At 51.2% G+C, this 139,290-nt stretch overlaps 4 protein-coding genes and 1 pseudogene across 7 annotated transcripts; 1 reads left to right on the forward strand and 4 right to left on the reverse strand.

Moving 5' to 3' along the window:
* Positions 1-5,131: 5,131 nt before the first annotated feature.
* DHRS7C (dehydrogenase/reductase 7C) lies at positions 5,132-22,633 on the reverse strand. 2 transcript variants are annotated; one of them, XM_002718963.5, is made up of 7 exons: positions 22,457-22,633; positions 22,076-22,235; positions 15,047-15,159; positions 12,153-12,363; positions 9,735-9,827; positions 5,724-5,879; positions 5,132-5,402 (listed from the first exon to the last, which is right to left on the reverse strand). In XM_002718963.5, exons 2-7 carry the CDS (start codon positions 22,227-22,229, stop codon positions 5,194-5,196), a joined length of 936 nt encoding a protein of 311 aa, XP_002719009.1. In that variant the 5' UTR covers positions 22,230-22,235; positions 22,457-22,633; the 3' UTR covers positions 5,132-5,193. The 2 variants fall into 2 exon arrangements, with proteins under 2 accessions (XP_002719009.1, XP_069917485.1); XM_070061384.1 differs by having other exon boundaries at positions 22,076-22,157; positions 22,457-22,614.
* Positions 22,634-27,433: 4,800 nt separating this feature from the next.
* GSG1L2 (GSG1 like 2) lies at positions 27,434-37,351 on the reverse strand. The gene is made up of 5 exons (XM_008270727.4): positions 36,476-37,351; positions 33,618-33,665; positions 32,601-32,753; positions 31,485-31,596; positions 27,434-30,817 (listed from the first exon to the last, which is right to left on the reverse strand). The coding sequence occupies exons 1-5, from the start codon at positions 36,900-36,902 to the stop codon at positions 30,574-30,576; spliced, it is 984 nt and encodes a 327-aa protein (XP_008268949.3). The 5' UTR covers positions 36,903-37,351; the 3' UTR covers positions 27,434-30,573.
* Positions 37,352-47,774: 10,423 nt separating this feature from the next.
* Positions 47,775-50,447, reverse strand: LOC100338771 (dnaJ homolog subfamily C member 14-like; annotated as a pseudogene).
* GLP2R (glucagon like peptide 2 receptor) lies at positions 48,776-119,881 on the forward strand. 3 transcript variants are annotated; one of them, XM_051825187.2, is made up of 14 exons: positions 48,776-50,170; positions 50,671-50,783; positions 52,539-52,626; positions 54,748-54,852; positions 60,417-60,538; positions 73,305-73,411; positions 75,870-76,023; positions 78,129-78,288; positions 79,243-79,303; positions 80,822-80,891; positions 90,977-91,065; positions 103,637-103,775; positions 114,479-114,520; positions 116,940-119,880. In XM_051825187.2, the coding sequence occupies exons 2-14, from the start codon at positions 50,709-50,711 to the stop codon at positions 117,267-117,269; spliced, it is 1,542 nt and encodes a 513-aa protein (XP_051681147.1). In that variant the 5' UTR covers positions 48,776-50,170; positions 50,671-50,708; the 3' UTR covers positions 117,270-119,880. The 3 variants fall into 3 exon arrangements, with proteins under 3 accessions (XP_051681147.1, XP_069917487.1, XP_069917486.1); XM_070061385.1 differs by lacking the exon at positions 48,776-50,170 and having other exon boundaries at positions 50,541-50,783; XM_070061386.1 differs by lacking the exons at positions 48,776-50,170; positions 114,479-114,520 and having other exon boundaries at positions 50,540-50,783; positions 116,940-119,881.
* Positions 119,882-125,881: 6,000 nt separating this feature from the next.
* Positions 125,882-135,050, reverse strand: RCVRN (recoverin). The gene is made up of 3 exons (XM_002718962.5): positions 134,578-135,050; positions 129,218-129,329; positions 125,882-126,370 (listed from the first exon to the last, which is right to left on the reverse strand). Exons 1-3 carry the CDS (start codon positions 134,956-134,958, stop codon positions 126,255-126,257), a joined length of 609 nt encoding a protein of 202 aa, XP_002719008.1. The 5' UTR covers positions 134,959-135,050; the 3' UTR covers positions 125,882-126,254.
* Positions 135,051-139,290: the final 4,240 nt, after the last annotated feature.

Raw genomic sequence — 139,290 nt, forward strand, 5'->3', positions numbered from 1 at the left:
GACCCAGAGGACAATCTACCCACCGGTAGATTGTGCACTTAGATTTCAGAAGGCTGTTTTCTTCAAGCCTTGAACCGATGTACATCCATCCGTCTGTCTACCCATCCATATCCATTTATCTACCCATCCACCTACTTATCCATCCATCCATCCATCCACCCATATATCCATCTATCTAGCCATCCACCTATTATTCATCCATCCATATACCCATTTATCCTCCCACCCACCAGCTTATCCATCCACCCAGCCTTTCATTCAATCACCCATCTACTCAATCAACATTTTCTGACTATACACTCTATGTCAGACATTATTCTAGGGATACTGAACTCACCAGGGTAGACAAAGTCCTTGCTCTCATGAACCCTGTGTTATAGTTAGGGAGACAGAGGGGGAAAAATTCTTTTTTTTACAGCTGTGAAGAAAATAAGGTGATGTTCCTAAAATAACTGGGAGATGAATGGTGATTACTGTGGTTCCAGTTCAAACCCCGTTGACTGTAGCCATTCTGCGCTCATAGTTAGAATTTTCTCTTGCAGGGAGCATTGGTGTCCTCTTGCTTGGCTGGGTGAAGTGTCCTGATGGAGACAGGATTTACTGTGCCGATGTCTGTGTGTGAACTCTGCCCCAGGAGCACTCAGGAAGGAGCCCATCGAGATGGAGAGCGGCAGGGGAGATTCCAGGAAAGGAGGCAGGAGCTGAGTTCACTTTACAGCTCTTTAAACCTCTGGGAACCATGCATAAATCCGTGATTCTTTACCAAGCATGCGTTTTATTATCTCCTAAGAAGGGAAGAGACTCCTGGTGGCTACTTTCAGCCTCGCTGGGGAGGAAGCAGTTCCTGCGGTTCAGGGGCAGCCACTGCTCCACCCAGACAGCTGGGTGCTGGAAGCACAGCTCAGTCAGGTTTGGACCCAGGGCTCCAGTGGGGGCCAGGGGCCAAGGTGGGTAGACAGTGAGCCATGATCTTGCTCTCGCCTTCAGTTGTCTTCCCCGAGGATTCCCCTTCGCTTTTTTTTTTTTTTTTTAAGAGAGAGAAAGGTCTTCCTTCCGTTGGTTCACTCACTCCCCAATGGCCGCTGCAGCCAGCGCGCTACACTGATCCAAAGCCAGGAGCCAGGTGCTTCTCCTGGTCTCCCATGGGGTGCAGGGCCCAAGCACTTGGGCCAACCTCCACTGCACTCCCTGGCCACAGCAGAGAGCTGGCCTGGAAGAGGGGCAACCGGGACAGAATCCGGCGCCCCGACCGGGACTAGAACCCGGTGTGCCAGCGCCGCAGGTGGAGGATTAGCCTAATGAGCCGCGGCACCGGCCAATAAACCCTTTTTTTAAAAAAGAAATAGGAATGTAGGTCACAGGATAACAACCAAATCAACGGACACAGTTATGGAGATGTTTCGGCCACTCTGAACGTGTTCATGGACCAACTCAGATCACAGCTCAAGCCTTGCTGTGATAGCCGTGCCATCCGGCACGTGGGAGATAACCACCCAGGGTTATTTAAAATGAATACACGATCAAACGTATTCTTAGGGAAGGTTCAAGCTAGTGTCCTCACTGTTTTGGCTGACTACCAAAGAATAGCTTTGATTACGGATTCATTCTGAGCTCATAAACTGTTGAACCTCTCCTACCTTGTCAGTTTCCCAATCTGTGAAATGGATCTGTGAGCCCTTCTCACAAATGAAGGCAGGTAAGAGGACCAGATGGGGTCTTGAAAGGGAACGCGCTGTGGACACTGAATATAATGACTGCAGGATCGTTAGAGCAAGCTCTGGTGGACTGAGCACAGGGAACGGAAAAAGGGCTGGGCCACAGTGACACCTGCTGGTCAGTCCTCATATTGCCGGGCTCTCCTCCACTTCTGCCCTCTTCCAAACTTCTTTATCAGCGGAAGGCTTTGTGGGTTTGCGTTTCTGGAGGAGAGACCCCCCACCTCTTGTGAGGATGGCAGGGCATGAGTGGAGCAATAGGGAGCAACCGGCAGGGGGCAACCAAAGTCCAGGGACAGGACACTTGGCTGGGGGGGGGGGGGTGCTGGTCAGTTAGCATTGCCAGGTCTGCTCACTGCTCTCTGACCTCCCTGGGCCAGCCCCACTCCCATGGGAGAGTCCTTCCTGGTCCAGTGCACCACGTGGCTTCCCTTGGGGGGCCCCGGTGTCTGTGGTCTCCCCCACCTCGGAGTCCTTCCTGTCCCAGGATGCAGCTCTGTCCAGTGTGGACACTTCCAGGAACAGTTCCCCCCTCCCTCCGTCGACCCAAGGGGCCAGCCCTTCATTCCCTCTCACTGGCAACCAGGCAGAGCCATAACCTGAGCAGGTGAGGATCCCATGGCACTGGGGCTGGGTCATGGCCAAGATCCCCCTGGAGTTGGGCCCTGCTGGGTGCCCAGGACTGGTGCCCATGGCCCCTGCTCCAGCCCCTCCTGTCCCATAGCGGCCATCGGGGCTCTCCGGCCACCAGTTGGGATTCAGCCGCTCTCCCACTGCTGTTGTGCCTGGAATCCCTCCCACCTGCCAGCCTTGGTTTCTCTTCCTGTGTGGCCCGAGCTGCCCACAAGTCCTGCAGCTGGCCACACCCCATCCACTCTTTTGAATGCAGGTCTTCTTGGGTGCTGGAATGCATCTGGCCTTTGCCTAATTTTAAAGCTGCTCTCACGGAGGAGTCTGGGAAAGCATGGCTTGGTCTCCCTGTGGCTTGACGTGGGAATCTCCAGAAGTGTCCCCGTTGGGTGTGGCCTGAGCACCCCTTGAGAGCCCCTCTCCCACCCACAACCATAGAAAGTGCCGTGCTGACCAGAGCCTGTCCTGCCTGCTGCCCAGCTGGCTGTCTTAAATCCAGACCCCACCTCCGGCTGGGGTGCGTCTTGGGATCCTGAGCGGGTGGCTGTGCGAGTGGAGACTTCTACGTGTGCACACGTGTACCTTAGAGACGCTACATTTACCAGTGACTTAGGTTCAGGGAAGAACCTTAACGTTTGAGTCAGCAGTTAAAGTCTTAGTGCCAAAGTGTAGGCTACACTTGGCAAACACCCAAGAGCTATTCGCTATTTCTGTCTAAGGGAAATGAAACAAAGTGAAGAAGTACAAGGAGGGCGGGTTTAACTGAGTGTTGCTTTGAGGAAGTAAGAAAAGTCTGGGCTGAGCTAGATGCCCTGGCTGGGCCAGGTGTTCCCAGCATCCGCTGCACCAGTGCGAGTCAACGGCGAATGTGAAAACTCCGCCCAGCTGTGCCCGTCCCAGCTGCGCTGCACAGCCAGGGAGGCCGCCACTGGGACTTACTGATGTATCACTGAAACTCAAATAAAAAATGGTTACATAATTACAACTACTGATTCTGTATAGACATAGGATATTTGCTATCACCGTTAGGGCAATAGTTATTAATGTAATACCTTATAATGTAATTATTAACGTTAATACCTTGATATATAATGCACTTACATATTGCATGTAACAAATATGACTAATATCAAATTATTATAATGGTTAATAGTTTATAATTTGATTATATATTCACAGCAATTGAATATTAATAATTATCATAATTATTACCATTTAAATGCAAGGGAAAAATTCCATTTCTCGGCTTCTTGGGGCCACATTCCAGGAGCCACGTGTGGCTGGTGGCTGCTACCCTGGACAATGCAGGAGAGAGCAAGCTGCCCCTGAAATGCCTGCGGTTTTCTAGAGAGGCACCTGCCGGGACCTGCCTGACGTGGCTGCACAGAGCTATTAACCTTATCCACCAGGCCAATTTTTGTCTTAGCCATTTGGAGCGATACCTTCCTTATCTGTCCCAGAAATGTCTTTTAAAATTAGCCAGGAGTCTCTTTCCAGAGCTAAAACCCTTCTGTCTTCGAAGGCACCTGCAGCCAATCACATTCTAGAGAAAGTCATCTCCAACATGGGTAAAACGCACTCCCCTTCTCTACAGCCTGCCTTCCCAGCCATCCCACTGCGGGCCCGGTGTGCAATACATAAATTCTGAGTGACAGCTGCCCAGTTTGGAACCCAAGACTCATAAAACATCCCTGAGCTTGTGGCTCCTGGACCTCAGCCCTGAATACGATTTATTTATTTATTTATTTATTTGAGAGGCAGAGTTACAAAGAGAGGGAGATACAGAGAAAACGGTCTTCCATCCACTGGTTCACTCCCCAAGTGGCCGCAACAGCCGGAGCTGGGCCAATCCGAAGCCAGGAGCCAGGGGCTTCTTGTGGGTCTCCCACATGGATGCAGGGGCCCAAGGACTTGGACCATCTTCTACTGCTTTCCCAGGCCATCAGCAGGGAGCCAGAATGGAAGAGGAGCAGCCGGGGCCTGCTGCATATGAGATGCTGGTGCCTACTAGGCCACTGCGCCAGCCCCAGATAAAGCTTACATTAAGCTTTTCATGGAGCCGGTTTAGTTCAAACAACACAGGTTATAAAAGGCTCCCATCTTCGGGGCCGGTATCAGGGCACAGCCGCCTGCGATGCCGGCATCTGGTGCAGGTGCTGTTCCGAGTCCCGGCAGCTCCACTTCCCACCCAGTTTCCTGCTGCTGCCTCTGGGAAGAGCAGTGGAAGCTGCTTGGGTCCCTGTCACCCACGTGGGAAACCACAATGGAGCTCCTGGCTCCTGGCATCAGCCTGGCCCAGCCCTGTCCTCGGCGGCCATCTTGGGAGTGAACCAGCGGATGGAGGTTCTTCTCTCTCACCCTCGCTCCTTCTCTCTGTGACTCTGCCTTTCAAATAAATAAATAAATAATTTTTTTAAGTCATCCTTGCAGCCCGTTCTCGTGCAGCAGTGTTGTCCGAGGGGACAGCCAGCCCCTGCTCCTGTGATTGACAGCTGGCCGGGCAGGTCAGCCTTGTAGGAGATGAGTGTAGTTTTCTGAATGAGCAGTGTGTGTGTGTGTGTGTATGTGGGTGTGCACGCGCGCGCCAGTGTGGGGATGTGACCATGACGACGCCTGCATCTCTGGTTGCCACCCTGCACAGCAGGGAAGCCTCTGGAAGGGTGCCCTGGGGAGGGGGAGGAGGAGAGGGAGACCCCTATATGCAAGAAGCCTCTCAGGAGACAGACAGGCTAGGGCCATGGCTGCGCAGGCGCCGGGGCCGGGTGGAAGGCAGGAGAGACAGCGGCTACCAGGAAAGCTTTTATTGCTGTCAGGGCCAGCGGGGCGGGGCAGGGCAGGGCCCCCGTGGTCAGCCCTCTTCCGGGACATTGAGCTGCTCCTTGACCCCACAGGCTACCACAGCGAAGAAGAACTCCGGGAAGAAGGTGCGCACGTAGATGGCGGCTCTGGGGATGGGGTTGGCCATGAGCACCTCCTGCTTCTTCCGCCTCACCGTGCGCATCACCTCCTCCGCCACGTCCACGGGGTGCACGCCGTAGGTCAGCTTCCTGGAAAAGACTGGGCGGCCGGCGGGACGCGGGTCAGGTCCCCTCCCCGGATACTCCTATCCCTTTGGGGCTTCTCCCTCATCTAGAACGTGGGGCCCAGTTCCCCATCCTGACAACTTGGCAAGGCGGCTAGGAACAGAGGAATGAATAAAAAAAAAAAAAAAAAAAAAAAAAAAAAAGCCCAAATCCTGGCTCCCAAATCCCACCCACCGGAAACAGGCTCAGAGACAGACAGGCACCTGCTGCTCCCAGCCACTCATGTTTCTCGGGAACACCGCCGCCCAGGGGCGCACCCCCACCCCACCCCTCCAGCATCTGTCTGGAACCTCACATTTCCAGATGGAGGCCTCCCAGTTTCCATGCCCTGGGTGGACGTGATAGGAGCGGATGAAAGTGGGGCTCACGGTGCTGACCGCCACGTCGAATTCCTCCACTTCGGCTCGGAGGCAGTCGAAGAAGCCCAGGGCGGCGTGCTTGGAGGCTGCATCTGGAAAGAGGAATGGCGGGAGGTGAGCCTGGGAGGGGCCTCGCCCCTGCTCCCTGGACGGGGAGGCCACTGAAGACCAGAGAGCCCACCGGGCGCGGTCCTGGGAGCCCGGAGCTGGCGGTGGCCTCCAGGGTCGCGCCTGTGGAAGAGGTGGCCAGAGGCAGGGCTGGGACTGACCCCGGCTCAGTCACTTGTCTGCTGTGTGAGCTTGGACAAGTCACTCTCCCTCTCTGAGGCTCCGTTCTCTTATCTGGAAAATGGGGGTGAGATCTCCCTCACCCGGTGATTTTGAGAAGCAAATGAGAAAACATAGCAAATGCCCAACTGTTTCCCAGGAAAGCCAGGAGCAAGGGGCTTGTCCCTGGTCCTGGGCCAGCTGGGGGCCTGGGCAGGCCTGCAACTCAAATCTCCCCTGTTGTCTGTCGCCTGCCCTGCCCAGCACCCCGCCCTCCCCCCCCCCCCCGCCCCCTTTGCTGTACAGAGCCTGTCTTTGGAATCTCCCCACATTCCATTCAAATCATGGATTCTGTGGGTTTTGTAAACAGACTCAGCCTGGGAGTTCCAGAAAAGGCAGTGTGGACATTCCTTGGAACTTTGGGCAGCAGGGGCCCAGTTCCACTTTTCAGGGTGCCTATTGGAGGTGGAGTGAGGAGGTGGGGGTTACGGCAGCCCGTATTACCATGCCCGGATACCTGCAACCAGTCAGCTGCCCCCGTCTCCCCGCCTGATGAGCCGGGCTGGCCCCCACTCCCCACGCACGCCCCTCCCTGAGGCTCCCTGATGAGGCTCGAGGAGCATGTCCCACAATGCCTGGCCCACCAGAGTCCTTTGGTTTTCAGCAAGCTCCAAAAGAGGCCAGGTGGGAAACAGACAGGGGGCCTCACCACTAGGCTCCTGCCAGCTACCACCAGGCACAGGCAGGCTCTGCAGTGCCGGGTTCTCCTGGAGAAAGTAGAAATCCTGATTTTTACTGAAAATGTCCCAATATTTAAATAATCAAATGCTAAATGACTAAATTAAAAAGAAATTGCCATTATGCTGGCCAAACCCAACTGAAGGACACCTGCTTCAGCCTGTGTACCCTCCTCCTACTCCCTGGTTTAGGCAATGGTTTCCCCTCCCCCATGGCAGATATGTTCCCAGGCCCCCAGGGATGCCTGAATCCTATTATGATTTTTTTCCTCTACACACATATCCATGATAAGTCTAATAAGTTAGGCACAGTAAAAGATTAACAGCAAGTAATAACATAGAGCAGTTACATCAATAAACTGCAAGAAAAGATGCACTTTCATGTTGTCACCTACAAGAAGCCTTTTCTAGCTTTTCTTTGGCATATCCACACTGCCAGCAGGACAGCTAAAGGGCCATCCTTAGGTAAGTCAAGGCTTCCTTGAAAACAGGCATAGTCAGTTTCATAGCCTTGACATTTATATGGGAAACCCCGCACCCCCAGTTCTCCAAACGCAGAGAGGCCGGAGCCCGGCTGTTGGCAGGGTGGAGACAGCATCATTAGGATTCTTAGTCCCGGGTGCCATGTTGAAGAGCTGCTCCCAGGAGACCAGTGCCTCTGTCCTCTGGGGGTTGGGGGCCAAAGGGCCCACGGCAGTGCTCAGACCCCGCTGTGTCTCCAACACCTGGCATCCCATTGCTGTTTGTTCAGTGAACAAAGGCAGAGGGCAAGGAAAGTTAAAAAGTCATCCAGCTCCCGAAAATAACTCGTGTGGAAAGTTTAAAATAGAAGGGATGGAGGTGAGATTCCCAAGTGAACCGGGGAAGAGAGGAGCATGGGTGATGTGGCCAGGACTGCTGGGTGCAGGCCAAGCTCCATTCTTCCTGGGCCATGGCCGGACTGCACTTCCCAGCATCCCTTGCAGCTACACAGAACCGAGCTCACTCCCCCACCATCCCCAGGATGTGAGCAGAGACCACATGGGCCCCCTCTTAGGCTGAGGCTTGAGTCATTGGTCAGCCTCGCCTGTCTCCCTCCCAGCCAGAACCCAGACAAGGCGGGGACCCCAGCTTTGACCAATGTGGAAGATGAAATCAGACAGAGCAATGTCGTGGCATGACCCTGGGTCTCCAGTGACCACAAGGCCCAGTGGTGCCTGTTGAGCTAAGCCATTCTCATTGCCATTAGAACTTGGGGGATTGACAGGTTTCCTCATGCTTACGTCACGGGTGTATAGCACCTTAGGTTTTAACTAACTCATGCAAATCCAAAAAGAAAGAGGAAGCTGTACTGGAGTCTCTTATGGGATGGATTATGCATGACCCTCATTCCTACACTGACCACCTAATTCTTGGTGCCTTAGAAGGTGACCCTGTCTGGAGATGGGGTCTTTAAAGCAGTAATTAAGTCGAAATGAGGCTATTAGGATGGGCTCTAATCCAATCTCATAAAGATCCTTATGAGAACAGGGAATATTTTTTTTCTTCCAAAGGCAGAGTTACGTAGAGAGAGGAAGAGACAGAGAGAAAGCTTTCATCTGCTGGTTCACTCCCCAAATGGCCACAATGGCCAGGACTGGGCCAGGCCAAAGCCAAGAGCCAGGAGCTTCTTCCGGGTCTCCCACGTGGGTGCAGGGGCCCAAACACCTAGGCCATCTTCTGCTGCTTTCCCAGGTGCATTATCAAGGAGCTGGATTGGAAGTGGAGCACCCGGGACCCGAACTGGCGCCCATATGGGACAAGGTTTAATCCACGGCACCACAGAACCTGAGAAGAGAGGATTTGCACACACACAGACCAAGTGGGGACACAGCAAAAAATGGGCCAAAGAGAGAGACCTCAGAAGAAACCAACCCTGCCAACACATTGACCGTGGACTTCTGCCTCCAGACCAGTGAGGAACACATCTCTATATGCGAGCCTCCCACCCGGGGAAGACTGACACAAGGGACATACCCATTTTTCTTCCCTTTCTTCTTCCCACCCTTCTCTCCATGAAAAATTTTCTGAGCTCCTGTTCTGCACCCTGGTCTACAAAGGAATGCAGACAGCACGTTCCCTGCCCACCCAGAATCTGATTCGAGAGAATTTTCCAGAATTTTTCCAGCTGGCTCCCATGGGTGCACAGCTGGAAGTCTTGCTTCTCTGGATTTCTCCCCTCTCCTTTCCCCTTCTTCTTTCCTCAGAACATCTCCCGTCTCCTTCCATGTTGCAGTGTGCACGCATCCTTCCCTCTCCCAATCTTTCCTGTCCTTTGTGAAGGAAGGGGCACTCGAACTGGGGTTGTGCATCTGGGTTAGAAACTTGACCTTCGGGGCTGGCGCCGTGGCTCACTTGGTTAATCCTCCGCCTGCGGTGCCGGCATCCCATATGGGCACCGGGTTCTAGTCCCGGCTGCTCCTCTTGCAGGCCAGCTCTCTGCTGTGGCCCAGGAAGGCAGTGGAGGATGGCCCAAGTGCTTGGGCCCCTGCACCCACATGGGAGACCAGGAAGAAGCTCCTGGCTCCTGGCTTCAGATCAGTGCAGCGCCGGCCGCAGCGGCCATTTGAGGGGTGAACCAACGGGAGGAAGACCTTTCTCTCTGTCTCTCTCACTGTCTAACTCTATTTGTAAAAAAAAAAAAAAAAAAAAAAAGGAAGAAACACGACCTTCATCTGACCTTGGCATATTCAGCCAGTGCACGTCCTGCCCACCTGCACTTTGGCGGGCAAGAGACCTTATCATTTTCGTCTCAGCCCCGCATGGTGACCCGCATGTCGCACCCGCATGTGCTCGAAAGAGAGGAGCTGAAGATCTGAAAGGAAGCCCAGCTGTCTCATCTCTAGACCCCAACCCCTTCCCTGGGACCACGTGCCCTGTCTCAGACACAGCCAAAGCCATAGCGTTATCGTCCAGGCAACTTACAGGCTGTCCGGAATGGGATTCCAAACTTGCCCTGGATGTTGTTCACTAAGACGATTTGGCCTGTTCTCCGGGAGATCATGTTGGGAAGCAGGACTGGAAAACACAGGACAGGAAACCACAGTTAGAAATCTGAGACCAAGTCAGGCAGCTGCGGACAGACCCCTTCCCCCAGCCCTTGCAACACACGTGGCGTGACCCTGGGTCCCTCAGTGACCACGAGGCCCAGTGGAGATGGGAGCGTGGCAGGGCAGAGATGCAGTGGAGCCCACAGTTGTTGGTCCAGAATGCTACGCTCAAGGGGTGGGCCAGGCTCAGCTGGTGGTTTGATTTATTTTAAAATGTGATGTATTGAGAGGGAGGGAAGGAGAGAGAGAGAGAGAGAGAGAGAGAGAGAGAGAAGAGAGGACATATTCCTGTCCTGTTGTTCATTTCTTTCTTTCTTTCTTTTTTTTTTTGGCAGGCAGAGTTAGACAGTGATAGAGAGTGACAGAGAGAAAGGTCTTCCTTTTTCCGTTGGTTCACCCCCAAAATGGCCGCTACGGCCGGCGCTGCGCTGATCCGAAGCCAGGAGCCAAGTGCTTCCTCCTGGTCTCCCATGCGGGTGCAGGGCCTAAGGACTTGGGCCATCCTCTACTGCCTTCCTGGGCCACAGCAGAGAGTTGGACTGGAAGAGGAGCAACCGGGACAGAACTGGCGCCCCAACCGGGACTAGAACCCGGGGTGCCGGCGCTGCAGGCGGAGGATTAGCCTAGTGAGCCGTGGCGCCGGCCCTGTTGTTCATTTCTAAAATGCCCACAATGGCCAGGCCAAAGCTGGGAGCCGGGAACTCAGTCCTGGTCTCCCACAGGGGCCCAAGTACTTGAGAGACCATTCGAGTCAGGGTCTGCATTAGCAGGAATCTGGATGCAGGCGCTGGAGCAGGGTATTGAATCGAGGTACACTGATGAAGGACATGGGCATCTTAACCACTAAAATGCCTGCTCCCCTGGGTGATTTTAAATGGCCACCAGTGTGCAGGAATTAAGTGACACTGATTTTAACAGTCAGAATGGTATTTCCTTTTCTTCAAGAAGGAAGTCACAAGGGGGTTTTAGCCTTTCTTTAATGCCTTTCTTGCTCGCATTAACAGAGGGAGGAGAGGTTGAGCATCCCCAGGCTATGTGGAGAGTGTTAACCTTGTATGGTTTTCAGGTTGCCTTGCATTAATTGAGAGTGAAAGGGGTTTGGAAGGTCTGTTGTTATTATACAGATTTCTTCCTAATGCAAAGGTATTAAGTAAATAACAGTGGAGATAGGGCAAAACAAGAAAGGGTAGTTGAGGACTTGACTCGCAGAATGGGGAGTTAGGTCCAGGTGCTTTCTGTTGGAGGTGGGCAGGCTGAGGCCCAGAGCTCGTGACAAAACTCAGGTCCCTCAGGCGGTGAGGGGTCTCACCGGGGGCGGGGGGAGAACCCAGGCCTAGAATTTTCTATCCCAGTAGTTGCGTTCCTCACGCTGCTGCTGCCAGTAGACTGTCCCTGACCAAGGCGGGTGAATGGCACACTTTTGCTGGCCTGCTGGTGTGGCCACGGGGACTGGGCTGGAGGAAACCATTATCTGTGGGCACCATTGGAGATTCTATTTCATGGTCATCAGCAGCCCCAGCCTCCCTGGCGGTCCACCTGCACTTGAACTTAGCGGTGGGGAATCTCCTCCACCTGGGTGTCTCCTGGGCCCCTCACATAGACCCATCCTGGAGCCACTGCTTCTCTTGTTTCTGCGAGGGGAGTGACAGAATGCTGGGTCTCTTGTAGTTTGGGGCTAAACACATTTTCTTATTTATTTCTGAGGACAGAATCTCTACCTCTGGCCAGCTGTCATGGCTAAGAGATCAACGACAAGGCTGATACAGCGAAGCACACGCCAAGGATGCAGACTGTGGCCCACAGGTATTGAACTGAAGGGAACCATGAACCATGAATATGAGTGAGAAGGAAGGGGTAGGGATAGGAGAGAGGGGTTTCACTGAGAGGGAGGTTGGGCTATACTAAGAAGGTATGAGGGCAGCCCAAAAAGTTCATGAAAAACAGAATTAAAAGGTAAGTATTTTCGTGCCCCAAAGTTTTGAAGTCCGCGCCTAGTTTTTGCATAGCACGCATATCCCATGAGCTTTGGTGCATGGATTTCAGAACCATTCTTGCACTAAAATAAACTTAGTTTTTACTTCCAGTTTTCCATGAACTTGTTTGAAATCCTTTTTCCTTGATCAGCATTCACAGGGAGAACATTGAAAGCTTTTACCAAATAAGCAGGGATTTTTTTTTCTCCTGAGGGGTTAGGGAGTCCCATTTGGACGTGGATGACTGCCTGGCTAGTTGTTACAACCCTCCCAAGCTTCCCGGATCCCAGAAATCCAAGGAAACATCAAACGCACAAGACCTTTGGTCAACGTGATGGGTCCAAAGTAATTGGCATCCATGATCCTTTTGTCGAGCTCCAGAGAAATCTTGTGGGCAGGCCCCTTCACCTTCATGCTGGCATTGTTGATAAGGATATCCACACAGCCATAGCAATCTAGGACTTCCTTGGCCACATCCTGGACACAGCTGATGTCTGAGAAGTCCAGTAGGACCAGCTTAGGCGTGAATGTCTGCAGACGCAACGAGAGAGCATCAGTGCATGTGTGGGACCCTCCCCGCCACCGCCAGCCCCCCACCCGGGAGACCTTGGACAGCCTCAGTCTAAGAGCCGCCTGTTTGGAAATTCAAGGCTCATGGAATGGCCGTGAAATACGTAGATAAATCAGATGGGAGGAAGAAGCAGGAGTGACTCTGAGACTAAGGAGATGGATAGAGAAGCCATCCTTGAGAACCAGTAACAACAGTGATCAACCTAAACACGAACAGGCAGTGAAAAGTCTGGACTTCCGGTAAAGACTTCATCATATGCGGTGTTCAGTATGCAGCCTTTGCAGGCGGTGCACTGAGTCCACTGGTGATGTCATTACTCTGGGAACTGCTTTCCAAACTGGCTTCCAACCACAGTCCTCAGTAGCCAAATCACACTCTCGGTGTTTTAGGTGTGTTCAGCCCTAAGACTCGATTGGTCTGGAAATGAGGGGTGGATGGGAAAATCACTGAGACCCTGGGGTAAGTGTAGTCCCAGCATCTCAGCTACATGCCCTTGCAGAGAAAGTCCCCCGGTCTCCCATGGGGTGCAGGGCCCAAGCACCTGGGCCATCTTCCACTGCACTCCCGGGCCACAGCAGAGAGCTGGACTGGAAGAGGAGCAACCGGGACAGAATCCGGCGCCCCAACCGGGACTAGAACCCGGGGTGCCAGCGCCGCAGGCGGAGGATTAGCCTATTGAGCCGCGGCGCCGGCCCTGTTTTCAAACACCAAATCCAAACTCAAGAGTCAAGATTTTATTTTTTTAAGATTTTATTTATTTATTCGATAGGTAGAGCTACAGACAAGAGAGAGGTAAAGGCAGAGAGAAAGGTCTTCTATCCACTGGTTCACTCTCCAAATGGCTGCAACAGCCAGGGCTGTGCCAGGCCAAAGCCAGGAGCCAGGAGCTTCTTCCGGGTCTCCCATGTGGGTACAGGTACCCAAGCACTTGAGCCATCCTCCACTGCTTCCCCAGGTCACAGCAGAGAGCTGGATTGGAAGTGAAGCAGCCAGGACGTGAACCAGTGCCCATATGGAATGTGGGTGCTGCAGGCAGAGGCTTAGCCTAGTACGCCACAGCGCTGGCCCCAAGGGTCAAGATTTTTTTTTAAAAAAGAAGCCCTAAAGTGAGCTCTGAAAATGCCTTGACAACGTGAGCTACACTGAAATAAGTGTTTATTTCTGGATTGTTCGGTAGCAAGGTAGACATTAGCCTGTGCATGTAAGAGGGGCCAAAGAACGTGGGAATACTTGTGCAGTCGAATGAGAGAGGAAATGTAGAAGCCTGCCCTGGGTGTAGAGGGCTGTCAGGTGCTATAATGCTGCACCCATAATGCCCTGGTAGGAATTTCAGACAAGCTCTCTACCCAGTAATATCCTGGAGAGGGGGAACGGGAGGGGTGAGAAACGGGAAGCCCATACCTATATCCATAAAAACTCCAGTCTGGGGGCCAGCACTGTGGCATAGTGGGTTAAACCACCACCTGCAGTGCCAGCATCCCATATGGGTACCGGTTTGAGTCCCGGCTGCTCCACTTCCCATCCGGCTCCATGCTAATGTGCCTGGGAAAGCAGGGGAAGATGGCCCTGCAACCACATGGGAGACCCAGAAGAAGCTCCTGGCTCCTGGCTTTGGCCTGGCCCAACACTGGCTGTTGTGGCCATTTCGGGAGTGAACCAGCAGATGGAACATCTCTCTCTCTCTCTATTTCTTTCCCCTCACCCCCACCATAACTCCACCTTTCAAATAAATAAAATAAATCTTAAAGAAAAATAAAAAACCTCCAGTCTGAATACAGGCTGAGTTGAATACAGGCTGGGTTTTCAGTTCTTTCCTGAGGTGCCTGCCTGGTCTGTCAGGTGCATTCTCTTCATTACACTTTGCTACCTCCCTTAATCACCACTCTCTCTTGAGCAAAGCCAAGCATCTCTGAGCAACTGTCTCCCATCATAGGGTGGCGGCTTGGTAGGGTGGGGGGCATTTCATTTGCCTGATTTTTTTAAAGATGTTATTTATTTGAGAGGTAGAGTGCAGATAGAGAGAGAGAGAGAGAGAGAGAGATTTTCCATCCACTGGTTCACTCCACAAGTGGCCACAACGGCCGGAGCTGTGCTGACCCGAAGCCAGGAGCCAGGAGCTTCTTCTGGGTCTCCCACGTGGGTGCAGGGACCCAAGGACTTCAGCCATCTTCTACTGCTTTCCCAAGTTAGATCAGAAGTGGAGCAGCCAGGACTCGAACCAGCGCCCACAGCGATGTTGGTGCCACAGACAGAGGCTTAGCCTACTATGCCAGAGTGCCGGCCCCTGCCTGATTTCTTTGAAGCAGATATCATTTGAAATTTCTTTTTTTTTTTTTAAAGAGCCATCAGTGTTTAAATTCAACCCATACCTCTGGTATTCCCTGTTTTCTGGGTCCTTGTTGATCCTGCATAGAATCAGGGCAAAGGTCAGTGGCCAGAGGACACATTTTTGGCACGGTGAATGCTCAAAGCAAGTCAACCCTTTATGACTGGCAGTCAAGGTCAGTGCGACCATCACTTCACATCGCCCCAGATCAATCGCCGCATTTCCTGCACTTGGCCTCCCAGGAGCTAGCTCCTTCACAATGCATGGAGGCTAAGGGCGCCCAGGAGCCACCAGCGCCACCTGCTGGAAGACCTTACCTTGCTGGGGTCCGCCACGCTGATCAAGGCATCGTACAGGTTCTCCAGCCTCTCCCAGTTCTTCCCACACAGCACCAGTCTCGCCCCACCCATGTGGAATACTCGGGCACATTCTGTGAGGAAGAAGGAGGAAGGGTAGGACGCACTGTGTGGATGGAGCAGGAAGAAGGAGGAAGGGCAGGGTGCACTCTGTGGACGCAGCCACTGATGTGAACCCCCCCCCCCCCCATGAACTCAGGAACTCAAAGCACCGGCACCAGGAGGTCTTTCACCCAACCCCCTTCTCAGACTAGGCATTTTTGTCACTTCCAGCCCGAGGTGGGTCGCTTCCTGTGCAGGGGAGCTCACAGCAGGTGGAGCAGCGCTTCTCTTGCTCTATGGTTCTCATACTAAACAGAACAATGACCCTGTCCCCCTAGCCTTTATGACCCAGCCTTAAAGATACCTCAATCTAAAGAGATTTTCCAGACCAAATGCCATCTATCGCCTCTGTATTTTCTCTGTGGATCAGGGCCTTTTTTTTTTTTTTTAATTTTTTAAAAGGCAGTCTGCTTTCTAATTAATTTTACTCTGGACCAATTCCTGATTCAAATCACCAATATGGGACTTTCTCAACTGGGTAAGAGTTTGTAGACACACAGCATTCCTGGTTAGCAGTCATTCTGACACTCAAAAACAACCAAAGCTCACGCCTTTAGAGAGTTTCTGTGTTCCAGGAGCTATTGGACGAGACCTTGTGTGTCTGAGTTCATTTATTTCTCACCCTAAGCATGGGAGGTAGGGTCAGGCTCTCTAGCAGCGACATCTGAGGTGGGGACTCAGGTGGTGAGGATTCATCCCGGAGCGGGGGTGGGGGCTGCTCAGAGATCATCGGTTATGGGGTGAGGATGTGGCACGGGTGCTGGGCAGGGAAGTGCCTGCAGGTAAAGTCTAGTCTAGGCCACTCTGCAGAGCGGCCCCACCTGGAGGCAGAGGACGGGCGTTTTGCACACCTGAGTGAACCAGGTGGGGCTGAGTGCAGGGGTCCTGGGTCCTCATCGGCAGAGGATAAGTCCCTGGGGAAAGGGACTCCTGCAATCCATCAGCAGCCGATACTCACCAGCCTGGGGAGTGGATGACGTGGCCCAGCTCAGGGATCTGGGGGAGGCGCCAATGGCTCAACCCAGCCAGATCTACTGGGGACACTGAGGGATAAGCTGGCAGCATGACTGCCCACGGAGGCTGGGTCTTCTGCTTGTAGTGGCTCTACGTCACCTTGTAGTTGTGTGATTTTTTTTTTTCCTCCAGGGCTCAGCAGCCTGATGCTGACGGAACAAAGGTGGCCAATGGGGCCGCTGGCTCGGGTTTCATAGGACAGCAGTGTGGGCAGGGGAATGGTGGTATTGGAGAGAGAGCCACTGAATGGGCTGGACCGTGAAGTCTAAGCAGGAGCAAAGGAAGAAAGGGCCAACACAGGAGACAGGTAGAGAGCTAGGGATGAGCCGTCTCGGGTTGTGCTGAGAACGGCTGTAGCAGGTGCATCTGAGAGAGCTGGGAGCTGGCAAGCTGTGGTCATGTGGCAGACACCACTACCAGGAAGCAACCGTGTTAGCAAAGCCACCTCAAGTAGTTAGGAACCATGGAGAGTGGAAGAGTTCCCTCAGCATAGGTGTCTTCAAGGGAAAGAGGCTGGCTGTGAAGTCTCTGGATGGCAAAATTCAATACAGATATCAATTCATCCCCCAGTCAATTGGGTGCAATAAATCACAATCCCAATGTGTCTTGGGAAATGATGGGGAGATTCTAAACTTTACATGGAGTAATTTATACCCTTGAATTGGAATAATAAATATGGAGAAAATCAAAGAACATTTCAAGAGACAGTTATTAAAATGTACTATGTTGGGGCAGGCGCTGTGGGTGCAGCCACCGCCTGCAGTGCCGGCATCTCATATGGGTGCCGGTCAGAGTCCTGACTGCTCCACTTCCAATTCAGCTCTCTGCTATGGCCTGGGAAAGCAGTGGAAGATGGACCCCCTGCACCTGCATGGGAGACCCAGAAGAACCTCCTGGCTCCTGGCTGCTGGCTTCGGATCAGCCCAGCTCTAGCTGTTGCAGTCATTTGGAGAATGAACCACTGGATGGAAGGCCTCTCTCTCTGTCTCTTCCTCTCTGTAACTCTGCCTTTCAAATAAATAAATAAATAAATAAATAAATATTTTTGAAAAATGTACTATAAAGCTATAGAAATTAAAGTGGAGTGTAGCAGTTCAAGTACAGATAGAAATATTGGTGAAAATAAAGCGAGGCATTGAAAAGAATTTAGTCTATGAATCAATGGGAAAAGATATTTTTAAAGATTGCCATTTGGATGCCTATTTGGAAGGGGAAGAAGCAAGATGCCTTACTCCAAATGCACCAAACAGTTAATTGTGGGAGTGGAACCATAAAAGAGCTAGAAGAAAGGAGAGGTGAAGGCTGCATATTCCTTGCAGTGGAGAAAGGGAGAAATCATGACAAAAATAATTCATAGAGTTTACCCTTAAAAACATTCTTTTATCAAAAAAAACCCTACACACATAAATGAAGGACAAGATAAATTGAAAAATAGTATATATATAACTCCTAGGTTAGAAAAGGATTAATTTGCTTCACAGGCAAAGAATTCTTAACACATCAATTAGGAAAAAAGACCCTAATGTAGACGTTGGCTAAGGTAGTTGGCATTGTGGTGTGACACCGGCATCCCACTTCTTTTGTTTTTTTTTAATATTTATTTATTTGAAAGACAGAGTTACAGAGAGGCAGAGACAGAGAGATCTTCCATCTGCTGGTTTACTCCCCAAATGGCTGCAACAGACAGAACTGCGCCGATCCGAAGCCAGGAGCCAGGTGCTTCTCCTGGTCTCCCATGCGGGTGCAGGGCCCAAGCACTTGGGCCATCCTCCACTGCCTTCCCGGGCCACAGCAGAGAGCTGGCCTGGAAGAGGGGCAACCGGGACAGAATCCGGCGCCCCAACTGGGACTAGAACCTGGGGTGCCGGCGCTGCAGGCGGAGGATTAGCCAAGTGAGCTGTGGTACCGGCTGACAGTGTCCTTAAAAGTGAGGACTTCAACTCAGCAGTTTCATTTATGGGCATGTATTGTTATATTTTAAAAATGTATTTATTTGGAAGGAAGAATTTCACACACACACACAGAAAGAGAGAGAGATTGAGATTGAGATCTTCTGACTCATTCCCCAGATGCCCCTGACAGCTGGATCTGGGCTAGATTGAAGCTGGAGGCCAGAGACTCAGCAGGGTCTCCCCTATGGGTGCCAGGGACCCAGCTCCTTGAGCCATCATCTGGGTGAATGTTAGCAGGAAGCTGGAATGGAAGTGGAGCCAGAACTCCGACTCCTGGCCCTGTAATGTGAGCTGCAGGCATCTGAAGCAGAGCTTAACCACTGTGCCACATCATCCGCCCTCTCCTTCCGTAGTTCATCAAACCTGAGATGCCGCTGGTCGCTGGTCATTGATCAGCTTGCCTTCAGCCACGTGTGTATCGTAGACGAGCTGGAGCACAGGCAGAGCTGGTATTCATTGCATTGCTGCAGCACAGTGGCTACAAGATGGCACAACCCCCACGTGCGGGCGATGCTTAGACATTCTGCTCTTTGTCTGTCTTGTTGGTTTCCCACCTCAACAACGTGGCCCTGGCTCCTTGCTGCTGTCCGGGTGTCTCACCCGCGCTCCACGGAGCTAGGGCTGTGCTGTGCACTGTGCATCGCCTGGATCACCCACTTGGTGCCCTGCCTTTTCCCTTTGCCTTGGACTTGGGAAATGGAGCAGTTCAGACCCAGAGTCACTGCCGTCAGCAGCAATGGCAAGGCGAGGCATTCATCTAAGGTCACACACGCCCGGCTTCTCAAGTTACTTCTAAATACTTGGACTTGGACTTTATTTTTTTCCTGCTTTGCATTTCTGTCCAGGGTGGGTCAATGAGATACAGTTAAAGAGAATACTACCACAGACCAGGCCACATTCCTCTGGGAATGCCATTTTGCTCCTGAGATGTAGGGCAGTATTTCTAAAGGTTCATGGGAAAATGGAATTCAAAGTTACTAGTGCAAAAAGTTCAAATCCAGGTGTAGATTTTCCCATAATATGCATTGACATGAACTTTTTCTACAAACTTTTCTACACATTTTATGAATGTTCTCCATATGCATGGATTTCTCATTTTTTCCACCAAAATAAACTTACCCTCTAATTCCCTTGAGAGTTTTGAAGTACGCTCATGTTCCTGATTTGTACGATGTGGGCAGAACAGAGTGAGATTTTAAAAAGTAAACGAGGCCAGTAAAACAAATATATATGTCTTGGCAATACATAGGACAGCAGTTCTACCCAATAAGACAAAAACCTGGCCAAGATATGGAAGAACTCAGAAACTCCCTCAATCAACAGGAACTAAGACCTTGGTGGGACCCTCTACCCAGCAAGAGCAGACACACCATCATGTCAAGCACTCACAGTTCTTGTACCAAGAGAAACCATATCCCAGGCCATGAAACCTCAACAGAGTTTACCTGGGTGCCAACATGTTGACGTTCATGTGCACAAGGGGCACACCAGCAGCGCATGGTGTGAAAAAAAACAAACTGTGCACGAATTTAAAATATTTGTTTTTGCACAAGAATAAACTTACATTTTTTTTTTGACAGGCAGAGTGGACAGTGAGAGAGAGAGACAGAGAGAAAGGTCTTCCTTTGCCGTTGGTTCACCCTCCAATGGCCGCCGCGGCCGGCACGCTGCGGCCGGCGCACCACGCTGATCTGATGGCAGGAGCCAGGAGCTTATCTTGGTCTCCCATGGGGTGCAGGGCCCAAGCACCTGGGGCATCCTCCACTGCCTTCCCGGGCCACAGCAGAGAGCTGGCCTGGAAGAGGGGCAACCGGGACAGAATCCGGCGCCCCAACCAGGACTAGAACCCGGTGTGCCGGCGCCGCTAGGCGGAGGATTAGCCTAGTGAGCCGCGGCGCCGGCCTAAACTTACATTTTAAATTTTCTTTTCTGCAAACTCTTGGAAGTGCTTGCATATATGAGAACATGCCTTCCACATGAATGCATTTCCGGAGCAAAGGGCCACTTTGACAGGTGATTTATTAAACAGCTGTGGTCCAAATTTGCTACATGCCAAGCTCCGAGCTAGGTGCTGGGGACTCCGGGGCCAACAGCACACATCCTGCGCTCTGGGAAGCCCATATGGAATGAACCAACTGAGAAGCGCACAGACACGGTGTAGGGTGAGAAATGTGCCAGTGACGGTGTGGGTATATGATGGCAGGCAAGAGGCCCCTCCCTCAGGGGCTGCCCCAGAGGGAAGAGCAAGGAGGGTGGCAAGCAGGGCTGCAGGGTGGTGGCCGTATCCAGGGAGGCGCTGTTGGCAGGTGCCGGGCAAGCAGGTTCTATTTGGAGAGCAGGATTTTCCCAAAGACTTCGACCCTGCGTGGCCTTAGGTGGGACATCCCTCCTCCAACTTCCCTGGGCAACCCTCTTGCCTTGCGTCTGTTCTGACTGACAGATGTGTGTGCTCTGGAGAAGCTGGAGCTGGAGTTCGGGCCCCCCGTTTCTTTGGAGCATCAGATGCAGTGATGTGGGGTATCCTCACACACACCTCCACCCCCCTCCCCCACAAAGAACCTAGCCCGCCTGCTTTAGGCCTTGTTTCTTCTCTTCTCTGGCACTGTTGGCCCAGGTTGGTCACTCACATTACCAAATCCGTCCCCAAAACCTGCAGATTGGGGTACCTTTGGGAAGCCCAGGAGAAGGGGCTGCAAGCAGGCTCCGTGGGAATTCTCAAGAGAGGCAGTTAGAAATGGACAGTGGTGGCGCTGTGGGAGGAAGTGCCAACCCCCCTCCCCCTGAGGGACCCTTTAGAAGGGACAATTTTCAGGTCATAGTGGATTCAGTGGACACTTGAGTAACTAATAAATGCTTGGCTGTGTGCCTTCTAAGCTTGATGAAAAATAACAAAAACAACAGCAAGAATTACCTCCAAACTATGGAACTTATAAGTCTGCAGAACCATCTTTGGGAATGGCAGAGTTGAAATCTTACAGACCTAAGAACATGTACTATCCCGTCCGTCACAGATGCCACCCGAGATACAATGTCTGAGACCATCTAACTCAGGAGTTGCAAGGCCAACAGAGGGTAATGGGTCAAAGAATCAGGCCACGTGTGCTCACCGAGGGACGAGTGGGGTGAGTGGGCACGCTCTCCCTAAATGTCCCCAGTGTTAGCATCACAGACGCTCCACTGGTGCTCCCAGCAGCTCCTGGGGCTGGCCTAAGTGCCGCCCATCTGTGAATTCACCCATTGCTCCTAGCAGCGTCCCGGTCGGGGCATCGGATTCTGTCCCGGTTGCCCCTCTTCCAGGCCAGCTCTCTGCTGTGGCCCGGGAGTGCAGTGGAGGATGGCCCAAGTGCTTGGGCCCTGGACCCCATGGGAGACCAGGAGAGGCACCTGGCTCCTGCCTTCGGATCAGCGCGGTGCGCCGGCCGCAGCGGCCATTGGAGGGTGAACCAACGGCAAAAAGGAAGACCTTTCTCTCTGTCTCTCTCTCTCACTGTCCACTCTGCCTGTCAAAAAAAAAAAAAAAAAAAAAAAAAAAAAAAAAAAAAAAGGAAGGAGAAATCCCAGACAGAGAAGCAAGGAAGCACCTAGCAAGTGAAGTGCTGGCGTGGCGAATGGAGACTAGCCTTTGAGTCTGGGCTCACAACCAGTACACTGCTCCAGCCGAGGGCTTTGCGTTCCAACGCTCCTAGAAACCCCACAGAGCACACTTGGCTCTCGGACTTTAAGTCTGCTCCCCCAGGTACTGCAGCCCCCTCATTCATCAGACAAGCAAGTGGAGCCTCCTGAGGGGAAGAGGCATGCTGGTTAGTGATAGACGCCAGGCGAGAACACAGGAGCAACCCCTCAAGGCTAGCCCACACGCCACCCTGTCACCGCTGGCCCCTTGGGACCGCAGTGGGCACATGTGAGAGCAAAGCCGGCTTACCCTTGCCCAGTCCCGAGAGGGCATCGGTGATCACCACCACTTTGTTCTGCACGACAGACTTTGACCACAGCCTGGACACCTCCTGGTAGATGAAGAGGAGGCCGCTGATTGCCAGGAGCAGCAGGGGCAGCATAAGGACAGCCATGACCCCCATCTTGTTCTGGGGAGGAGACAGGGCGAAGAGGATTTGGCTTTGCAGAGAGACCCCAGGGCAGGTGCGGGGGAAGCCCAGGGCTGCAGGAGCCACTCCAAGCCGGGAGCCTCTTCTACGGGGAGCTGGGCTCTGTGCAAACTCTGGGGGAGGGAAGAAAGTTGCTTCCCAGTGAATCTCCCGGTGAGCATGCTAATTCCCCAAAGTGCAACAAATAGGAAGTTACTCACGGTGTCTCTGAAAGCAAGCAAGCAAACCAAATCCAGGGGCCTGCCCTCCCCAAAGGCTAATTACAAATTTAATTCAAATGGGTCTGCATTTTTTGGAAGGAAACCCATGTGCTAAGGCCACTTGCTTGGGCCCTACTGGTTATTTATAGCTCTCAGTTGCACTAAGAAGCTTTTCAGAGTAAATATAGTGTCTATGCTGATACTCAGGGACACATGCTGACCGGGTCTGGTTTCACAGCTCTTGCCAGGGTTTCGAAAGCTCGCCCGGCTTGCTGGCTTATTAGTGGATTCCTCTGCAGCTGCGGGCTGAGCATTCGGGATCAGGACCTAGGATTTTTCAGCACAACCATGCCTGCTCTCACTTCCTGTAAAATTCTTGCCATGGAGCTTCCCGGTTGACCAGATGGACGAGGCACATAGGAAAACTGGGAGACGGAGTGGAACCTGTTGCAGAATGAGCCCTGTGAGGGTGTGGCCTGAAATACGGGGAAGAAATACAGGGAAGAGCACTGTTTGGGGAGTGTTTCTCACTTCTCTGAGCCTTGGCTGCTTTATCTGTCCAACAGGGGTACCTGGGAAGATAAAGCAAGGTACTGCAAACCCTGAACCCAACCTAGACCTTGGCCCCAAGACGATAACTGTTGGTATTTTTAATGGCTAAGAATACCAAGAGTTTGGGGCTGGCGCTGTGGGGTAGTATTCTAAACCTCCACCTGTGGAGCCGGCATCCCATGTGGGCACTGGTTCAAGTTCCAGCTGCTCCTCTTCCCAACCAGCTCTCTGCTGTGGCCTGAGAAAGCTGTAGAAGATGGCCCAAGTGCTTGGGGCTTGGGCCCTTGCAAGAAGAAACTGGAAGAAACTCCTGGCTCTAGACTTCAAATTGGCTCAGCTCTGGCCATTGCGGCCATCTGGGGAGTGACCCAGTGGATGGAACATCTCTCTTTCTATGTCTCCCCTCTCTGTAACTCCAGCTCTCAAATAAATAAATAAATAAATTTTTTAAAAAAAGAATACCAAAAATTTATCCCAAATACGAAATATTTTAAATAAGTAAGGGAACTTAGTGGATTTGAAATAGCAGCATAAATTCTGTTCAGGTCCTTGTGCCATCAAAAATCAGAAGACCAGGCATGTGACCTAATAACTGAGACACCAGTTAAGATGCCCGCCTCCCACTTTGGAGTGTCTGGGTTCAGTCTCCGGCTCCAGCTTTTTGCTAATACAGGCCCTGGGAAGCAGCAGTGATGGCCCAAGTACTGGGTCCCTGTGACCTCCATGGAAGACCTGGATAGAACTCCCAGCTTCAGTCCAGCCCAGCCCCCAGCTGTTGCAGGCATTTGGGGAGTGAACCAGCAGATGGGAGCTCTCTCCCTCTTTCTTTCTGTGTCTCTACTCCTCAAATTAATTAATTAAACACCAGCTGTAAGGATGTCTTAATTTGAGTGGTCATGACCACGGGGCTAACCAGGAAGTAGAAGTAACAGCATGTGGGCATGGGAACGAGGGACACTGTAGTAGGAATAGCCAGGCATGTTAAAAGCACGATTATCTCACTGACATTTGACATACATCATGGAAATGTGCACGTGTCACAAGCATGGTGGATCCTTGTACATGGAACACATCTGTGCAGCCAGCACCCAGGTCCCTTGTCCCTTTCCAGCCCTAAGGGTCACTGCTTTCTAACTTTTCAAAACATGAGTTAGGTTTGCCTCTGTATGTGTGCGCGTTTCGTTAACTTTAACAGATTTGCCAAGTTGTTATCCTTTTCTCAACACCATGTTCGTGAGATTCGTTCAAACTGTCATGTGTCAGACAGGAGGTCACTCCTCTCACAGTTTTAATTTATTCTTCTGGAAGTGGGCAGTGCAAAGGCCCTGAGGCAGAGTGTGCTTGGTGTTCTCAAGGAGCAGCAAAAACCCAGTGCGCTGGGCAGAGTGACGAGGTGGGGCGAGGGAGGAGTGAGGTTAGGGAGACGGCAGAGAGCCTAAAGGTATCTTGTAGGGCATGGGTAGACCTTCGGCTTTTAGTCTAAATGGGATGGCAATCCTTGTAGGATTCTGAGGAGAGAGGGACCTGACCGGATGTTCATCTATCGGGTATGGATGGTAAGCTGACAAAAATGGGAACGGGGAGACAAGCTGGAGGCTTTTGCGCAGTAATCAAAACCAGCAACCATTGGAGGTGGCAGCCGGCAAGCGACAAGCAGTGCCTGGATCCAGACGCATTTAGATGGTGCAACAGGCAGGATTTGTTGATGGACTGGCTGGAGAGGAGCACAGGAAAGAAAGAGAAGAATTAAGATTTACTCCAAGATTTTGATTTGAAAAACTAAGTAAGATTGGGTGTGGGTGTGGGTGTGGGCAGGTGAATTAGTAGTTGAGTTTTGTCTGTGATCTTGAAATTCCTGTTTAGTCCAAGCGGAGGTGTTGAGGGAACAGTGGGATCTCTCAGTCTGGGGTATATCCCAAGGAGAGGCCTAGTCTAGTAATATACATTAGAAAAAGTACTGCAAGGGAGAGGTGGAAGAAATATTTTTTGTTAAAGATTTATTTATTTATTCATTTGAAAAGCAGAGTTATAGAGAGGTGGAGGCAGAGAGAGAGAGAGAGAGAGAGAGAGAGAGAGAAAGTCTTCCATCTGCTGGTTCACTCCCCAATTGGCCGCAATGGCCAGAGCTGCACTGATCTAAAGTCAGAAGCCAGGAGCTTCTTCTGGGTCTCCCACATGGGTGCAGGGGCCCAAGGACTTGGGCCATCTTCTACTGCTTTCCCAGGCCATAGCAGAGAGCTGGATGGGAAGAAGAGCAGCCAGGACTCGAACTGGCGCCCACATGGAATGTTGGCACTGCAAGCAGTGGCTGTACCTGCTATGCCACAGTGTCAGCCCTAGAAAGAAATATTTAAAGTACAAAAAGCAAAGTTAAATCCTTACACTTTTTGCATTGTGGGCTAACCGGGATTATTTTACAAAGATAGGTTTTGTTGGCATGCTGTGCAGAAGATGTGAGGGTTTACCTTTACCTTTTTTTTTTTTTTCACAGCATTTAAATTTAGCAAACATTTTTTTTTTCCCATGTGGGAGCTATCACAGGTAGGTAGTATATATAACCGTGCACTTGGCCGAGGGTGAGTGTAGACAGGGAAGTATCTGAGGACTGAGCTCCTGGGCACTTGATGGAGAATCAGCCAAAGTTGTTGGAAAGGAGTAGCCCAGGTGGTGGTGGGGGCCCATGGGAGCAGTGTCCAGGAGTCAAGTGAAGATGTGTACAATTATTTTAAATTAATTATTTCAAAATTAATTTGAGAGGCAGAGAGACAGACAGACAGACAGAGATCTCCTCTGCTCATTGACTCCTCACCTGCTGGTTCACTCTTCAAATTGCCCACAGAGTCGGAACTGGGCCAAGTTGAAGCCAGGAGCCAGGAACACAATCCAACTCTCCCGTATGGGTGGCAGGGACCAAGCTATCTCGGCCATGACCTGCTGTCTCCTGTGGTGCACAGTGTCAGGAAGTTGGCGAAAGGAGCCAGAGCCGGGACTTGAACCCAGGTACTCTGATGTGAAGCATGGGCATTCTGTCTGGCTTCTTAACTGTTAGACCAAACGCCTACCTCCAAAATCTCAAATTTTTTGAGTGCAAACATAACACCACCAGAGGAAGATTCCACACCATGAAACTTTGTTTCATTCACAAACCTATCAAAAATATTAGCCTGCAAGCTATATATATAACGTGTGCATGAAGCATAAAAAAATTTCATGTTTAGAACTGGATCTCATCCCCAAGACATCTCATGGCATATATTTAAGTACTCAAAAAAATCGTCTATTGAAACACTTCTGGTCCCAAGTGTTTCCAGGGGCTCCCCCAACCCCGTACCTTCCTTGCTGTACCACTGCATGGAATTAAAATACGAGGAGTGGCCGGCGCTGCGGCTCACTAGGCTAATCCTCTGCCTGCGGCGCCAGCACCTTGGGTTCTAGTCCTGGTTCGGGTGCCAGATTCTGTCCCGGTTGCCCCTCTTCCAGGCCAGCTCTCTGCTGTGGCCAGGGAGTGCAGTGGAGGATGGCCCAAGTCCTTGGGCCCTGCACCCCATGGGAGACCAGGAAAAGCACCTGGCTCCTGCCATCGGATCAGCGTGGTGCGCTGGCTGCAGCGCGCCGGCAGCGGTGGCCATTGGAGGATGAACCAACGGCAAAGGAAGACCTTTCTTTCTGTCTCTCTCTCTCACTGTCCACTCTGCCTGTCAAAAAAAAAAAAAAAAAAGAAACCCACACAGGAGGAGAGATGTGTACAGCATGCCTGGAATGGTCCAGCCCATCTCTGGGACAGGTACTCCAGTTTCTCCTTTCTTCTTCTTGGCAGTTTTTTCCTGGTCTCTGTTGATTCTCCTTGTTACCTTTCTTCAGTGCAGGATCCATTCCTAATGACACTGGGCAGGTTTGATGGAAGCCCTTGGGGGCTGTTCTTAAAAATATAGAAAAATGTTGCCTCTCTGGCACCCCCTGGAGGTCTGGAAGGTGCACTGACTGAGGTTCATGGAGTTCACAGGTTCACCAACCAGAGATCAAAATGCTACATTGTTGCTGAAGTGTCCCCTGTAGTTAGGCCTGCGACGTTTGTGTCTGTTCTGAACTGGGACAGTTTTTCTTCTCGAAATTCTCTAAACAATGCAGTATAACAGCTATTTGAAAAGCATTTGCATGCATATAATGAGATGACTTAGAATACAATGCAAATCTAGGATGATTTAAAGTATATGGGAGGATTGTGTAGGTTACATAAGAATACTACACCATTTTATACAAGGAACTGGATCATCTGAGGGTTTTGAAATCTGCAGGCGTCCTGAAATCAACTCCCTAAGGATACTGAGGGATGACTGCACGTGTGTGAGTACATGAGAGAGAGAGAGAGGTCTTTGAAAAGTTCATTGGAAATTCACATTTTTAAAATATTTATTTATTTGAAAGGAAGAGTTGCAGAGAGACAGAGGCAGAGAGAGAGAGAGAGAGAGAGAGAGAGAGACAGAGGTCTTCCATGCGCTGGTTCACTCTCCAGATGGCCATAATGGCCAGAGCTGGGCCAATCTGAAGCTAGGAGCTAGGAGCTTCCTCTCTGTCTCCCACACGGGCGCAGGGCCCAAGAATTTGGGTTATCTTCCACCAGGGTGTAAGAAGAGACAACAGGGTCCCCTCCTGTGTGTCCCATGCAAGGATGGCTCTCGACTTAGGATGGGTCCAGTTAGGCACGCTTGACCTCACAGTGGTAGCAGAGTGACGCACGTTCAGCCAGCGGAAGCCATCCTTGAATTGTGTGTGGATTTGGATCTTTTCCCTGGAGCGCCAGGAGGTCCGATCCTCTCTGGCGAGGCGCAGCAGCCGGCGCGGCTCCCACGGTCACAAAGCCTGCAACTGACGCGCTACCGCCTCCGGTGCTGCTGGGCCGGGTTGGGCCGTGGTCAGGTGCACAGCATTTGCAATTGACAATGGGTTTGTAGGGATGTCACCACGTTATCAGTCTAGCAGCATGTGTGTCTTTTAATTTCACTTTCTCACGAGTTTCTGAGTCTCTTGGATTGGTGTACATATGCATTGGGTGATTACACACATAGAGATGCTCCTTATAGGTAAGGTTTTCTATTTTTGCCAACCATTGTTCTAGATGTTGGGGGATTACAGAGAACAACAGTTCTTGCCTAGAAAGTTTGCAGTCCACCAGAGGGGAACACATATGTGAAGAGATCACCTCGTTACACTGACGCAATAAAATCCAACGGGGGTGGGGCTGGTGTTGTGGCGTAGCAGGTTAATCCACAGCCTGCGACACCAGCATCCTATCTGGGTGCTGGTTCGAGTCCCGGCTGCTCCACTTCTGATCCAGCACTCTGCTTGTGGCCTGGGAAAGCAGTAGAAGATGGCTCAAGTGCTTGGGTCCCTGCACCCACGTGGGAGACCTGGAAGAAGCTTCTGGCTCCCAACTTGGGACTAGCCCAGGTCCTCAGTAGCGGCTCACCTTCAGTCCTGCCCTGGTGTCTAAATGGGTCCCCAGTATTTCTGTCTTGGGGTGCTGGCTATGCCATCTGATGGTGCCAGGTTCTCGCACAAGGTTCCAGAACATGCATTTCCTCCTTGGCACCTTGAGCTGCAGTCTCCACGGTTAGATTTCTCACCAGGAGAGACACGAGTGTGTCTTTCCAGTAGATTTCTTTCTGCCTAGGACCAGACGTTGACCTGATTTTGTGACGGTCATGCAGGACCTGCCCGCCTGAGTGCACGGGGTGAGGGGACACAGCCCTTGCAAAAGACAGAAGCTGTTGGGGTCTAGGTCAACAAATGGGCCTGGGAACTCCAACACACACACACACAGCGTGCTGCAAAAATCTGCTCTGTCGCCCAAATTCCACAGGCCCCACATTTGTCAGGCTGGTGCTGGACTTGAGCCCTGAACACAAAGAAGCTCCCTGGATTCTTTCCTTCGCTCTTGGACAGGGTAAGGGTCACGGTTCAGCACGGATGTCTCCATTGGAAACATGTGAGTTGATTTTTCAGAAATGGTATGTTTACCAAATGTGTAAAAATTATATTTTTAAATGAACAGGAGCCAGGGCAGATTGAAGGTTTTGTTAGAAACTGGCAATCCGTTTTTCCCCCTTAAATCCCAAGTTATGTGCCTGACAACCTGTGCCTCAATCCCATGTTAGCTTAAAATACAAGATAAATGGATTGAGTACTATAACAACACATTAGGAGACCCACAGCTCACTGCTGCCTCAAACAAGGCTTGCCCGTTTGGCAGTGGTTATTTTTAGAAGCAAAAGTGCCTGGGACAATTCAAACATTTGTTTCACTTCACTGTGATAAGACGGCATTCCATTTGCCTCTGTTCTCATTTCTTCCCATCATTGAATGACCCTTCCAAACTGATTTTACTGTAAGTACAAGTTGCAACATTTATTTTTAAAATAACAGAAAATGTGTTTTTAAATTTCTGACTTTTTAAAGAAATATGTATTTATTTGTTTGAAAGGCAGAGTTACAGAGAGACAGGCAGATAGGGAGAGAGATCTTCCAGCCACTGGTTCACTCCCCAAATGGCTACAATGGCCGGAGCTGGGCCAAGCTGAAGCCGGTAGCCCAGGACTCCATCCGGGTCTCCCATGTGGACCATCATCTGCTGCTTTTTCAGGCGCATTCCAGCGGGGAACTGGATCGGAAGTGGAGCAGCCAGGACTAGAGGCAGTGCCCTTATGGGATGCTGGTGCTGCAGGTGGAGGCTTAACCCACTACAGCACAAAGCCAGCCCCTGTTTCTGACTTATTTTTATTATTTATTTGAAAGTCACAATTACAGAGAGAGAGGGAGAGACAGAGAGAGAGAAATCTTCCACTTACTGGTTCACTCCCCAAATGGCCACAACAGCTGGAGCTGGGCCAAGCTCGCAGCCAGGAGCCAGGAACATCTTCCAGGTCTCCCACATGGGTGCAGGGGCCCAAGGACTTGGGCCATCTTCCGCTGCTTTCCCAGGCCATTAGCAGGCAGCTGGATCGGAAGTGGAACAGCTGGGACTTGAACTGGTGCAAACGTGGGATGCTGGTGTCGCAGAGGCTTTATCTACCACACCACAGCAAGGGCGCCCTGACTTCTTGGTTAAAGTAGAAGGAAAGCATGGGAATAGCCACCCATACTTTACTGTGTGTGCCAAAGCGGGGGGAGGAAGTTCTTGTCTTTTCTGTCAACAACAGCACATTTCGAATCTGTTGTCGTCAAGACTTGCTTCGTTCTCTCCTCACGTCTCTCCTCCTTAGTTCTTGCCTGCTCCCTTTCTCTTTGGGAACCTTATTAAATTCACTGTCAGGAAAGCTCCTGAAGCTCCTTCATACTACAGTGTCCATGACTGATACTGTAGGTAAGTTACCTCGCTTAAAGAGACTGGCGTTTTAGCAGGAATCGGAGGCATATGCACAAGGAGTTTAGTGAAAGGTGAGATGGGGGGAGGGGGTGGGGAGATCACCAGGACTGTGCATCTTCTGAAGCCCACCCCAGGGACGTCGGTCGCAGGCACAGGTGCGAAGCTTGTCTGCCTGTGCAGTTCTGGAAGCCGTGGGCTCTAGCTAGCACGCGGACACCTTGCCTGGGGCAGCTGCCTGCAGGTTTCCAGAAACATTTGCAAGGGCGCCTCCAGCAGGGCTGGGAGCAGCTCCCGGTTCTCCAACAGGTGCTGGGAAGTGGTGCAGCGGCTGCCGACGGCTGTTTCGTACCCCCTGATTCTCTGCGAATCTCCGGCGGGCGGTGGCGTATCTGCTCATGGCTGTGACGGACACAGCCATGCAGAGGGTGAAAGAACCCCAGGCAAGACTGTCAAGAGAAGGCACAGTTAGGAAGGGGCCCAGGACCCCGATGCCAGGCTCCCTGGCGTGGGTCAGTTAGGTGGAAAACCAGCTGCTGGTTCTACCCCATGGGGACCTGCCTTTTGCATCACAAATCCCAGAGACCAGCCAGTATGGTGTTAATATAGTAGTTACAGAGGGCGGATTCTGGAGTGACCACTGTGGAGTGCTGGGGTTTGCCCCCTGGCCTCATCTCTTCACTTGTGTGGTCTTGAGCTGGTTACTTTTTTTTGTATCAGTCTCCTCATCATCTCAGCACTACAGGGTTGTGTGCCATACACCAAGTGTCTACAGAAAGGAACATCTGTAAAGTCAGGAGGAATTCTGGCAGGGGCCGGGTCTTTTCTCATTCCAGGGTTTATTAGGAGTGACAGCTCAGGACACGCCCCCAAACTGAATTTAAGAGTGTGTTGACAACACTCGTTTTATAAGCATGATGTCCTTAAATTTCTATAAAAGCGGTTGAGGCAGGTGTCTCACTTCACAGATAGGAAATGCGGCTGCAGAAAGATTACAAAACCCACTCAAAGTCAGCAGGTACCGGCCCTGTGACCACCATTGTTTGTCCTATGAGACCCGTGTGCATCTTTGCTGGGTCCCCCCCAGGGCCTGAGCACTATGGCCAAGTAACTCACCCATAGGACCAGCCGTAGTCCCATGTCTGGGGCCTCCAGTCTTCGGGACCAAGGTTCGCAGTGATTTGAAAAATGGTTGTGTACATCATGTGGGCCACCATGCCTAGGAGCCCTGCACAAGGAAAGCTTCGTGAGCCAGGGTGAAGCGTGCAGCGTGGCGGTGGGGCTGCTCTGCCTCGCGTGAGTAGGGTGCACGCGGCTTGTCAGCGTCCAGGAGTCCTCGTGCTGTTCCTGCACCTGTGCCGCCCTACACATTCCACCTGACACCTTGTTCCCGTGGTTGACACTGAGGAGACAGCAGCAGGGAGGGCCCTGGTGGATGCCAGGACTTGGGCCAAAGTCTACAACCATTTCCGGCTTGGTTCAGAAATTGGATTTTATCACCTATTCACTGATGATGGGACTTAAGAAAGCAGCGTTCTACTGACCAACCACAGATGTGCTGCATGAACAGGGCTGATGCTCTGGTAACTCAAGAGAGCTTTGCGCTCCCAGCTGGGGAACTGAGAGAATCGTTTGCTTCTTGGTGGAAAAGCCCACTTAGGAGACCAAATTAAATTGCCCTGAAAATTGCTTGGAGAACATGGAAACAGAGCCAAAACAAAAGTTCTTTATTTTTATGGAGGATTTATGCCAAACACAGAAGGCAATTGTTTGTTTATTTATTGAGTACAGACGTGGTACACTCTTACTTAGTCATCACTGTGGGCCAACTTAGAGAAGCTAAGTAACTTTTCCGGACTCGCACAGCCAATCAGATAGTAGAGATCTGAACTCTTGCAGAATTCCTCCACAGACTCATGCCTAACCTCTGTCCTAGACGGAGTGACTGCTGTTCTTAGAACCAGTGTACCCTCTTCCCAGGGATGAGATAAAGACACCATGGATATGTTTTACCTCCATCTGTGCCCGTTCCCTTTCTATGCATCCATCACCCAAAGAAACCTTGCTTCCACTCGCTGAGATTAACTCAGTGACTGTCCTGCTGCACTGGCCGTTGGCAGGGAAGAGCCAGCCCGCTCTTGGGTGATGGACACATCCAGCCTGATGCATTGCATTCCCTCTGGGGCGGGCCACAGGGAACTTGCCTCTTCTAACGATGCTATTGGAACGAACCTGCGAGGACCATGAGGATGGCCACCAAGGCGTCCACCTTGAACCAGTTGAAGCTGGAGCTGGGGCAGCTCACTCGGGAGCCGAGGAGGACAGCACTTGAGAGCAGCAGGAGGACATCCAGGAGCTCAGCCCCGATGGACAGCCACAGAACACCTGCCAAAAGTAAGGGGCTGCTCCAGATGCAGAAGCCCCGGATGGTTCAATCCTGGGGTCATTCAAATGCAAAAAGCAAGTGCCTCGGAGTGAAAACCACAGATACCTCTGCTGAGTCTTGGAAAGTTGGCAACAAAAGGGGCCTCATAGGGTCTGATGCAGATGTTGGGGAAGATTGCTCTTATTGGGAAAAGGATAAACTAAGCCAAACCATGTTCTGAGGACCCGAGTGAGGCAGACACCTCCTTTCTCCAGCTCGAAAGTGAATGTGGTGTCTGGAGTCCTCCAGAAGGCAGCAGCTTTGTCCTTTACAGAGGATCCACAAAGTTCAAGAGCAGAGCAAAGGGGGCTGAGAGTTGAAGGGCCCTGTGTGGAGGCACCACAACCTCATTTGTCTCTGTGTGGGCTGCTTGCTTCACCTCTGGATGGGACCCTGCTGTGTTGGATGCGGAGGGGACAGGAAGGGAAACTGATACTGCAGAGGCCTACTGGAAGTCACTGGGCACACAGCCATGAACAAGCAGAAGTGACCCACGCCCCGACTAAACCCACATCCACCTGGGAGAGCAGACCCCCCAAAAAGCAATCACAAACTGAGTGACCCCGAGACAGTGCCAGCACCCAGCTCTTCCCGACTCTGCCTTCACCCTCCACGGACAGCTTGAAACCGGCCATGCTGGGGACGCTGACACCATGGGAAGTGGCAAACCCAACCCATCAGGGCTTCCCTCCTCCCTGCATGGTTGGTGGTTAATGTTTGCCCGCACAGCTCCAGCTACAGGGCACAAAAACAGCGACCTTTAAAACAAGCAAGATTGTCCAGATTGGGAGAGTGCTGAAGGGCAGACCAAGGAAGGAACTTACCCTGCTCCTCAGCTGGCACCACGCTCTGGAAGCTCCTGCACACTTCACCTAAAACAGAGAGGACACATCTGTCGGCGGGTTCCACTGCACAGTGTGGGACCGGCAGTCACTCCGGCCCCTTAACTGTACCCTCACTCATCTGGAGGGAGGAAGGGGGAGTGTGCCAGAGCATGTCTCTATTTTTTTAATTTTTAACTTTTTAAAAGGATTCACTTATTTATTTGAAAGGCAGAGTTACAGAGATAGGGAAAGACACACACACACACATATGCACGCATAGATCTTCCACCCACTGGTTCACCCCCAAATGGCCACAACAACCAGGGCTGGGCCAGACCAAAGCCAGGAGCCAGGAGCTTCTTCTGGGTCTCCCATGTGGGTGGTAGGGACCACGTTAGGGACCCACGTACTTGCATCATTATGTGCTGCCTTCTCAGGGAGCTGGATCGGAAGTGGAGCAGCTGGGATTGGAACCAGTGCTCCTATGGGATGCTGATGTTGCAGGCTCAGCCCACCGCCCCACGATGCACTTTCTCATGTGCTAAGTGGGGGTCCCATGAGAACTACATGAATCCCTTCTGATGGAGCTGTTCCCCGTGACCTAATGACCTCCTGGGGGTCCCACACCTTCACCCTTACCACGCAGGGGACCAGGTTCCCAGCACACACACCTTTGGGTCAAACACCACCCAGACCATAACAAGGAGTGAGCATCTGCCCTGTTTCCTGAGCTGACTTTCCTAATAGAGAGGCGGAGGCCGGGGACAGAGCCAGGGCCAGGGCACAGAGGCCGGCCAAGCAGATTAAGAGAATTCCCAGTAGCTTAGAAGCACGGCCCTTGATAAACACGAATCCTCAGAAATGATGTTCCTTTTGAACAAAGCCCATAGGATTAAAAGGAAAAATCTTGATAAATCCCACGAAGCCAGAGAGGCAGACGTGACATAACTGGACAGTGTCCCAGCCACCAAACAGCCTGGCAGGCCAGCCCTAGGAAGACACGTCCCGGTGCCCAGGGCTGGAGTCTGCCATCCTCTGTCTGCTTGTCCCACAGCAGCCCCCTCCCCACCAGTATGGGCCCCAGGCCTGCCCTTCCTTGAATTTCCAGGTTTCAAGAACAGCACAGGAATGGATGAACTGATTTGCCTAAGACAAAATGCATGGGGTCTAGGCCCAGCCCAGGCTCTGAGTTCTCATTTCAAGTATTCAGTTCTGATAGTGAAACAAAAGGCGTGGTCCCGCTTTAGAGGCCTTGGCGGTGGGGAGGGGAGGTCAGAACCGTCTGAGGTGGCTGGTGCACAGAACATTCTAGAACAGCACTCCAGGGAAGGCTAACTTTGAGGGAGGCGGAGCTAACTCCTTGCTGGGCCCTACTGGGTACCTGGAAGCCCCTTTCCTGGACTCCTCCCCAGACTGGAGTCTCCCTGGCTTACCTGGCCCCACCTGGCCCTTTCTCTCATCAACTTCTAGTCCTAACCCTTCCTTCCTAAACTCCAAATCTCCCAGAGCAGACGTTTGGGGTGGGGAGCTCCAGGTTCCACTCGGCTGCAGAAAAACTTCCTTGGGCTCATGCAATGCTTGCAAGACACAATTTTTTGAAATTTTTGAAGGATTTATTTATTTATTTGGAAGGCAGAGTTACAGGGAGAGGGAAAGACACAGAGAGAGATCTTCCATCCACTGGTTTACTCCCCAGATGGCCACAATGACTGGCGCTGGGACAAGCCCAAGCCAGGAGCCAGAAACTCAGTTGGATCTGAGTCCCTGGAATGGCAGGGACTCAAGTTCTTGAGCCATCCATCACCTCCTAGGGCGTGCATTCCCAGGAAACCAGAATGGGAAGTGGAGCTGGGATATGGACCCAACACTTTGATATGGGAGGTGGGCATCCCAAATGGCATCTTAACCATTGTGCCGAATGCACACCCCTTCTCATTGTATTTTAATCTTGGGTCTCCCACTGTGGCTCACTCACTTTGTTACCCCCCCCCCCCCCCCGCCTGGCTGTCTGTCTAACATGGAAATGGCTGATAGCGGATTTGCTCCCCTCTTTGCAGGGGGCTTTGCCATGTCTGGGGGAGTGCATGTCTGACTTTTGTGTGCATTGTAATCCCCAGGGGAGTTTTTTAGACTATGGATGCCACCAGACAGAACAGTGACTCGAGAATAAAAAAAAATGCCATGGAAGTGGAAAAAGAAAAGGCAATTAGAAACTCCGGGAAAAGTAAAAAGCTATAAAGAAATGTTATGTCATAAGGCCAACATGGACACAGAAATGGGGACAGCTGGAGGTCCTCCCCTTTCCACCCTTGGAGGTTTTGCATCCCATGCAGAAAGAGGAGAAGATTTTGGACCTGGGCATGGGCTTACAGCCAGGCCGCCCATGGGTCAAATTCCTCTCCAGTTCTTCATGAGGCCAAAAGGCTCTTTTAATAAAAGGTTTGCTGCAAGAACATCCCACGTGCAGGACAGGGCTGCAGCTTGGAGAAGGATGGGAGCCACCTTGGATTACCAAAGGGCTGTGAGTAACTGGGAATGGTGACAGTAACAGACACTAAAAGCTAATGTTTAGTGAATGCATACAGTGTGCCAGGCATGGTCGCAAGTGCCTTAGGTGAGTGTGGTCATTTAACATTTACTATAATTCTAGGAGGTAAACACTGCTATTTTATCTAAGAGATAAACACTTCCCACTTTATAGATGAGAAAACTGAGGCTGGGGCAAAAGGACTTGCTCAAGGACACACACATAGACACGGACAGGGCTGGATTCAAACCCAGGGAACCCGGCTCCAGAGCCCCAGCTCCAGGCCCCCCGTGCTGCACCCATCACCCCAGAACCTGTGGGCCAAGCTCACCTGTGCTGCTGAAGGTCTCCTCACAGGACAGCCAGAGCCCCACGTGGAACCTGCGCTGGATGAACTTGTCATCGCCCATCTCCCAAATGTACTGGACAGCCTGGCCCCCTGCGTCGCTCCTGCCGCTGCCGCTGGACTCGATGGGGTGAATGCAGTGTGGCCCCCCCACTGGGTCCTGGCACAGCGGCTTTGTCACCCGCCGAGTCCCCTGGCACCAGTGGCTGCTGCTCACAGCGATGAGGGAGAGGGTGAGGGCGAGGCCGATGGGGAGGAGGGTCAGAGCCCGCTGCCGCCGGGCCCGGTCCATGGCCGAATGAGGTGCAGGGTACAGGATGAGCTGTGTGTGGGGGGGTTCACTTCCCCGCTGGCCACCATCCCCACGCCTCATCCCTGCCATCTGGTGTCCTGCCGCGGGCTTCTCGCTCATCCCCTTGGGGAATGACCGTGAACTCCAGCGCGCTGTCTGTGCAGGAGCCCCGCGGGTGCCCTCATGCGAAGAGGCTCAGAGCGGGGACACCTCTGAGTTGGTACTGGTGGCCTGCAGTCCTCCCCGGGACGGAGGGATGTGCAGAGAGGGCTTTGGTTTAATTTGTTAAAATTATGGTAAAATACACACAGCACAGAGCCTACTCTCTTCACTGCCTTTTTTTAAATTTGGCTGGTGCCACGGCTCACTCGGCTAATCCTCCACCTTGCGGCGCCAGCACCCCAGGTTCTAATCTCAGTCGGGGTGTCGGATTCTGTCCCGGTTGCCCCTCTTCCAGGCCAGCTCTCTGCTGTGGCCCGGGAGTGCAGTGGAGGTTGGCCCAAGTGCTTGGGCCCTGCACCCCATGGGAGACCAGGAGAAGCACCTGGCTCCTGGCTTCGGATCAGCGTGGTGCGCCGGACACAGTGCGCCGGCTGCAGTGGCCATTGGAAGGTGAACCAGTGGTAAAGGAAGACCTTTCTCTCTGTCTCTCTCTCTCTCACTTTCCACTCTGTCTAAAAAAATTTAAAAAAATTAAACTTAATGTTTATTTGTTTTAAATTTATTTATTTAATTTTAAAGATTTATTTATTTATTTGAAAGGCAGAGTTACAGAGAGACAGAGGCAGAGAGAGAGAGAGAGGTCTTCTATTTGCTGGTTCACTTCCAGGTGGCTGCAACAGCTAGAGCTGCGCTGATCCAAAACCAGGAGCCAGGAGCCAGGAGCTTCTACTGGATCTCCCACGTGGGTGCAGGGTCTCAAGCACTTGGGCCATCTTCTACTGCTTTCCCAGGCCACAGCAAAGAGCTGGATCAGAAGTGGAGCAGTCAGGACTGGAACCCGTGTCTATATTGGATGTCACTGCAGGTGACAGCTTTATCGACTACACCACAGCGCCGGCCCTGTAAGCCATTTTCTATAAGGGAGGTGAACACCTGTAGACTTTGGCTCTCTCTGGGCATTCTGGAAGCAATTCCCCATACACACCAAGAGACAACACCATTTCATTGTGTTTTTGCCGTCACATTTTTTTTTTGATCTTTTTTTAGTCGACTTTATCCGTTGTGGCTAAAGTCCAGGGTTGTTGGGGTGGGTGTCTGGGGGAGTCTGCCCCGCTCTTGCCTTTGTATCCAGCTGGGTTCTCAGCATTGGGTTCCAGAAACAGGGAACCCTGGAGACTTCCTAGGACTGTTTCTTGTCCAGCCAGCCCTGTGGGGAGAAGGGCTTCAGAGGTCTTGTTTTGGGGCCTCTGAGAGATGTGAGGCTGCAGCAGGTGCTGTGCAGAATGGGGAGCCCGCCTGCATCTCACTTGGCTGCTGAATTCAGCACCATCCTGGGGTCTCAGAGGCTGGCGGAGGCCCTTGGCACTCTTATCCCAAGGGAGCCCCTGGGATAAGTCCCTGGGACAAGTCCCTGTGACACTCTTGTCCCAGAGGAGGCCCTAGGATGGGCGTGGGCGTTGCAGATCCTTAGGGAGCTCCTTGGACAGAGGTCATTGATGCAGGAGCGAGGGTGGGAGAAGATGGCACGTGGCATTGAAACAGACAAGTTCTCGATTCCAGGTCAGGCACCTTCTGCAGGCCTGGATGTAACCAAGGATCTACAGGGCCGTGACAAGCAGGTGCAAGTTCATCCTGTCTGTAGTTACCAGGATTTGCCACTAGATGGCCCCCACCCAACAGGTGAGAAAGCCTTGTAGGCTTTCTCAACACAGATGCTTTGAGAAGTTGGGAGAGGAGGTAGAACATTCTCACAAAGCAGGCATCTTCCTTCCCAGCATGCACCTTGCTACATGCACCTTGTGCCTTTAACGTGAAATGACAGAACAGCTTTCTTGTCACCTCCAGTCCACCAGACCAACCCTCCTGGGGGGTGTCTGTCCCTCCAGGTCACTTCTTCCTGTTCCCTGCAGTCCCACAGAGAGGGCTTCATGGGTGCCAGGGGCCCCAGCACCCCAAGAGTCCACGATGGGGGTGTCTTGGTTCAGCTGGAATGCTGTACGGCTGAGTTGTCAACTCTGGCCGGGCAGGCTTTTTCAGCTATCTACGGAGGAGGGTGCACCTGCTTCCCCAGCTGCCCAGAACTCGCCCAGGGTGGTTTTCACTGAGTGTGAAAACAAACACCTAGTGAAAACACATTCTTCTGCTCTCTGGCTGACCTGACGACCGTCCACCTGGGCCTCCACTGTGGGAGGCTGGGGCAGTGGATGGGAGAGGCTGTGGGGGCTGGGCAGGGAGAAGTGGGGCGAGGCGGGACACTTTGGAGGCACCGGGATGAGCCCACCAGAGCGCCCGAGCTCACCTAGAGAGGGCAGGGGTAAGGGCATGGCTCTCCTCCAGGCAGCCGTGCTCAGCACATCCCGGCCAGAAGTTGTGCTTATCCAGGCCCTGCTATTTGCTATTTGCTGGGTGGCCGTGGGCCGGAAACCTAGCCTCGCTGAACTTTAACTTGGGGTTTCTCGGCTATGCCGCGGAGAGTTGGCCCTGCCCTCATGGGGTGCTCGGGAAGATGGATGAGCCAGGGTGGTGGATGGAAGGTGCTGGAACATGTGAGCTGTCGGGGAGAGGCGCTGGCCGGGTCAGGAAATCCACAGTGGAGCTGCGAGGTGGGCTGAGTGACTTGGCACGCGCGGGTGAGTTCAGAACGCCTGGGCATTTAAAAGGCCCCACGTTGGACTCTGCAGCACCTTGTCTTGTGGGTGTCTGGATGTGACCCCGGCCGCTGAGTGGGTGGGAGTAGCTTCCGGCCCTGGGGCTGATTGCTGTGGTGTCCCGGGCCAGGTAGCTGTCCCTCCTGGAGTCCCGACATACACAGGGCCTGGAGGGTGCCCGGCCTGTGTGGCCGGCCCAGCCTGGCCTGGAGAAACTTAATGCCTTAGAAAGAACATTCCCCTTCCAAGGATGCCTGTCTCCAGGCCCATGTCCTGCTGCCTGGTCTTGAGCCTCGAACCCCAGCCTGCCTCACTCTGGCCTGGGGTGGGGTGGGGTGGGAACCACTGACCCCTCTGCTTTTCTCCCTGGGCCCAGAGAACTCAGCTGACTTGGGGAAGGTCTGGAAAGAAAAAAAAAAGAAAAGAGAAAAAACCTTCCTTGCTTTTGGGTGGGGGAGGGAGGAGTTGGGGGAGGCCAGGGCGGGGCTGAGCCACAGCTGATGAGAAACTTTGAAGATTCAGTCCGGAGCTCGAAGGAGACGGGGACAGACGCCCTGGACACGGGCGCGGAGGATTTGTGCAAACATTTCCTCCCCGGACAAGGAGGAATGCCCGCGGAGGCCGCCCGCGAAGCGTCTCGGACAGCGAGAGGGGTGCATCCGCGTTGAAGGCGTGCGAGGATGAGGGGGGCAGCCGGCAGGGTCCCTGCTCCCTGGGGGTCCGGGCCCCTCGGCTCCTGGGCTCCTGGGAGGCCCTCCGTCATCATCCTGGTGTCGCTGGTCTCCATAGCCCAAGTAAGAGCGCTTGCTTATTCCGTGTGCCTCTCTCCTCTCAGTGTGATCTCTTGTGCGTGTTCTCCTGAGTGCAGGGGCACCTGGCTAGTGGGAAGCGAGACAAGGAAGTGGTGCCCTGCTGGCCTCTGAGCTTAAAGAGGGACCCGCTGTTGATATTTGGGTGTCTTTCTCCCAAGCCCTTTCTCTGTGCGTTGCTATAAACACGAATGAAATGATGCAGGCTGTTAGCTCTCCTGTCCTTGTCTCCTCCTGCGGCACTTCGCGGGCACTGCCCCACGCCGGCACGCTCTCTGCGAGTGACATTTAAAACTGCTGCCGCGCGCGCCTGTCTGCCCCTGGCTCTCGCTCAGGGCGGAGCGGTGGAAGCATTTTCTGTTCCTTTTCTTGTTCTTTCTTGCTATGTATTTAAAACAATAGCAGCATGCTTAGGTTAAGAAAAGACCCGTGAAGTCCAACAGAATATCAGCACCAGCCACAGGCTCCTGTGGTCCCAGCCTTCGATCTTTGTGGAGGTGACGTTAGTCCTGTCACATCCTGGTTAGGGTCATTAGCGTTTCGCTCCCCAGAGATCGCTCTCATGTCCACATGGGGGCTTTTACTTCCGGACGGTTTTACTTACAACTAATTAAAGAAAATAAACACAGCCTCAGGCAGTACATACTTTGTAATCTGCTTCTTTTAGTAACAATCTCCCCCCCCCCCCATTTATATGGGTCTCATGTCATGCTCTCTGCAATCCGGTGCTAATCCCATTTCACAGATGAGAAAACTGAGTCTTGGGGAGGTTAAGCGATCTTTGCCTTTGTCAGTTAAGTGTAGACCCAGGGCATGATCTTGATGGTTTTCAGCATGGGTTAGGGTGCAGTTAAACATCTTCTGGCCCTCTTCCAGGAGATTATACATTGTTGCCTTTGCTCTTTGCTGAGAGAGAGAGCTCTGTTCTAGTCTTTGGGGTCTTGAGAGCGCCAGAAGAGATGGCTCTCTTTCTCCTTTGATCCATGGGCAGGGCTGGCCGCTGTGAATAGCCACAGAATTCTGCGTCGCTTCTGCCCCCTGCACGGAGGGCTCAGGCTTGCTCTTGCTTCTTGGGCTTTTGTCGGTGGCAGCTAGGGACAAAACCCTCTGTGTCCACAGCTTCCTGGTGGCTGCCTTGAAACCCCCCTGGAGTTATATGCGTGACGATCAATGGTTCCGTGGTTTCAGACCCCCTAGGGGACGCCCCTTCCCCGCACATCCCTGAGGGGCCTGTAGCCCCAGGACCTGTGGTCCAGTAGGGGTGGAGCCGTTGTTTGCTTCCATTCTGGGAATTTGTCTCATTGAGAAATTCTTGTCTTTAACATTTCCATGACAGAAAAGCTAACTAACCTGATCTGATCATGGCACGTGGAAGGCTTGTATCCAGTTCTTGCCCTGGACCCCTGAAATGCATACAGTGAAAGCTTTTTTTTTTTTATTTTTTTTTTATTTGACAGGTAGAGTTATAGACAGTGAGAGAGACAGAGAGAAAGGTCTTCCTTCCGTTGGTTCACCCTCCAATGGCCGCTACGGCTGGTGCTGTGCAGATCCGAAGCCAGGAGCCAGGTGCTTCTCCTGGTCTCCCATCATCGGGTGCAGGGCCCAAGCACTTGGGCCATCCTCCATTGCCTTCCCGGGCCACAGCAGAGATCTGGCCTGGAAGAGGAGCAACCAGGACAGAATCCGGCGCCCCAACCGGGACTAGAACCCGGGGTGCCAGCGCCGCCAGCCCCGAGTGAAAGCTTTTAAAACAAGAGCACAGCCAGTTGTTTAGTTTCGCTCCCACACGCTGGGTCCTGCTGGAATGCTTCTTCACACACCATCTCATTTAACGCACACAGGCTCGGGCAGAGCGGTTAAGACTGAGCCCGTTTTGCAGCCGGGGGAAACTGAGCTCTAAGGGAGTTCTCTGATGGCTTTGAATCACGCAGCTCGGAGCCCTGGAGCCGGGGCGTCTCCCCTGGGGTGTTTGAGGTCCTGTGTTCTTTCTTCTCTGGCCCTCTTGGGAGCGGGTGGCCTATGGCTGTTTATCGGAGAGCAGCAGAGTTGAACACCACCAACCTCGGCTCCAACTCTGTGTCTTCCATCCTCCCCAGCGTCCCCCACTCCGGCTCCCTGTTTGCCGAGCTCTGGGCGCTGTCCCCAGGTCCATCTGGGATTCCGATGGCCTTCCCCTCGGTTCTCTGCCTTCCACCTGGTGTTCCCAGCCCAGAGGTTTCTGTTCCACGGCACTGCATGGCCGTCCTTGATTAATTTTGCTCAGAGACGTTTTCCTTGCGTGGAAGAGAAATGGCCATGTCATGTTTTCTGGCAAGGAGCCGTCATGTAATTCACTTAATGAGAAATTCGCAGGCGTGGTTGTTTCTGAATTCAAGTGGTGACGGAGTACGGTCTCCACACTCGCGTGTAAGCTGCTTTGACATAGAATCCTCTCTCAGGCTCTTGCAGAAGTGCCTTTTATGCATTGCTAGTGGGAGCATAAAACGGTGGCTTATTAAAAGAAATATTTTTTGGCAAAGATAGGTAGTTCGGTGGGATAGTATCAAAAACTTTAAAAATGTGTCTACTCTGTGACCCAGAAATTTCAATGCAAAGATTTTTCTCCTAAGAAAATGAAAATGGGCTCTACAATATTGAACTCTGAGGATTTTCATCAAAGCGTTATTTATATGAGCAAGCAGCTGAAAAAAAAAAAAAACAGCCGAAGAGCACTAAAAACCCAAGTTTTTCACATTCACTCATAGAAACCTCGGAGCTATTGAAAGGGTGTTTGATTAGCAGCGCCGGCCCCTCCCCTTTTTCTTAATATCTGCTCAACCAAGTTACATGTTGATATTGCAGCAAGTGGATTCCAGGTCAAACTGGATTTTTCCAGTTAGGAGGAAATCCATCCATATATCTCCTTTCTGTACCACTTTGTCATGGGGTTTAGCTATGGCTGAACTTGGGTGTACCTCTTGGGTTTTTTGGTATCTTCAGGACCTGCAAAGGGTTTGTCCAGCTCACCCAGACTGTCCACAGTCCCCCCTCCCCTTCAGTAACTTAAAATAATTTAAAATATTTTATTTTCATTTTATTTGAAACAGAGAGAGAGAGACAGACAGACAGAGATGGAGAGAGATCTTCCTTCCACCAGTTCACTCCCCCAAATGCCTGCAACAGCCAGGGCTGGAGCAGACCAAAGCCAGGTTCCTGGAATTCAATCCAGGCACCCAAGTACTTGAGCCATCATTTGCTGCCTTCCAGGCTGTGCACTGGCAGAAAGCTGAGGTCGGGTGCGGAGGAGCTAGGACTTGAACGAGGCATTCTCATATGGGACGCAGGTGTCCCAGCCACCGGCTTAACCCAGGCACCAGACGCCAGCCCTTGAATCCAGTACCTTGCAGTTCTAGTTTGTGTTCTGCCTTTGACCCTGACTATTAACCATGGCAAAGAGCAGGGGAGGGGAACATTAGTCCAGGGATTGGTTTTATTGTCTTTTTCTCAGATGGCTGCCAGTGAAGTCCCTGAGGACATACATTGCGGTCTATCCAGAAAGGGTCTTGTTTTGCCGACTTTTGATGATTCTGGAAGCTTATTATTTAGTTTTTAACTCTTCTGCTGATGGTGTGAAAATAATAGCATCAACTATGGTTCTACTAGGATCTTTCTTTCCCTCAGATAATGTTGTTAGCCTTACTTGTTACTTCTGGGCCTTGGCAGGGCGGGGAGGATACTAATGAAGATTGAAAACTCAGGGGCCGGCACCACAGCTCACTAGGCTAATCCTCCGTCTGCGGTGCCGGCATCCCGGGTTCTAGTTCCGGTTGCTCCTCTTCCAGTCCAGCTCTCTGCTGTGGCCCGGGAAGGCAGTGGAGGATGGCCCAAGTGCTTGGGTCCTGCACCCGCATGGGAGACCAGGAAGAAGCACCTGGCTCCTGGCTTCAGATCGGCGCAGCACGCCGGCCGTAGTGGCCACTTGGGGAATGAACCAACGGAAAAAGGAAGACCTTTCTCTCTGTCTCTCTCTCTCTCTCTCTCTCTCTCTCTCACTAACTCTGCCTGTCAAAAAATAAGTACATTAATTAATAAAAAAAAAAAAAAAAGAAAAGAAAACTCAGGGAGCCCTTGGTGGTATAGTGGTGTGCCTAGCTGCCTTCCAGGCAGTTGACCTGGGTTTGAATCCTGGCCAATGTAAGTGACTTACTTCTTATGAGGCCAGCGCTGTGGCATAGTGGGTAAAGCCACCACCTTCAGTGCCAGCATCCCATATGGGCACCGGTTTGAGTCCCGGCTGCTCCTCTTCCAATCCAGCTCTCTGCTATGGCCTGGGAAAGCAATAGAAGATGGCCCAAGTCCTTGGACCCCTGCACCCGCGTGGGAGACTGGGAACAAGCTCCTGGCTCCTGGCTTTGGATAGGCCCAGCTCTGGCCGTTGTGGCCAATTGGGGGAATGAACCAGCAGATGGATGGATGACCTCTCTCTCTCTCTCTCTCTAACTCTGATTTTCAAATAAATAAATAAATCTTAAAAAAAAAAGAAAACTCACTGGAGGGTCGGCATTGTGGTGCAGTGGGTTCAGCCACCACCTGCTATGCCAGCACAGAATATGAGCACTGGTTCAGGACCTGGCTGCTCTGTTTACAATCCAGCTCCCTGCTAACACACCTGGAACAGGCAGCAGATGATGGCCCAAGTACTTTGGCCCCTGCCCTTCACATGGGAGACATGGGTGGAGTTTCTGGCTCCTGGATTGGGCCTGGCCCAGCCCTGGCCATTGAGGCAATTGGGGGCATGAACCAGGAGATGGAAGACCTCTCTGTAACTCTCCCTTTCAAATAAATTAATTAATTAAAAAATCAAACTCACTGGATACTAAAAGCTAGGTTTAAATGCCAATTATTGTATCATCATTATTGTCATTTACTGGCGAACCCCACGGCTCCCACACTGGGTGGGAAGGTGCCCCAGGACACCCCTGTGAGCTCCTAGGGGCGCTGTGAACTACTTAAGGTTTTCGGGGGAAGCAGAGTAGTGGTGACATTTGTTGAACCCTGCAAACCCCAAGCTCAAGGTCGCCATGGTCCCAACAGCAGATCCTATTTCATTCTGTTTGACGCCGTGGTATCTGTGCAGGGCTGGGCTTCCTGCAGCAGCTGGGATACAGAGCAAGGATCAGGGATCCCCAAAGGCCACGTGGAACAGGAAGCGAAGGTGGTGGCGTCCAATCTGATTCTAATGCCTGGGAGGTTGTGCAATGCCCAGCTGACTCTGAGTGGCTAAGAGATAAATATTTATGAAGCTAGTTGGACTTACCTACTTCATAAACGGGGCTTTAGATTTATCTCCTGGCCTAGGATGCTGTGGAAAAATTACTGAGATGGCAAGGGGAGCACACGTTGGCTGCGTACTGCACACAGCTCCCGCCATGAATGCCATGGTGGCGGTGGGTGTTTGGTGTGGAGGTCAAGACCCAGCATGTGTGTCCTCATCTCATATCTGAGTGCCCGGTTCAAGTCCCAGCTCCTCTGCTTTTTTTCCCTTTTTCCCTGTCTCAATCTTGTCTTCTTTCTTTGTATTTTGCATTTTAAATTATTTTTTTAAAAGATTTATTTATTTATTTATTTATTTATTTTTGACAGGCAGAGTGGGCAGTGAGAGAGAGAGAGAGACAGAGAGAAAGGTCTTCCTTTGCCGTTGGTTCACCTTCCAATGGCTGTCGCGGCTGGCGTACCGCACTGATCCGAAGCCAGGAGCCAGGTGCTTCTCCTGGTCTCCATGAGGGTGCAGGGCCCAAGCACTCGGGCCATCCTCCACTGCCTTCCTGGGCCACAGCAGAGAGCTAGGCTGGAAGAGGGGCAACCAGGACAGAATCTGGTGCCCTGACCGGGACTAGAACCCGGTGTGCCGGCACCGCAAGGCGGAGGATTAGCCCACGGCGGCGGCAAGATTTATTTATTTGAAAGGTAGAGATTTAGAGAGAGAAGAGGAGGAGGAAGAGAGAGAGAGATCTTCCATCCATTGGTTCATTCCCTAAATGGCCACAATGGCTGGGGCTGGGCCAGGCTGAAGCCAGGAGCCAGGAGCTTCTTCCAGGTCTCCCACATGGATGCAGGGGCCCAAGCACTTGAGCCATCCTCTGCTGCTTTCCCAGGCATATTAGCAGAGAGCTGGATTTGAAGTGGAGCAGCCGGGACTCAAACCGGTACCTGTATAGGATGCTGGCACTGCAGGCAGAGGCTTAACTTTCTATGCCACAGTATCGGCCCCTTACATTTTTTATTATTATTAACATTTTATTATTATTTTACAATTTTTAGCATTTTGCCACATTCACTTCAAATGTAGACATATGCATATACATATTTTTCTCTTTTTGAAACATTTATTTACTTATTTGAAGGGCAGAGTTAGAGAGGGAGGGAGAGACGGATCTTCTATCAGCTGGTTCACTCCCCAAATGGCCACAAAAGTCAGGCTGGAGCCAGGCCGAAGCCAGGACCAGGAGCTTTATCTGGGTCTCCTACATGGATGGCAGGAGCCCAAGCACTTGGGCCATCGTCCACTACTTTTCCAGGCCATCAGCAGGAAGCTGAATGGGAAGTGGCACAGCCAGGACACAAACCGATGCTCGTTTGTGATGCCAGCCTCACAGGTGGCGGCTTTACCCGGTATGCCAGAACGCCAGCCCCTGTACTATTTTTTCTTAGATAATATCACAGTGAAGGCTTCACTACAAGGCTCACAACCTGGGGAAAGAAGGTTATATTGTCACTTACATGGTATGATTCAGTGAGACAATACTTACAGCTAAGCACTAAATGATATGACAGCCACATAATCTTTATACTCTATATCAACTTCCATAAATGGCAGAAAGCACGCAGTGTTTGTGTTTTTGGGCTCCTCTGCTTCCGATCCAGTTTCCTGCTGATGAGCGCCCTGGGAGACAGCAGGGTGTGGCTTCAGTTCTTGGCTTCTTGCAGCCCACCTGGGAGACCCAGATGAACTTTCAGACTCCTGGTTTTGGCCTGGCCCAGCCCTGGCTATTGCAGCATTTGGGAAACGAATCCGAGTATGGAAGACCTCTGTTTGTCTCTGTCAGCTTTTCAAATGAAATGAAGATAAATAAGTGAATGCTATGGTGTTGGAGGGGGTGTGCTGGGCGGGAGAGAGGCTAAACTGGCATAATTACGGGAGAGATGAAAACCAACTGGTCACTCAGTGGGCTCAGCACACAGGTGGTGTTCCTTTTCTGGCCTCTGTGTGTGTGTGTGTGTGTTATGTCTACATCTGTGTGTGTGTGTCTCTGTGTTTATGTGTGTATATGTATGCATGTATGTGTCTGTATGTGTGTATATGTGTGTATGTCTACGTCTGTGTATGCGTATGTGTCTCTGTGTTTATGTGTGTATATGTCTGTGTGTATGTATGCATCTGTGTATGTGTGTGTATGTGTGTATGTGTCTGTGTATGTGTGTATATGTCTCTGTGTGTATGTCTATGTGTATGTGTGTGTCTCTGTGTTTATGTGTGCATATGTCTGTGTGCATGCATGTGTCTCTGTGTGTATATGTATGTGTATGTATCTATGTCTGAGTGTGTATGTCTCTCTGTTTATGTGTGTATATGTCTGTGTGCGTGTATGTCTGTGTGTATATGTCTGTGTGTCTGTGTGTGTCTAATTACATTGGAAAGCCTTTACACGAAGCATCTCGGTTTACCAGCAGCTCCTCCACTCCCTGTTGCTACACCTGTCCTATCTCATTCTTTTTTCTTCTGTTGTACACAGCCCTTTTAGCTCCTGACATTGATTTGAGGGTGGGGGGGATCAACGTTGAAGGGGGCTCCTCACTTTCTTCTGCTGTTTTGCTTTGGCTTCAGCCTTGGGCACCATGCTGTTGGGTTTTGAGGCTGCAGTGGCCCCAGGGCCAGGCTGAGGAGCTGCAGAGATAGTCCCATTCGACATTTGGTCTGGGGGCCCCTTCAAGAAACCCTGAAGGTCAGCAGGAAGGCTATCTGGAGTGGCTCTGAGAGGTAACACAAGAAATAGTACGGCAAGAGATGAGTTAGAGCGAAACATATCCTGAGTCAGTACCCAAAGTTCCTGGCAAGTAAGGCATTGAGCATCCCTGAACACCAGTCATCTGAAGCCATATTCAGAACTGCAATAGTGGATGGATCATATTGAGAGAAATAACACCTACTTCTGCCACCCACTGGTGCCCGGAATCCCAGAACCAAACGAGATGCGATAGGGGACTCTGTGGGTATCTGGGGGAGATTCCCACTCACTGGCATCCAGCTCTCTGTGACGTCATACAGCTGTGACATCATATAGCTGTGACGTCATACAGCTTTCCATCCATCAGTGCCAAGGAGGTGATCGTGAGACCCAACTCTGCCCCAAAGTCTCCTTCCTGCAGCCTGGTACACTCCGCACAGCACCTGGCGCTCTCAGCTTCCTGATCCTTCTCAGACCTCCTACGCTCTCCTTGGCATCGGTACACGTTGTAGTGTTTGTTTATCACTTCCTTGAAGTCATCTTGTAACCTGGACAGAAACTCATTCACTGACTGACTCAGCTCATTCTCCGCCATTCGTTGCATCCCATAGTCCTTCCACCTCTCAGGACAGTGTCCCGAGCTGCCCGTCCAACCTGGAAGGCCTCCTCAGCCCGGAGATGATGAACCATGGTTGCTAGCCCAGCTGCCGATAGGCCTTCTCCAGTTCAACATCCGATGCTGTGGCTTCGACCCTGAGCACAGGAAAGGGGTTCGCTCAGCCTCAGGAACCCCAGCTGTGGCCAAGGGTCGAGCCACCTCCTCTTCAGGTTGGCAGTACCGCCCACCAGCGACGGGCGCATTCCCCTGTCTGTTAGTCCTCTGCTTGACCCAAGACAACCAACTGACTCTCCAGCCAACCCCACTGACTCTTCTTACCATCTGCTGCCATGGCCTGCGACGCTGGAAGGTTGGAGAATCCAGCCAAGAGCGGGGCCAGGTGGTCTCATCCCTCCAGCCTCACTGGTCACCCGATCCCACCAGAAACCACCACCCCAACTGTAAACAGCCGGAGCCAGAAGCAGCAGAGCACCCAGTGGCCTAAGAAAGTGGGTGCGCAGTCCTGCCCCGACGTACAAGATCCCGTTTAGAGACTGGGTCATCGCCTGGGCCCAGCCCCCAAGCTGCCCTGCCTAGACTGCCACCCACACCCGAAATCGGTCCAGATCACTGCCTTTCAGCTGCCTGCATGCATAGATGAGATGACCACAGGTTTTCACGTACGCTCCCACCAGTGCCAGCTGTCCAGTGAGCCACCGGAAGCCTGCTTGCCCGAGCTGACACAGTTCCTCTGCTCCCCACAGTCCCAGGCCTCTGCGCTTCTCAGCCTGACTCTGTTTGCAGCTCAAGCGATGCTGACCTGGGAACCTGGGGTCCCTGTGTCCACCCTCCCGGGGATCCTCCTTGGTCGGGGGCGGTGCCTCTGTCTCCAGGATGGAGCTTTCTTTCCACCGGACACACGCGAAAGATCATGGGGAACTTAAGGGGCTCCTCCTCATCATATTCTTCTTCCACCTCTTCACCTCCCCCCAAGGCTGGCGAGTTACAATGGTGGGAAAAGTTGCTAGAGAAAAGCCGTCTGGGACTCCAGGGCTCCCCTCTGGCAGTTGCAAGCAGATGGAATGGAAAAAAAAAAAAGGGTTCCCATCCTGGATCCCAGCCTCATTCTCTCTTGAGAGGGCCTGGTCAACTCTGGACTCGTCTGAAGATGTCTCACCCTGACCAGGTGAGAAGACCCCACCAGGGTCTTCTCCATCCCCAGGTGGTCCTGGACCCACGGTGGGGCGCATGGCTTGGATCCCATCGTTGGGCTGAGTTTGGGGGTCTGTGCGCACCTAGGACCACTGTTCTGTGAGGCAGCGGCTACCATCAGGAACAGTCCCTGCCGAGTGCCCGGGGCCTGAGAATGGAAGTGTTTCAGGGTCCACGGAGGGTCCTGAGGTCTGTGGTGGTCTCCACACCAGCCTCCTTCTCCGGGGTGCTACTTGGGGGCTCCCTGGGGTTTCGCGTCACAGCCATCACTGTAAGTTCTGTAGCGGGACTAGAACCTGATGCCCCAACCAGGACTAGAACCCGGGGTGCCGGCACCGCAGGCGGAGGACTAGCCTAGTGAGCCGCGGCGCTGGCCCAGAAAGTTCTGAAGCAGAAGAGCAGCGGTAACTCCGCCCCCTCGAGCAGGTTCCCCGGCTCCGCCTCCCACTCCGCTTCCTCCCTCCTCCCCCGCAGCCACAGCTGTGACCTGCTTGTCCTACCTCATCCTCCCCATGCCCCAGGAAAGCACCCGAGTTTGTCGTTCCGTGGGAGAGAAGCCAAAACCTCCAGGCTGCCCGATGAGCCAGGTGACTTATGTAACTAACCCCTTCTGTCTTCCTTTCCCTACCCACCGCCCAGAGCTGCACCTCTGTTGCTTTGCCAGGAAGTGAATGACCACCAGGGCAGAATCCTTTTTTTCTGTGCACAAGTGTAAGATGTAGTTAAGGGGCCGACCCTGTGGCGTAGCCGGTAAAGCCGCCGCCTGCTGTATCAGCATCCCATATAGACGCCGGGTCGAGTCTGGGCTGCTCCGTGCAGCTGCCTGCTTATGGGCTGCTTATGGGCCTAGGAAAGCTGGAAGAAGGCCCAGGTGCTTGGGCCCCAGCACCTAGGTGGGAGACCCAGAGGAAGCTCCTGGCTTCTGAACGGCCCAGCTCCAGCCTTTGTGGCCATCTGGGGAATGAACCAGCAGATGGAAGACCTTTCTCTCCTTCTGCCTCTCTATAACTCTTTCAAATAATAATACAGAAAAGACGTAGCTCGGCCCTTAAGGGATTCATGGGATAGTGAGTGAGGTGGCGAGTGAATAGTTGCCAACAGCAGGTGCCGTGGGCTGTGGTGCTTGGTCGTGCGTGCGGTTGGAGGACACAGAGGAGGCGGGCTCCCAGCTCAAGACTTCAGGGACAGAAGTGGTCGAGCTGGGCCAGGGGCTGCAAGGTTTGAGCTGGGCCTTGAGAGATGAATAGGAGTTTGCCAGAAGGGAGTGCCAATGGGAAGTACAAAACAGGAAGTGGTGAGAGGGCATGACCTGGGACAGGCGTGACCAAAATATGAGAGTGGACAGGGCACAGTGGAAGGGCGGGACCTTCTGGAATGGGGAGGCAGGTGGATGGCGGTATGAGGCAGGAAGTGGACGAGGTGGGAGGTGGGGTTGGACGAGAAATTCAGGAGGTGGAGTTGATGGAAGCTGGTGGCTGGTTGGATATGGGGGTGGGGTTGGGGTGGAACAGAAAGAGTCGAGGATGGCAACTGGTTTCTGGTTTGTGACAGAGCGGATTGGACTTCCCTGGACAGCAGCCCACAGGGAATGGGAGCAAGCTGGATCAGGGTGCCGCCTGACTTGGTATACCAGTTGATTATGTAGTGGCCTTGTCTTCAGCTGATTCTAAATCCTTTTTGGGCTTTGTCTTGCTCTTCTTTGTATCTCCTGCAGTTGCCTCTTAACACAAGTCTTGGCACACAATACCAGCTCCCAGAATATGGGTCAATTGGAGAATCCCTGAGAGTGCGTCTTTCAAAGACAAAAGAAGGGGCACTGGTCCCCGGTGGGACAGCTCACTTACCTAGAAAGCCACCAAGAGGAGGATCCGTGGGATGGGGAGGGCGATGTCACAAGGCAATAGATTCCCAAGGCCTGGGCACAGCACCTGTCCACTCGGGGCCATTGGGCCTGCATGCACAGGCAGCTGGGCAGTGCGGGCCCCTGCAGCCTCCTGACTTCTCTGTGACGTGTTTCAGAGTCCCTGGGGTCCAGTAGTCCTAGGAGCGGGCAGCTGTGTATCTGTATGGGAACATGTGAAGCTGTAGCCCAAGTGTATTGTGTCCTCTTGGAGTGTCAAGCTCTTTGAAAGAGTTTTAAAAACTGTTTGTGTTTGCATTAAAACCAGTATGAGTAGACTGGAGTCATGTGGAATTCCTGTGTGTTTTAGGATAGACAATCCGATGCCACAGAAATTCTGTTTGTGTCTGCACTGCAAGCTGTCGTGGGCCCATCTGTGGGGAAGTTTGAGAATTGTGGTGTTTGCAGCTAACGGGAGGTGGTTGTGGTTTTGTCTGCTCAGGTCACAGGATCTCTCCTTGAGGAGACGACTCGGAAGTGGGCTCAGTACAGGGAGAAGTGCAGGAGAGACTTACTCAAGAAGCCATCTGGTACGTACTCGTTCGTAGCTGTTACCTGTGGCTTAGTGCCTTGGAGCCGTTGTCCTGGTGCAGCAGGTAAAGCCGCTGCCTGTGGTGTCGGCATCCCATATCAGAGCGCCAGTTCGAGTCCTGGCTGCTCCAATTCTGATCCAGCTCCCTGTTAATGCACCTGGGAAGGCAGTGGAAGATGGCTCAGGTACTTGACTCCCACACTATGTGGGAGTTCCAGGCTCCTGGCTGTAGCCTGACCCAGCCCTGGCCATTTGGGGAGTGAACTAGAGGATAGAAAATTCGCTGTGTGTGTGTGTGTGTCCTCTCTCTGTTGCTCTTTCAAATAAATATTTCAAATAAATATCTTTTAAAAAAGATTTATTTATTTATTTGAAATTCAGAGTTACACAAAGAGAGGAGAGGCAGAGAGAGAGAGAGAAAGAGAGAGAGAGAGGGAGAGAGAGAGAGAGAGGGAGAGAGAGAGAGAGAGGTCTTCCATCCATTGGTTCACTCTCCAGTTGGCCACAGCGGCCGGAGCTCTGCCAATCTGAAGTCAGGAGCCAGGAGCTTCTTCTGGGTCTACCACGCAGGTGCAGGGGCCCAAGGACTTGGGCCATCTTCTACTGCTTTCCTAGGCCATAGCAGAGAGCTGGATAGGAAGTGGAGCAGCTGGGACTGAAACTGGCACCCTTGTGGGATGCCGGCACTGCAGGTGGAGGTTTTACCCACTGCGCCACAGCGCCGGCCCCATAAATAAATCTTTTAAAAGAGCTTAGTGGCTTAAAATGATGGCAGCCATTTATCATCTCTCACTTGTTCCTGGGTCAGGAACTCCTTGAGCACACACAGGGTCTGCCGCTTTCTGATCCAGAGTCCGGGCTTGAGCTGGGAGTCTCTAAGGCATCTGTGCCTGCTGACTGATGCTGCCTGTGCGCTGAGAGTCGGGCCTGGGCAGGTGGCCAGAGCACCTCGCCTCCATGTGATGGCGGGAGCCCGCCAGCAAGCCTGTTTAAATGCCACATGGCCCCTTCTGACCTGGTCTCAGCACTCATGACATCCCCTCTGCCACGCTGTGTTGGTTCAGACAGCTGCAAAGCTCCACCCAGGCTCAAGGGGAGGGAACACAGCCCCCCACCTCTCTTCGTAAAAGAATAAGTGAGAGGCCGGCGCCGCGGCTCACTAGGCTAATCCTCCGCCTTGTTGCACCGGCACACCAGGTTCTAGTCCCGGACGGGGCGCCGGATTCTGTCCCGGTTGCCCCTCTTCCAGGCCAGCTCTCTGCTGTGGCCCGGGAGTGCAGTGGAGGATGGCCCAAGTGCTTGGGCCCTGCACCCCATGGGAGACCAGGAGAAGCACTGGCTCCTGGCTTCGGATCAGCGCGGTGCGCCGGCCGCGGCGGCCATTGGAGGGTGAACCAACAGGAAAGGAAGACCTTTCTCTCTGTCTCTCTCTCTCACTGTCCACTCTGCCTGTCAAAAAAAAAAAAAAAAAAAAAAAAGAATAAGTGAGAGGGGTTAGCAGCCCTGTGCCACAGCACACTCACTGCCTAATCTCGCGGCGTGAGCAGTGGTTGTAGATTAATCTGAAGATCTTCCAGGTGGGTGGTTGTGGAGGGGGAGGTCCCCCATCTCCAGGGTGTTAACTAAATCTGAGCACCAACATTTCTCTTATTCAAGTACACCTTAAGTTCAGAACATGCTAGCAACGACACAGTAGTTTGGTCAGCCCACAGCCTCGCCTCTCCACATGCTGATACTGTAATGTGCCTGCCTTGCAAAGAAACAAAGAGAAAGCACCTTGGCCCATTGCCTCTGAGCTGCCCCTGTCATGCTCCTGGCTTCCTAGGATCATTTCATTCAGGGTCCTGGAGGCTGACTCTCCCTTCCTTTCTGGAGGTCAAGTTGGGTAGACAAAGGTACCACGCTTGGGGTTGCATTCAACATTGGTGTGCTCCCCAAATCATTCTTCCTCCTCTGTAGCCTGTCTGGAGAATGGGGACCACTCTGGTGGTCTCTGCACAGGATACAGTGGCTTCTGATGGGAGGGAGATGGGTTCCGGGCGCCCCGGTGCCTCTGAGTCTATCAGAGGACCCCGGGCTCCAACACTGATGTTCATTCTGGCGCCTCTTCTGTCCACAGGCATATTCTGTAATGGGACGTTTGATATGTACGTGTGTTGGCCTCATTCTTCTCCCGGGAATGTCTCTGTTCCCTGCCCTTCCTACTTGCCTTGGTGGAATGAAGGTAAGACACCTTATGTGCCCAATTTCCAACCGTTCCTTTAAGGGGTGGTCCCTCCCGGGTAGACCAAGTTGGGGGTAGAGAGAGGGCTCCCCTGTATTGCTTTGCTCAAGTCCTCCTCCCCCAGCAGAGGCCTCCCCTTCGGCTCTCAGTGTCGCATCTCCCCTCTCCATCTTCTTGCCATTCTGCCCTTCCATGCACAGAATAGTTGTCTTTGCTTTGCAGATAGGATTCAGACCTGGCTGCCGTGAGGCCAAGAGTGGTAGGATTTATGGAGGGGCAAATGTGGGAGGCTCATGTCCACACAGCTTTCAGAATGAGGAGGAAGGACTTTAACTTTCCCTTGAATCCATGAGTTTTTTTTTTTTTTTTTTTAAGTCCCATGGGACTTGGATGGCGAATTTAACCCCTTAGTTTACCCTGATGCCTTTGCAAGGATGTGACTGCTACTTAGGAGCCCAGGATATGATCCTATCCCAGCCTGCCCCAGGAGCCTTGTCCTCTTGGTTATTTTATTCTGGAAAGGGAGAGAAACAATGACAGGATTAGAATCTTGCTGCTTTTCTCCAAAGATCACAGGCGAATATATGGAGAGCTGAAACTGTTCTCAGGAAACGTAAGCGGTTATGTAGTTCCAGGCAAAGCAAGGTGGCGTGTTTCTGAGGAGGGTGAGACAATAGTGTTTTGTATTTAATTGTAACCCAAGCAATCACCATTTTAGCGAAACTTAGGTTTCAGTGTTTGCTCTAGGAATGAGTGAGAAGGGGGGGCCGCATTTCCGGGTGGAGCTGCTGTCTGATGAAATCCACTTGGAATCAACCCAGGTGGCGTAAGGATGTGAGGTTTAAGAGCGGGTGGAGATAGGAGGGACCTCGCTGGCCGCCTGAAGGGGTCTGAATGATTCAGCAAACACAGAGCCAGCTCAGTGAGGCAGGAAGAGAGCGCTGCGTGTGCCGTCAGGAGCCGCGGGGTGGGAGCCGGGCCCTCTGTGTCCTGCTCTGGGACTTAGAGCAGTTCCCGGAGCCCTGTGAGCTGTGGTCTCCCATCTGTTGAGCAAAGTGTACGACAGCTGTGTCTTAAGCTTGTTTTGGGGGATCGCTGACAGGGCAGGCACAGCAGATGCCTCGGCAGTGGGAGCTGAAGCTGAGTCGGAGGCCGAGCGCCTCGCATTCTCCAGGTCTTTAAGGCCCCGAGTGTCCAGGACTCCTCCAGGGCACATGGAGCAGACCCCCACCCTCCAGCTCCACAAAGTCGCTCTTCTCATCCAAGAGCTAAACAGACAGGTGCATTTCACTCTAAGATAGAAGTGATCAAAAACCCACATTTACATAGAAGTTAAAAAGAGAGGTGGGCATTTGGCCTCGTGGTTGGGATTTCTGCATCCCACACCACAGTGCCTGGGTTGAACTCCTGCCTCTGGCTTCTGATTCCAGCTCCCTGCTAATGCACACCCTGGGAGGCAGCGGGTGATGGCGGCTCAAGTAACTGGGTTCCTGTCACCCACGTGGACTGAGTTCCTGGCTCCCAGCATTAGCCTGGCCCGATCCTGGCTCTTGCAGGCATTTGGGGAATGATTGGAGATCTCTCTCAGACCATTTTCTGACTGTTGAATGAATGAATGAATCTGTTAACAGGTTCTGTGCTTCTGAAGTGTACCGTTTATAAAAGGTGAGAAGTGACTCTTCCACACTGCATTTTTTTTTTTTTTCATTAAGTCTTTAGCATCCAAACGAGATCCTGCAGTAAAAAAGAGGAGATAGAGAAAAAAAATTGCAGGGGTTTAGGGAGCATCTACAAAGGTGAATACGTGCGCAGGAATTCTTGTGATTTGAGAGTAGGAGGAGCACAGAGTGTGGTGGGGCGTGCAGGCTGTGCTGGTATCTCAGGCAGGTGTCTGGGTCTGGGGACAGGGAATTGTGTACTGCACTAAGGACCTTGGACTTGCCTTGGTAGGGCAAGATTATGTGCAGCCATGATGGGAGTGGAGGCGTGAAAAGACATAAGAAGAGGTAGTTTGGGAAGACAACATTGGCACCCTACGGCAGTGGGATGGAGGAATGTAGGGAGCCAGGCTGTGTGTCTGGTAGCTGCTGTATGGTTCAGAAAAAGGGGTGCTAAGAGTCTGGATTCATGCGGAGCCAAGAGTTTGGAGAGGAGGGGGAAGACGAGAGAGCAGTCGTGCAGGTAGAATGGTCCAGGCTTGACATCAGGTGGAGGAGAAGCTGAGGGACAGTGATGGGCTCACACTCCAGATGGCCCCACCCGCATTCACCCCAGTTGGTAGCCGGGTCCCCTGGCCTCGCCACCCCTCCATGCCTCACTGCTGGGCTCAGGTGAGTGGCTCACTCCTACCCCCCGTTGCTACTTCCTGATCTATACACTGGTCCCCAACCCCAGATCTGGTCCCCTTCCAACCATCATGCACCTTAAGCCTCCTAAGATGCCAGTTGGTCTATAAATGGCCTTGCAAGTCCTTCTGCCACCTGGCCCTGCTGTCCTCTCTGGCACGTTCTCCTGCTTCCTCTTCCCAGTGGCTCCAGCCAAGTGCAGCACTCCAGGCTCCTCCACCTGCCCAGCTATTGCCAGCCAGGGTCTTTGCTCACAGCTCTATCCGGGATGCCATCTCCAAGCTCCTGCCCACGCCTCCCTGTCCATAAACCCAACCTCAATGCTCGCTTCTAATCCTTCCTCCTTCTGGGTGGTTTCTCCAATGACCCTTCTGCATGCAAATGCACCCCTGTACCTCTGCCTTTTTCATGCCTCTTCTACACCTGTGCAGCTGCCTGTCTTAGCATTTGTGCCAGTCTTCAGCACTTTGGATTGGCGCTCCCCTGGCTAGACCAAAATAAACTTAATCTTTTTTTTTTTTTTTTTTTTTTTTGACAGGCAGAGTGGACAGTGAGAGAGAGAGAGACAGAGAGAAAGGTCTTCCTTTTGCCGTTGGTTCACCCTCCAATGGCTGCCATGGCTGGCACGCTGTGGCCGGCGCACCGTGCTGATCCGAAGGCAGGAGCCAGGTGCTTCTCCTGGTCTCCCATGGGGTGCAGGGCCCAAGCACCTGGGCCATCCTCCACTGCACTCCCTGGCCACAGCAGAGAGCTGGCCTGGAAGAGGGGCAACTGGGACAGAATCCGGCACCCTGACCGGGACTAGAACCCGGTGTGCTGGTGCCGCAAGGTGGAGGATTAGCCTAGTGAGCCGCGGCACCGGCATTAAACTTAATCTTTTCATTCCATTTTCCATGAACTTTGGGAAGCATCCTCATATGAGTGACCAAAGCAGAATCCAGTCCCTCTCTTTCTCTTTTTTAAAAGATTTTATTTTATTTTATTGAGAGTTAGAGTTACAGACAGTGAGAGAGAGAGACAGAGAGAAAGGTCTTCCACCTGGTGGTTCACTCCTCAAATGGCTGCAATGGCCGGAGCTGGGCCAATCCGAAGCCAGGAGCCAGGAGCTTCTTCCAGGTCTCCCACGTAGGTGCGGGGGCCCCAAGCGCTTGCACCATCTTCCACTGCTTTCCCAGGCCGTAGAGGAGCTGGAATGGAAGTGGAGCAGCCAGGACTAGACCCATATGGGATGCCAGTGCCGCAGGCTGAGGATCAACCTACTGCACCACAGTGCCGGCCCCCAATTTCTCTCTTTGTGGGGCTCACGGTGTAGTGGGAGAGACAGACCATAGTCAGTACACACTGCACCTAAGTATATATATGATCTGCTCTGAACAAGATAGAACAGGGGGGAGGGTGGGGTGGTTGCTGTGGGGGGAGTCAGTTCACTTGTAAATTGGGAGGTCATGGAAGGCTTCCTTTTGAAGACTCATGGAGGTAAAGGTTTTGGCCAGCAGGGGAGGTGTGTGCGGGGGAGAAGGGGACAGTGGTGCAGAGATCCTTCGAGGGGAGCCTGCGGATGTGGCTGGAGCACGTAGCAGGAGGAGAAGCAGGAGATCAGGGCGCAGAGCACTGGGGGCTGGGCACTACTGGACTATTTGGAAGGCCAGCGGAGGGCTCTGACTGTTCTCAGACAGGCCTTGGAAGATACTGGGCAGAAGCGTGATGTGGTATGACTGACAGTTTATTCGGTTCACTGCCCGCAGGGGCCAGACTGCCGGAGGAGTCTGGTAATCCAGGTGAGAGATGGTGGTTCTGTTTAGGACGGAAGCAGGGGGTGGGTCTCTGGATCTGTTGGAAGGGTACTGATGACCGGATTGGCTGAGGAGCCAGAGGAGGGCTGAGAGAGACAGAGACAAGGCGATGCTAAGTTTAGAGACAGAGGAATGGGAAGATGTTTCTCATCCATGGTCGTTGGGAAATGTGTATGTGTGTGTGGGGGGGTAGATTTTGAGGAGGAGCTGAAGAGATTGGTTCGGAGGGATCTGTTAATGGAGACATAGGTTGGACACCCCAGCCAAGCTTTAGGTGGGCAGGCAGATGACAACGTGGGTCCCCATCAACTGGATTCAGCCCATCGCTGTTGGTGGTCTGTGAGGTGCAGGGTCAGGACTGGGGAGCTCCCACGTGTTTCCTACTTTTCCTTTGCAAGTGCAGGCCTTGACGTTTCAGGCAGGAGGGACTGCTGGGATAGGCAGGGCTGAGTCACAACAGCACTGGACACCCAGCATTGCGCGCGCGCACACACACACACACACACACGCTTTCATTTCACCCTCCCTAAAGCATGGAGGGTTCAAACCATTATGATCCCCTGTTCCTGTATTTTTTTATTTTATGATTTTTTTTTTATTTTTTGACAGGCAGAGTGGACAGTGAGAGAGAGACAGAGAGAAAGGTCTTCCTTTTTGCCGTTGGTTCACCCTCCAATGGCTGCTGCGGCTGGCGCGCTGAGGCCGGCGCACCGCGCTGATCTGATGGCAGGAGCCAGGTGCTTCTCCTGGTCTCCCATGGGGTGCAGGGCCCAAGCACTTGGGCCATCCTCCACTGCACTCCCTGGCCACAGCAGAGAGCTGGCCTGGAAGAGGGGCAACCGGGACAGAATCCGGCGCCCCGACCGGGATTAGAACCCGGTGTGCTGGTGCCGCAAGGCGGAGGATTAGCCTAGTGAGCCGTGGCGCTGGCCTCCCCTGTTCCTAAAGAAGACACCGGAAGGCTTAGAGAGCAGGAGTGCTGACCACGAGGGACATCAGGCTTCCAGCTCACATGCAGGTGGCGGAGTGGGTGGCAGGGGTGTGCCTTCCCACATGCCAACACTTTCTCTTCTTCATGGCATTGCCTCGTGGACCTCAGGGGGATGCTGCCTCTCTGGGCAAGCACCCGGCATCCTAGTGGTGTCCCCGATCCGGGCTGTACCTTGGCGGGGTTATGACATCTCTGAGTCACCAGACTTTGGGTAAACACAGTGGACATTAGCGGATCATGGTTTGTTAGGAAATTGAGAAACTTCCGTGTTTTTCTTTCCATCCCAAATAAACAGTAGAGATGCTAATGAGCTCCCAAAAGGGGAAATGAAAATCTCTTTTCCCTGGGATTTTCTACAGCTTTGTGGCCTTCTAGCACGCTTGGGGAACAGGCTGCGTGTTCTGACCTTTCCTCCAGAGCTCTGTTTGCTTTCAGAGAGTCCAAGAAGGGCCTACAGACACTGCTTGGCCCAGGGCACTTGGCGGACGCGAGAGAACACCACAAATGTTTGGCAGGATGATTCCGAATGCTCCGAGGACCACAGATTCAACCAAACCGTGAGTCTGCCCAGCTCACTGATAAGGCGTCCAGACCCAAACCCCCCTCCCCTTCCAGGACACCCAAGTGGCCAGCCAGCTTCAGGGGGTCACACAGCAGGAGGCCTTCCCCTGGTCTGTCGGCCCCATGCTTTCCTGGGGGAGTGCCCAGTCACACAAAGCAGCACAGAATTCCTTCGGCTCCTAGGGCGAAATGCAAAAATCCTAAGGGAAGTCGGTCTTCCAGGCACTTCTGTTCCCCGGGCCTGGGACACCTTTCCCAGCTGCCCCCGTGTTGAGCTCCTTATTATCACTCCAGCACAGTGCAGATGTCTCCTGGGAGGCGACTCCAAGCACTGCCAGGTAGGGGAGGTAGGACTTGAGGAGGAAGACACAGGTGCAGGTCTGGTGATGAGGGCTCCTGAGCCCCATGAAGGACTTAATTAGGTCTGCGTGCTTCCAAGTCGGAGGCACACATAATTCAGGTGTTGGCACTGGGCCCAGACTGGACGCAGGAGGCAGGGAGAGCCCATAAGAGCCATTTCAGTAACTCAGCCCAGATATGAGGAAAATGCCACTGAGGGTAGAAAAGGAGGGAAGATGGATTGATAGGTTTCCAAGGAGAGGAACTGTGGGACCAGCTGCTGGGGGGCATGAGAAGGTAAGTCAAAGGCATCAAGGTCTCGGGTTTCTGGCGTGGACCCATGAGATGTGACAATGCCTTGGACTGAGATGCCCTTGAACTCCCCTGTGTTCTAGAAACTCCTTGACCTAAGTCTTTGTTCTAACTTGAGCCTACAAACCAACCCTCCCCTGCCTCCCAGCTTATTTGGATTTTGAGATTCTTTAGGTTGGGGTGGATGTTGGATGCAGTGGTTAGATTGCCACTTGGGATGCCTGTATCCCATAACAGAGTGTCTGGGTTCAAGTCCCTGCTTCTCCACTTCTGATTTCAGTTTCCTGCTGTTGTGCACTGTGGGAGGCAGCTGTGATGGCTCAAATACTTGAGTCCGTGATTGAGTTCTAGGCTTCTGGCTACAGCCTGTCCCACCCTGACTGTTGAAGGCATTTGGGGAGTGAATCAGTGGATGGAAGATCTCTATTTTTCTCTCTTTTGCCTTTCAAGCAAAGTGAAAAAAGTAGATTAAATATATTCTTTAGCTTTCTGAAGTCATTTTAACATCTTTCCTTGAACACTAAAGATATTTTAATGCTCTAAAGTTTGGGGCAGGGGAAAGCAAGGGCTTAGTGTGACATGAGCCCTCAGTCTCTCTCTCTAGGCATCCATAAGATGGGATTGAGGGCTGGGCAATTGGCCTAGCAGGTGCTAGATGAGATGCCCACATCCCACATCAGAGTGCCTGGGTTCAGTTCCTGGCTATGCTAGTGCACACCCCGGGGCGGGGGGGGGGGCTGCAGCAGGTGGTGGCTGAGTTTGGGCCCCTATCACCCACATGGGAGACCTGGGTCAAGTTCCAGCTAGGGGCCATTACAGGCATTTGGAGAATGAACCAGTGGATGGAGGCTTTGTGTCTATCAGTCTGAGTGTCTCAAATAAATACATAAAAATGCTTAAAGAGATGGAATTGATCGTGCCCACTGCAGTGGCCTGGTTGTGAGGCTTGGTGGGGTAGGGGAGAGGGCAGTGAATATACAGTGATTAATCCACACCCCAGGGCTCCCTGGGCACTTGATGGTGATAATTGTTGCATTTCTTCTCAGAATGTATCCCTGGGCCTTGATAGAAAATCCTCCCCCTTTCCTCCGGGCCTCTCTCTGGCCTACTCTGGGGCTGTAGTCATAGTCTACTGGTCCAAGTAAGTTTTTGGTATCTGTGCTGGTGGCTTTTCTGCGCTGGCTGCTTTTTTAAAAAAAATATTTTATTTATTTGAAAGGTAGAGTTACAATGAGAAAGAGAGAGATCTTCCACCCCCTGGTTCACTGCCCAAATGGCCACAACAGAGAGAGAAAGAGACACACACACACTACCTACTGGTTTACTGCCCAAAGACCACAACAGTGAGGGATGGGCCAAACTGAAGCCAGGAGCTAGGACTTTCATCTAGGTCTCCTACATGGATGGCGGTGGCCCAAGGACTTGGACCATCTTCCACTGCTTTCCTAGGCTCATTAGCAGGAAGCTGGATGGGAAGTGGAGCAGCCAGGACTCAAACCATTGCTCATATGGGATGCTGGTGTCACAGGTGGTGGCTCAATCAGTGCGGCCTCAATGCCAGCCCCAACATTGTCTGCCTTTTTTTTTTTTTTTTTTTTTTGACAGGCAGAGTGGACAGTGAGAGAGAGAGAGAGAGAGAGAGAGAGAAAGGTCTTCCTTTTTGCCGTTGGTTCACCCTCCAATGGCCGAGGAGCCAGGTGCTTCCTCCTGGTTTCCCATGGGGTGCAGGGCCCAAGCACTTGGGCCATCCTCCACTGCCCTCCCGGGCCACAGCAGAGAGCTGGCCTGGAAGAGGGGCAACCAGGACAGAATCTGGCGCCCTGACCGGGACTAGAACCTGGTGTGCCAGCGCCGCAGGCGGAGGATTAGCCTAGTGAGCCACGGCGCCGGCCGATTGTCTGCTTTTTAAAAAATATAATATTTTATTGTCTTTGAGTCATTTTCGTTGTCACTTACAAGTGAATTATTTAGATATCCTTTCTACATTGTAAGCCACATTCATGCATTTAAAATATCAGATGCTTTACATCTTTTAAATATCTTAAATACATATTAGTTATAACAAGCCAATCTTTTCTAATGTGTAAATGATTCTAGTTTATTGACTACATCAAGGTTATATGGTAAGTCTTAGGCTTTTTTAAATACATCAACTCCATTTTTGTTGTTTCCAACTTAAACCTAAGGTATAAAATCAAGTATATATAGACATATTTTGTATTGGAATCATGATGCTAATGTATCAGCTCCTCTCATAGGCCAAATTCTCCAAATACAGTCAGTCCTCTCTGTGGGTTTTGCTTCCCTGGATTCAGCCATCCATCAAAAATATATAAAAAAAAAAATCTATAGTGAACATGTACAGACCTATTTTCCCCATCATTATTTCCTAAACAACAAAGCACACAACTGTTTACATAAGCTCTCCATTGTGTTATAAGTAATCAAAGGGGATTTAAAGCATACAGGAGGATGTGCATGGGTTATGCTCAAGGGCAGATACTACGCCATTTTATGTAAGGGGCTTGAGCACCTGTGGGTGTTGGTGTCCAGAGGGTCCAGGAGCCAACCCCCCAGGGATACTGAGGGATGACTGTAGAAATACCAATTACATACAAGTTGTGCAAATAGTTAAAAAAAAAAAAAAAACCCTGCATGTGAGGGATGGCTACAGGGATAGGGAGGTGATGATACCAAGTAAGGTTTAATGGGAGAATCTACAGGTGTCCTTTATAAAATTCCTCCGATTTTGCTGTGTGTTTGATATTTTTCATAATATAGAAAAAAAATCCTATGTCTGAATGTAACACAAAACCATTCACCTTGCAAGGTTAAGATAAAAGGCAAAAACTCACACTAAGGAAACAAGCTGACCCAAGAAACCAAGGGTTTCCGTCACAGGAGACATGGTTGCCTGTAGTCCGGGAAGATTTGTTTGGCCCGCTTATCAATGCCAGTGGTGTGGTGTTTTAGTGAATGGCTTCTGCCTCCTCCCCACAAACTAAGAAAGGCCCTGATTTGTAACATTGGCTAATTTTTTGTGGGTGTGAATGCTTCCACCATGGCCAATTTCAAGGTACCCATATGACACCACCAAACGCAGTAGCTCACCGCTAGATGTGTGCAGGTTAACTATGGCACAAGCAGTCACAGTGGCACTGGATGGAGACACGGAGAAAAGGAATCAGGGAGGGATGAGTTCTGGGTATTGGTTCCTTTATTTTAATTATCTGAAAGGCAGAGAAACAGAGACAGAGATCTCCAGTCCACCGTTTCACACCTCAAATGCCTGCAGCAGCAAGCGCTGGGCCAAGCTGCAACCAGGAGTCTAGAATTCCATCTGGGTCTCGCACATGGGTGGGAGGGACTCCAGTACTTTAGCCATCACCTGTTGCCTCTCAGGGTGTGCATTAGCAGAAGCTGGAATCAGAAGTGCAGCCAGGGCTGGCACCGCGGCTCTCTAGGCTAATCCTTCGCCTTGCGGCGCCAGCACACCGGGTTCTAGTCCCGGTTGGGGCGCCAGATTCTGTCCCGGTTGCCACAGCTCTCTGCTGTGGCCAGGGAGTGCAGTGGAGGATGGCCCAAGTGCTTGGGTCCCTGCACCCACATGGGAGACCAGGAGGAAGCACCTGGCTCCTGGCTTCGGATTGGTGCAGCTCCGGCCATGCCAGCCATTTTGGGGGTGAGCCAACAAAGGAAGACCTTTCTCTCTCACTGCCTAACTCTGCCTGTCAAAAAAAAAAAAAAAAAAAAAAGAAACGAAAAGAAGAAGTGTAGCCAGGAATGCTCTGATACAGGATGCAAGCATCCCAAGCAGCATCTGAACCATTGTGCCAAATGTCGGCACCACCACATAGTTTTGATCATGCTTGTGTTTTACAACCAGTTCCCCAAAAACCTGCCACCTGGCTCTCAGAAGCCAGTATGCTGGCATCACAGGGTCTACCACGGTGATTTTCACTCTCACCCACACGTTGAGTCCCAAGTCCAAGTTTTTAGAGGAGATTGAACTTTCCCAGGTGCAGGGTACTGCACCGCCTAGTTGTCTGGTCCAGCTGGAGCCTGCCTTGTCCCATCCTGGTTGTGGCTCCCTTCCTGTAGAAGCTTGTCGGGGAGCTGGCAGGTCCTTGGTGCTCTAAGTCTGCACAGTCTTGCCAGCAGGCATGAACCAGCCAGGTGCTTCTCCTGGTCTCCCATGCGGGTGCAGGTCCCAAGCACTTGGGCCATCCTCCACTGCCTTCCTGGGCCACAGCAGAGAGCTAGACTGGAAGAGGAGCAGCTGGGACAGAATCCGGCGCCCCGACTGGGACTAGAACCCGGGGTACCAGCGCCGCAGGCAGAGGATTAGCTTAGTGAGCGCAGCACCGGCCTCCAAGCCTCTTTTAAACCCTGTGACCTGACTTGAGTTGGCGGCATTCTGTGTCCCTTGCACAGTTTTCCTGCATGATGGATAGCTCCTGCTTCCTACAGCGATCAAGGTGACACCTGTGGGAGTCTGTTTATCTTAAGAGTTATTCTGGCTTGTGTCACAACACCAAACTCAGGCTAATTGCACGTTGTGAATGGCACAAAAAGTTTTGTGTTTCTTTTCTTCCCTCCTGGACTGTCAGCTGCAAGAATGTGCTAGTCCTGTTTGAGACCCATCCCCTGGCCTAGTGCTAGGATGCACAACAGGCTTTATATACAGCAGGTACTTAATACATGCCCAATGAGTCGGTTGGTCTGTGTTGGGGCTTAAGCATTTAATACCGGCTTTGAAGTTCCCCAGGTGAGCCCGCTGTGCAGGCGAGACAGGAGCGGAGGTGTTCCCCGGCAGGTGTGAGCCTGAGTTGGGTGTGCAGTGGCACTGTCACCAGGTCAGGTGATGGGAACAGCAAGTCAGGACTTCAGCACTGCATTTTCACAAAGACAGGAAGCAAAGAGCTGTCTCTTCCCCTCTCTAATCGGTTGTGTTTCTAAGAATTCAGATACTTAGAAAGAAACAGCTTCTGGCCATGTTTACCTGTGTTTCTCAGAGAGGGTTGAAACATTGCCCAAAAAAGGCCAATGTTAGTAAATCTTTGCCCTGCAGAATTTTGGCAAGCAAAATATGTTCTTTCAGCAAGCGACATGTTGGGGATCCTTATGCATGTTAAATGGCACTTTCTAAGAAGATTGTGTGCATGTGTGTGTCTGCGTGCATAAGCACTAGCAAGTATGTTTAGACTCCTTGGTATGGAATTATGTTTAGTGCTATAGAAATAAATTGTTATTTTGCCTTACTTCAAGCTGTTTTCTTTGCCCTTAGAAAAAACTGCTTTCCAGAAAGACAAAAACCACATGTTCTCTCTCAGAGTAGAAGTTAAAAAAATATATAAAAGAAAAAAGTGCTTTCCATTATTTAACTTAATATTTATTGTTTTTGAGATAACATTTTAACTGTATATTATAGTCACATAATCAACATCTATCAATTGCTAAATACATATCATATATAACTTTTAACATGTACAGTACATTGTTGTAATGATACATTTTTATTTCTTCATTTTCAATATAATTTATCAATTTTATGCATTTTTCCAACATTTTATTTAGAAATACTCTAACATGTTAAAGAATTAAAATAGGGGTAGGCATTTGGCCTCATGGTTGAGAGGAACATGTCCCACATTGGAATTCCTGCATTCAGTACCTGGCTCTGCCTCCTGAACCCAGCTTCCTGCTAAAGCAGGCCCGGGGGTGTAGTGGTTGGTTGGGTCCCCGCCATCCATAGGAGAAGCTTGGATTGAGTTCCTGCATCCCAGGTTCCCAGCCATTGCAGGCATTCGGGGAGTGAGCAACAGATGGGAGAGCTAGCTCTTTCTGTCTGTCTGTCTCTTAAATAATTAAAATGCTAAAGAAGAAAAATATGTATTGATATTTTGCCACATTTGCTTTCACGCAATCTCTTTCTGCAGTAGTTGAAAATAGTTTGCAGGCACCATGAGATTTCAACTCTAAAAATTCATCAGGTATCTCCAAGATAAAGGACATTATTCCACAGAACTGTATCAGCATTATTGCAATTAAGTAATTAACAGTGATTTCATCATATCATCAATATTCCGAATTTCCCTATTTTTTCTCCAAGTTTTGTAGTTTTTTCCTGCTTTGCACCAGGATCTAATCCAGGTTCAGAGTGCATTTGGTTTTCTGTCACTGCAGCATCTTAATTTAGAATGGTCTTTACTGCTAATTGTCTCCGATGATGTTTATTTTTCTTTGGTGAGACCAGAAGAGTTATTTGGTAGCCTGTCCCACAGTCTGGATTTGTCTCAAAGTTTCCCTCCATTGTCATTAAGCCCAGGCCTTCATCCTCACATGAGTGTATTTCAGAAAGTTCATCAAAAATAGAATTAAAAGACAAGTTTATTTGGGTTCAAGGCATTGAAAGTCATGCATAGTTGTTCCATGATATTCATCTTTTGTGAACTTTTTGAAGACCCCCTGAATTTCCCCTGAATTCCAGGTGAGGTTGAGAGGCTTGATGAGGTTCAAGTACGACCCCGTGAGGTCTGTGTACCTTGCAGAGCAACACACCTGTACCCCAGCGTGGCAGCTCACCACGCTCCACAGAGGTTACATAGATCCCTGGTCAGGGAGGAGACAGCCCGGTCTCTGTGGTGAAGCTGCGTTCATCCCTTTGTATTTTGTAAGTTGGCAGTGGGATGATGCTTTGGGACTTTGTGGTTATCTTGTTCCCTAACAAGTCTTCGTCAAGTGTTTTAATCTGCGTTGGTGATCCTTGCCTGAACCAGTCAAGTCCTAGCATTCCCTCCACATTTCTTTCTTTCTTTCTTTCTTTCTTTCTTTCTTTCTTTCTTTCTTTCTTTCTTTCTTTCTTTCTTTCTTTCTTTCTTTCTTTCTTTCTTTCTTTCTTTCTTTCTTTCTTTCTTTCTTTCTTTCTTTCTTTCTTTCTTTCTTTCTTTCTTTCTTTCTTTCTTCTTTCTTCTTTCTTCTTTCTTCTTTCTTCTTTCTTCTTTCTTCTTCCTTCTTCCTTCTTCCTTCCTTCCTTCCTTCCTTCCTTCCTTCCTTCCTTGGTATTTTTTTTTTTAATTTATTTGACAGAGTTAGACAGTGAGGGAGAGAGACAGAGAGAAAGGTCTTCCTTCTGTTGGTTCACTCTCCAGATGGCTGCCACAGCCGGAGCTACGCCAATCTGAAGCCAGGAGCCAGGTGCTTTTTCCTGGTCTCCCATGCGGGTGCAGGGCCCAAGTACTTGGGCCATCCTCCACTGCCCTCCTGGGCCACAGCAGAGAGCTGGACTGGAAGAGGAGCAACCAGGACTAGAACCCAGCGCCCATACAGGATGCCAGCACCACAGGCGGAGGATTAACCAAGTGAGCCACAGCGCTGGTCCCCCCTCCACATTTCTTAGCCACTGCTCTCCTGCAAAAAGACCTCCTATTGCCAGTGGAGGTTGCCACTATGGGCTGTTCTGGGTCTGACTGTAGACTTACAGTTTGCTGTATTCAGTTATCTTCATTCTTCTCTTTGATGCTTGAAGTTTCTAGCTAGTGAAATCCATTCCAACTGGCTCTTGCCCTTTTGTGATAACCTGGTTAGTCTCTGAGCACGTCCTTGTTTTCTGGCACAGGGTGGGTCCAAGCTTATCTCAGATTTTCCCTGCTCCCAGCCCGGGTATCAGCTGTTTCTTTGGGGATCTTGGATGAGGAATGGTGTCAGAAACCAAGACCCAACTCCTACGCCTGCTCATTACTATCACAATTGTATGGAGTTAATCTAACTTTACAGAGGGAAAGAAGATAATTTTTAGATCAAGAATTCCCATTGAGCATTCTGATTTAATATTTAGGATTTTCGCATATTTTCTTTTACTTTGTATTTATGTATCTTTTCTTTTACCGAAAATCTTGGCTCCTAGTAACATAATAATAATAATAATTTTAAAGATTTATTCATTGATTTGAAAGTGTTACAGAGAGAGGGAGAGACAGAGAGGGAAATACAGAACTCTTCCATCAGCTGGTTCACTCCCTAAATGGCCACAATGGCCAGGGCTGGGCCAGGCCAAATCCAGGAGCCAGGAGCTTCATCTGTGTCTCCCACGTGGGTGATAGGAGCCCAAGCACTTGGGTCATCCTCTGTTATTTTTCCAGGTGCTTTAGCAGGGAGCTGGATTGAAAGTGGAACAGCTAGGAATCGAACTGGTGCCATATGGGATGCCAGCACTGCAGACGGCGGCTTAATCCACTGTGCCACAGTGCCGTTCCCCCGTAATTATTTATTTACCTCTTCCTACCATATATATAAAATCATTTCAAAATGGAAATATTCAGATTTCCACTGAAAATGAATATCTTCTTGACACATTTTAAGGTTTCTTTGCAGCTGTGTTTGTCCTGAGACCACGTCCTAAACACTGAGTGCTGGGTTCGTAACTGTTTGAGAATGATTTTCTCTGCATGATCACGTTGTTAATTGGATGTACGAGTTTATTCATCTGTCTCTATCTGTGTTAAGGATTTGCCCTTTCCACCATTTTCCCTTTGATTTCATTATTAATGCATAAAATATTTCAGGATTTGAAAGCTAAGCTTTATAAAAAGGTATACAGTAAGAAGTCTTTTTTTGTTGTTGTTTAATTTATTTATTTGAAAGGCAGAATTACAGAGAGAGGGATAGACAGAGAGATCTTCCATCTGCTGGTTCACTCCCCAAATGGCAGCAATGGCTGGAGCTGGGCTGATCTGAAGCCAGGAGCCAGGAGCTTCTTCCAGATCTCTCCCACATGAGTACAGGGGCCCAGGTACTCGGGCCATCTTCTGATGCTTTCCCAGGCCATAGGAGAGAGCTGGATGGCAAGTGGAGCAGCTGGGACTCGAACTACTGCCCCAGTACCCATGTGGAAGATCCAGAAGAAGCTTGTGGCTCCTGGCTTTGGATTGGCCCAGCTCTGGCCATTGCAGCCTTCTGGGGAGTGAGCCAGCACATGGAAGACCTCTCTGGAACTCTGCCTCTCAAGTAAATAAATAAATCATAAAAAAATAAAGTGAGCACAATACTGGATGTTTTGGAGCCATTAAAGAGGTGGCCAGGTTTGGTAGAGGCCTGAATATAGAGGAAAATTTAAGCTAGTTTTTTAAAGGAACAGATTAAGCTGCTTTTGCTAGTCGTTTCTGTTACTAGCACATGCCTTTCTTTGCTGGTTCTCTGGTTCCTGGAGCTCACTTAACTTACTGAGATGAAAGAAGGAAGTGCGGGGCCAGCGCTGTGGCTCACTTGGTTAATCCTCCGCCTGCTGCGCCAGCATCCTGTATGGGCGCCGGGTTCTAGTCCCGGTTGCTCCTCTTCCAGTCCAGCTCTCTGCTGTGGCCCGGGAAGGCAGTGGAGGATGGCCCAAGTGCTTGGGCCCTGCACCCACATGGGAGACCAGGAAGAAGCACCTGGCTCCTGGTTTCGAATCAGCGCAGCGCGGGCTGTAGCGGCCATCTGGAGAGTGAACCAACAGAAGGAAGACCTTTCTGTCTGTCTCTCTCTCACTATCTGTAACTTTACCTGTCAAATAAATAAATTAAAAAAAAAAAAAAGAAGAAGAGGGAAGTGCCAGGTACTTCATGCTTCCCCACCCCCAGGCGTAGCCCCCAACCAACACGACCGGCAGTTTGTGCATAAATACGCAGCTCCGCCAGTTTGGGTGATTAACTGGGGCTTCCAGAAACTGCCCAGCGGGAACCAGCTCCAGCCCCTGCCGCAGTGCTACACCCTTCGGTGTGCTAACTTCTCCCTTCCTCTACTGCTGATTTTTCACTTTGCCTATAAACCACTTGCAACCCAATCCTTAGAATCTGTTTCTTCGAAACCCACACTAAGACACAGACCACCCGAAAACAAACATTTCCCCTGATTGGTTCCTAGGAATCACAAAACGTACCTATTATTAGAAGTAATGATGATAGAAAACAAATAGTTAAGTTATTTAATTAAATGTGGTCATCTCACATCGCCAGTAAAATAAATGATGTAGAGATGAGCCAGTGAAGCCCCCTGAGTCATCGCTGTAAAGAAACCACACCACTCTGGAAACACGAGACACGTCTCTACTTCCAGTGTGTGCGTAGTCTCTCCGGAAAGCCCAGATGTACACACACAACGCATTCATGAATAATATAACTGATGCTCCAGTTTGTGAAGGACAAGAGCCTTGCAAGTGCCTTGACAATGAGAGCCGGTAATGAGCTGGGAAGAAGCAAGGGGGACTTCCTGTAAGAGGTGGGCTTGTGTCAGTTTTAGGAAAGATTTTTTTTAAAGGAGAAGAGGGCCAATTATGGGCAATTAGAGACCTAACAGGATTGTAGGGATCTTGATAAGACCCCTAAAAATGTTTTCAGATAGAAGTGTGGTTGGGGTTGACTTGGAAAAGCTCAAAAGCTACATGGAGATTTTTGCATTTTGCCATCAACAACAAGAGATTAAGGATATACTTGACCCAGAAGGAAAAAGACGCCATGTGGCATTTTGATCTACTTGAAAGAATGAAGAGTGCTAGCAATGGTAAATATTTTAATCTTATTTTAAATATATCCTTAAAAGGGGCTAGCATTGTGGTATAGCCAGTAAAACCATCACCTGCAATGCCAGCATCCCATATGGGCACCAGTTTGTATTCCGGCTGCTCCACTTCCTCTCCAGCTCCCTGCTAATGGCCTGAGAAAAACAGCAGACAATTGACCAAGTGCTTGGGTCCCTGCAAGAAACTCCTTGGCTTCAACCTTGCTCAGCCCTAGTCGTTGCAGACATTTGGGGAGCAAACCAGCAGATGGAAGATCTGTCTCTCTGTCTCTCCCTCTCTGTATAACTCCACCTTTCCAGTGAATAAGTCTTTAAAAAGAATCAGAAATAAGCACACACACACACACAAAGATAAGAAGACAATCCAGTTTTAAAAATGGCCAAATGTTTGAATGGATTCTTTTACCAAGCAAGGTCTACAGATGGAAAATCAGCAAAAAAAAAAAAAAAAAAAAAAAGAGTCTTAGCATCATTAATCCCTAGGCAAGTACAAGTTAACCCCACAACAGGATACTACTGCATAACCATTGCAATGGCTGAAATGTGAGCGACTGATCATACAGCATGCTAGTGGAATGTGCAGCAGTTGGAACTCTCTTACATTACTGGTGGAAATGTAAATTTGTTCAACTGTTTAAGAAAACAGTTCGCAGCCGGCGCCACGGCTCACTAGGCTAATCCTCCGCCTTGCGGCGCCGGCACACTGGGTTCTAGTCCTGGTCAGGGCGCCGGATTCTGTCCCGGTTGCCCCTCTTCCAGGCCAGCTCTCTGCTGTGACCAGGGAGTGCAGTGGAGGATGGCCCAAGTGCTTGGGCCCTGCACCCCATGGGAGACCAGGAGAAGTACCTGGCTCCTGCCATCGGATCAGCGCGGTGCGCCGGCTGCAGCGGCCATTGGAGGGTGAACCAACAGCAAAGGAAGACCTTTCTCTCTGTCTCTCTCTCTCACTGTCCACTCTGCCTGTCAAAAAAAAAAAAAATGTACACTTGACAGCAGTGCGCATAATAGGCTGAGCGGGAAGGGGAACTTCACTGGAGACTCATGCTCACTGACGTTCAATTTCCAGTGAGCTGTGTTCTCTTCACCGTCAGGCTATCCTGGGCCTCAGAGAAAATATCCCAGTGTTCCATTGGGTCTTCTTCCAAGAAATCATCCAGGAAGAGCCGCTTGTGGAGGGAGACACACAGACAGAAATCCGGCCCCCTCCCCCAGTGACGAGGACCCATAGAAACAGGGACAAAGAGCCCGTCCTCCTTCCCCAAGCACCCTCATCTCCTGGTCACAGGTCCTTTATGATACTGTGACTCTGGCATCACTTTTGGGAGCTGGGGCCAGTCGTGGAGATGAGCCCCACTGTGGGGTCCTCACTCATTGTACCAGGAACAAGCTGAGCTACCCTACTTGGGGGTCCACAAGGACAGGGACATCAAGGCTCAAAAACATGTTTGGAGGGGGCCCAGGGCATGTCTCCATCTGGACCCTTGGTAATCCTTGGTGTGGGACTGGGGACACAGCCCCCTGGATTGGTGGTCACGTCTGCTCTTTCTCTCTGTCCAGGAGGGACATCGTGACTGGCTGTCAATCCTGAGGGTGATGTACACCGTGGGATACTCCCTGTCTCTTACCTCCCTCTTCCTGGCTCTCACCATCTTCTTGTTTCTCAGGTGAGTGGAATTTCTGCAGGCACGTGTTCAGGGATGTGTTGTATCATTTGTTCACTGGCCTCCTCTGAAGGCAATAAAGCCCGGGCTGGGTGATGTCCGGGGTTATCAGAGCTGGAAGCGACCTGAGAAAAGTTTCACGTCCATCCAGCCCATTCTGCAGGTGAACGGGGACAAAGTTCTGGTGAGATGCACTGCGTGGCCTCTGGCCGTAAAACCGGGAGGTCGCTGCACAGCCAGAACTTGAACCTAGAACTCCTGATTCTACCTTTTCCTCTTTTGGGTTAGGAAGCTTTTCGTGTGCCTGGCCCTGGTCTCCATTCCTAGTCACACCCATTACTGTCACAACTCAGACCTCTTGTTTTTACAGAAGAGATCAAGAAACTCCCCCGAGGCAAATAAGTGAGTGGCAGAGCTGGGATTCCCATCCAGGGCCCTCCGACTCCAGTTAGCTATCATCTTTAAAGCTCCATTTATGTCTTTGAAAGGTCGAGATATTCGAGTGCTTCTTAAGCACTTTATATGAATGTAGTCATGTAAATCCCATCGTAGTTTGAATCAGGAGGAATATTCTAGCACCAGGAGCTTAGCATTATGAGAGTCACAGAGATCACACAGCTGGTGTGGGTAGAGCCAGGATGGGAACCAAGCAGCCCAGAGTCTGAGCATTTTCTCTCCCTTACACCGTCTTTCAGAACCCAAGAACAAGTGCATCTTACTATATCATGTTTTTAAAAAATCAGCCAGTTGGCTGGCCAGGGGGAGGCATCATTGTGAGTTAAGCCATCGTTTGTGATGCCAGCGTCCCATATCAGTGCTGGTTCAAGTCCCGGCTGCTCTGCTTCTGATCCAGCTGCCTGCTGATGTGCCTGGGGGGACAGTAGAAAATGGCCCAAGTGCTTGCTTCCCGGCTACCTACGTAGGAGACTTGGACAGAGTCCCGAGCTCCTGGCTTCAGCCTGGTGCAGTCCTTACTGTTGTGTCCATTTTGGGGAGTGAACCAGCAGATGGAAGATCTCAAACTCTCTCTCTTTTTCCATGTCTCCATCTCTCTGTCCCTCTGCCCTTCAAATAAATAAATAAATAGGAAAAGAAGAAATCACCCAGGTGGGATATTTATGGGCCTACAGGAGAGCCCCTCCAGGCTGTCTCCCCTTTGCGAACTGAAGTGAGTATAACAGCAGAATGAGTATTTGTCATGGGTGCAGGACACTGGGATGCTGGTTCCAAGCAGATCCCCACCTGAGCTCACTGGCCTCCTCAAATCCCAGGATGTATTGCAGCTGCTGGGGCAGAGTCAGGCTCATCTACTCCTTAGCTAGGGAAGAACTCCACAGCTGAATCTGCCGGTGATCCCTGGCCTTCTTCCTCTGTACCAAATGGGGCTTCTGTCCAAAGCCCCAGAATCAAGGCAGGAGGAAAGAACCACGCAGCTCTGCAGGAAGTAGCTTCAGCTGGGCCTGGGTGGACCAGATGTCTGCATTGCCTAAGGATCTGGGAGGAGCGAGACCCAGCCCCTGCCCTGGGATCCCCACAGTCTAGGTGGGAAAAAGAACATGTAAATTGTACAGCACACAACGACCTGCCTCGAGGCCTTCCTGGTTATTAAAAATGTAATACTCACGTGAGAGCAAACTAGGGCTGCAAACAGAGAGCATAGTGGTAGACAAGGGTCCCTCTGGCCTGAGTGACCAAGACGCACAGTGTCACACTGGCCCGAGTGACAGACACCTGCAGGAGGCTCCTAGTGGGTGAGCACTCACCATGGGCACGTCCCACGAATTAACTGATGTAATCCCCCCAGCCATTATTTGAAATGCAGAGTGACAGAGAAGGGGTCAGGGGGAGAGAGAGAGAGAGAGAGAGATCTTTCATCCAATGGTTCACTTCCCAAATGGCTGCAACCGCCAGATCTGGGCCAGGTTGAAACCAGGAGCCAGGTCTCCCTTGTGGGTGGCAGGGACCCAAGTTCCCTGGGCTGTCTTCTGCTGCCTCCTCAGGTGCATGAGTGAGTAGATGGATCAGAAGCAGAGCAGGCAGGACTGGAACCAGCACGCTAACATGGGATACCCATGTTGAAAATGGCGGCTCAACTTGCTGGGCCACAGCACCAGCTCCTCCTAGGAAACTATGGCCAGATGACTTAATATTTCTGCTTTGATCTTCTCTTTATAAATTAGGGTAATGATAGCATCGGGTCCTGCAGTGGGAGTGAGGAGTAAGGATAGCCGTAAGTGCAGGTCCGTGTAGATAGCTTGGAATGTGGCCTGGCATATGGGACATATGCCGTATAGATGATAGCTATTATTTCCATTCTTACAGATGAGGAAGTTAGAAAAGTCAGGTCCCACAGCCCAGGAGCCTGCACTGTGTGTGACCTGTGTCTTTGATGGGACACCTGCAGGCTCATCGGGCCCTAGAGCTGTTGGCCTGAGCCGTCCTCGGTTTTCTCCTTGCACAGGAAACTCCACTGCACACGCAACTACATCCACATGAACCTGTTTGCTTCTTTCATCCTGAGAGCCCTGGTCGTTCTGGTGAAGGACGTCGTCTGGGACAACTCTCGCCCCACAAATCCCAACAGTGAGGAGGGATGGATGTCCTACATGTCGGAGGTAATCTTCTCCCCGTTAACGAAACTGCTCCTTCCACCGCATGGGTCAGCGCTGGGAGTCACAGGCCAGGCGGGTGGGGCTGGGCAAGGGGAGAGGGAGATAACCTTTAACCTTTAGCCTTTAACCTCTTCTGGTTAAAGAGGCAGCAACTGACTTAAAACAGCCATCTCCAGTTACAGACAACACTCACTGCAGCTGCTGGTTTGTTTTCCCAGGGCGAGGGACATCATCTGTAAAGGAGGGAGTTGAACCAGGTCAACCGTTCTTTGTGCTTGCTGTTTTTTTTTTAAAACAGCAAAGCTTGTCCCCATTGAAATCTGCATCTACTGAGATGGTTTTTCCTTTATCCTGCTAGTAACACATACCTGTTCAATGAATCGTGCATTCCTGGGGTAAATCCCACTTGGTTTTCATAGTTAGTTCTCTACCGTCTGTTGCTGGACTCCGTTTGCTAATACGGTGTTTTGTTTAGCATTTCCTCATCGATACTCATGATAAGAATGGACCTCTGATTTTCTTGGGATGCCTCTGTTGAGTTTGCACCAATCTCTTATAGGGAATTGGAATTTGTTCCCTCTTAAATGTATTTGAGAGTAATTTTAATTCTTTCTTAAATACTTGATAGATCAAACCACTGAAGTCATTTGCTTCTAGAGTTTTCTTTATTGGGAGATTTCAAATTGTGGATTCATTATAAATCTTGCATCCTGTTGTTCTATTTCTAGCAATTTGCCTGTTTTGTCTAACTTTTCAAATTTACTGGAATAATAGTGTTCGTGATAGTCTCTTTTCTTAAAAAAGAAAAAAAGATTTATTTCTTTATTTGAAAGGCAGAATCACAGAGAGGGAGACACACACACACACACACACACACAGATCATCCATCTGCTGGTTCATTCCCCAGGTGGCCACAATAGCTGGGCTGGGACTGGGCCAACCCAAAGCCAGGAGCCAAGAGCTTCATCTAGATTGCCTACGTGGGTGCAGGGGCCCAAGCACTTGGGACATCCTCTGTCGTATTCTCAGGCTCCTTAGCAGGGAGCTGAATCAGAAGTGGAGCAGCCAGGACTCCAACCAGTGCACACATGGGACGCCACAGGTGGTGGCTTAACCCACTGCACCACAGTGCTGGCCCCCATGGTATTCCCTTTAGATTCTTTGAAGGCCTCTTGGATCTGAAGTGATGTTTTCAGCTGTATTGTCCATTTCATTTCTGTATCTGATTATTTTCATCTTCACTTTTTTGGTCAACCCTTGGACATCCTCACCACAACTTCCTCAATTTTGTTGGATTTCCCAAAGAAAAATCTATTTGCATTGATGTTCCTCTTCTACATTCTCTATTTCATTAATCTCTGCTTTTGTTTTCCTGTCCTTCCATGTACTTTGTTTAATTGGCTAGTCTTTTTTTTTTTTTTTTTTTGATAGGCAGAGTGGACAGTGAGAGAGAGAGAGACAGAGAGAAAGGTCTTTCTTTGCCGTTGGTTCACCCTCCAATGGCCGCCACGGCTGGTGCGCTGCGGCCGGCGCACCGCGCTGATTAATTGGCTATTCTTTTTATAACTTATAACTTTTTTTTTTTTTACATGAAGCTTGAGGGTCTCAGCTTTTTCTTTGTAATTAAGTGCATTTCAGGCGAAACATTTGATCCTAGGCTTGGTGTTAGCTGCATACTGCAAGATTTGGTCTGTAGTATCTTCCTTACCCTCGGGTCAGAAATAATTTCTAATTTCCGTCCTAATTTCTTCTTTGACCCATAGGTTACTTGCAAGTCTGCTTCCTCATTTCTAATCATATGGATATTTTTGAGTTATTGGTTTCTGGTTAGAAAACTTGTCCTTCAGTGTCTCCATGCGGTGACTGCTATGCTCTGTTTGTCTGAAACACACCCAGAATGTTCTAGAAGAAGCTGGTCTTGAAAGCCCACACAACACCCTCCTTTACATGTTGATGTTAGTGCCAGGTGGTCAGAAGGGTGCAGGAGAGAGGGGAGTAAAGAAGGGAGGGGGTGTGCTGGGGCTGGGGGTGGAGGGGCTTCCCTACCCACTCGGGATCCCGAAGCTGGGAAGGCCTGGACTCACCTTGGGGTGTTCTGTCCTCTGCAGATGTCCGTCTCCTGTCGCTCTGTCCACGTTCTCCTGCACTACTTTGTGGGTGCCAACCAGTTATGGCTGCTGGTCGAAGGCCTCTACCTTCACGGGCTGCTGGAACCCACAGTGCTTCCCGGAAGGCGGCTGTGGCCCAGATACCTGTTGTTGGGTTGGGGTGAGTGATCTGACACCTGCCTCCCCTCCTAGGAACCATCAAGATGTGGGAGCCCAAGAGAGCCTTTGGTTGGAGCCAGAAACCCAACTGGAGAGTGGCTGGTGGGGCAGATAATCCCCTGATGACAAGAGGCTGTAAGGAGAAGTGTGTGAGAAGGTATTTGATGGACTCGGATGACATTCCAGATACCCTGGCCCCAACTGTGGTAGTCTGTCCTGGATGCCATAACAACATATCTGTGTGGCTTAAACAGCAGGCATTGATTTCCCACAATTCCAGAGGCTGGGACATCCTGCACTGCCGGTTCTGGTGAGGGCTCGCTTCCCAGCTTACAGAATGCTGCCTTCTTGGTGCAGGCTCACCTGGTGGAGAGAAAGAGCCAGCCCTCTTGATTGTAAGGATACTGATTCTGATAAAAGACAGGAACACCCCCCCACAGGAACATCTCCTGTGCCCATGATCCCATCCACACCTAGTTATCTCCAAAGACCCTGCTTTACCTACAATCACATTCTGCTCAGCACTTCAGTGTAGGAATTTTAGGACACATTGAGTTCATGACACCAAGTCTTTAGGTTGAGGATTTTTTTTTTAATTATAAAAATAGCACCCAAAGTATTCAGATCTGGAACCCCTACCTCCACACGCCCTTGAGGGAACTTTAGAGGAAATAACCTGTGATTTGGTAGACTTGGTTAATGTCCTGAGGTTTACTCTAAGCTACTTTGTGACAAGAGGCAATCCCTTCCCCTCTCTGGGTCTGGTTTCTGTGACAGTAAAACGATGGATGGGCCCTGTGCCACCCTTCACATCTCCAGCTCTCACGGTGATCCTGTGATGCCTGGGTTGGTACAAGTTGTACCCAGCTGTGCATGGCCCCATCAGGCTGCAGAGAGAGGCAGGCATATTTGGCCAATGTGTGCCTAATGACACTTCCTTGTGTTTTCTCCCCAGCCTTACCAGTGCTGTTTGTGGTCCCCTGGGGCATTGCTCGTGCACACCTAGAGAACACAAGGTAGGTCATTCACCTGGCCTTACTCTTCCACAAGCCAGTAATTCCCAGACATATCCTGGTATAAGGAATGACAGTATATTCCCAAAGAGAACATTCACCCCCATTTTAACCACCTAGAATATTCTTAGGAATGTAGGTAGAATAATCACAGATCTTACAGTAATATGTTTATTTAGTTACACATGCACATTTCACAAAGATGCAATAATAGGTTTGCAGCAGCCTTAGATATGTAAAGACATAAATACAGAAATATTTATTATAGCATCACTTATGGTAAGAAAAAGGTGGGGCCGGTGCCATGGCGTAGTAGGCTAAGCCCCCGCCTGCAGTGCCGGCATCCTATATGGGCACCATTTCATGTCCTGGCTGCTCCTCTTCCTACCCAGCTCTCTGCTGATGGCCTGGGAAAACAGTAGAAGATGGCCCAAGTGCTTGGGCTCCTACATCTGTGTGGGAGACCTGGAAGAAGCTCCTGGTTCCTGGCTTTGTATCGGCCCAACTCTGGCCGTTGTGGCCATTTGAGGAGTGAACCAGCAGTAGGAAGACCTTTCTTTCTGTCTCTCCCTTTCTCTGTCTATAACTCTACTTCTCAAATAAATAAATAAAATCTTTAAAAGAAAAAAAAAAACAAATGATAAAACCAACAAAACAAAACAACTTGGTTGCTGATCAATATGGAACCACGAAACAAACTGTGGCTTCTGTATACTGCAGACTATAATGAGACTACTGAAAAACACCTGGTTAGCTCTTATCTTTGGACTTTTAGGGACTGAATCCCAACAACATGTTGCCAAATAATGTATGTGGGGAATTCAAAAAGTTCATGGAAAATGGAATAGAGATAATGCCTATATCATATATTATATAATTCTGCTTTTCTTTCCAAGAAATCACCACCATGTATATATATATATATATTTTCCCAAGGAGTAATTTATACACACGCACAGACATACATACATATTATATATATGTGTGTATATATATATATATATATATATGTCTTGATTCCTGGCTCCAGCTCTGGATTCCAGCTTCTTGTCAATGCAGACCCTAAAAGGCAGTAAATGATGACCAAGTAGTTGTGTCCCTGCCACACATGGAGGAGGCATGGACTGAGTTCCCAGCGCTTGACTTCAGCTTGGCCCAGTCTCTGGTGTTGTGGGCATTTGGGGCGTGAACCAGGAGATGGGAGCCTGTGTGTTGTGTCTCTCTCTTTCTCTGCCTCTCAAATTATTTTTATTTCAATCTATACAGTTCAGGGTTTATGTTCATATGAACATAGAAAACAGGTAGAAGGCTATACTCCTCGGGCTGCTAGCATTGAAGAATAATTTCCTGGCATTCACAGGGAGGGAATTAGTCCTTTTGTCCCTTCCCCTACTCCGAGGGCAATGGCTGGTGGAAAGTAAGACCTCAGACAAGCGTCCTCCCTCCAGAGGGCACGAGGACTTGACTGTCCACTTCGTGTCATTTTTCAGTGTTTTTCTCCTGTCTGCTCTGCGCCCTTAGGTGCTGGGCAGAGAACAGGAATATGAATATCTGGTGGATCATCCGAGGACCCATACTGCTGTGTGTAACGGTAAGGACACCGCCCACCTTTTTTTGCCCGTGAGCTCAGCAGACATAAGGAATGCTCCCCATTACCTGTCATCCCCCAGGTTCCACTGAACGAGAAGGGGCAAGTTAGAAGCCTCTTGTTCTGGTTCAGGACCTCAGTCCAGGGTTGCCCTGTCAGCCCCTCCTTTCTGGGTCTTCAAGCCATGCAGAGACCTGTTCCAAGCCCTGTAGTGCAGGGCACCATGTGCACAAGGGCGGGAGAAACCGATACCTTCAGTTATGGAGGAGCCCAGCCACCGGGCTACCCGCTGCTGTCTTAGCACCATTAGCGGGAGGGAGGAAGAGAACACGTGAACTTTTAAGGAGGAAAACACAATCGAGGTTACTGCAAAGCTGGGAGGGCGGTCAAGGTCAGAATCAGGAGACAGAGGCTACTCTGAGACCCAGTGTGGCCCAGAATAGTTAGAATGGGAAGGACTGGCCCACTGGGTGTCACAAAACCCCTTTGGCTGGTAGTGTGTGAGAAGGAAATCTGTCAGGGAAGTTTGGCAGGGAGGAAGCAAACCACAGGAAGACTGGTGAGATCCCCAAGGGAGGCTGAGGGCCCCTCCTGCCTGCCTAGACACAGCCGTTGTCACCAGGTGCCCGCTGGGCGCCGGCACTACATTCTGCACTTTGCTCACCCTCTTCTTCAAGGGATTATTGGATAGTCCGATTTTTTGAGAGAGAGAGAGAGAGAGAGAGAGAGAGAGAGCCCTGTTCTCATAGAAGAATGTCAATATTTGTCAATAATGGAAGACAACTCTCTGTCCAGACCTGGGTATGGCCTAGAAAGAAAACTATGCATAGAAATGGTGAGAAGAGCAGGAGGGGAGGGAGGCCTTTGGTTGCAGGGTAGGGCTCATGTCCACCCTGCGCTGTTGCCCTGTGCCCTGCAGCCACTGGACACAGCTGAGAGAGAATGTTCCAGATGAAGTCTCACCTCACACATCCCTAGCGTGGCCTCATGTGCCCTGCCTCACCTGCCTCACCTCTCTCTCCTCTACTCTCCTCTCTTCTCCAGCCACACTGCCCTGCTGGGATCCCAGCACCCACCTCCTGCGTGGGCACCTCTCCCTTTGCCTGGTAGCATTTTACTGAGTGTTTCTTACACACCAGTTCTAAGTGCCTGGTGAGTATGAACTGGCTTCATCCTCCCGGCCAACCTCTGATGTGGATGCCATCATGATGCTTATTTTGTTGGCGAGGACATTGAGAAAATGACAGGTTACTTTCCTAAAGTCACAGTAAGGGGGAGCTGGGTCAGCCCAACAGGTCTGGCCAGGCGACAGCAGACACCATGTCCTGCCTCTGGTCCCTGTGCCTGGAGTACTGACTGTTGCAGCCTCTTGCAAACTGTATTAGTCAGCTTCTTGTTGCTATAGTGCAACACCCAAAGCAGACTAAGTTTATAAGCGAGTGAAGTTTATTTGGCTCAGGTTTTTTTTTTTTTTTTTTTTTTTTTTTTTTTTTTTTTTTTTTTGGTGGGGGGTTAAATGGTTTTAGTGAAGGCTGTCTTTTTTTTTTAAGATTTATTTATCTGGAGGGCAGAGTGGAGAGAGAGAGAGAGGGAGAGACAGAGAGAAAAAGAGAGAACTTCCATTCACTGGTTCACTCCTTAACTGACTGCAACAGTCAGGGTGGGGTTAGGCCAAAGCCAGGAGCCAGGAACTCCATCTGAGTCTCCCATGTGGGTGGCAGGAACATAGGCACTTGGACTATCATCTGCTGCCTTCCTGGGTGCATTAGCAGGGAGCTGGATCAGAAGCAGAGTAGCTGGGACTCACAGTGGTTGTCTGATATGAGATGCTGGCATCATAACAGGTAAGCAACAGCTTACCTGCTACATCACAATGCCAGGATTTTTTTTTAACAGGCAGAGTTAGACAGTGAGAAAGAGAGACAGAGAGAAAGGTCTTCCTTTGCCGTTGGTTCACCCACCAAGTGGCCGCTATGGCCAGTGCACTGCGCCAATCCGAAACCAGGAGCCAGGTGCTTCTCCTGGTCTCTCATGCGAGTGCAGGGCCCAAGCACTTGGGCCATCCTCCACTGCACTCCCTGGCCCCAGCAGAGAGCTGGACTGGAAGAGGAGCGACCGGGACAGAATCTGGTGCCCCAACCGGGACTAGAGCCATGAGCCGCGGTGCCGGCCTCCAGGATTTTAAAAGCATCCTCTCACAAGAATCCCAGGCACTCGTTTATCATTGACATCAGGAGTAGCCTGGGGATTCTCATGTGTAGCCAGGGTTGAAAAACATTTTGCTGTTCAAAAAGCAGTCCTTGGACCAACACTGCCAACATCACCTGAGCACTTGTTATAAATAAATTCAGGATCTCAGACCTCACCCTAGACCAACTGGATCAGAATCTGCATCGTGACAAGATTCCCAGGCTTTGGATGTGCAATAAGGTATGTGGAGCCCTCTGTCCACACCTGTAGTTCTCAAAACTGGCTGCACATTAGAAACACCTCAGTGGATCATGCCCTGGACCAGTGACATCAGAAATGTGGAGAGTGGGCCGGCGCCGCGGCTCACTAGGCTAATCCTCCACCTAGCGGCGCCGGCACACCGGGTTCTAGTCCCGGTTGGGGCGCCAGATTCTGTCCCGCTTGCCCCTCTTCCAGGCCAGCTCTCTGCTGTGGCCAGGGAGTGCAGTGGAGGATGGCCCAAGTGCTTGGGCCCTGCACCCGCATGGGAGACCAGGAAAAGCACCTGGCTCCTGGCTCCTGCCATCGGATCAGCGCGGTGTGCCGGCCGCAGCGCGCCGGCCGCGGCGGCCATTGGAGGGTGAACCAACGGCAAAGGAAGACCTTTGTCTCTGTCTCTCTCTCTCTCTCACTGTCCATTCTGCCTGTCAAAAAAAAAAAAAAAAAAAAAAAAAAAAAAAAAAAAAAAAAAAAGAAATGTGGAGAGTGGAGCCTGCTGGCCATGGCTGGAACCACTGCCCTGGACTTTAATGCTTTGGCTTCCCGTGATGGGCTGACCTGCACGATGTGTTTTCCAGTCCCCAGGCTGACAAGAGAACACGCTCTATCTTCTCATCTTGGATAGAATAACCTTTACTGGCTGCTGCTTTGACAACGCCATCACTGGTGGCTCCACTCACAGGACCCGCAGTCGCCTTAGCTCTCAAGAAAGCTTCTCCTCACTCCCACTGTTGCTGCTCTCCGTCAGCCCTTGGGATTTCTTGGTCAGACCTCTGCAAAAATGTCCTATTTGTCTCCCTTTCGCTGCTGGAAATTCGTCCTCCACATTTCAGCCAGAGTGATCTTTCATGGTTAAATATCTCTTATGACCTCCCTATTCAAGGTCATGAACTGGGACGACATGACATAGACCACAGGCAAAGGCTTTGAATTGTCTCTATCAGTTTCCAAGAGGGGAAGCTTTGTGGAAAAATAAGGGACTCAACCTGATGCCTCCCCAGCCCACGGAGCTGCAGGATTCTTTGATTCTGCATACTGGTTTCAGGGCTCCTAGGAGAGTCGAATTTTATGTGACCTGACATATGCAAAGGAAAAACAAGACCAGACACTGAAATGGAAAAAGCTGTCTGGGGGTGAGGAGCCTGGGCCTATGATTAACATGTGATGTGCTCTGTAGCCAAGTGGGTTGACCTCTCTGGGGTTCAGTTCTGTTTTTTCGTCTGTAAAATCAGAAGTAGTCTCGATCAGTGTTTCCTTACTGGGGGCAGGGCAGGGTGGGGGGTGGTGATTCTACCCATTAGGGACGCGTCTGGATACTGCTTAATGATCGCAGGTAGGGGAGAGGGCTGCTGCTGGCCTCAAGTGGATGGTGGTCAGGGATGCTCTCAACTTCCGACACTGCTGAAGACAGCCCCCAGAGCAAATAATTGCCCTGCTCTAAATATCAGTAGAGTTGGGATTGAGAAACCCTGGACTACATAGAGGCTGCACATCAGAACAACCTGGGGAGGTTCAAAAATATATCCAGGCTGGCGTCCACCCTACCCAGTAGAGCTTCCTCAGTCCTGGCTGTCTTCCCCCTTCATTGGCATTCCCTGAACACTTTGTCCTTGGGGAAGTCAGAGTCTAATAGCTATCATCCCAAGACTCACCAGACTATGACTGAACCAATATCTGCCTTCATGTTTGGTCCTATGACCACATGTTGCAGTTTTCCACCCCTCTGAATAGATATAACCCCCACTCCAAAAGAGAAAGACCCTGGGTCCCTGCATGACTGCATGGAGTGGAGCTTCTGCCAATGTGACATAAGCAAAAGATGAAGCCTTCATTGTGTTCAGAAAAAAAATTATAATTCCTTGACCCTACATGTGTTCTATTTAGATGAAAGTTACAAAAAAGAAAACAGTAGGGGCCAGTGCTGTGACTCACTTGGTTAATCCTCCGCCTGCCGCGCCAGCGTCCCATATGGGCACCAGGTTCTAGTCCTGGTTGCTCTTCTTTCCAGTCCAGCTCTCTGCTGTGGCCCGGGAAGGCAGTGGAGAATGGCCCAGGTGCTTGGGCCCCTGCACCCACGTGGGAGACCAGGAGGAAACACCTGGCTCCTGGCTTCAGATCGGTGCAGCTCCGGCTGTAGCTGCCATTTGGGGGGTGAACCAATGGAAGGAAGACCTTTCTCTCTGTCTCTCTGTCTCTCTCTCACTGTCTAACTCTGCCTGTTAAAAAAAAAAAAAAGGAAAACAGTAATCCCTATTGAGCTGATGGCAGATGGCATTTGAGTACTCAATGCTTTCCTTTCAGCTTGGTTAAATTTGAGCACAGGCCCTGTTTTCCGGAGCATGGAGCATTGTTTTCTGGAGAAAACTCAAGTATGCATGGTGAACAGAGTATTGGGACCACAGGGAATCTCCTAGTCCAGATTCAGGCTCCCTGGTGAGCATCCCCAGTTATAGTAGTCAGAACTCTCCCACTGCCCACCCCCTTAGCCTGGGTCTGCATTTGCTGACCAGGACTGGGGTTGACGTGAGCGTATGTCGTGCCTAAGCTCCAGACACGCTGGCGGACTTGACCTGCTGCTCTTTTGGTACAGGATTCCTTATGTCTCAGAAGTGTTACAATGGTGACTCCAGATGCTCCTTGGGTCTTCCACCAGTCACCAAACTTGGAGAATTCCCATCTCTTTCTTTGTATAAGACTTCACCACTTAAGTTAACCTCACCCCTGGGTATACATTTTGACTTGCATCTCATTGGAACATGATGTATCTTTATATTCTAGTCCTCCCTGCCCTCAGTAGAAAAATCAATAAAGCTTTGATTAGCCCAACTCTTCAAGGACAGTCTTACAAAATTATTACACCGTGCAGAGTTGTTCTATTCATATCCTGCTCTCTGGAGCTAACAGATTGAACACTCTGTTGAATGGCATTTTGAGCTCCCAAATGGAATGAGCCATCTGTTGTTGACTTTGTGAGTCAGAAAGTCAGGAGCCTTCATTCATTCTCATTGAGTCTTCTCTAACAGCCTCAGAACTAGAAGGCATGGAGAAATTGGCAAAATTAGTCTCCACTGCTTTTGTCCTCTGTAAGTCCCTCTGCCCCACCAGGATCTCAGGGACTTTGTGCTGCCCCAGGATTCCCAGGACATCGCCTCGTTCCCAAATATGCTCCACTGCTGAAGAGTTAGAATGGGAATCTCCCCGTGACCCGGGGTTTCCCACCCCCTCAAATCTCACCTTTGCTGCACCCCTGCTTCTCTTTCCACAGTGACAGTCCGATCACAGGTGTTTGTTGACGTCTTCATTATTGCGAACATTTGCTTGCATGCATGAATGAAGAATGCAGGCCTCTCCCAGGTGCTCCTTATCTTCTGTGGGATGTATGCATTCCGGCAGGGCTCTTGGGCAGGGAAAGTTTTGCTCCAAAGAAGTAACTCTAAGGGGTAGGTAATTTAGTCCGCACAGCAGGCCAGGGGAGGAGGGACTTGGGGACAATTGGCAGAGTTTATGGGTAGATAAGACCTACCCCTGAGCTTTTCCCATGCTGTCCATCCTCTCTGCCAACCCATAGGCCCAGATCTGTGCACAGAAGCTGGGCTGTCAGAAAGAGGGTCACCAAAACTGCTACATTGGAGAATGCATCTGTGCTGTTTAAGACTTAGAAGGAGCCTTAAGTGTGTGCCTCCTTCATCTAATCACAGAATCCTAGAGGAGCTGGCTGGGTGCCTGTGTCTTCAATCAGCCCCTGTCCTGCTTATGGGGAGTGACATCACGCAGGTTGCTGTCTTTCCCGAGGTCTAGGTGAGCAGAGGCTCCTGGGTCACTCCATGGCCGTAAGGAAGTGCCTCCCCACCCCCGCCACCCCCGCGTGGCCCATTGGTTGATGCCCATTTTCTCTTGACTGGTCTCTGGGAGGCACAAAAGACAGTGAATCAACACGCTCATCTTCATAGCCCTTTGTTTCCTAGGAGACAGTGCTGATCGAAATTAATTTGCTGAAATATGTCTTTCCCTGTTGCACTTACTTGTAAGAAAAATGGCTGTGCTCAACAAATCACTAAGCCAAGGGCACAGTGTTTTCTCTTGATGATGAAACACAGATATCCCATTAAAAGGGATAAATTACTTGGTTACATTGAGTGTATACTTAAATTTTCTGTGACCAAATATTCTTTGGCTGGGAACCTCCTTCATTCCTCTTGGCTTACAGAGTGCATACACAGCCTCTTGCCTGAAACTCTAGCCTTCCGGCATCGAGCACTGGTGGTCCTGAGGCCAGTAAAGCAAGGTGCATGCTGGATTCTGCAGCTTGCGTCCCAATATGTACTTGCAGAATTTTGCTGTCAGGGACTTTAGTACCAGGCTGGCTCACGTCTCTAGAGACCCCTTCGTTAATTATCACCTGATCGCCAGTGCTTTCGCCATGGCGTAGAAGCATAACCAAGTCTTAAAAACAGATGCAATGAATAAACCACTTTCAGGGCCAGTGTTGTGGCATAGCGAGTAAAGCCACGGCCTGTGACACCTGCATCCTGTATGGGCACTGGTTCGTGTCCTGGCTGCTCCGCTTCCAATCCCGCTCCTTGCTAATGGCTTTGCTACGGTCGAGTTTCTGAGGAATCTGCTTTCTCTTTACCACACTGGCTGTACGAGCACTGGAATCTGGCTTGTGCCCCTATTGTGGAAGCGCAGCTTTTCTTAGCGAACTGCTTATTGCTAAAGGCAGTCTTATTCTGCTTAATGGCCATAGTATCTAAACCTTAACATTTTTCTGTGGGCTTCCAGAATACCGCTTCCATGGGGTTCATTCCATGGAATTCCATTTGTGCTCTAGCTACTCTTTCTGAATGTCCTTTGTCATCTCACTCTGGGGCCAGTGTTGTGGCGCAGCTGGTAAGACTGCGCCTGCAATGCCAACATTCCATATGGGCCCTGGTTCAAGTCCCAGCTGCTCCACTTCCAATCCAGCACCCTGCTAATGGCCTGGGGAGAACATCAGAGGATGGCTCAAGTGCTTGGGCTCTTGCACCCAAGTGGGAGACCTGGATGAAACTCCTGGTGTTGGCCCGGCTCAGTCATGGCCATTGTGGCCACTTGGGGAGTGACCCAGCAGATGGAAATCTCTCGCTCAGTGTCTTCCTCTTTCTCTGCAACTTTGAGTTTCAAATAGATATACACCTTTTTAAAGAAAAAAGGTGACTTTCTGAACCTTCCTTCTCTCTCAGTCTACACAGTCCCTGCATGATTTTGTCTACCCCGGTGGCTTCCTGCTGTGTCTTGGATGACTCTGCTGAGATCTGGACACAAATATCTAATGGCTGTGGGCATCTCTTGTGTTCAGAACCACTAGATCTGCTCACCCCCCATCCTCGCCCAGTGTTCTTTCTCCATGTGGTCCCTCTCTTGGTGAGTGGCACCACCGCACATCCTGAGAGCTACTCCAAAGCTTTGGGGTCTGTCGCTCCCTCTCTCGCGGAGGAACAACACTGGACCCTGCGCTGTTCTCTTTGCCCAGCCCTTCCCGGGTTAGCTGCCGCCCCCCCCCCCACCTCCGCGGAGGGGCAGCACCCCCACCGCTTTCCCCGCTTCCGTGGAGGAGCGGCACACCACCAGCAGGCTCTCTCAGGGGCTGCTCAGATGTTCCTCAGATGTTTCTGGTGCATGTGGTCTCTCTCTTCCTCTATAGTCCTCTTCCACCAATCCCAACTCTGCTGCCCACACGCTGAGCACGCTACTCTCCTCCAATCAGGAGCAGGATCAGCTCCTGCAGTTTGTTAGTCGAATTGGCGAGGCAGCTGTGTAGAAGTTGTTTGCTGTCTCTCAGCGCCATATTGTGGGAGATCAGATGCATAGAATTAGTCTTAGTTCCAGTAATTTAGTCCAGTCTCAGTTGCTCCCCACAGGGTCATCTTCAACCTCACATCCAAACAGTAACAAATGGCATTTGAGCCACACTTCCTAATGACTTCCAGTCTGTCGCTTCCTCCCCGTCTGGCAGCATCAGGGCAGCTGTCTGAGTTGGCCTCTCTGTCTCCTTTCCCCGGGAGCTCTGAAACTGTCTCCCAATGGGCCCCCTTCTTCCCGTCTGGTCCTCATGTAATCCGTTCTCCACACTCTCTCGGAGGAGCTTTCTGAAATGCCAGTGTGCACACGTGAGCAGATCACATGCCCACCCAAGATTCATCAGTGGCTCCCCACGGCTTTCTGAAGATAATCAACTGCCCCTCCCCGCTTAGTGTGACCTGGGAAGGCCCTGCATCACTTGGCCCTCCCTCCCTCTGCAGTCTCACTCCTCACACAATCCAGTGTCATTCTCTAAGCCCACACCCAGCCATTGCTCTTGAATACCTACAGGTGGCTGCTCATGAGCTATCTTAAGGGTGTAGTTGAGACATCCATTAGGGGTAGGCAGTTAGTGTAGAGGTTAAGACACCTGCATCCCTTATTGGAGTGCCTGGGTGTCAGTCCTGGCTCCAGGCCCTATTCCAGCTTCCTGCTAATGTACACCTTGGAGGTAGCAGTGATGGTTGAAGTGGTTGGGTTCCTGCCACTCACATGGGAAGCCTGGCTTGATTTCCCAGCCCTGGCTGTTGCAAGCTTTCCAGGAGTGAACCAGCAGATGGGAACTCTGTCTCTTTGCCTTTCAAATAAATGAGTAAATAAGTACTTTCAAAAGATATTAGCCAAAGTTGCAGCCACCTGAAGTTTTAAAAAGGGCTGGAAGATCGGCTCCCAAGGTGGTTCATATGGCTGGTGAGTGATGTTTGTTGTTGATCGAGGGCTTGATTCTCCTACACCAGCCTTTCTACAGACTGCTTGTGCCTGGCTCCCCAGCGAGTGAGCAGTTCAGGGGGTGAGCAGAAGGAGAGAGAGTACCTGGTAACACCTGGCTCAGGAAGTAAGCTCACTTCCACCATATTCTTTGCATTAGATGCAAGTAGCCACATGAAGCTCACCTTCAGTGAGGGTGGAGTGGGATTAGGCTCTTCTCATTAGGGAGAATACCAAAGAATTCAGACATAATTAGAAATTTCTCCCAAGGTGGGATTTGGCCGACTCGTGCCAGTTGTGGCAGGCATTCTTGGGCGTGGGGAGCATGTGCTGTGCAGTTTCCTGGCAGCAGTGGGACCCCACCTTAGACACCACGGGGGGCCAGTGTTCCTTGCAGGGTGGCATGAGGTGTAAGTGATTAATTATATCAATCCAGGCTCAACCGCTGGCTCAGTCCCTGACCACCTGTGTAACTGGGAGATTTATCTCCTACGTGCCTCTGTCTCTTTGTCGTATTATGTGGATAAAAATGGTTGTGGCTACTTCCCAGGTATAGAAAGTTCTCGGCCCAATGGCCAGACTGGTAAGTACTGAGCAAATGTTAGTAAATATTAGCAATAATGTCGATGTCCTTCTGACTTATGCACATGGCTTTAGTGGTGGGCCAAACAAATGGCTTACCAAGATCTCCTCCAGACTTGGAGTTCAGTTGACCACTGGGACAGTGGGGATTAAAACCCACCAGCTAATTGCTGAACTGGCCCTGGTTGACAAGGACAAGGCGCTCGTGGCTGAGTCCTGGGGTGACCTGGACATTGGCAGCCCTATGGAGACCATCACTTACCTTAACGCACATCTGTTCTTTGTTCAAGGTCAATTTCTTCATCTTCCTGAAAATCCTCAAGCTTCTCATTTCTAAGCTCAAAGCCCACCAAATGTGCTTCAGAGATTATAAGTACAGGTGAGTGGCTGGGTTGTTTAGACTCGTTCTGACTGTTCTGCCTGACGCCCTGGGGAGAGGGGCACGCATTGTGTTTGTATGTTTATCTGCTAAGGTCAGGATGCCAGGGAAAGTCCTTTCGCCAGGGACAAGGACCTTCTGACCCCAAAGGAATACCTGCTGGGCAGTCAAGGGCACACATGTCCCCTAAATAGAAAGATCTTCAAATGTCTCTGACAATCACTGGTTTGTGGGGAAGGGGAAAGTCTTATCTCTGTGGGAATAGGGAACCCTGGCTGGGTTCAGAAAGACCCCAGGCTAGCCTTAGTCCAAGTTCTCGTCTCTCCATGTGTAGGAAGACATAGATAGAGGTGAGCAGACACGCGGGATTTCTTGAAAGGCAAAGGGATGGTGCGCACTCAGACAAGAGCATGGACAACCTCATGAGGGAGAATTGCCCCCACCCAGGATGGGGTCATCCTTTTTATAGGGTCAGGGGTGGTGCTCTGGGCAGTTCCAAGGAGGCAAGGTTTGGGGTGGGGCTGGTATCTGGTGCATGATGAGGAGTAGGTGTGATGAGATATCCTGGTGTCTGGTGTGTGATGAGGAGTGGGGGTGCCAGGCCTTCAGCCCTGCTGAGTCGGCCTGAAGGTGCTGGGATTTGCACAAGATGGCACGTGGCTTGGGTGTTGGGAGTCCTCAGCTCCTTGTCACTCACTAGCTGTCTCCCTAGCCATATTATTATGAAGGGAAGTTGGGCGATTGTCTTCCGGGGGAAGAATTCGAGGCAACAGAAAGAACGACATATGCATGACCCAGAGGAGAGTGTCCGGGTGTCTTTGAGCCCTTGAGAAATAAGACCCCATGCTTTTAGAGTGCAAGGAAATCCATTCTGCACGTGGCTGCTCTTTGCTTGTGACTTGCGTTTCGTCTTCTGCTGTCTGCATTGCCGGAGAACCCATTTCACAGTGAGTCAGGTCCTAGGTGTTAGATCTGCGTTTTTGTTTTAAAAATGAATGATCATGGCCGGCGCCGCTGCTCACTAGGCTAATCCTCCACCTTGCGGCGCCGGCACACCGGGTTCTAGTCCCAGTCGGGGCGCCGGATTCTGTCCCGGTTGCCCCTCTTCCAGGCCAGCTCTCTGCTGTGGCCAGGGAGTGCAGTGGAGGATGGCCCAAGTGCTTGGGCCCTGCACCCCATGGGAGACCAGGAGAAGTACCTGGCTCCTGCCATCGGATCAGCGCGGTGCGCCGGCTGCAGCGTGCAGGCCGCGGCGGCCATTGGAGGGTGAACCAACGGGAAAGGAAGACCTTTCTCTCTGTCTCTCTCTCTCACTGTCCACTCTGCCTATTTAAAAAAAAAATGAATGAACGTGTGAATGAATGAATGAGAGATGGGGGGCCCACTCCCTCTCTTCCCAGTTGTTCCTTACTTCCTATGTAGCCTGCACCTTCCAGCAGGGGTCTTGGAGCAGGGGGAGTGTTTTAGCCCATAGAGTAGTTCTGAGGGTCAGCATTGAAGTCCGTCCACACAGCAGGTCTGAGAAGGAGACTGAGTGAAGAGTGGCTGTGTTCCTCACTCTTTTAGGCCTGGCCCTGGGGCTAAGAGGCAGTCTTTCCATTTCTCCAACAAACATCTCCTGATGCCTGCAAGGTGCCTGTGCTATGTGTAGGACAAAAGGTAAAGACAGCGTGGGCCCCGTCTTGGAGGTGCATGCATGGTATTTCCCTAAGGACTGGAACACTGTTCCTGGAGCACAGAGGGCTGGCTGTGGCTCAGACATGCCAACTGATCTCGGGCAAGAAGCTCGGGCCACCTTCGCCAGCTTGCTAGTGTGAGGAATGGGAGTATCCCGACAGACCCTTCCTCGGCTTCTCGTGAGGCCATAGATTGGGGCGATCCCAATGCAGTCGGAGGTGTGGAGTAGTATTTGCTCAGGATCCAGCTCCCAGATGCTATCTTCCTTAAACGCTCCCTCCAGGAGGTCTAGAGGAGTAAACACACAGGGTTTAGGGCTAGGCAGATACATACTGGAGTTGCTTGCTGGGGCTTGGGCCCATATGTTTTTGCAGAAATACTTAGCCCCTGGGCCTGGGCCCAAGCCCTGGGGAGCCACGCTGTCTCTCTTGGTGCCTCTAAGTGGCCGAGCAGGCTCTCTGGCCTCTCTCCCAAGGCCTGGCCTCACCCTCTCTGAGCATGGTGCTTCCTTGGCCAAGCACAGCTGCCTGGCTCCAACCTGCTCAGTTCTACTCATGGAGAGGGGTCTTCTCTACAGTCAAGTGCAGGAAGCATCAGAGGGCCCCAGAGACTGGACACAGAGGCCAGTACTCCCAGGGGACAGAAGGAGGGAGCAGGTGAATCTCAGGGGACTCTGAGCCTAAACTTGGGTGTTTGGTGCCTCCAAAGCCGACCGCGTACCCCTAGGAGCTTCCCCCATACTCCGTGTCCACAGCAACCCCTACAGCAGTTTTCTGTCCTGGCTGCTCACAAGCATCGCCCAAAAGCACAGCCTTGCTAGTGCCTCTGCTACTGTGTCTTCTGACCCAGTAGGCACGGGATGGAACCTACCAGTGTTGTGGGGCGCACGGATTAAGACACAGCGAGAGGTCAAATTAGGAGTCTTTATTAGCCAGCTGGCGACTGCCAGTCACAGAGCAAGTCCAGAGAAGACAGCCCCCGGGTTGCAGTGGTGGGGGGGCTTTTTAAAGGCAGAACCTGCTTTTTATCAGACATTTGATTATGCGTGTGAGCTTGTGCGAGTGGAAAGCACACAGAGAAGCGAGAAGCAGTTAGCGAATTAGCCAGGTGTCTTTTTTTTTTTTTTTTTTGGTAACCTTGATGTTACTTGTGCTATCCTGTGTCCGCAGCCGGGAGTAGACAGGAGAAACCACAGTCAAGTGGCCTTGGCCATTATCATCAAGCAAGCAGAGGTACAGAAGCTAGAAATGGGTCAGTTACAAACTAACATTTAATTGTATGAAGAACAGGCCTTGTTTTACAATAACCAAGCAAAATAACCTGTTGAGCTTTGGGTCCCTTGTCACACCATGTGGACTTTCTAGAACTCTCCAGGAGGTTCTGATGCCCACAGAAGATGGGTCAGACACACTGGTAGAGTCCCAACACTGGGATTTCCTGGCTGCGCTGTGACAACAGTTTCTATGCAGCCTCAACATTGTCATTCCGGGGTCAATCCAAGATTATGGCTTCCAGACGTTTCAGATCATACATCCCTATCAGTAAAGTAATGGTGGGCATGCCCATATACGTTATTAAATAAGACTGAAAAGTGGGAAATTAAAAAGGAGAGACAAAAATGGATATGCACAGCACTTCTACTACCTTCTGTGATTGTATTTTCTTCCTGTATCAAATAGATTTCCTTGCCCAGGCCTGGAGGGTGCACATCCCCTTGCAAGCCACTGATCTGGGGGATGAGTAAACAAAGATACTGGGGAGGACCGCATAGCTCATGATGGTTCAGAATGGCTGTGTGGGAGGAGAAAGGATAACCCTGCCTGGCATATACAATCTGTCTGCAAACTCCTTGCCCCTGCCCTTGTTCGAGGAAAAACCTTGAAAGGGAACACCTGGGTCCATGCCTACCTGACGCTCTCCCGGGGTGAGCGGTCTCAGCTTGGCGTGGTTTCCACCACCTGGGGAGAGCCCTGGGGCAGGTTGGGAGTGGGGGTGCTGTCTGTGTCCCTGAGTGGCTGGGACTTTGGCGGGCTCCCTGACGCCAACTGTACTTACAGCAGGCTCATGTGTATAAACTGGACCGTTACTCATTTTTAATGTCCGTGGAAGGCTGGGGCAGGAGTTGGGGGCTCCTTTCCAGTGCCTGCATGCCTCACCAAGTGTCCTGTTCTTGATGCTAGAAGGCCCAGAAACCCACAGCAGGCCCCACGGCGTGGCTTGCTGATCATGCAGTCAACGCAGAGTAGCTGGTGTTGAAGGAGCCCTGAAGATGGCCTCGGATCCCACCCCGGCCCTCAGCAGCCCCTGCCTGTGGGGGAGGAGGCGTATTCCCCAGGGCCAGGGCTGCCTGCACTGAGTAGAGTGGGTGAGAGCTGAGAATTTCCTCCTCGTCTGTGCTTTTCACCTTTGCCTTCTTCCTCCTGTCGTCTTACCCTTTCTGCAAGCAACACAGTTCGTTAGCTCAAGCTGATGGACTGGCAAAAAAGCCAGGGACGCGTCTCTCAGAACGCACCTGTGCCACCTTAATCTACTCACTGGGCTGGAAAATCCCACAGCCTCTGTGAGCTCATTTGCCCATTTTACTCCCAGGAAGCAGTGTGAATTCCCCTGTTTCCAGGTTCTGGGATGGTTAATTATTGTCACCCCTGCAGCTCCCAGAGCCCTCCTCCACATTGGAAGGTCACTCTTCCGCCACATCCTCCCTTATGTCCACTGCATTTTTGTCCAAAATCCAGTGGGTACAGGCTGCCTCCACCGTCCCGAGATTTTGAGAGCTCTTAGAACGCAGTGCTCCAGATCCGCCCCTCCCCCACCCCTCCCTGGAGTCTATTTTAGGAAAGTTGGAACTAAACACATTTAGGCTCTGCCAGAGAGACAAGTTTCTAGGAGCTAGAGACCCGTCTGTCAGCTCAGCCCTTGTCCCTCAGCTTCCACCACAGGGCAGAGGGAACAGCAAATGGCCCATCTGTCTGGCTTGGAGAGGGAGAGCTGAGCCAAGTGCAGAGGAGGAGCGGTCGGGCTACCGTAAATGGGGTGAGCAGTGCCCTTGGAACACGGAGACCAAGAGACCTTCAGCTCTGCTAGGGTTCCTTCTTTGAGGCCTCTGGCACAGAGCAGCTCTCTTTTCACAGATAGAGGGTCTTAACTTCCCATGTGATGCGTGGGGACTGAACTCATGAATTTCTTCTTTAAAAACAAATTATTGGCTGGCGCCGCGGCTCACTAGGCTAATCCTCCGCCTTGCGGCGCCGGCATACCGGGTTCTAGTCCCGGTTGGGGCGCCGGATTCTGTCCCGGTTGCCCCTCTTCCAAGCCAGCTCTCTGCTGTGGCCCGGGAGTGCAGTGGAGGATGGCCCAAGTGCTTGGGCCCTGCACCCGCATGGGAGACCAGGAGAAGCACCTGGCTCCTGCCTTCAGATCAGCGCGGTGCGCCGGCCGCGGCGGCCATTGGAGGGTGAACCAACGGCAAAGGAAGACTTTTCTCTCTGTCTCTCTGTCTCTCTGTCTCACTGTCCACTCTGCCTGTCCAAAAGAAAAAAAAAATTGACTTATTTAAAAGGCAGAGTTACACACAGAGAGCAGGGTGTGGGGATGGGGAGCTCTGTCATTCTCTAGTTCATTCCCAAATGGCTGCAGTGGCTGGGGCTGGGCCAGACTGACGCCAGGAGTCTCAGCTGCATCCTGGTCTCCCACATGGGTGGCAAGGGCCCAACCACTTGGGCCATCATCAGCTGTCTTCCCAGGCACATTAACAGGAGGCTGGTTTGAAAACAGAGCAGCCAGGACTTGAACTAGCACTTTGATATGAGATGCTGTCATCGCAGGCAGTGGCTTTACCTACTGTGCTACAATGCAGCCCCTATAATGAATTTCTTACAGGGAATCATGTCTTTTTTTTTTTTTTTTGACAGGCAGAGTTGGACAGTGAGAGAGAGAGAGAAAAAGGTCTTCCTTCCGTTGGTTCACCCCCTAAATGGCTGCTACAGCCTGCGCGCTGCGCTGATCTGAAGCCAGGAGCCAGGTGCTTCTCCTGGTCTCCCATGGGGTGCAGGGCCCAAGCACTTGGGCCATCCTCCACTGCCCTCCTGGGCCACAGCAGAGAGCTGGCCTGGAAGAGGAGCGACCAGAAAGAATCATGTCTTAACTTGCTAAACTCTAGAGTCCATTTGGAAAGGACTTTGTGGTGAGCGATGCAGGGGAGGAAAGATTTCTCTTCCGCCTCCTTAGGGCTCCTGGCTGGGTTTGAACAACAGACAAACAAGGGCAAAAGTACAAAAATGTATTGAATAAGATGACTGTGGCATGGGCGTCCTCATAAGGAAATGAAGATCAAAGAAATGGTCAAACACACGTTTTTATGCCAAGTTTGATGGAGAGTGGACGGTTGTAGAGAAGGACCACTGGCCCAGTGGGGTATAATCGAATGGTCAGAACCTAGCAGAACGTAGCGAGGTCTGTGTCATCAGAGATGGGGATCCTCCTTTCCTCCCGCTGCAGGAGGCACCTCTCGCCCGAGGGTCTCAGGGCCGCCCTCCCAGGGTCAGAGCACCCCTCCCAGGTGATGCCATGAGCTTCCCCAGGAGGGAACGGTAGGGGAGGTCAGAGAGCTTCCTGCTTCTGCAGGCCTCTCAGATGCCTTCAGCTTAAAGTGTTCAGTATGCCCAGCTCCTCACTGGGGAGCAGAGTGTCGTGAGCCCTGTCAGCAACCAGAGTCACAACTGGAAGTAGGATGGATCCGAATCATTTGGAACGGTAAGCAGCTCAAGGGCGGGGATGTCCTTTAAAAATAGCGACAACTTGGCCGGAGCCTCGGCTCACTAGGCTAAGCCTCCACCTGCGGCGCCGGCACCCCGGGTTCTAGTCCCAGTCGGGGCGCCAGATTCTGTCCCGGTTGCTCCTCTTCCAGTCCAGCTCTCTGTTGTGGCCCAGGAAGGCAGTGGAGGATGGCCCAAGTGCTTGGGCCCTGCACCTGCATGGGAGACCAGGAGAAGCACCTGGTTCCTGGCTTCGGATCAGCGCAGCGCGCCGGCTGTAGCAGCCATTTCGGGGGTGAACCAATGGAAGGAAGACCTTTCTCACTGTCTCTCTCTCTCACTGTCTAAATCTGCCTGTCCAAAAAAAAAAAAAAAAAAAAAAAATAGTGACAACTAAAATGGATGGGTCATTTATCACGCGTCAGGTACTGCTTATCCCAGGGTTTACCCAAGGTAATTTGTCTAATCCTTACTGTGAACCTGTCAAGTGGGTGCCACCATTCACATAATCCAAAGGTCACACCTGGAGTACGTGGCAACACTGGGATTTGAACCAGGCCCGGGAACTCCCATTGACTTTGACCTCGTTCACCCACCACCCCTGGTATCTGCTCATGTGCCCAGAGCAGATGTTCACTAAGTCTTTGTTGAATGGTTGAAAGTCTGCAATAAACGGTCCCATTGCAATAAACAAATGGCCATGGATGAAAAATAAGCATAAATACAGCCCACAAGGGTAAACTGTTCTAGCTTTTTATGGATTTTCCTCTGAACAGGGACACAAATATTGCTGTGTCTAAGGAGAAATTAGAATGAGATAAGGAGTGGAAAATCCCTTCCTGTGTCCATCCAGAGTGAGAGTGGTTACTAGAAGGACCTGAAACTTCCTAACAAGACGGCTTGCATTTTAAATGCGTGTGGGATCCTGGAATGTAAAAATGACATTAGTGGAGAAACCAATGAAGTCAACATAAAGCGTGGAGTTTGGTGATAGCAGTGTACTGGTGTCGGTGTCTTAGTTTGGGGGGGGGGGGATGCACTACAGTTAGGCCATATATTTTTTTTAAGATTTATTTATTTGAAAGTCAGAGTTACACAGAGAGAGAAGGAGATGCAGAGAGAGAGGTCTTCCATCCGCTGGTCCACTCCCCAATTGGCTGCAGTGGCTGGAGCTGTGCTGATCCGAAGCCAGGAACCAAAAGCTTCCTCCAGGTCTTCGCATGTGGGTGCAGGGGCCCAAGGACTTGGGCCATCCTCCACTGCTTTCCTGGGCCATAGGAGAGAGCTGGGTCGGAGGTGGAGCAGCCAGGTCTTGAACTGGCACTGATACGAAATGCTGGCACTGCAATGTTGTGGCTTTACCCACTAAGCCACAGTGCTGGCCCCAGGCCTTATGTTAACATCAGGGGAGACTGAGGCAAGGGTATATAAATCTAAAACTATTCCGCAATGAGAAATTTATTTTCAAAAGCATAATGCTCCGGGGCTGGCGTTGTGGCACAGTGGGTTAAAGCCCTGGCCTGAAGCACCGGCATCCCATATGGGTGCCAGTTCTAGTCTTGGCTGCTCCTCTTCCAATCCAGCTCTTAGCTATGGTCTGGGAAAGCAGTGGAAGATGGTCCAAGTCCTTGGGCCCCTGCACCCATGTGGGAGACCAGGAAGAATCTCCTGGATCCTGGCTTTGGATCGGCACAGCTCCGGCTGTTGCGGCCATCTGGGGAATGAACCAGCGGATGGAAGACCTCTCTCTCTGTCTTTACCTCTCTCTGTAACTCTTTCAAATAAATAAAATAAACTTTTAAGGAAAACACATCATGAGCCCTAGAATCAGCCCTTAAGGCATTCTGGTCTGGCTGAAAAGCCCATGAGAGCATTTCAGTCATGGAAAGTGAAGACACTGTGGCAAAAATGTCCTACATGAAGGACCTCAGTGAGTGAGACCCAGGGGAAAGAAGGGGCCATCAAAGAAGGAGGTACCTTTCTCTGAAGGGAGGAGAGAACTTCCACTTAGCTCATGGCCTTGTCTAAATACCGATGGAGTTTGTGGATTCAAAAGGCTTCCACAGCCTAAGCAGCTCATGTCAAGAGCCTTGGGTGATCACTGACGTCATACATAAGAGTGTTAACTGTTAAACTAACAACAGGAGTCACTGTGCACTAACCTTCCATGTAGAACCTCTGTCCTCAAAGAGTTGTATTATAATTATGTCTAAGTGCTCGCAAAATACGTATCATTCTTGGGTGCTTCTTTAGAGTTAATTAAGTTTCAAAAAAAAAAAAGAAGTGAAATTAACTTCAAGATGCAATGACTTTGAACAGCCCTTATCTCAACTGTTGAGGAACAGGTTTTTTTTTTAAATTTTTTTCCATGCAAATTGTTGAACTCTTTACTTAATATAAAGTTGGTCTTTGGTGTATAATGTTAATTGAAAATGGATCTTAGTGGAGAATGGGACTGGGGATGGGAGAGGGAGGAGGGGGAGGGATGGGAGAGTGGGTGGGAAGGGGGGTATGGTGGGAAGAATCACTGTGTTCCTACAGTTGTACTTATGGAATGCATGAAGTGTATATTCCTTAAATAAAAAGTTTCTTTAGGGGGAAAAAATTAAAAAACAACCAACCAACCAACTAAAAAAGCATCATGCCATTACTCGGCCCCCAGAAGAAGCTGGTGGTAAGATACAGGACAGCATTGTGAGGATCCCTCTGAAGGCCGGGTAACCCAGAGTGAGGGTCCCAAATTCAAATACTTGAAAGGGTCACGTGAGTAACACAGGTGGATGGGGGCCGGGGATCACAGGTTCCCACCAAAGGGGCAGACACCGCTCACGTGTTAGCCGTGACTGCCGGGCATGGATCTGGCCTCAGTGTTGCCAGAGCTCCTGTTTTATAGAAGCAGCTGGAAATCTGGACAGCCTTGCTTGAAATCTCCTTATCATTTACAAATGGCCCCCATAACAAAAATCGCTATGTGCCCTCTCTGTGGGTCAAATCTAAGCCATGGTCACGCCTTGGCAACCTCCTAACCAGAGAATTTAAAGAAATACTCCTGGTGGAGTGGGTGTTTGGCCTAGTGGTTAAGACAGTGCGTGTGATGCCCACACCCAGTTTCAGAGTGCCTGGGTTCGAGTCTGTTCCTGGTTCCAGCTTCCTGCTAGGGCACACCCTGGGAGGCAGCAGGAAATGGCTTGAGTGAGTTGGATTCTTGCCACCCATGGGGCAGCCCCTGGCTTTGGCCTGGTCCAAGCTACGGCTGTTGGCGGGTATTTGGGGAGTGAACCAACAGATAGGAGATCTCTCTATCTCTGTCTCTCACATAAATAAAATGCACGTGGAAATTGGGAAGCCCTTGACATATTCTCTCCTGGGACGTGTGCTCCTGTTGCTAACAAAGTGACTGTCATATATGACTGGGAGTGGAGGAGCAAGGCCATCTGAGGTCACATCCCCAAATCTGCAACTCCATCTCCCCAGTCATGGGGACAGTCATGGCTCTGTGGTGTGCCCAGCTCGGATGGCCAGCTGGAGTCCTTCCTGCATGGTGGCCCTTGCTCTCTCCTTCCTGGCTTTTGAGAGCTTTTCAGGGCATAAGGGTGAGCACCTCTGTTTCATTTGTGGGTGACATTGCATGGGAACGTGTCTCACCGACACAGGATTCCTGGTAAACCTTCCTGGGAGAGCTGTCCCTGAACCGCTGCTGCTGTTTGGTGTTTCTTCCCACTTTGATTCCATGGCATTGGGAAGTTGGGGACAGAACTTCTTCCTGGTCTGGTCCTTTAAGAGTAGGGACTTAGGCTAAAACTTCATTATAATTAGCTTCTTTGCCTAGTGTGTTTAAGACAATAGCTTTGCTTGTACCCTGAGTATGAGTCACCTTTGCTAATGTAGCTAGTTTTAGATCAAGAACCAACCCAATGATGAAAGCAGTCATTCCCAAACCTGGCTGTTTACTAAAATTCCACGGGAAGCTCCTGAGTAATTCCCATTCCCAGGACCCAGCCTCAGAGTTTTTTTTGACAGGCAGAGTGGACAGTGAGAGATAGAGACAGGAAGAAAGGTCTTCCTTTGCCGTTGGTTCACCCTCCAATGGCCACCGAGGCCGGTGCACTGCGCTGATCCTATGGCAGGAGCCAGGTGCTTCTCCTGGTCTCCCATGGGGTGCAGGGCCCAAGCACCTGGGCCATCCTCCACTGCCCTCCCGGGCCACAGCAGAGAGCTGGCCTGGAAGAGGGGCAACCGGGCCCTGACCGGGACTAGAACCCAGTGGGCTGGCGCCGCAAGGCGGAGGATTAGCCTAGTGAGCCGCGGTGCCAGCAGAGGTTTTCATTTATGGAGTTGACACTGGGGCACATGATACTACCTGTTCCTGGGGGATTGATTCCAGGACTTCCGACAGATACCAAAGTTTGCACAAGCTCAAATCCTGTCTATAACCCAGCTCAGCATTTGTGCATAATCTGTGCATATCCTCCCATATCCTTTAAGTCATCTCTGGATGACTTGCAATATCTAACACAATGTAAATGCTATGTAGATTGTTGTCATAGTGTATTGTGTAAGGAATAATGATGAGAAAAAAAGGTCTCCACGCATTCAGTACAGACACACATCTTCCCCTAGTATTTTCCATCTGTGATTGGTTGGATTCCTGGATGTGGAACCCATGGACTCAGAGAACCAACTGTACATGTTGTCAAAGCCCGGCAAAGGATTTTAATAGTCAGTCACGTTTGGGAACCACCAGAGTGGAGTGTTTGGGCTCCAGCTGTGCACTTTGCAAGTGGGTAGACTGTATACAGCAGCGGAGCTCCACACAGCCCTTTTATGAGGAGGATCAGCTTTTCATTTCCTGCAGCCTTCACTGTCAGCAGGGGTGTGGGACAGCACAGAAGCTGCCTCCAAAGCCCAGCCAGGAGCGGGCAGGTTATCCGGTGTTAAGTCAAAAGCCCAATTTTCTGCAGGAGATGTGCCACGTGCTATCTGAAAGGTCCTAGGCCACTCATTTTCTCTCTCTTCTCATGCTGACATAGAATGTTCTGAGAAAGAGAGAGAAGCACCTGCTAGTCAAGCAGTGGAAAATTTGTCAAACCTGTGAGAAGGGGAGTGTCCCAGGGTAGCAGTCCACTGGATGGACATTTATGTATCAGTCAACCCATATTTTTTTTCTAAAAGGGAATTTTTCCCCAGAACTATATTTATTTTTAAAGATTTTATTTATTTATTTGAGAGGTAGAGTTACAGACAGTGAGAGGAAGAGACAGAGAGAGGTCTTCCTTCCATTGGTTCACTCCCCAAATGGCCACAATGGCTAGAGCTGTGCCGATCCAAAGCCAGGAGCCAGGAACTTCTTCCGGGTCTCCCACGTGGTTGCAGGGTCCCAAGGGCTTGGGCCATCTTCTACTGCTTTCCCAGGTCATAGCAGAGAGCTGGATTGGAAGTGGAGCCGCCAGGACTCAAACTGGCGCCCATATGGGATGCTGGTGCTGCAGGTGGAGGATTAACCTACTGCGCCATGGTGCCAGCCCCAACCCATGTATTTTTAAACAAAAGATTATTTTATTTATTTGAAAGTTAGAGTAATGGGGGGATGGGGAGGGAAATAGGGAGTCTTCCATCTGCTGGTTCACTCCCCAAATGGCTGTGACCATCAGGGCTGGCCAGTGTGAATCCAGGAGCCAGCACTCCAAGCAGAATTGGCAGGGGTCTAGTTTTATGGGCCAGGTTCTACTGCCTTCCCAGACGCATTAGCAGGGAGCTGGATTGGAAGCAGAGCATCTGAGAGTTGAACTAGTGCTCTGCAGTGGAATACCAGCATTGCAGGTGACAGCGTAACCCACTGAACCACAATGCCAGCCCCCAGACACACCCTTAATGTCTGTAGACATAGGATCATCTATGTGGGGAAACTCATTCAATCATTCAATCCTGTTTCCTGAGCATCTACCAAGAGTCATGTGTGTTTATTCCAACAGTAAACAAGACCACAATGGCCGCTATGCATTAAATATGTAGTCATGGAGACCAAATAGAAAATCAACTATGTATTAGTATAAGAGCTGTAATAAAGACATGCATAGAAAAGCAGGAAATGCTATCCATCCCCAGCGCGGCCCCTGTGGTTATTTGGTGGTTGTTTACAGATTGGCGAGGTCAACGCTGGTGCTGCTTCCTCTGTTGGGTGTTCATGAGATCGTCTTCATGTTCGTCACTGATGATCAAGTTCGAGGACCTTCAAGACTGATACGCCTCTACTTTCAGTTGCCATTGAGCTCCTTCCAAGTAAGTGGGCATCTGACCGTGATGTCTTTGCTTTGGAAAAAAACAAAAATACAAGTGGTTCAAAGAGGTGCAGATTGAGAGAGGCCAGGGATGAAAATAAAATTCTAGCATCAGCAGGCTTTATTGGTGAGGGCCCTTGGCCTTAAGAAGGGTGTGCAGACGGGGAAAGTGTTGCCTTAGTCCTGCCAACGTGATTTGGTGACTAAGAAGGGAAATGCGGTGTCTCTCCTGGGCTATAATAGTTGGTGTGACTCATGATCTATTAACTGTGAATGTCAACATGAAGCCTTTTATTAAGTGCCTATTTTTGCTGGGTTCTCTGCAGAGCATTGGGCAACGTGAGCGTTGTCTGTGTTGCAGGTGACACGTACACAGAGCACAGCACAACTTGGGCAGAGACTAGTGAGTCCAGACCCAGGAGGTGCTAGAACCCGACAGATGGGTGGGGGCTGAAACTAGGAATGAGAGGCTAGTTGTGTTTAAGTTACCTGAATATGTTTGGTTACCCATTGCTTAAATTTTTGTCTGTTGCTTAGTAGCTTAAAGTGTCAGTCATTTTTTGTTACGTCTCGTAATTCTGGAAGTCAGCAATCCAGGTAGAATATGGTAGTGATGGCTGGGACTTCCACAGTGGCTTCTTCACTCACGTGTCTGGGGTGGCTTCGTTAGATCAAATTTCTGGTGCCTTGTTTCTCACTCTCAGCTATGTTCCTAACTTCCGTCCAGTCTTGGGACCTCTCACTTCCTACGTGTTCCCTCCTTGTGATCTCTCCGTGGAATAGTTGAACTTATGCAGGAGCTGAGGGCTCCCAGGAGTGTAGAAGTGTGAGCTTCCAGGTCTTTCAAAGGCCGAGACCTGGAACTGCCACTCTGGTGCTGCGGCTGAAATCCTGCTATTTAAAGCTAGTTACATACCCAGTCTCAGCTGAAGGCTAGAGATAGTGCAAGGGTGTGACTCCTGGGAGGCATGGTTCATTAGCAAAGGTTGTAAGTGCAGTAGATTACCACTAATAGCATAGAAGGAAAAAAGGCCCCCATACAGTAGCAATCGTAGAATTTTAATACTGGTGTAGGGACAGGACTTCTGCAGTGGAGCTTAGCCAATCCTCTCCCCAAAAAGTAATGATAAGATTAGACAACTATCAACAGCAACTATCTTGGGACCCTAGAAATCAAGCAAAGGCATTGGAAAGATTGATAAGGATTTATTCAAGAAAAATTACTGAACCTAAGTGAGAACAATGGGCGTCACTTTTGTCTGGAGAAGCGTTGGTTCTCAAATTTCTGCTACACAAGCCCTAGTGAGAACTAGCAACTGTCCTGCAATGGGGGGCGCCCCTTGACTTGAATCAGGAAAAGCCCATATCCCAGGCGTTGCCAGACAGAGAAGTGAGCTGGTGGCAAAGAACAGGGAGGGACAGTGTCAGAGCCTGAGGTTATAATCCTTAGGGAAAGAAACATTGATGGAGGAGCTGGAAGTTTAATAAGGAGATCTGAGGAATAAGAAAGCCACAGTGTGTCATGTTAGACTCCCATGTGGCTCTTTAATGGGCCGAAGGTTGTACATATGTGCACACTGCACATGCATTCAAGAGAGAGCTCAGAGAGATCAGGAGGATCACCCCCTTGGTTGAATGTGAATTCCCGTGCACACGTAGAGATGTGAGAAGACCTGGCTTGGAGTAAAATCTGGGAACCACTGGTAAACCTGCCTTTGAACGTGGTCACACACTTTGTGTTCTCAAAGTGACACACACACACACTGGCAGAGGGTGTAGGGGCCTTACTGTTTAAAGTGTTAGAACACAGCTTTTGATCGACCGTGGGCTGCTCATGAGGCTATTGGAAACAGGGACCAGAGGCTCAGACTTGAAAGTAAGAATTTAAAAATTTAGAGAAGCACCTGGCTCCTGGCTTTGGATCAGCACGGTGCGCCAGCTGCAGCGCACCAGCCGTGGCGGCCATTGGAGGGTGAACCAACAGCAAAAGGAAGACCTTTTTCTCTGTCTCTCTCTCTCACTGTCCACTCTGCTTGTCCAAAAAAAAAAAAAAAAAAAATTTAACACAGCTCTCAGTGGCTGTACACTGGCTGCGAGACAGAGTCCACAGAACTAGTACTCCAGACACATTGCTAAACTAATAAACAACTAAGCCACTCCTGCCACCCCCGGTGTGGGAAGTAAGGCATCAGAAGCCTGAATTAAAAATTAGGAGAGGCACAAAGGAACAGGAAAGTGTGACCCAGACTCAGGGGAAAAAAAAAAAAAAGAAGCCAACAGAAATTATGAGGGGCCCAGGTGTCAGAATTAGCAAAAACTTCAAATAAACTATTACAAGTATGTTCAAAGAATTGAGGGAGAGCATGTTTAAAGAATTAAGGGACAGTGTGGTGACAGTGATTCATCAATTAGAGAATCCCCATTCACAGAGGGGAACTATAAAATAAGAACCAAATGAAAATTCTGGAGCTGAAGTGTGCAATAGCTAAAGTGAAAATCCCACTAGAAAGGCCCACTTTTGGATTTATGGCAGAAGAAAGAATCAGTGAGTTTGAAGGCAGATAAATCGAGGGTATCCAGTTTGGGGAACAGAAAGAAACAATAAAGAAAAATAACAGATCCTCAGAGAACTATGAAATTCCACTAAGCATACCAGCACACACATATGGGAATCCTATATGGAGGAGAGAGATAGGAAAGGGAAAAAAATATGTGTGAGTATGTAGAGAAATAATGGCTGAAAACTCCAAATTTGATGAAAAACATTAATTGAAATATCCGGATTGGTCGGTGAACCCAAAATAGCACAAAACAAAGAGATTCACACCTAGAAACCTTGCAGCCAAACTGTCAAGTGCCAAATACAAAGAGAAAAGGCAAGCAACGAGAGAAAAATGACAACAGCTGACTTCTCATCAGAACGATGGAAGGCAGTAAACTGGGCAGCATTCAAAAACGTGTCAAGTCAAGAATTCTCCATCCAGCAGAACTGTGTTTCAAGAAGGTGAAATAAAGACATTCTCAAACAGGCAAAGACTGAGAGAATTTGCTGCCAAACACTCTTTGAAAGTAGTATCAGTGGCCGTCCTTCGGGCTGGGAGAAAGTAACAAACAACAGGCATTAATGGAATACATACAAGGACAATTCAGAAACACCGTAAAAGGTGGGTGTAGGCAAATGTTAGCGGTTGTAACACGCTCTTTGACTCAAGATGGTTCAGCTAACAGTTCTTGGACTTTGTGACGTGTAAACATAGCACACATTCAGTAGATTCCGTCTTTTGCATCTGGTCTTTTCCTGGATATGCTATATGGTATTCCCTGGAGATGCAGGGCAGGTGCACTAAGCAAAAGATGCTGACCACTCCTGTGACCACAAGGGTAAACAGCAGGTACCCAACAGTGTGCTGTGCTGCCGAGCTCTGATGCTCAGCAGGTTAAGTGAATTAAATGCATGTTCATCTTCTGCTATTTTAAATGGATGATGGTTTTTATTAGAACGTGATCCCATCATACACTGAGGAGCATTTGTATATGAAATGCTTTCTTCTAACTGATTTTAAAGATATAGGACTATATAAAATAGTTGTTATAAATTGTATTATTGGGCTTATGGCATTTAAAATCTAATATATGTGACAGTAATAGCACAGGAGAAGAATGAGCAAGTGGATCTATATTGGAGAACATTTCTATATTTTACCAAAATTAAATTAGTACTAATATGAAATGGATTGTGATCATTTAAGATGGACATTGCAATCCCTGGAATAGAAGCTAAGCAAGTAGCTCCAACAAATGGAGTACAGGTGGGTGTTTGGCTCAATAGTTAATATCCCCCTTGGAACACCCGCAATCCTGTATCAGAGAGCCTGGGTTCAAGTCTTGGCTCTGTTTCCAGTTCCAGCTTCCTGCTTGTGCTCACCCTGGGAGGCAGTAGATGATGGTTCAAGCAGCTGTGTCTCTGCCACCCACATGGGAGACCCAGTTTGAGTTCCAGGCTCCTGGCTTTGTCCTGGCCTGGTGCTGGCAGATGCAAGAATCTGGGGGATGAGTCATTGGATGGAGCATCTCCTTCTGTCTCTGCCTTTCATACAAAATAAATAAATAATTTTTAAATGTAATAAGAAGTCAAAGAAATTAAAGGGGTAGAGATTATCTGTTGAACATGACACAATTTCAACCTCTCTGGATCCTCACAGTTCACCTATGAAGGAGAAATTGTTATACCCATAAAATATTTATTTGAGAAGAAGAGAGACACACAGAGGACTCCCACTTGTTGGTTCACACCCCAAATGTGTGCAATGACTAGGGCTGGCTGGGGCTGGGCCAGGGCCTAAACTGGGAGCTGGGAACACAGTCCATGTCTCCCTTGTGGGTGGCAGGGACCCAATCACTTGAGCCATCCCTGCTGCCTCCCAGGGTCTGCACCAGCAGGAAGCTGGGGTCAGGAACCAGAGCTGGGAAGGGGACACAAGTACTCTGATATGAGACATGAGCATCTTAACTGTGGCTAAATGATTTGTTAGGAATAACAGAGTAACAGTAATAGAGAAGGAGACAGAGCAAGAAAGAGAGATCATGCATCATCCGGTTCACTCCCCAGTTGGCAGGAAAGGCTGGGGCTGGGCCAGACTGAAGCCAGGAGGCAGGAACGCCATCTGGATCTTCCACAAGGGTGGCAGGGGCCCAAGTGCATGAGCCATCCTCTTCGGCTTTCCCAGGCGCAGAGCAGGGAGCTGGATGGTCCGTGTAGCAGTCGGGACTGGAAGTGGCACTCTAACACGGGATGCTGGTGCTGCAAGCCGCAGCATAACTCACTGTGCCACAATGCTGGCCCCTGTGTCTTCCATTTGAAAGAGGAAACCACTAATGTTCAGAGAGCTTGCACGTGCTCAGTGCAAGAGTTAGATTCAAAGGCTAAGCCTGTGCCTCTAACATCTGTGCCATGGTGCCTCTCGGGTGTCCCACGAGGATCAGCACCAAGAGACATCGAGTTCTCATTGCTAGAATCTCACCAGAAGGGGTCAGATGCTGAGAGTGTGCGTAGGGCAGAGGGAAGGCACCTGCCTACCGCATGCTCGCCAAAGGCTAAGGAGACAGAGCTGCGCTGTGGGCTGGGCTGGGCACCCCCTCTGGGTGGACCTGTGATCTTTATGGCTGTGAACACAGGAGGAGGACCCTCCACTAAACTGGTGTTTTTTGTCATGTTGAATACATGCTTATTTCAGTCTGTGGAGGGGGAGGATTTCAAAACATCACAGTTTAGTAATTCAGGTTTCCTGTGTTTCTTGGTCTTAATCTTCTTTAAAAGGTAATCCCAAATTAGAAAACAAAAAAATGCCAAAGGCTGCAGCTGTTATTTCGGTCATGGTCGGCAGCCTTTCTCCCAAGGGTTTGACCATCAACGTGAGCCCAGGATCACTTACACTCACACACCCAAGGCCCACTGAGGACCGGATGTGTGGGCAGAAGTATGGCAGAAAGAGCCCTAGGCTGTCAGACCCCTTGGGCGTGGAAGAGGTTTTGGTCATCTATTGCTGTGCACCAAACTGCTTCAGAACCCCGCCGCTTAAAGCAGTAATCATGTTATTATTATTTTTTAAAAGTATTTCTTATTGGAAAGGCAGAATGGCAGAGAGAAAGGGAGAGACGGGGGCGGGGGGAGATATATCTTCCAACTGCTGGTTCACTTCCTAAATGCCTACAACATTTGGAGCTGGGCCAATCTGAAGTCAAGAGCCAGGGACTCCATCCGGGTCTCACACATGCATGGCCGGAACCCAAGCACTTTGGCCATCTTCCACTGTCTCCCAGACACATTAACAGGAAGCTGGATCAAACCAGAGGGAGGTAGGGGCCAGTGTCTTAGCTCAGTGGATTAAGACACCTCTTGCAAAGCCGGCTTCCCATATTAGAAGGCTGGTTCAAGTCCCAGCTGTCCTACTTCAGATCCAGTTCCCCAGTTAATGGGACTGGAATGGTAGCAGATGATGGCCTAAGTACTTGGGCCCTTGGAAGACCTGGATAGAATTCCTCACTCCTGGCTTTGGCCTAGCCCAGGCTTGGCTGTTGCAGCCATTTGAGGCCTGAACCAGTGGGTGGAAGATCCCTCTCTCTCTCTTTCTCTCTCCCTCTCTCCCTCTCCCCTCCTCCCCTTCCCTCTTTTTCTATCACTCTGCCTTGTAAATAAATAAATAAATCTTTAAAAAAAAAAATGGAATGGAGGGTGAGACTGCTCCCAGGTACTATGATATAGGATGCTTGTTTAACACAGCGCCCTCCCCCTCTTGCTATTAATTTGAAAGGTTCTGTGGCCGAGGCTGTCCGGGCTCAGTGGGAGTATTCTTTTGATGCATGGGGTTGCAACAGCCTTGATGGTTCATGCATGTGAAAGGGCAGTGGGGCTACTGGCCAGCAGCTCCGATCCGGGAGCCTGGGTTCTCTTCCTCGTGGTCTCTCCGTGCATCCCGGGCCTCACATAGCATGGGAGCTGGGCTGTCGGAGCATCCCAAGAGCAAACACTCTGAGAGGGAGGAAGTGGAAACTTCCAGTCCTCTTATGGCCTAGGCTGGGGAAGGGGTCAGAAGTTCACCGCGCATGCTGGGGGGAGGGAAGATCCGGTCAGCTTGTTGCTTATGGAACAGCGTGAACCTAGAGGGAGAGGAGTTGCCTCGGGGCCACCCCTGGAGAGGACCTGGCACCAGGCCAGCTGGCCTGCAGCCCGCTAAAGCTCTGCTCACCACCTGGCACCATTGTGCGGTGCGAGGAGGCACAGCGACTCTGAAGGGTGTTTTGTCCTGGGCGGGATTTAGAAGCCCTGTGTGTGCACTGAGGCCGCCTGTCTTCTGAATACCCCAGCACAATTCCCCTCCGTCCCACAGGCAGTGAGAGCATAGGCGGGCACGTGTGTGTGGCTCGGATCTTACTGGCTCCTCCATGGGAATCAAGGGCAGGCGTGAGCCCTAGTAGCTTCCCCTCCTTGTTGTGTTGGGGGGTCCTTGGCTCTTCCAAGGGCTTGCCGCTCAGTGTCTCGCCAGGCTCCTGCGCTCAGTGGATCTTTGGGGAGATGGCCAAGTGGTGGTGATATGTGAAGTGAGAGCCAGGTGTTCTGCTCCCTTCCCACCTGCCTTTTCTAGAATAAGAACCAGACTCAGGGCCAGCGCCGTGGCTCACTTGGCTAATCCTCCACACGGTGCTGGCATCCCATATGGGCGCCGGGGTCTAGTCCCTGTTGCTCCTCTTCCAGTCCAGCTCTCTGCTGTGGCCTGGGAAGGCAGTGGAGGATGGCCCAAGTGCTTGGGCCCTGCACCTGCATGGGAGACCAGGAGAAGCACCTGGCTCCTGGCTTTGGATCAGCGCAGTGCACCAACTGTGGTGGCCATTTGAGGGGTGAACCAACAGAAGGAAGACCTTTCTGTCTCTCACTGTCTAACTCTGCCTGTCTAAAAAAAAAAAAAAAAAAAAAAAGAGCCAGACTCCAGGGGTTCCCTAAAACAGTGAAGGTAGAACCTGGGGAGGTGAAAACACACATTGGCCATGTGGAAGCCCATTTTCAGCACATTGTTTGTGAGAATTTGCACTCTGAAGGCTGGTTTGTCTGATATCATGTACCTGGGGGCTGTGAGCCTCTGATGAGACTGCACGTGTGGGAGTGATGAACTGGTACCACTGTGGTGCCATTTAGAGGGGGCAGCTGTGGAGTAACTAGGAGCTAAAGGGAGGGGCAGAAGCCAGCATTTGATGATGTCATGATGATGTCATCATAGCCAGCCTGGAGAGTCCTGGCCTGGTTCCAGAAGGGACAAGTTAAATAAGGCCCATGAAGGGAAGAGAAAAGAAATAAATTCTTCTCGGCCCATTTTATTTAAAATATTCATTTGTTTATTTGAAAGGCAGAGTTATAGAAAAAGAGAGGGACACACACACACACACACACACACACACAGAGGTCTTTCATCCACTAGTTCACTCCCCAATGGCTGCAACACTCACAGCTGGGCTGATCCGAAGCCACGAGCCAGGAACTTCTTCTGGGTCTCCCACGTGGGTGCAGGGGCCTTAAGGCTTGGACGATCTTCCACTGCTTTCCCAGGTTCACTAGCAGAGAGCTGGATTGGAAGCAGAGCAGCCAGAACTCAAATCAGCACCCGTATGGGATGCTGGTGATGTAGGCGGTGGCTTAACCCACTGTGGCAGAGAGCCAGCCCTCAGGACCATACTTTAAAGTCATCAAGAGATATAGGAGGAGGTAGCCTGCCATTTTCTGCTTTAGCTGTGTCCTTTCCTTGTGAGTTCTGGCATTTTTTATGAATTTTCCTACATGTAAGTGTGTATGAGACACAAAAATCAAACCCCAGTATGAGATCCACAGCCCATATTCCACAGACCTGCCTAACAGCTAGGGAGAGCCAGGCCACGGAGGTTATCACAGTGGCCAACGGATCATGAGGGTGGAAGTCTGGGAAGACCATGGAAGCAAACATGAACTAAATAAACAGTCAATTAACCACATTGAATACACATTAAACTGTCATTGATTCCGGATCTCTGGACGCCAAATGGTAAATCCAGAAAAATCTTCCAAATTCAAGAGATTATCACTGTATTGGAACCTTCTCAACACAAATGCTTGGTCAATGAAAATGCTGTATAATTGTAGGGATTCCTGCCTCCACAGCCCCCTTCCCTGCTCAATAGGGCTGAGCTGTGTGATCATTAGGGTGTGGGGGTGGTAGTGTGTAACAAGGTCCTAAGAGGGCTTGCAGCTCCCACCCAGCTTTCTTGGGGCACCCCTTGGGGGAAGCCAGCTGCTGTGTGATGATGAGGACACACAGACACTCTGTAGAGAGAAACTGGGTCCTCCCACCAGCCACCAGCACCAGCCTGCCAGCCATGTGGGCCCCCTTACAGGCACTCCTGGCCATCGGAGGACTGCAGCTGCAGCCAACATCTGGGCTGTGGCTTCAGCATGGCCCTGAGCTGGAGCGTGCAGCTACACTCTTGCCAGATTCTTAGGTGTAGGAAGTGTGTGAGGTGGATGAATCGTTGTCGTTTGGATCCACTGTTACATAAGATGCAGAGCAGAGCTTGACCGGCTGGCAGGGTCCCAGAGGCCCTCTCGGCTGGGATGGGGTGGCTGAGGGGAAGCGTGGTTGGTATAACAGCACTGACAACACACAGACATGGAGCCCATCGCCGAGGGCCTTCTGTTGACTTTATTCGAAGTGTGAGGAAGCCACTGGCGAAGATGATCTATCTTTCCGAAAGAAATATTTTTAAATATTTATTTTATTCTCATTATTTGAAAGGTAGAGAGACTGAGAGTAGTGTCCCATGCTCTGGTTCACTCCCCAGTTGCCTTCAAACAGCTGAGGCTGGACCAAGTCGAAGCCAAGAGCCAGGAACTCAATCTGGGTCTCCCACATGGCAGGCCGGGACCTGACCACTTGAGCCAGCACCTGCTGTCTCCCGGTGTGTGCATTGGCAGGGAGCTGGAACTGGAAGTCAGCCACTTCACTGTGGGATGCGAGCACCCCAAGTGGCATCTTAACCACCTGTACCCCAAAAGAAGTATTCTGATAAGAGGAAAAGGGTTCTTATTACATCATATAAATGAGAACTTCACGATCAAGGGTTTCTGGGTCCAGCTACTCAGATGACATCATCAGAAACCTGCCTGTCACCATCTCCAGCCTCGGTTTTTCTCTGTGTTGACTTCATCCCTAGATGAGCTTTCTCCAGTCGCTGGGAAGGTACCCATCGGTCCTCTGGGTCTAGGTCATCTATAAGGCTGGTGGGCGTCAGAAAGCAAGCACAGCTCTCTCTTCTTTTCTGGTGCAAAGAACACAGATTGGCCCCACTTGGGTCACCAGCTCATTTGGACTGATTCACTGTGGTCATGGACTTTTTTTTTTTTTTTTTTTTTAAGAATGGGAGCCACATGATTGACAGCTATATTAGAAGCATAGGGAGGCTGGCGCCATGGCTCAATAGGCTAATCCTCCACCTAGCGGCGCCGGCACACTGGGTTCTAGTCCCGGTCGGGGCGCCGGATCCTGTCCCGGTTGCCCCTCTTCCAAGCCAGCTCTCTGCTGTGGCCAGGGAGTGCAGTGGAGGATGGCCCAAGTGCTTGGGCCCTGCACCCCATGGGAGACCAGGAGAAGCACCTGGCTCCTGCCATAGGATCAGCGCAGTGCACCAGCCATGGCGGCCATTGGAGGGTGAATCAACGGCAAAAGGAAGACCTTTCTCTCTGTCTCTCTCTCTCTCACTATCCACTCTGCCTGTCTGCCTGTCAAAAAAAAAAAAAAAAAAAAAAAAAAAAAAAAAAAAAAAAAGGCATAGGGAGCAGAGGATGGCCAGTTTTCCAAAGGAAAGGATGCAAGTCAGGCAAAAAAATAAATAAATAAATAAAATAAAATAAAATAAAGCCAATGCCTGCTATAGACAAATGGGAATGGGACAGTGGTCTTGCCAGTATTTTTATAAGTGCATGAATGCCTTAGACTTTGGAGGAAACAAACACCGAAGCGGGAATGGACTGGGTGGTGGAGATGTAATGAAAGTCCAAGTGAGCATAGCTGGGGTGACTCATTCTAGTCAGTGTGAGCGAGGTAGTTGCGTGCCGCTTTGGGGGATGCTTGGACCTTGCCAGTCACTGTCAGCCACACCCCATGCCACGTCTTCTTCTCGTTCCAGGGATTCCTCGTGGCCCTGCAGTATTGCTTTGCCAATGGAGAGGTATGAGTTGCATGCTGCTGTCCACCTTCCTAGGAGGCTAGGGCTAGAATCCTACTGCCCCTGGAGCTTTCTGCTTATGTGAAACCTATGGGAAGATGTGCAGTGACCAGCATACATGGGGAGAAATTCGTACTGGAGGCACTGAGGAGTGGGAACAGGAGGCAGCTCGGAGGCTGAGACAGCTGGGGGAAGAGACCGGGGTGGGGGTGTGGATTTGCTCAGAAGCCAGCCTTGGCCCTGCAGCAGTGCTGAAATGCAAGGTGATTCAAAGCTTGAACTTTTTGTTTCCCCTCGAAAAAACCTTTTATTTAAGGAGTACAAATTTCATAGGTACAACTTTAGGAATATAGTTATTCTTCCCACCATATCTGCTCTCCCACCCCACCTCCTCCTCCCTCTCCGCTTCCCAGTCCCATTCTCCATTAAGATTCACTGTCAATTAACTTTCTACACAAAAGACCAACTCTATATTAAGTAAAGATTTCAACAATTTACACAAAAAACAAAAAACTGAGGATGAGTTTTACAGTTAATTCTCATCGTATAACTCATTGAGGACAGAGGTCCTGCATGGGGAGCAAGTGCACAATGACTCCTGTTGTTGATTTAACAATTAACACTCCTATGTATGACGTCAGTGATCACCCAAGGCTCTTGACATGAGCTGCCAAGGCTATGGAAGCCTTTTGAATCCACAATCTCCGTCAGTATTTAGTCAAGGCCATTGGAAAGTGGAAGTTCTCTCCTCCCTTCAGAGAAAAGTACCTCCTTCTTTGATGGCCCCTTCTTTCCACTGGGGTCTCTCTCACAGAGATCCTTCATGTAGGACATTTTTTTTTTTTTTTTTTGCCACAGTGTCTTGGCTTTCCATGCTTGGAATGTAAAAGCTTGAACTTGAATCTAAGCCTTGACTCAGCAGCTTGAGAGTTCTGTGAATTGGTCAGGTTGCTGTACCTTCTTTAGCCTCAGTTTTCTCATTTGCAAAGTGGGGGTAACACTGCCCATACCTGGTGGTGTTGCCTCAGGCATGTAGGCTCATGGTAGAGGCTCAGCTCCTGCAAACTGTGGTTATTTTCATTGTCAATATTATTGTGCAGCCCTAAGCTGCTCTCTGCTCCCCTGGGAAAAGACTGGAAGGGGAGAGAGGCAGAGGTCAGAGCAAGTGTTTCTTCCCCTCTTTAGGAACTGATTAAGTTTCCAGTCCCCTTTCCCCCTCCTCTCTGCCCACTCCAGGTTTAAATCTTGACTTCTGTCTCTTGATATTGGGACACAAGCTTTTGACAACTAAACCCTCTCCCACTCTTCTTCCTTCTGCTCCTATTGTGTTTTCGCATGGGTTTTTTTCCCCATCAAGCGGGTTTTAGCTCAAATGCCATCTAAACACCTCATCTCAAGTTTTTTCTCAAAGGACCCAAGGGACAACAATTTAGTTTAATGATCTTTTTTAAAGAAAGATTTACTTATTTGAAAGGCAGAGTGACAGAGATAGAGGGGAAGGGAGAGAGAGAGAGACATCTGTATTCACTGGTTCACTCCCCAAACAGCTACAGTGGCTGGTGCTGGGCCAGGCCAAAGCCAGGAGCCTGGAACCCCATCCAGGTCCCCTCCACGGGCAGCAGGGGCCCAAGCACTTGGCCATCCTCTGCTGCTTTCCCAGGCGCATTAGCAGGGAGCTGGATTTGAAGTGGAGCAGCTGGGATTTAACAGGTACCCGACCTGGGATGCAGGCACTGCAGGCGGTGGCTTAACCTACACTGTGCCACAGCCAGCTTGGCTTCATGATCTTAATCGGCTGTACTTGCGGTTCTAAGACTGGGCAGAGCGAGAGCAGAGGAGGTTGAAGTTGCAGACAGAAGAAGGCTGAAGAGAGCAGACATGGAGAAGGGAGAGCAGATGACCCATTTCAAAGAGACTCCTTGTAGGGCACAGACAGGGAGACAGAAGAACAGAAACGTGACTGGGTGACTGGCGGGTCAGCATCAGGTCCCTGGCTGCAGCTGGCCTTTTGGGAGAAAGGATTAAGGCAGAGAGAACCTCATTACCATGGCAATGGAAATTGCCCTGTGGGAAACTTGGCTGTTGCTTTGTACTTCTGAAGGCCAGGGAACAGCTTGGTTTGGTTTGGTGATGTGGAATTTTAGCACAAGGGACTGACTTTGATTTGTAGCCTGGTCTCATCCCAGCCTCAGAGCTTAAGCCCAAACAGTGGTCTCCTATAATGTTTATGTAAGACTCCCCATTGCATTGTCCTGTTCGAGGCCTCCCAGTGGGTCTGCTCACCTGCCTCTGGCTGCCTCTCTTTGTCGGTCTCCTCTGGTTAGAAGGTAAATTTCCCCAGCGTAATCAGTAAGCATTCGCCCAGTGCACACAGGGCTAAGTGATCCCAAGGCAATAACCTCACCCTTGTGTCCCCCGGCAGGTGAAGGCGGAGCTGCGCAAGCACTGGGCCCGCTTCTGGCTGGCTCGCCACTCGGGCTGCAGAGCCTGGGTCCTGGGGAGGCACTTGCGCTTCCTGGGGACATGTCCCAAGAAGCTCTCAGAGGGAGAAGGCACCGACACGCTTCGCACGTCGCAGTCCTCGCCCGACAGTTTGCACCCGGCTGCCCGGGGTCTGGGGCAGCTGGGTGCCCGGCCCCATGGGGGCCACCCGCCCTGGCCCCGGGGCAGCAGCAGCCTGTCGGAGAGCAGCGAGGGGGACTTCACCCTGGCCAACACCATGGAGGAGATTCTGGAAGAGAGTGAGATCTAGGAGGCCCGTGCCCCGGGGGACTCCTAGGAGGCCTAGGATGGAGGCAGGGGGTGGGGGGACAGCTGAGCACAGAGCCATCCCGTCCCCATTCGCTGCACCCATGTTGACGTCAGCTCTATCTCAAGGTTCTAGGAGCTCTGTCTTACAGAGGCGGTGTGCCACTCACAGCCTCTGCCCACCCTCACCCTAGCAACCCCCGCCAGTTCTATTTCCCAGAAGGGCTGCGGGCCTCTGGGCCTGGCCTGACGTTCAGGTGATGAAGAGAGGTCTCCTGTTAAACAGAGGCCAGCCGGTACCCTTCCTTTTCCCACGCATGGTACGCGGTTTCCTTCTGAGGTTGGATTTAGGGCCCGTAAGGATTCCTCCACCCCCACCCCAGGAAGCTTTGAAAATCCTAGACTCTACCAAGTGGAGACCCTAAGAAGGTGCATCTGGGATGACAGTCAGGAGGCGGGACTGTCAGGCCCCCCAGGTAATCTGATGCAAGCCCACCCCTGGAGGGCACGGGGCATGGTGTGAAGGAGCCAGAAGCCCCCCTGGTGAGGCCCGTGGCAGGATGGAGTGGGAGGCTCCACGTCATAGCTGAGCCGCCATGGAGACCCCCACTCACTTACCTGCTCCTCTCCCTTTCCCCTCTGGTCGAATCTTGCCCCTCCCTCTCAATTCTCTGTCCGTCGTGGTCCACACAAGCTCTGGTGGAGCCACAGCAACCCAATCTTTGCTCTGAAGATGGGCTCCGGCTGCCAGGGATCCTCTGGATGTTGTCCTCAGTCCTTCCTTGCCTCTCCTGCCTGCTGTTCTGGGCTGTGCTTTTGGGAGGCTCACTTGCTCCATGATCCCTGGGGTGAGGAATACTCCTCCCTTTCTGGTTTGCTGTGGATATATAGAGGACCACGGCACCTGCTCCAAGAGGCAAGTTTACCACTGTTCTCGTCCTGACCCGGTCCCTGCTGATCAGAATCCTATTCCCTAGATGGTCAGTAGATGCTTAAAGCAGAAGGGGGCCCAGGTAAAGCAACAGGACTGTGGATCTGGACACGCCGAGGTGGCCCCAAGAGTCAGTCCCATGGCCCCTCCCTGGGCTGGCCTGATGGGGCATCTCAGCTGTGCACCAGGCCCTGCCCTGTTGGAGCCGGAGCAGCGCCAGGCAACGGGGGTTAGACTTCAGGGACTGAAACTGTGCAGCAAGAGGCCGAAGGAGGGACCAGGGGGAAGAAGGCTGTGGAAAGAGCGTGCAGGTGCACAGGAGTGTGCTTTCGGGGTGTGTGACACGCATGTGCAGGTGGATGGGGGATGCTGCTGGGGACCACATACCGCCTTATCTTAGGGAGGAACAATAGGATACTTCTCCTATAGGGGTGCCGGGTTTAGCAAACAGAAATGGAAGGGACTCGATTACCTGGGAACTTCAGCCAAATGAATAACCTTCCTGTGTTAAGTAAGTTTAAGTTCCATGGCGCATCCTGCTGTCCTGGCAACTCTGGTCTCAAGGAAACCTTCGAGCGAGGCTGGGGAGAGGTGGGAGACCACGGAGGCACTGGTCTCTGAAATACTCAGCTCAAAATAATATTTGAATGCAATATTTAAAAAACCAAATCCACACATTGCACCACCGCACAGACCATTTAGAACCATAATTTTTTTTTTTTTTTTGAATCAGGACTGGGGTGAGGTGAGGCCAGATCATCCAGATTTGGTTCCTGACTTTATTGAGAAGGCAGAGGTTCTGCCCATCTGGGTCTTTTTAATATGAATTTTGATTTCTAACTGATTGCATGAAAATACGATTTTTCTTGATGTTGGAGCCTTTGGGTGCCCCCTGAAAATCTGCACCCCGGTTGAGTGCCTCTCTTGCCTCATCTGGCTTCAGTCCTGGTTGGGAAGTTGGGAGCTGAAGTAGATTCGCAAGCCCAGTGCATAAATGAAGCAGAGGTTTGGTTCTTGGTATCGACATGATCCAAAGTGCAGTTGTTAAAGTCTGTGGCTTTTCCCTTTCTACAAATGTGCTTGCCGTGGCTCCCAGAAAACCAGGCTGACCCGTGTGCCCAGCGTGTGCCCAGCACAGGGCTGGCTCCCACAGCGAGGGCTGGATACACATTCGTGAACAAGATGGGACAGAGATGTCTCTCGGGAGCATCAGGGGCTGCCAGGCATAAGTCATCCAGGATCTTGCCACTTACAGAGGAAAATTATTTTCCTTCTAAGCGTTTGTAAATATGTCCCCCACCCCTCAGTCCACGGACCGGAGTGTGTGTGTGGGGTGGGGGGCCTGTGTTCACATGCACTGCTTGCTCTTGTACTGCTAATGATTAAAACAAGCTTATTTAAGGTGACTGGCGTTTTGTTCATTGACTTACACTGGTGTCTCATGAGAGCTGAGGGGTTGGCTCACAGGCCTGGGAAATCCATTACATGCTTCCTGGCCAAAGGTGGGAAAAAGAGAGCTGGGTAGCGCATGGTCTAGAGGAGTGAGTGGGCCAGGAGCAGAGGTCAGAGGTCAAAGGACAGAAGGCAGGCGTCCCTCTTTTTCTAGATCACCCAGAAATGCCTGAAAGTCCAGCCTGCTGGTTCCCAGTCCCACGTGACCATCCTGGGTGTCGCTCCCCCATTCGCGGAGGAACGACACTAAACCCTGCGCTGTTCTTTTGTCTGCTCAGCCCTTCCCGGGTTTGCTGCTGGTCCTTCCCGGGTTGGCTGCTGACCCCTCCACCTCCGTGGAGGGGCAGCTCCCCCTGCCACTTTCCCCACTTCTGCGGGGGAGCGGCACACCGCCGGCCGGCTCTCTTGGGGGCTGCTCAGATGTTATCCGGATGTTCCTGGTGCATGTTGTCTCTCTCCTCCTTTATAGTCCTCTTCCACCAATCCCAACTCTGCTACCCACACGCTGAGCACGCTGCTCTCCTCCAATCAGGAGCAGGATCAGCTCCTGCAGCTTATCAGTCAAGTTGGCGAGAGGCAGCTGCGTAGAAGTTGTTTACTCCCTTTCAGCACCATATTGTGGGAGAGCAGATGCATAGAATAAGTCTTAATTCCAGTAACTTAGTCTAGTCCGAGTTGCTCCCCACACTGGGGACACTGGAAAGACCCACGGTGGGGTCTGACTCCAGACATTCTCATTGGCTTAGACTGAATGGTCTTGGGTATTGGTGTTTTTATAAGATCCAGAGTGATTTTTTTTATTATAGTAAAATATACATGAAGTTGACCATTCTAAGAGTATATGGTTCTGCGGTGTCACTTGCATTCCCGTTGTGTGCAACCCTCCCCACCATCTGTCTCTGGAGGTTTTGCGTCTTCCCCGGCTGGAACGCTGTCTCCACCAATAGTAATTCCCTCCTCCCCCTCCCCTCAGTCTCTCACAGCCATGCTTCTACATTCTGTCTCTATGCATTTGCCTCCCTTATGTTTTTCCTTAAGTTTTATTTATTTATTTTTATTTGTAAAGCATAGCGACAGAGAAAAGGAACACAGACCGTGAACGCTGGAGGCTGGGAATGCAGTCCAGGACCCCGGCCACTTGAGCTGCTGCCTCCCAGGACTTGCATTCCCACGAAGCTGTAGCCAGGAGCACAAGTCAGGAGTTGAACCCAGGCATTCCAGTGTGGGAAGCAGGCTTCTATATGAGAGGCTAAAGGCCTTCTCCTTTAATTGGCCTGTTTTAGCTAAGTCCTATGAGTGAACTCCTACAGTTTCTGTCCCCTTGTGATTAACTTACTTAGCACGATGTCCTCAAGCTTCGTCTCCGCTCTGGTACCTGTTGGGGTGACCTTCCTCTTCCTGGCTGTTGAATGATAGCCCATTGTTTGGCTGGAGCACATTTTGCGTATCCATCCCTCTGGCAATGGACGCTAGGTTGTTTCTACCCTTTGGCCACTGTGAATAATGCCGCTGTGGATGGGGGCATACAAACCCTTGTTGGAGCGCCTGCTGTCGACTTTGGAACTGGAATTCCGTGGGTAGCATATTGAGGAAGCGTCCAGCGATTTTCCACAGCAGTCACCCCCACCTTCCATTCCCACCAGCTATGCATGTGCGTTCCTGTCTCTCTGCACCCTTGCCAACATGTAGTTTCCAACTTTTTACTCCCGCCGTCCTGATGGCTGTGAAATAGTGTCTCATGGTGGTTTTGTCATCAGCGTTTCCCTAACGGCTAATGACATGGAGCAGCTTTCCATGTGCTTGCTCATTGATGATTTGCATACTTCCTTTTGAAAAATATCTATAAGTCTTTAACCACTTTTAAACTGGAATATGGGGCCTGCATCATGGCATAGTGGGCTACACTGCTGCCTGCAGCACTGGCATCCCATATGGGCGCTGGTTCAAGTCCTGTCTGGCCTGCTTCTGATCCCATATCAAAACCATCCAAATGATTTTAACACGTGAACGAAGCCAGGAAGAAGGGAAGGAGGTGCGGCTTTCCTTGGCAACATGTACATGCTGAAGTCTAGGTAGACTGAGTCTCCCACCTAAATGTGCAGCCTTTAGAACTTAGAAGTCCTTCCCTAGGAACACACTCTACGTGCTGGCCAGCGTCGGTGGGGTCGGCTTGGTTTTGTGGTTTCCGTGGGTGGTCATCCCCCCAGGAGCCTTTGAGGCTGAGGCGCAAACCTCTCTGGGCCTATCTGATAGGCTTGGGTAACCACCAAGGGACAGAAATGGAGGGGGAGAGGCAGGTGCTTAGGACACCTGCATCCCGTATCGGAGTGCCAGGGTTCGAGTCCTGGTTCAGCTTTTGATTCTATCTTGCTGCCGGTGTGTACTCCGGAGGCAGCAGGAGGTGGCGGCTCCAGCACTGGGGTCCCTGCCACCCAAGTGGGGATCCAGATTGAGATCAGGGCTCCTGCCTTCAGCCTGGCCCTGCCCTGGCTGTTCTGGGTCTTTGGGGAGTGAAGCAATGGACAGAAGATCTCTGACTCTCTGTCTTTATGCCTTTCAAAAAATAAAAAAAAAAAAAGCAAAAATATTTTTCAAGTTAAAGACATGAGAGTGGAGTGGGCAGCAGCATGGCCTTGGTCCCCTCTGGCTCCACGGACAGTGTCTGAGTCTGGTGTGAAAACAGAAGCTGCAGACGAAAGGTGAAGCTGCTGTTTCCAGGAGGCAACACCAGAAGCTGTTTCCATGGCCCCTATCCCTCTGCATGGGGCCCTCTAACAGAGTCTAACCCGGAGGGCTCCCCAGCGGACCAGCACATCGCCTGGGCATCTCACGGGCGTGCGGTTGCCTTGCCTGTGGTGGGAAATACAGGTGCTTGGAACTAAGGGACTTATTGGTGACTCTGTAGGAAACACCTCCTGGGGATGCTAAGACAAAGGGTGCTGCATAAGGGGGCGGGATCCTGTGTGAGCTGTAGGCAGAAGGGGCCAGGCAGTTTGGATGATTGTTCTCGGTGAGACTATCTTGTGCTCTTATTGTACATCATGTAGAAGATGAAGCAGGAGACAGGAAGTGACTTGCCCAAGGTCTCTATAGTGGACATCTATTTTTATGTTTATTTTTTTACATTTCTATTATTTACTTATTTTGAGAGAGAGAGAGAAACAGATAAACAGAAACATAGAAAGCTCCAATATGCTAGTTCGCTCCCCAAATGCCTACATCCATTAAGGCTAGGCCAGGCTGAAGCCAAGAGCTGGGAACTTAGGCAGGGACCCAAGTACTTGAGCCCTTACCTGCTATCTCCCAAGATCAGGAAACCGGAATCAGGGGCAGAGCTGGGACTTGAACCCAGGCACTCTGCTGTGGGATGCTGGATGTTCCAAGCAGCACGTTAACCACTGGGCTAAATGTCTGCCCCAACATCTGTTTTGAGAACTCACTCCTAGGTTTATAGCAACCCAACTGTCCTGTTGGAAGCCATGCATCTCTCATTCTCAGCCTGCGAAGGTTGAGCTGCCCGGGCTGCATTGCCAGGCCCAGGAATGGGCAAAGTCTGGCTGGCCGAGCAGAGCATGCCACCCTGCAGGCATTGAGACTGGGCAGGGATGGGACCTCACCACCCAGGTGCAGTGAGGAACACTCCTGGGACTTGGACTGAAGGCTCGTTCCCTTTCTGCTGAAATCAGAACTGTGAAGAGATCACCCTGAATCTGCCAGTGACTGCCTTGCCAGCACAGGGAGGACCTGTGTGAGAACAGTGGCGATGGCAGAAAGCAAAACCAGGACATGGAAAAAAGACCTTGGGACGTTATTAGAGCCCCTAGATTAAGCCAGCCCTGGAGCCAACACTACTCCTAGAATTGCAGCTGCAAGAAACAATGAGTTCCTATGGGTTCCACAACAATGCATGCTGGGTCTTCCGTCCTCGGTTTCTGGAATGATGTATAACTCAGGACCACTTCCACTTCCTTCTCTTCCCTTCAGTCAAGTAGGGCATCATGTTGCTCCCTGGTTCTCATAGCAAATATCCCAAGGTATGCCACTGAGCTGCACACAACAGGAGGCTCAAGGGGTCCTTCTACCTTAACCTCACAAAAGTGCCAATTAGGTTATCACTGTTTATTTCTCCTGGGGCCAGCTGAAGCTCTGGTGGCCTCTCCATGTCTCTCGTTGAACCGCAGACCAAGAAGGACCTTGTTAGGTAGTGTCGGTCTTATCAGACACAAGAGCCAATGATATTCAGACCTCAGCAGTAAATCAACCAACTAGATTCAATGATGGACAGTGGCAGACAGAGCACGGAGAGAAGGCATTGGGCCCTCTGGTTGTGTCCCTAGACTGCCCTGGGCTGCGCTCAAGAACCCCTGGTCCAGATGCTGCGTAGCACCTCTCCTCCTTCCAGCTGCAACCCTGCCAGAACGCTCTAGCCTCTCATGTCCAAGTCCAAGCTATTGGGGCAGCAACCTGGTAGAAATCAAAAGGACTCTGGTTTGAGTACCAAATCCTGCTCTCTCGTCCTGGCCTCCCTGGGTGTTCCCTGCACCGTGGACATCCAAAGGCCTCCAGCAGTGGAAGAGCACCTGCAAGGTCTTGCATGGTGCCCACTCTTAGGAAAAGCTACACGCCTAAGCACTTGTCCTCCTGTGTGCTCCCCACCAAGAGGAACGCACTCCGGAGGTGGTGATGGTGCCATCTCCAAGGTGAACACTGGGAGGTAGGAGATCAGCCACGGGACCAGCAAAAAGAGACTCCCAGCCTCGGGAGGTGGCACACGGGTCTGAGGTGGGGTAGATGTGTGGCCCAGCAGGTAAGCAGCCACATGGAATGCTCGCATGCCGTATCTGAGCGGGTTGGTTCCAGCCCTGGCGCCACTCCCTGTTCCAGCTTCCTGCTAACGCACACCCTGAGAGGCAGCAGGTGATAGGTAGGGTACTTGGGCCCCTGCCGCCCACATGGAAGACCTGGATGGAGTTCCAGGCTCCTGGCTTGGGCCTAGGCTGGCCCTAGATGTTGTGGGCATTTGGGAAGTGGTCCAGCAGGTGGAAGATCTCTCTCTCTCTCTTTTTTTTCCTTTTCTTTTTTCTCTGTCTGTCTGCCTTTCAAATACATTTTTTAAAAAGAGCAAGACACCCATATACTTTTCTGGCCTCACCTTGAGACTTCAGGCTGGAGAAGACACAGACCTTCAAAGCAATGCACCCCAAGGTCTCAGAGTACCCACTGGTGGAGTTCTGAGGTACCCAGGCCCTGGAGCTCTATGGAGACAGTGCAGGCTTATGGGTAGCTTTGGCCTGGCCTCTGCTCATTGGCTGGCTGACCCTGAGCAAGCCACTTCCTTCCATTGGGCCTCCCTCTGCTTGTCTCTACAGTGAAGGGTCCCGGGGGAGACTAGGGCTCTGTCTCTACCTCTCACCCTAGCAAAGCCAAACCCCTCACTGTCCCCTGAAATCCACAGTGCTCCCTGGGTTTCCTGTCTTGGCAGATATCACTGCTGTTCACCCAGCGCCCAAGCCACAGGCTGCCTATCATCCTTGCTTCTTCCTCTTCCTGTCCTCCACGACATCCCCCCCTCCACACACAAAATCAACAGGGGGATGCCATGTCCTTAGCTTGACCTTACTGAGTCCGTCCTCTCTCTACCCCACTGCTGTCCTGGCCCCAGTGCTCCAGCAATAGGCACCCTGCTCCCGGTCTTGCCCTTGACTTATTTCCACTCCGCCAGGACCTCCGTACAAGCGTAGATTCCCTCCTAACTCCAACCCCAGCGTGGCCTCACTACCCGCAAGTGCTTCCTGTGGGCTGTAGGAAGTCCTGCACCTTCGGGCCCCCACTGACCCTTCAGGCTCAGCTCACACAGCCCTCCTTCTCCCTCTGCCTCTGGCCACCGCAGCCCACTCATGGTCCTGGAGCTCAGATGCTCTCTCTTGCCATTACACTCTGTGTTGGCCACTGTCCGAGACATGGCTTCCCTACCTGGCTCTGTCCCCCGCCACAGGCCACTGGGTCTGAATTTAACATCCTTCCATCAGGACCCTCATCCCTGATCTTCCCTGGACAAGTCAGCCCCCGCTGGCATGCCTTCCCACAGTCTGCCCGTCTCCATGGTAACTCCATCACAACCTCTCCTCCCCTCTGACCGGGAGGGCCTGGGTCCCATTCAAGCACCCCAGGACTACAGTGCAGGTGCACCTTGTCCCTGAGGTCAAGCCCACCGAGCCATTTGCTTCTGCAGTTCAAGAATGAGCAGCAGCCGTGTGCCCAGGGCCTTTTGCGTTTATTGGAAGCTGCTTACCCAGCAATCCACAAAGGAGCTTACACGGGGTGACCTTTAGGGCTCCTAGATACTAATCCTGGGATTATCAGGGGGCCATGGGCTGTGGGGCCGGAGAAGGGCCAGGCAGGTGAGTGTGGCCAGAGGGACACTAACCACAGAGGGAACGAGGATGGCCAACGACATTTCAGTTTGGCAGGGAGCTGGGCTGTGGGGCTGGGGGCCAGTCTCCTGGCCCTGGGTGTGTGTGTGCACAGGTGCATACAAGTGTGTGTGTGCTTTCGTGGGTGTGTATGTGAGCCGTGGGGGCAGCGAGCAGGGCTGAGCAGTTGGCATCATTGCTTCTTTTCTTTTATCCTTTCCTTCACTTTTTGAGGCTCAAACTGGATCAGTCGCAGGATTTCCTTATTGGCCATGGTTCCTTCAATGAATTCTTCCTCTGTAAGTTTATCTGTGCACAAGCAGAGAAAAAAAAAAAAAAAAAAAAAAAAAACAGGGATAGGCTGTTTCAAGCTGTAGGGATGTGGCCAGCCAGCCAGAACACCCAGCACGAGCCCTCAGGGCACAGGTGGGTCCTCCGCCCCCACCCCAGACACCCAGCTCCTCCCCAGGACCCTTGCACAAGCCCCATGAGCCAGACAAGTTAGCAAGAGACTGCCTTGGCTATGTATGTGTCTCTTGGTGCATGGTGCCCCTGCCTTGCTGGTTATTACATATTTTAATAATTAATAATAGCTATTATTATAATTTCAGTATTAGCCCATGTCTCAAGACTGGATTGAACAAAACAGATTGACTTTGATGCTAGTCCCAGGGTGTCAAGAGAAGCAGAAATCCTATTTTTCCAGGGAGTGGGGACACTCCAGGCAGTGACCTAAGTCCCAGGGGACAGCTCCTCCCTGATTCCATCCTCACATCTCCAGGTCTCCTCATTTGGACGCAGGGCCTGCTTGGAGACAGCCTTGCTCCAGCTGGGCCCTGTTCCCCAGGTGGGCTTTCTGCGCTCAGCTCAGTCCAGGCCAGTGCGTGTCACCAAGCCCTTCCTGGACGTGTGTCAGAGGAGGTGGGGTGTGCAATAAAGGAGAGCGAGAAAAAGCCCCCTAGGAAAGTCCCGTGTAGACGTAGCTCCAGCAGCTCCAGCGCGAGACGCTTGTTCCTTTCTGCTCTCTGTTGCATGCTCAGGGCGTCTAGCACATAGTAAGTGCTCAACAAGACTCGGGGCATCCTTAATCCTTTCTGGGACAGGATGTAGGCTGGCTCCATGTGCAAGTTTGGGTGGTAAAGTGTTCGTTTCAAAGTTTTAGCTGCCGCACCAGCCTCACACAGAACTTGAAACTCCCACCCTTAGAGCCCAGTGCAGGGTGTGTGCCAAAGAGGAAGAGAACATGCACAGAGTCCCAGCACGGGAAGCACCTAGGCACACAGTTTAAGGGGGTGCTCACTCAGTGTCATGGGAGTGCAGGGTTAGCACCTGAGAGTGAGCAGTGCCTCCTTAAATGTGTGCCCTCGGCACCTGCTAGCCTCACCCTGGCTCCACCCCAGTGACTTCATTTCTTTGATTTTTATGTTCTGAGTGCAGATGAGAAGGGACAAGATTATCTTTAGTTTCTGCTGTTTCACACCTTGCTTGGGCCTTTCTTCTTGCATACTTGTAAGACATTGCCTTAGGGGTTGCAAAAGGGCAACTGGGGCCAATACTGGCTCTTCAGATGTGTTTGGGTTATGCTGTGTTTAATCAGTTGAGACAATTCCCACAATTGCCCCCCCACCCCCCGCCCGGTGCTGCTTTGAAATCAGATATTGTTGTACCAGTACACTCCATATTCCCATGTGGAGTGAGCTGGAAGCCATCAGATCAGACAGCCACTCTTGGCTGGCTGCCCGTTCCCGCCACTCCATGGGGCTACTGTCCACCCTGCTCATTTCCATAGTTCCGGCCTCTCTGGCTCTGAGTTTGCAGCCCCTCGCTGACACCAGTTTCTCTACCAATCCCTTCCTGCATCGGCCACGACTGTCACGACCCAGTGGCTCCAGCTGCTGAGTTCTGGAATCAGTCCCTGCTTTCAAGGCAAGCCCAGGCTTCCTGTGGCTTGCTCCAGCCATCACCGAGCAGGGCTGGGACACAAAGACAGGCCCCCGGCCAGAAGAAGGGTACTTGAGAAAGCCCCATTGGCTTTGCCAATGCTTTCTTAGGGTGTAGCTACTGTCTAAGATGTTTTTTCACCTCACTCTCTGATTAGCCAGATCGGCAAGGCAGCTGAGGGCTTTCCCGGGCTCCAGTAGATCCCTTTGTCAGCCTTTCTCCCTGTCAATCTCTAGCACTCTAATTCAAAACTAAACCTGTCTTGGGTGGTGCTTCTCAGAGGACCTAATCTCCCCTCTGAGAGTGAAAACCATAGAAGTTTGGGACTGCATGCTAATTTAGGGCTAGCCAGAGCTGAAGTTTGCTTTTGATTGAACTGTGCAGAACGCATGTTTAAAAGCAAGTGAAGTAGGCCGGCACTATGGCTCACTAGGCTAATCCTCCACCTGTGGCGCCAGCACCCCGGGTTCTAGTTCCGGTCGGGGCGCCGGATTCTGTCCCTGTTGCTTCTCTTCCAGGCCAGCTCTCTGATGTGGCCCGGGAGGGCAGTGGAGGACGGCCCAGATCCTTGGGCCCTGCACCTACATGGGAGACCAGGAGGAAGCACCTGGCTCCTGGCTTTGGATCAGCGCAACGCCCCGGCTGTGGCGGCCACTTGGGGGGTGAACCAACAGAAGGAAGACCTTTCTCTCTGTCTCACTGTCTAACTCTGCCTGTCAAAAATAAAAAATAAAAAAAAAAAAAAGCAAGTAAAGTAAGCCGCAGTGTCTAAACATAGACTCTCCGTTTAAAGCAAAAGGGGGTCTGCAATGCTTCCACTTTCACCATCTGCATAAAACAACCTGTGAGACTGCGGCCTTCGCTGCCTACTGTTCCTTTACACGTAGGCTAATTCTGTTAGGATAGAAGATGCTTTTGTTCAAACGCTTTCTTCCTTCCCCAGGGGATCCCAGGTGGTGAGTGAGCCCTGCAAGGGATGAGGCTGCGGTGCCACCTGCCTTCAGCAAATCAGGCCCAGGTGGCAGCAGCACTGCCCCCGTGACCCTGCCAACCACTGCCCCCTTGGATCCCTTCAGGCAGCCCTCAGCAAGGCATGATGGGATGAGGCGTTCCCAGTGCTGCCTGGGCACTGACTCAGCAGATTAAATCTTGGGGATGCCCTGGACACAGCTCCCTTCTGCGAGATTCAAAAGCAAGAAAGAAAAGAGGATTCACCATCATCTTTCTTTCCGAAGAAACCCCAGATCTTTTCGGTCCTCTTCTCGGGCGTGTTCTCGTCATCTGGCAGGTGCTTTACGTCCTCAGGATTGATCATTTTGAAAATAGCCTGCACCAAATCATGAGAGAGAACTTGTTAGAGGGGCTGGCGACTCCAGGAAAGCCCGTGTGTTGCACCCATTCACAAAAATCTGCTCGACATGCAGTCAAGACTTAAGCGTGGGACCAGGAGAAAAGCTTCCTAACACTGGCCTTGACAATGATCTTTTGGCTATGACACCCAAAGCCCTACAGGCAACAAAAGCAAAAATAGACAAATAGGATAACGTCCAACTTAAAAAGCTTGTGCACAGCAAAGGAGACAGCAGAGTGAATAGATCACCCACAGACTGGGAGGGAACCTTTGCCAGTCACAGCCAGAGGAGGGGCAGTTACTAAAAACACTCCAAGAACTCGGACTATTCAATAAGAAAACAAATCACTCCACTGCGTAAAGGACTTGCATGGACATTTCTCTAGAGACAAATGGCTGGCAGGTGTATGAAAAGGTGTTCACTGTCATTAGTCACCAGGGGAATTGCAAGCCACCTCACATCTGTTAGAAGGGCTGTTAACAAAAAAAAGGAGATGACAAGTGTTGGCAAGGGTGCAGGGCAAGGCAGCCCTGATATGCTGTAGGTCAGAGCATAAATTAGCACAGCTATTAGGGGCAGGACTTTTGGGTCACCTGCATCTCGGTTCCCATTCCCAGTGCCCTGAAACCCCAGGGGGCTGGGTGTCCTCTAAGGCAGTGGACACAATACAGATGTCCAGGCCCCCGGTTGATCTACAGAATCAAAATTCTTGGCATAGGGCCTGGGCATCTGCATTTTTTGAGATTCTCCCCACCTCCCATAAGGGACAGAAAATGCAGGGGAAGAGTGAAGAAGGTGTCCACGTCTGTGTTTTTCTACACGGTTGAAGTTTATGACCACGTAGACGCGATGCTTTCATTTTTTCAAAAAAGACAAATGAAAATAAGAAAATACAAGCTTCCCCATGGCAAGTCCAAGGTGGCCTTGAAGTTGGAGCTTGGCAGACGCTGCCACAGACCCTACTGCCCTGAGGTTTTGCACCCAGCAGATTCTCTCAGGGCCGTGTTGAAGTCTCTCTTAGGGTAGCAACCGCTGACATTTGCAGAGCACAGAATATGTGCTGCCTTTCTTTTCTTTTTAAAAAGGTTTATTTATTGGAGCCGGCATTGTGGTGTTAACAGATTAAGCCACTGCCTGCAATGCCTGCATCCCATAAGGCACTGGTTCAAGTCCTGGATGCTCCACTTCCAATCCAGCTCCCTGCTAATGTGCCTGGGAAAGCAGCAGAAGATGGTTCAGGTGCTTGGGCCCCTGCCACTGACGGGGGAAACCAGATGAAGCTCCTGGCTCCTGGCTTCAGCCTGGCCCAGCCCTGGCCATTGTGGCCATTTGGGGAGTGAACCTCTCTCTGTAGCTCTACCTTTCAACTAAAAAAAAAAATTATTTGAGGCAGAGAGAAAGAGATATCTTCCATTCTGTGGTTCATTCCCCAAATGGATACAACAGCCTGGGCTGGGCCAGGCCAAAGGCAGGAGCCAGGAGCTTCATCTGGGTCTCCCAAGGGCCCAAGCACTTGAGCCATCTTTGGCTGAATGGCACCCATAAGGGAAGCCAGCATCCCAACCATCAGCTTAACCAGCTACACCACAAGGCCAGCCCCATGTGTGCTGCTTTTCTAAGCATCTTCGTAAGCTACCTTCACAACAACCTTACGAAGCAGGCAGTGACCTTGTGGCCTGGTGCACCTGGCACAGCTTCAGCCCCTACCTTTCACAGCTGCAGGAGTTGAGATGATGACCTTGCCAAAAGTTGCCCAGCACTGAGCAAAGACTCCAACCCAGGCGGTGCAGCTCTAGAACCTGACATTGAGGCTGGCTTACCTTCTTGTTGCTGGATGGCCTTGGAGAGCGCTGGGCAAGGCTAAGCAAGGGAGATGGGAAGCATCAACAGGAACTTCTCCGAGAACTCCCCAAAGGAGGGCCCAGGGCATGGGAAGCCCCTCGTTAGTCCTACTGCTCAAGGAAGGAGCCAGGGCTCAAGGATCTTTCTCAGCACTCTCTACTCTCTCCCATCAAGGAGCCAGGGATGCATTGCAGGGCAAAGCAGGAAGTGCCTCCAGACTTGTTAGATCAATGGGGCAAGGTGGCCTCAATGGGTACCTCCAGGTCCAGGTTTCTCAGATTCTTTTTATTTTATTTTTATTTTTGACAGGCAGAGTGGACAGTGAGAGAGAGAGAGAGAGAGAGAAAGAAAGGTCTTCCTTCGCCGTTGGTTCACCCTCCAATGGCCGCCGCTGCAGCCGGCGCACCGCGCTGATCCGATGGCAGGAGCCAGGAGCCAGGTGCTTTTCCTGGTCTCCCATGGGGTGCAGGGCCCAAGCACCTGGGCCATCCTCCACTGCACTCCCTGGCCATAGCAGAGAGCTGGCCTGGAAGAGGGGCAACCGGGACAGAATCCGGCGCCCCGACCGGGACTAGAACCCGGTGTGCCGGCGCCGCAAGGTGGAGGATTAGCCTATTGAGCCACGGCGCCTGCCGGTTTCTCAGATTCTATTGGCTCAGTAACATCAATGCAGTAGGGCCTCTGGGCAGGCTCAGGTGTAGGCAGTTGGTTGGGGTGGGAGTTGGGAGACCATGGGCTTTGATCAGAGACACCTGGGAACAAGGCAGGAGCAGGAACACCTATGAAGGTAGCCTGGGGGCCTTGGAAGGTCAACAGCTTCGAGAAAGGCCCCACTCTGCTTCTTGGTGCTAGCACAAGGGGAACCAGGAAGTCAACCGCAGCAGCTCACAGCAGCCCCTGAGGTGGATGGAAGTGCAGGTGCCTCTCGGAACTCCTTTGGCTGTCCTGAGCCCTGGGCAGCCGGAGCAGATGGGACGGGTGAGTGCAGAGGGTGATCCACTGCCTGCCCCCTCTAACTCCCAACACACAGGGGACAGAGCTTCAGGGCCTTGGGAGAGTCCACAGAATTCATCAAGTCCTCGCTCCAGCCCCAGGGGGGCTACAAGGCTTCCTGCTGGTGACACAGGAGCTTGGTGTCCAAGCCGGCACTAGAACCCATTACTTCTGGCTCCCAGGCCAGTGCTCCGCCCATGACCTTGTGGTCTGGTGCACCTGGCACAGCTTCAGCCGCTGACACCTTCTCTCCCTCTCCCTCCCTCCCTCCCTTCCTTTTATTCCCTCCTTCCCCTCAACTCCCCTTCCTCCTCCTTTCTTTAAGGAACCCCAACTTTCAGCCTCTGCTGGCTTCCACAGCATCATTTAAGCGGCTCTGAAGTCTTGGTCCCATCCCCAGCCACCCAGACACCCCCACTGACAGGTGAAGGCAGCTGGCTCTGTAGACTAAGCCCAGCTGACAAGGGCTGCCCTTAGCAGGAGGCCCAAGCCCAGCACTGAGGAAGACCACAGGCTGCCGGATTTTGATTTTATTTCCAGTTCCTCCTAATATGGGTGAGAGATGTCTACAGATGACAGTGTGATTACAAATGCACACGCAAAAAATTCCTAAAATATGAAACACATCCCTCTTTCTAACAGGAATGGAATTGGGAAAATAAAGCAAGTGCCAGGGGCAGGAGGATTAAAAAGAATCAGGGAAGATATACTTTTAGAAGATGGAACTATTACTGATAGAACAGGGGAAAAAAATCAAAGCATCCTGATGTCCAAAAATATAGGCGTGTTTAACCTTGAGGCATTTCCATCAGATGGAATTCTAGGCAGCTACTGAGAATGCTTTCTGGGGGTGGGTATTTGGTTAAGGAGCTGATTGGGACACCTGCGCCCTATATTGGAGTGCCTGGGTTCGAGTCCCAGCTCTGCTCCCAATTCCAGCTTCCTGCTAATGCACACCCTGGGAGGCAGCAGTAGCTGGGGCCCTACCGCTCATGTTGGAGATGTGGACTGAGTTCCCAGCTGCCAGCTCAGCCAAGCTCCAGTTGTTTTGGGTATTTGAGGAGTGAATCAGCAGATAAAAGCGCTCTCTCTCTCTCTGCATCTCTCCCTTCATCTCTCTTGAGTAAATAAGTAAATAAATAAAGATCTGTCCTTTAAAAAAAAAGAGATTTATTCTCCGCCTGTGGCGTCAGCATTCCATATGGGCGCTGGGTTCTAGTCCCAGTTGCTCCTCTTCCAGTCCAGCTCTCTGCTGTGGCCTGGGAAGGCAGCGGAGGATGGCCCAAGTCCTTGGGCCCCTGCACCCACGTGGGAGACCTGGAAGAAGCATCTGGCTCCTGACTTTGGATCAGCGCAGCGCACCAGCCGTAGCAGCCATTTAGGGGGTGAACGAACAGAAGGAAGATCTTTCTCTCTGTCTCTCTCACACACACTATCTAACTCTATCTGTCAAATAATAATAATAAAATTTATTTATTTATTTATTTATTTTGAAAGAGTTACAGAGAAGGAGGGAGAGACAGAGACAGAGGTCTTCCATCTGCTGGTTTACTCCCCAGATGGCCAAAATGGCCAGGATTGAGCCAGGCTGAAGTCAGGAGCCAGGAGCTTCATCCAGGTCTCCCATATGGGTATCAGGGACCCAAACACTTGGGCCACCTTCTGCTGCTTTTCCCAGGCCATTAGCAGGGAGCTAGATGAGAAGTGGAGCAGCCAGGACACGCACTGGTGCTTATATGGGATGCATCAGCCTTACCAGCTACACCACAAAACTGGCCCCCATAAAAATCCTTTGAAGAATATGTAAACACTCATGATAAAGGAGTAACTGAAAAGCTGTGATAAAAATCATACGTGAATATAACTTTAAAACTATTCAAAACTATAGAGATAAAATGCCAGAAAGTTACATGCCAGTGTACTAAGGGTAGTTTTCTCTGTATGCTGGAGTTAAAGGACATTATGATTTCTGTGTCATCCGTCTCTAAATTTCACAAATGATTTAGATATCAGATACAAACTCTTTTCAAGACACTTAAAATATCCACAACAAACGCTTGGAGGATAGGACAAGACAAAGGAAAAGACAGATAGGAAGCAGCCGGAGGCAGGTGCCCGGGCAGAGCCTAAAGCTGAGAGAGAGAGGAAGAGAGAGAGAAAGAGAGAGAAAGGAGAGAGAGAGAGAAAGGGTACACATCAGAATTACCCAGATTCTGATTCAGGAAGAAGATGTAGCAGGGGACAGCGCCCAGCCCCACCCCCTACATGTGCGTGCTGGAGCCCCCTCCCTACCCTGCTCTCCTAGCCTTGGGCCTGCGCCCCTCCCTTCACCCCCAGGGCTATAGCCCAGCTGGCTACAGCCACGGGCAGGGCGAGGGCTGCACTCACCATGACGATCTCCAACACTTCGTTCTTGCTGATGGCGCCGTTGCCGTCCACGTCGTACAGGGAGAAGGCCCACTCCAGCTTCTGGCTGGGCTTTCCCGCCGTGGTCATGTGCAGGGCGATCACGTACTCCTTGAAGTCCAGCGTGCCATCGCTGTTGGCGTCAAAGCTGCGGAACACGTGCTGGGCATAGGCCTTGGGGTCGGCATCGGGGAAGAACTTGGCGTAGATGCTCTCAAACTCCTGCCGGGTGATGCGGCCGCTGGGGCACTCCTTCAGGAAGGATTGGTACCAGGTGCACAGCTCTTCCTCCGTGAACTTGGTGTTCAGCTGCAGGTCCTCCAGGATCTCCTTGGACAGCGCCCCGCTCTTGCTGTTCCCCATGGGTGAGGCTGGGTGGGCGCCGGGCGGGCTGTGCGTGGTCTCCCGGCTGCCGGGGCTTGGCGCTGTGTGAGAAGGAGACGGAGACGCTGAAGGATTAGGGGGATTTGCGAACAGTTCATCCCACTCTTTGCAGGGGGGAGGGTCTGGCAGGCTGGTCGTGGGGAGGGGGAGGGTCTCCAAGAACTGTTGGGATTAAAATAGGGGATCCGTTCATTTTGGCTTCCTGGAGGGTAGACAGGAAGAAGGTGGGAACCGTGGGAGACGACTCCAGATTTCTCTGCGTGGATGATGTGGCCTGCTTGTCTTCTGCACTGACTCCGGGATCTTAGGGGCCGCGGTGGGTCCTCATGTTGAGCCCCATATGCAGTGGTTAGGGGCACAGGCTCTGGGGCCAGCACGTTTCCTTCTGGGATGCCCTTCTCCGAATGCTTCGCTTCAGTCTTGGCTGAGATGGCACCTTGTCTGAAGGGCCTGGACTGACTGCTCTGTGTAAGTAGCACATCCGCCCCTAAGCTCGCAGCGTGCCCCAGACGGCGCCCACACCAGAATGCCAGCCTCGTGGAAGGGGCGGGCGTTCGGCCTAGAGGTGAAGACGCTGCTTGAGATGCCCAGGTCCCTTACGGGAGTGCCCAGGTTCAAGTGCTAGTTCTGGCTTCTGACGCCAGCTTCCTGCTCATGTGCACCCCGAGAGGCAGCAGGCGATGGCTCACATAGTTGGGTCTCTGCCACCCACATGGGAGACCTGGATTGAGTTCCCAGCTCCCGGCTTCAGCCACACCCAATCCTGGCTGTTGTGGGTGTTTGGGCAGTGAACTGGCAGATGGGAGCTCTCTTAATAAAAGGGAGTGTGGGGGGGGTTGCATCTCCATTGCTAGAATGCCAGGAAGGCTTTTGTCGGCAATAAATATTTGTTTAAAGATTTTCTATTTATTTGAAAGACAGAGTTAGAGAGAGGTAGAGACAGAGAGAGAGGTCTTCCATCCGTAGGTTTGCTCCCCAGATGGCCACAACAGCCGGAGCTGTACTGATCTGAAGCCAGGAGCCAGGGACTTCTTCCAGGTCTCCCATGTGAGCGCAGGGGCCCAAGGACTTGGGCCATCTTCTACTGATATCCCAGGCCATTGCAGAGAGCTGGATCGGAAGTTGTGCAGCTGAGACTAGAACTGGTGTCCATATGGGATGCCAGCGCTTCAGGCCAGGGCTTTAGCCTGGGGTGCCATAGCGCCGGCCCCTGCAATAAATATTTCTCTAATGAATGGGCATTTAAAATTTTTTTAATTTGAATGACAAAGACACAGAAGGACAGATGGAGAGACAGAAAGAGAGGTCTTCCATCCACTGGTTCGCTCCCCAAATGGTCCGCAATGGCCAGGGCTGGGCCATGCTGACGCCAAGAACCAGGAGCTTCTTCTGGGTCTCCCACATGGGTGCAGGGGCCCAAACACTTGAGCCATCTTCTGCTGCTTTATCAGGTGCATTAGGAGGGAGCTGACTGGGAAGTGGAGCAGCCAGGACTCAAACTGGTGCCCATATGGGATGCCAGCACTGCAGGCAGAGGTTTAAGCTACTACGCCACAGCACCAGTCCCATGAATGGGCATCGATAGCACCCTCCTCATTGTCAAGGTGAGGCTGAAAGAAGTTACTGGGTGCAGCACACTTACGAGTGGAGCCCAGCACACAGCCTGTGCTAAACATACAAGGTGGCTACAAAATGTTCGTACAAAAATGGAATTAATAGAAGAAATGATTCTGGTGCAAAAAAGATTTGGAAATCTAAGCATAGTTTTTTTTTCATAATATACATTTCTGAGTTTTACAAAAACTTATTCCTAAATAACAGTTATCAAAAACCAAACTGCAGGCCTGGCATTGTGGCACAGTGGGTTAAGCTGTTGCTTGCGAGGCTGGCTTCCCATATCTGAGCATCCAATCAAGTCCTGGCTGCTCCACTTCTGATCCAGCTCCCTGCTAATGTGCCTGGGGAAGCAGCAGAGGATGGCCTGAGTGCTCGAGTCTCTGCACCCACATGGGAGACCTGAAAGAAGTTCCTGGCTCCTGGCTTCAGCCTGGCCCAGCCCTGGCTTTGTGTCTATTTGGAAAATCAACCAGTGGATGGAAGACCTCTCTCTCTGCTCTCCCTCTCTGTCACTCTGCATTTAAAAAAAAAATACCTAATTAAAAAACCTGCTAATGGGGCCAACAGGTAGACTGAGTAAAGTAGAGGTTCAAGGAGAAGCAGTAGGGAGTGGTGAGGCTTGTGTCTCACACGGAAGGAGCTTCTGAGAAGTGTGGCCCTGGGTGGAGAGATTTTCTGAGTTATTCCAGAGGAAGCCAGAAATCTGAGTTTTAGGTGCCATTTCCACACTTTTAAATCTGGGCAGTTAATTCAGACATTTAAAAAAAGACTTATTTATTTGAAAGGCAGAGAGAGAGAGCGAGAGCGAGCGAGCAAGAGTGTGTCTTCTATCCACTGGTTCACTCCCCTACATGGCCGTAATGGCTGGAGCTGGGCCAATCTGAAGCCAGGAGCTTCTGGGTCTCCCACAGGGGTCCAGGGGCATAAGGACTTGGGCCATCTTCTACTGCTTTCCCAGGCCATAGCCGAGAGTTGGATCAGAATTGGAGCAGCCGGGACTTGAACTGGTGTCCGTATGGGATGCCAGCACTGCAGGTGGCAGCTTTACCCACTATGCCACAGCATCGGCCCCAATTCAAACTCTTTGAAGACTCGGTGCAGGTGAAGGTGAGAAATCTGTATCTGTTTCCACCTGCAGCCCAGCATGGTGGTGCCGCCGGGAGCTAGTGAGCCAGTAACACAGGTGGGCTGAGTGAGATCGGATAAAGGCACCAGTGGCCAATGATGGGAGCCGCACAAAGGCGGGCTGCACCGCCGTCAGTGAAGGTGTGGTGGGAACAGAATGGTGGGAGGAGCGCCCGTGAGCAGCCGGTGCACCCGAGCGCTCCTTGCCCTGGAGAAGCTCGGTAGTGCCCTGGGCTGAGCGTGGCCAGGGCCACGGGCAGCACTGTCACCTCCTAGCCCGGGGGTGGGGGGTTAGTGGCCATGATCCACAAGAACCCTCACAGTCAGCAGACAGGTGAGTTGGAATTGGCACCCGTTTCCTACCAGGCTGGTGGCAGAGGAAGGCAGGTCCCCTCTATGGGGAGAAAGCCACGTGCCAGGGCTCCCCAGGAAGGACCCAGAAGGTCAGGCACGGTACTGAGCCACCCCTCCTCCCACTCTGACTGCTGCAGGCCTACGGGGTTTCGTGGGCCAGAGAGATTCCGAGAGAATGTTATTTCTTACAAGGAGCCCTTTCTCGCCGGCGCCGCGGCTCACTAGGCTAATCCTCCACCTTGCGGCGCCGGCACACCGGGTTCTAGTCCCGGTCGGGGCGCCGGATTCTGTCCCGGTTGCCCCTCTTCCAGGCCAGCCCTCTGCTGTGGCCCGGGAGTGCAGTGGAGGATGGCCCAGGTGCTTGGGCCCTGCACCCCATGGGAGACCAGGAAAAGCACCTGGCTCCTGGCTCCTGCCATCGGATCAGCGCGGTGCGCCGGCCGCAGCGCGCCGGCCGCGGCGGCCATTGGAGGGTGAACCAACGGCAAAGGAAGACCTTTCTCTCTGTCTCTCTCTCTCACTGTCCACTCTGCCTGTCAAAAAATAAAAAAATAAAAAAAAATAAAATAAAAAAACAAGGAGCCCTTTCTCTGCTTGCAGGCTTTCACTGTGCGATGCCAGTGTTTGCTCTGCAGAGGCTCCAAAAGGCGCGTGGCTGCCCCAGGCCACGCGGTGGAAGCCAGGAGGGAAGCCCAGGACCGCACGCACGCACGCACGCACGCACTTTCCTCAAGGAGGCCCCAGCATCCCCGGAGCCCCTGGTGAGGAGCACAGCAGAGGAGGCCCCGTGGACTTGGGTAGGGGAAGCCGTCCCAGGCGGAGGAGCCAGGGGCTGGAAACAGCCTGGTCCAGGCCACCTTCTTCAGGCTGCTGTGCCCCACCCCACCCCCCACCGATGGCCGGGGACCGAGGAGAAGGGACAGGATGGAGAGAGGCAGCTGTGTTGATGTGCTGGGGGAGGGGGAGGTTCATGACCTGGAGGTTTGTTTGAAAACCTGCATAAACAGCTTCTCTCAGAGGGCAGGCTCGTGCTCCTTAGCCAAACAAGTTGTTGGGGATGATGTACGGGGAGTGGATTTGTTAAGTCTGAGCTGGGGCCATAAACCCTCCCCGGAAACCCTACGGGTACCGGCTGCCTCTGTCTCCCTCTCCTGGCTTTGCCCTGGACTCAAAGCAGTAGAGCTACCCACAGGCTGGGCCCATCTCATGCCTGTC

This window comes from Oryctolagus cuniculus, chromosome 17 (assembly GCF_964237555.1).
Source record: "Oryctolagus cuniculus chromosome 17, mOryCun1.1, whole genome shotgun sequence".
NCBI lineage: Eukaryota > Metazoa > Chordata > Mammalia > Lagomorpha > Leporidae > Oryctolagus > Oryctolagus cuniculus.

What these genes read in the sequence shown, in the direction of transcription:
- DHRS7C (XM_002718963.5), bottom strand. Translation starts at nt 22,229, where the DNA reads ATGGGGGTCATGGCTGTCCTTATGCTGCCCCTGCTGCTCCTGGCAATC. An exon ending in AATCCCATTCCGGACAGCCT is followed by an intron (nt 5,880 to 9,734) that starts GTAAGTTGCCTG and finishes TCCTCTTTCCAG; the next exon opens with ATGCAGCCTCCAAGCACGCC. An exon ending in GGAGGCCTCCATCTGGAAAT is followed by an intron (nt 5,403 to 5,723) that starts GTGAGGTTCCAG and finishes CCGGCCGCCCAG; the next exon opens with TCTTTTCCAGGAAGCTGACC.
- GSG1L2 (XM_008270727.4), bottom strand. Translation starts at nt 36,902, where the DNA reads ATGAGCGAGAAGCCCGCGGCAGGACACCAGATGGCAGGGATGAGGCGT. An exon ending in GGAGACCTTCAGCAGCACAG is followed by an intron (nt 33,666 to 36,475) that starts GTGAGCTTGGCC and finishes TCTCTGTTTTAG; the next exon opens with GTGAAGTGTGCAGGAGCTTC. An exon ending in CATCCTCATGGTCCTCGCAG is followed by an intron (nt 31,597 to 32,600) that starts GTTCGTTCCAAT and finishes TTCCTTGTGCAG; the next exon opens with GGCTCCTAGGCATGGTGGCC.
- GLP2R (XM_051825187.2), top strand. Translation starts at nt 50,709, where the DNA reads ATGCCCCAGGAAAGCACCCGAGTTTGTCGTTCCGTGGGAGAGAAGCCA. An exon ending in ACCACAGATTCAACCAAACC is followed by an intron (nt 60,539 to 73,304) that starts GTGAGTCTGCCC and finishes CTCTCTGTCCAG; the next exon opens with GAGGGACATCGTGACTGGCT. An exon ending in GCACACCTAGAGAACACAAG is followed by an intron (nt 79,304 to 80,821) that starts GTAGGTCATTCA and finishes CTGCGCCCTTAG; the next exon opens with GTGCTGGGCAGAGAACAGGA.
- RCVRN (XM_002718962.5), bottom strand. Translation starts at nt 134,958, where the DNA reads ATGGGGAACAGCAAGAGCGGGGCGCTGTCCAAGGAGATCCTGGAGGAC. An exon ending in AAGTGTTGGAGATCGTCATG is followed by an intron (nt 129,330 to 134,577) that starts GTGAGTGCAGCC and finishes GATTTGGTGCAG; the next exon opens with GCTATTTTCAAAATGATCAA. An exon ending in CTTCGGAAAGAAAGATGATG is followed by an intron (nt 126,371 to 129,217) that starts GTGAATCCTCTT and finishes GCTTGTGCACAG; the next exon opens with ATAAACTTACAGAGGAAGAA.